General features: G+C 40.8%; 1 protein-coding gene, 1 non-coding gene and 1 pseudogene across 3 annotated transcripts; all 3 read right to left on the bottom strand.

Annotated features, from left to right (window-relative positions):
• Positions 1-30,092: 30,092 nt before the first annotated feature.
• Ibtk (inhibitor of Bruton tyrosine kinase) lies at positions 30,093-94,906 on the bottom strand. Of its 2 annotated transcripts, none has more exons than XM_085827790.1 (29): positions 94,716-94,906; positions 88,871-89,556; positions 82,870-82,966; positions 80,307-80,431; positions 77,990-78,100; positions 76,402-76,572; positions 74,029-74,146; positions 73,759-73,939; positions 71,894-72,017; positions 69,318-69,495; positions 67,538-67,712; positions 65,922-66,524; positions 65,061-65,147; positions 64,216-64,298; positions 64,099-64,136; positions 63,562-63,658; positions 62,649-62,750; positions 60,377-60,494; positions 59,300-59,360; positions 58,709-58,830; positions 55,522-55,634; positions 53,108-53,256; positions 51,571-51,731; positions 48,297-48,389; positions 47,657-47,800; positions 39,854-40,000; positions 33,426-33,497; positions 32,943-33,075; positions 30,093-31,267 (listed from the first exon to the last, which is right to left on the bottom strand). In XM_085827790.1, exons 2-29 carry the CDS (start codon positions 89,189-89,191, stop codon positions 31,136-31,138), a joined length of 4,056 nt encoding a protein of 1,351 aa, XP_085683916.1. In that variant the 5' UTR covers positions 89,192-89,556; positions 94,716-94,906; the 3' UTR covers positions 30,093-31,135. The 2 variants fall into 2 exon arrangements, with proteins under 2 accessions (XP_085683916.1, XP_085683915.1); XM_085827789.1 differs by having other exon boundaries at positions 67,538-67,715.
• Positions 94,907-119,245: 24,339 nt separating this feature from the next.
• LOC115032012 (small nucleolar RNA SNORA61) lies at positions 119,246-119,375 on the bottom strand. The gene has a single exon (XR_003837661.1). It is a non-coding gene; the product is annotated as a small nucleolar RNA SNORA61 (small nucleolar RNA).
• Positions 119,376-136,269: 16,894 nt separating this feature from the next.
• Positions 136,270-137,124, bottom strand: LOC110302387 (nicotinate-nucleotide pyrophosphorylase [carboxylating] pseudogene; annotated as a pseudogene).
• Positions 137,125-144,179: the final 7,055 nt, after the last annotated feature.

Raw genomic sequence — 144,179 nt, forward strand, 5'->3', positions numbered from 1 at the left:
TAGTTTCCAGCATTCATAGAACCTTATAGGCATCCATAAGTCCAGTCACGGAAGATCGGTGTCCTCTTCTGGCCTCAGTAGGCACTATACACACCACATGGTGCATAGACTTATATATTCAGGCAAAAAACAAAGTCCAGAGCAAAAGGAAGACAAAACTAGAAGTCAACCACTAGCCTCCATGGGCTTATTCACAGTTAAGCACACTTTTGTGTATGAACACACACACACATACACACACACACACACACACACACACACACACACACACACACATACACACACTAGGTTGGCATACTCCTCAGACTCTGTTCTCATGACCACACCCTTGACCTTCCTCTTGACTGAGGCTCTAGATGTCTAGGGCATTAGCATTTGTCCTAAGAATGAGAAAGGAAGAGCAGAGGTGCTGATGAAAGCTGAATAAGCCGTGATCCTTTATAAGAATAATCTCTGTGCATTCTTGCAGCTTAGCAACATGTTCCTTTTTTTGTAATTAAATGAATTAAAATATAATGACATCGCTCATGCACACACAGTGTTGCCTGCATATATATGTTTCTGAACCAAAGGGGTTCATTCCTGGAGAACACTAATCCTCCCAATCTCTGCTGTTGTTAGTTGCCCATAGTTCTTCATCTAGGCATGAAGATGGTAAGGATCCCCCACTTAGGTTGGAAGTTTGTGCTGGCTAGATTTATGTCAAGTTGATGGAAGCTAGAGTTATCTGAAAGGAGAGAAACTCAATTGGGGAAATGTAAGGAATTTTGTTAATCAGTGATTGATGATGATTGTGGGAGATACCATCCCTGGACTGGTGGTTCTGGGTTTTAGAAGAAAGCAGGCTGAGCAAGCTATGATGAGCAAGGCAGTAAGCAGCACTCTTCCATGGTTTCTGCATCAGCTCCTGTTTGTATTCCTGTCCTGACTTCCTTCTATGATGGACTAAGATATTGAAGTGTAAGCCCCATAAACCCTTTCCTTCTCAACTTGCTTTTTGGTCATGGTGTTTCATCACAGCAATAGAAACCCTAGCAAAGACAGACATTAACTGATGTTGGAATTGTTCAGGTCTTGTTTAGGTATCCACATTGTTGAGATTTCATGGGTGCATCTTCCCCGTCATGGCTAAAAAGCACAATCTCACAGCAGAGTTCCTGGTCCTCTGGCTCCTGCAATCTCTCTGTGCCCTCTTCCTAAACCTCTTCCAGCTTTAGGTATGGGAGCTGTGTTGTAGATAATCATTTAAGGCAGGGTACCCCACAGCCAGTCATTCTCTGCATTTTGACCAGTGTAGTTTTCTATACTTGTCTCTATCGGTTAAATAAGCTTTTTTGATGAGGGATGAGGTCTGTACTTATCTGTGAGCATAAGGATCAATATTTAGAATGCACTTAGAAACTGTTCTGCTACAGGAAAGTGGCAGCAATAGTCTCTCCTCTAAGATCCATGGCCTCACTAACCAGAAGCAGTTAGCTAGGGTTAAAGTAGCAGGCGTGAGTCCCTCTATTACCCTATTATCCAGGAATTGAGTCCAATTACACAGCTATTGGTTAACTCCAGGATATAAGTGCCACTATTGCACCTTTAGGGATATCTTGCCACGCTGTTTATTGTTGGTTCCATAGATGTCACAGCTGGTAGGACTTTCTTTCCTCTTTTACCAGCTTGCAAATCCTAGCAATACAATAAAAGATAGTCCTTAGTCGGGGAGGCTTTCCAGCCCATTGTAGCTCAAATCTCCCAAGTCCTACGTCCAAAGTACATGGTACATTCAGCAACAGGAACTTACCTTCAAGTTCTGGAAGGCAGCCTTCAGCAGCAGCAATAATATATATTGTTTTTGGAAGTCTCTTGGACTCCTGTGACCAACAACTTGAAAAGAGGTTTCTCATGCCCAGTACTAGGAATTTTTGTTAGCTAGTTTATGACTCTTGGACTGAATGTTATCATCCCTATATCATATATATATATATATATATATATATATATATATATATATATATATGGTTACATTATATGTGTGTATAGTGAGATATAAATATAACATATAATATGTAATATGACAATATAATAAATATATTAACAATTCCATAAGTGTGAATATGCATGTCTATGCATTTTAAGCATCTTAATGTTATTTTTCCCTCTTTCCTCCCTATCATTCTGGATTATCCCTCCCTCCTCCCCAATTAAAGCCGCACTATTGGAGAAAGTGCTATGAAGGGAAAAATGGGAATAACTTTTAAAAAGACTTGATTTAAACTCTCCAGCCAAAGCCACACTTGTTATAATCTGAGCCATTTTTGGTGCCTCAAGTTTACCACTGGGTGAGGTTATGGTTTCCTGAAAACTCTGTATGCAAAATTTTAGCAGAATTGAAAATTAGATGTTTATTTCCATCTTCATATTCAGGGTTCAGTTATGCCTTTCTTTCCAGAAATTCTACTCGAGTTGCCCTGAAAGTCAATATCTAATATTTTAATTTTTGATGAAACCCTGAGTCCAGGTTTGCAGCAAATGCATTGTTAGTGTGTATTGTCGCCATTTCAGCACCTGATACAACCCAAGCACAGATCTGCTGAAGCCTGTAACTCGTTCGGCATGAATTGGAATATCCAAAAGAGTAGCTCTCCCTGTGCTGGCTAGTGTTTGTCAACCTAAGACGAACTATAGTAACCTGGGAAGAGGGAACCTCAGCTGAGGTATTTCATCCATCGGGTTGACCTATGGGTATGTCTGTAGAGTGTTTTCTCTACATTCATGTTTTATATAGAAGGGTCTAGCCTATTATAGATAGTACCACCACTGGGAATGTGGTCCTGGGTGCTATACGAAAGGCTAAGATATTCATAAAGAGTAATTCCGAAAGCCTCTGCTTCAATTTCTGCCTCCAGCTTCCTGCCTTAGCTCTCCATAGTAATGAAATACTACCTGGAAGTATAAAATAAAATAAACCCTTTCCTCCACAAGTTGCTTTTTGCCATGATGTTTTACCATAATAGAAAAGAATTAAAATGCCCTCAGAGCTCTCCTTATGAGCATGATACACCTGGAGCCTCATCCTCCATCACTGACCTGTGTGTTCTAAGTTCTAGAAGCACTCACTCTAACAGGCCAGTCCTGGGCTGCTATGCAATGACTATGGCCACCCTTACTCCAAAACCTACCAACAGCAGCGTAGCACTGGGTAAAACCAACTAGACAGAAACAACACCCTACAGGCTGCCTTCTGCTGAGGCACGATCATGTCTCAACACTGCTGTGAGCAGCTGCAAGTAACTGTGTCACAAATAATGATCCTGTAGAGTAGGGCACATGTCTCCACCATGCACCAGGGCTCTTCCAGTGACTCTTTCCACAAGCCGGCCTGAAGGTAGAGGCCTAAGGATATGTCCCATGTGCGCTTTCACCAGCCCATCACTAAGTTCTGAAGACAGTTCTTGATGATCCTATCCTCTTCTTCCCAAAATAAAAAGTCTCTCTCCAGACTATGCTACTTGATTCTAACTGTGTCACATCTGAATCTCTGAGTCAGTACCTGGACCCTACTAACTGATAGTAATGCATTAACAGATCAAAATATAAGCCAGTCTCATTTTGGGTAAAGATCTCCATGCTTACGCTGGGAGCCTGTCTAGAGACTGCATCGTGAACACTGGCCTTAGGATAGCTGTTCTTGGTAAGGCTAGAGGATATGTGGTATATTCCTTTGGCCACCAAGGCTGGTGCTGAGCTGACTCACACCTGAGGAGGAGGGATGCTCCAGGCTAGAGCCAAGCACGGCAATGAATCAGGCTAAAACTTGAGTGAATCCCACAAATATGCAGGTCACTGGTCCACCCTCTCATCAGGGAGGGAACTCATGCCTGCTACTGGAAGTAAGCTTAGTCAATCTGTGGCTGCAGAGGTCACAGACTCTCAAAGAGAACCTCCTGATACCATGCTCCTAAATCAATGTAGCGTCGAACTGAATGTTTAATGCATATCCTTATAACCACAGGTAAGTGTAGAGGTCCGTCTTCATCAAAAAAGCTTCCTTTTGCAGCAAAGACTATCACAGAGACCAGAATCTGGTAACAAGCGACAGTGGGGTGCCCAGGCACAGTCGCTATGAGATAACACAAACACTTAAAGGCTCATGGAACATTCCTGGAAGAAGGGACAGAAAGACTGTCAGAGATAAAAATCAAAATGCCTGCCACAAAATATTGTCCTCTTGACATGACAAGGTTGCTGAACTCTTGATATCTCGATAGTGTGGTTGCCTAAACAAGACCTGCATAATGACCAGAGTTGGATGGGGGAAGTTTCACAAGGCCCCACCCATAGAGGAAGAGCAATAAATCAATGGCTGATAAGAAAGAGTCTATTTTCCCAGGGCAAATGTCCTGCTAAGTTATCCAGTTCAAGGAGACAGCCCTAAGTCCTCTCTCTGTCTCTCTCTCTCTGTCTCTGTCTGTCTGTCTGTCTGTCTGTCTGTCTGTCTCTCTCTCTCTCTCGGTCTCTCTCTGTCCCTCTCTGTCTCTCTCTCTGTCTCTCTCTCTCTCTCTCTCTCTCTGTGTGTGTGTGTGTGTGTGTGAGAGAGAGAGAGAGAGAGAGAGAGAATTATAAAAGGGTCCAATAATCCTAGATGGGGAGAGACATAATAGGAGTTGTAGGATTTGAAAGGAAGCAGAAGAGGTAGAAATTATGTAAGACTAGTACTCAAGTGTGAAATTTGCAAAAAATAAAAATTTAAATACAAAAAAATCACTAAATCTTCTCCTGTCTTCTGCCTAAAACTTCAGATTATCAGATGAGATGAGGAAGCGCTCGCGCACACACACACACACACACACACACACACACTCACACCCCACACATTCTTCTCCCAGAAGGAAACCGATTATCCGGTTTCCTTCTCTATGCTACCCTTGGTGAGCCTCCTGCATTCCGAATCCCCAGAGGCCACAGGCCCTGCTTGCTCAAGTATCAGCTCAGTTGGCAGGGTGGTGCGCTTCTCCGCATGTCCCTGCCAATGTGTCACCGCAGATAGGCTTGGATGGTTTCATGGGAAGCAAACAGATTCAAACAAATAACAACTTGACTATCAGCTCTCTCTGAACCAACTACAAAGCCAGTGAGAGGTTTGAAATCCCAGTAGTGAAGCATGGCCTTCGCTTCTTGAGAAAAATGTTTCAGGAGGCTGGTAAGGTGGCACAGCGGGTAAAGGGCTTGGCACCAAACCTATAAAGCTGAGTCTGAACCCTAGAACTCACAAAGGGAAAGGAGACATGTTGCCCTCTGACTGTATAACATTATTATTATATATATTATTACTATATATTATTTAAATCATATAGTTCTTATTCAATTTGTTACAAATTATTCATGTGTCTCATATGCATTTCTATAACTTCAAATAACTACATTAATAGGCAGTCATGTTTTAACTAAGTATCTGTAAGATAATTTGAATGTACACTTTTATTCTTTTATGAAGCAGCCTCTGAACACGTTAACTTACAGATTGTTATTATTCTTAGTTCTGCCAAAGCTTCCTTGGCTGGTGGATAATGGAAATGACCTGGATTTAGTAGTCAGCCTACTGCTTTGTCTGGCCTCAATGAGAGAGCATGTGCCTAGTTGTATAGTGATTTGATGTGCCAGGGTGGGTTGGTGCCAATGGGGGTCCTCCCCCTTCTAAGAGGAGAATGGGAGGAGGGGCTATGTGAGAGGGGACTAGGAGGAGAGGAGGGCTGAGACTGAGATGTAAAGTGAATAAATAAGTAAATAAATAAATGGAGAAAAGTAAACTAAAAAAATTAAGCTCAACTTCACTGCAAAGGAATCAAGCTGATTGAAAAGGCGTGTTAAATTAAGTGTCTACGTTTTCTCCGGTAAATTAAGAACTTTTATTTATAAGGATTATGTTTTTCCTGAGATGAAATGAATTACGTAGAGAAAGTCAATGTACTTAAAAGTAAAGGTTTCCATTCCCAAAAAAGAAGAAGAAGAAGAAGAAGAAGAAGAAGAAGAAGAAGAAGAAGAAGAAGAAGAAGAAGAAGAAGAAGAAAGTCATTATCTTTTGTTCTCATCGGTATTTGAAGGCAGTTCTTTAGGCAAGCCTTGTGTGTGAACCAGATGGCTCTTCAGTGAAGCCACACACCAACGAAGCTGCAATTTGAGTCCCCAGGTGGCTTTATGCAGAGCAAGTTATTTTTACATTATCTAAAATGAATACAAACACAGTAGTGAATTCACAAAACAATAGCCCACGCTTTCCTCCCCCACATGGTTTCATAATACTCTAATTAGCTTGAATTTATCTGTTAGCTAAAGTCTGCAATTGAATTGTAATGAGAGCCTCCCACTACATTCTAACTAGAAGTCACAACTGATCATCTTGAAATATCATCTAGTTTCTCAACTTGATGCTCATTATAAAACCTTCCGAAGAATTAGAATAGATATTTTACTCATCATCTATTCTAAGAGGAAATGCATTATTTTGATATAACTTTGGATAAGTGTTATAATTATTTTTCCAACTCTTGACAAAGGTTTTATAATCAAAGAACTTGAGGAAATGTCATAAAAATAGAAAAGGTAATGATGGTGTCAATGGTGAATCCAGATGTAAATTAGGTCATAGTGAATAGATCCTCTGAGCCAGAAGAAAAATAATGCATGTGTCCTTAGCCTTTCTGTATTGAGGTAAAAATTTTAAACTTTCCTTTTGGCTAAACTTTAATAGAATTTGCATCCAGTGTCCTAATCCCTGAACTTGCAGCACAAGAAATGACTGCCATTCCTTCTTCTCCCACCCCGTTTATGCATGGCAAATGTTCACAATACATTGGTAAAGAAATTTACCAAAACAGAAAAAAGAAAAAGATAATATGAAATTTCCCAAGATCCTAAAAAAAGACAATTTCTGTTCTATAGAAGGGTAATGATTTAAGGGCTTTTTAAAATAAGTGTATATTCATTGAATAGATAAAGGCTTGACTGTAATGTTTTCATACAAACATATAATGTACTTTGACAATGTCCACCTCCTGTTATTCTCTTCTGACTCCTCCTACTTCTTTCTGGTTTCCCTCCTTTTTGCAATTAATCTCTCTTTTATTTTCATGTCTTCTTTTATTATAATATAGATTCTGTATATGAGCAAACATGTGGTATTTGTCTGAGACTGGCTTGTTCCACCTAATACAATGAGCTCTAGTTCCATATTTTTTTCTGAAAATGACATAATTCCATTCTTATGTTTGAATAAAATCTATTGTGCATATGTAATACACATTCTTTATCTAGTCATCTGTTGATGGACATCTGAGACAGTTCCATATCCTTTCCTACGTCTTGGCAAAGATGGCTCTTGCATTCATCATTACTCAGAAAATAAAATAGTTTTCCCTATTTCCCAGTTACCCATGAAGAAAGCCTCTGTCCCTCTGAAAACTGTTATTATTCTTGGGGAACCCAATACAAGGATGACATTTTGACGATTTTTTTCCTATTTCCTTATAATTATTTTTCCTCTGGCTTATTCCATCAGCTCCAAGATAAGCTCACATTGCTCATGGTATCTGCCCCCCCGACCCCAGTGACATTCAATGCTGTCCTTGGGAGATTAACTTCTTTCCATCTCTGTATTCATTCACATTCTTAGGGTCATCCTTAAGGTAGTATCCCTAATGCTGAAGAAGTCACTGGCAATTCTAACTCCATATCCACAAACCATGGTGTTCAAAGAGTTTAGGAAGAGTGATTTTGGCAGCTTTCTTGGTGTTCTTAGAAGGGCAAGAAAGACTTCTTTCCTTAGAAGCTCACAGAAAATGAAACTACAAATATTTTATATGCTATTTTACAGACCTTCTTCTAATCTAAGTCCCTTGAATAAAGCAATGTCATATGAGAGTGACTTAAATCTATGTCATGTGAGTCAATGACTATGATATGACTGAGAAAAGACTATTTAATTAAGACATAACCATGAAACCTGTTATTCTCTAAGCTGGGAGCCAGAGCCCTCCAAGTGTGACAAGTGCCACCCATGGTGATAAGGAAGAAAGAATGGAAGGAGAGTGAGCCATTACCCTGCACATCCTTTCCAGAACTGTGTGCTTCACACCCCAATGTGAGATGCCCAGACTAGAACTTCTGCTCTCCTCTGCCATCACTAGATCTGTTATCTTCTCCAGTATCTCAGTAAAGCCTAACATGTATCACCATTGATGACCAGAATTTAGAGATTCATTTCCCAGCATCTTGTCCATCAGCGGGGTCTGTGAGTCCCATATACCATATCTATACTAAAGCTATTAACTTCCTGACTGCAAGGCCACTGTGTGGGGTTTCCACTCTGTAGACTTTACTCTGTTTTCTTGTGTTCTATAAAGAATTTTAGAAATTGTATTCTAACGATCATCAGAATCACTTATGCACACAAACAGCAACAAAACTATAATTGCCAATACAGAGATGAGCAAGGTTTTAATATCATTTCTCAGAATGTCAATATAAAATCCATAGATTTACTAATCTCAGTCTTAATTAAACAAATACAAAGTGTGTTCAAATTATTTTGAATTCAGGAAGAATGAGAGCATGCTTGTTCCTAGAGATGGAAGCTAGGCTGACTTGGTAAAACTCTTGTCTGTCTATTTTCTTACATGTCACATTTTTTAACATTTTGTTTAAAGAATATTTAGGGATTCCTTAAAATAGTTAAAGTTCTTCAGGTGTGAAGCAGTTTTACAGTCTTGATTGTTCACTTTATGAAGGTTAGCTGTCATTTGGCTTGCTTCCCCTGGGTAGGGTCCTCTTAAAATTAGGCTTCACGCTGGGTTGGGTAGGAGCTGAGATGCAGAGACAGATGAACCCATATGTTTGTAGGTAGTGTGGCTTACATAGTAAGGTCCAGACCAGCCAAGGCTACATAATAAGACCCTATCTCAAACAAACAAAAAAACAGACAAATAAACAAATAAACAAACAAAATAGCTTCAATTTTATTAGAGTTGAAATTAAAGTGGAATGTGTTCCTAGGCAAATGGATGTACCTGGAGGGCATCATCTTGAGTGAGGTAACCCAATCACAAAGGAACTCACACGATATGTACTCACTGATAAGTGGATATTAGCCCAGAAACTTAGGATACCCAAGATATAAGATACAATTTGCTAAATGCATGAAACTCAAGAAGAATGAAGACCAAAGTGTGGACACTTTGCCCCTTCTTAGAATTGGGAACGAAACACCCATGGAAGGAGTTACAGAGACAAAGTTTGGAGCTGAGACAAAAGGATGGACCATCTAGAGACTGCCATATCCAGGGATCCATCCCATAATCAGCCTCCAAACGTTGACACCATTGCATACACTAGCAAGATTGTGCTGATAGGGCCCTGATATAGCTGTCTCTAGTGAGACTATGCCAGGGCCTAGCAAACACAGAAGTGGATGCTCACAGTCAGCTATTGGATGGATCACAGGGCCCCCAATGGAGGAGCTAGAGAAAATACCCAAGGAGCTAAAGGGATCTGCAACCCTATAGGTGGAACAACATTATGAACTAACCAGTACCCCGGAGCTCTTGTCTCTAGCTGCATATGTATCAAAAGATGGCCTAGTCGACCATCACTGGAAAGAGAGGCTCATTGGACTTGCAAACTTTATATGTCCCAGTACAGGGGAATGCCAGGGCCAAAAAGTAGGAGTGGGTGGGTAGGGGAGTGAGGGGGAGGGTATGGGGGACTTTTGGGATAGCATTGGAAATGTAAATGAGGAAAATTTTAAAAAATTTTTAAAAGAAAAAGAAAAAAAATAAAATAAAGTGGAATGTGTCTTGAATTCCTTTTGAAAAGAGTTTTTAACTATATGCAGTTGAAATGAATGAAATTCTGTTTGATAGGTTTTTTATTATTTATATCCACTGTACAGTGATGAGTTCCTTAGACATTTTCAGGCAAGGTATCACATACTTTAACCATATTCAATCCCATGGGCTTAAATTTAAGATAGCCTCTTTAATTATTATTGTTACACACAAATGCTCACACACATGCACATACACAGAAAGACAGATAAACAGATAGACAGACAGACAGACAGACAGACAGACAGACAGAGAAACAGATACAGAGAAGGAAAATATATTTATACATATCTAAAATCAACATATGAGAAAAATGTATTTTTTTCTTTCTGAATTTTGCTTAAAATAATGATCTCCAGTTCTACTTACTTTACTTCAAATGACATAACTGACTCTTTATCATAACTAATTAAAATATCATTGTGTGTATTTGTGGCACTTTCCTTATCAACCTGATGAATATCAAGTCCGACTTGTAATTTGAGTAGTGCACCAAAAACACAAACTGGTGCCTCTGTAATATTTTTAGATTCTTAAGGTTAGCTCCCCAAGAGTGGTATACCAGAATCATATGGTGGTATACCAGGATCATATGGTGGCCCTGTTTTAGTTTTTATGTTCTTGAGGGAGCCTACATATATTGATTGCCATAGTGAATAGGTGAATTTACATGGCCCACAACATCCCAAATAAATGTTCCTTTTCCCCAACATCTTGACTAGAATTTGGTTTTTGGTTTTTGTTTTCTTAATGATAGCCATTGTGAGGGGGTAATAGCAAAAAAAGAAAAGAAAAAAGAAAAAGAAAAAGAAAGAGAAAAAGAAAAGAAAGAAAGAAAGAAAGAAAGAAAGAAAGAAAGAAAGAAAGAAAGAAAGAAAGAAAGAAAGAAGAAAGAAAGAAGGAAAGGAAGGAAGGAGGGAAGGAAGGAAGGAAGGGAGGGAGGGAGGGAGGGAGGAAGGAAGGAAGGAAGGAAGGAAGGAAGGAAGGAAGGAAGGAAGGAAGGAATCAAAACACATCAAAGACATTAATGCAAATCCTGAAAGTGAAAATGGTTCATAAAAATATTTCAAGATCTCCACATAAGCCCTAATTTTCTTAAAGAATGTACAGGAAATAATAAACCAAGTGAAGATGCCTACAGAACGGGAGAGAGCTCTTTCTCAGCTGCATATCTTGACAGTGGTTAAAATTTATACCAGATGAAGAACTCAAAAAGCTCCCCACACCAGAGAGTCAAATTAATAGATCCATAAAAGAAACCCACTGGCTAGTTTTATGGCAAGTTGACACAGGTAGAGTCATCTGAGAGGAGGGACTATCAGCTGAGTAATTGCTTTCCTAAGATCAGCTGTAGACAAGTCTGTAGTGCCTTTCTTGATTAGTACTTGCTATGGGTGATCCCAGCATATCCTGGGGTTGTGGTCTGGGATTTATAAAAAGGCAGACTGAGCAAGCTGGCAAGCAACATCCCTGCCTTCACTTTCTGCTCTTACTCTCCTCCGTGATGGCGTGAGACCTGAGAGTTGTACACCCAAATAAACCTTCTCCTCCTCAAGTTACTTTTGGCTAGGGTGTTTTGTCACAGCAGTAGAAACCCTTACTAACGCAAAAGTGGACAGATGATTCTCGAAGGGTGAAACACAAATAGAAAAAAAAAAAAAAAGAAAAATGTTTATCATCCTCAGCTATCAAGTAAACTCAAGTCAAAACTGCAAAGTGGCACACGATCGACCCCCACATAGCCAACCCAACTGTAAGCAAGAACAGGTACACTGCTGGTATCATAATCCCCTGGCTTTAAATTACCCTACAGAGCCATAAGAACAAAATAGCATAGGGCTGGCACAAGCTCAGCCTCCTAGACTGATGAAACAGCATCAAAAACCCAGAGATAACCCACACCGCTACACTCATTTGACTGTCAACAAGGAGCAAAGACTCACATTGGAGAAAAGACTGCCTCTTTCATAGTAAATGAACTCTCAACAAAATATAGTCCCCTCTAAAAGAAGGAGTAAGGAAAAATAAAACTGATCTTTCATCATCTCCAAACTTAATTCCCTGGGACTGAAAAAAGTGTTATTTTGGTATTTTTCCCTCTACAAGTGTTCTCAAGTGGAAGTCCCACTCTGGCAAATGACAGTAGCGTAGAATTTGTGTTCTGAGGTCTCCTGCTTAAAGATAGTTTTATGAGGGGTCGAGGGAAGAAATGGGGAAGAAATAAGGAACACTCCTCCAGAGACCCATAAACATTCAGTCTAACTCATAAGCCCTGCCACCAGCACGGAAGGAGAAAGTCCATCACATCCAAAGCCACTAAGCACATTACTGTCCTCTCTTTCCTGGGTCAAGAAGAGATTTCTCAGGAGCTTTGTGCCTTTCAAGGCTCCAGGGATGGAAAACAGAGGCACTAAGGTGCCCAGAGCCCGGAAGCCTCGAAGCCTCATATTATGATGGTCATTTCCTATTTTTGTTCTCAAAAGAGAACAGAGAATTAGGATTATGTCATTAAAACATTAAAACATCGGCTTAACCTTCTATTTGAGGTAGACAAATGGTAGCAATGGAGACAAAGAACGGCGTCTCTGGGATATATTTTGGAAGTAGATTGACATATATTGTGGTTGAAGAAGTAGCAAATAAAAAAAGAACTAAGAATTAACTCTGAGGTTTTTTTTCTTTCTTTCTTTCTTTTTTTTTCTTTGAGAAACTGAGTTTCTTTGAGTGAATGTCACTATTGGGAAAGAGAAATGTAGTCAAGAGATATGTTTGTGGGATAAGAAATAGAAATTAGAAAGTTCTGATTTGGGCCATTTTAATTGTGCAGTGGTTGGTAGCCATATAAGTGCAGACCCAGTTCCAGCACTAAAATCAGGGCTGGCATATACTCATCACATATACTGTCACTTCTGGTCACCTTGCTTCCAGAGGGGAAACCTCACTGTCATAGTAAGCCATACTTGTATTTCTGTCAACCATTTTCTCCCAAATCTATCAAGCTTTCTACCTTTCATTGCCCTGAATCTAACTCTGAATTTCCACACCCAGCCCACTTTTTTCACCCCAATTTTATTGCCATGTGTTCTCTGTAATCATCAAAACTAAAAAAACAGGACTGTAAATTTTCTGTTGGCTGTCTCCATCATAATGCATGAAACAATGCAGCAAATAACAAAACAGCAGTCATCTCAATATGGTAGAATGTATGTTTCTGTAAGCAGTTCCTGCTTGTATCCTTCCTACCACACATTGGGACCAGCAGATAACAAGGATTAATGAGTAGTAGCAGCCCTATAACATTTGGTTGTCTTGACTGTGGATATAAAGGATGATAACCAAGTAACACTGCAAAGGCATTAACAGAATTCTGGTTAACAAACACTCCAGTTTTAACATTAAATATGATCCCAAAGTCTAAAGCAAACAAACAAATACCCTCAGTTCACAACAATCTTTCCCCCTCAAGTTTGTTCATCTCAAAACTCCTGTTTTAGCTAATGTTTCCTTCATCATTTCTTACTTTGTCCACCCTTAAGACAGTGGAAGTCAAGCTAGGCATGACAGTGCATGCCTTTAATTCCACTACTCCAGAGGCAGAGGCAGGCGGAACTCTGGGTTCAAGGCCAACCTGGTCTACCGAGTGAGTTCTGGAGCAACCAGGGTTATATAGAGAAACCCTGTCTCAAAAACAAACAAACAAACAAACAAAACACAAAAACAACAACAACAAAAAGAAGTCAAAGGAAAGAACAAGGAAAGGAAAGGAAGCTATGTGTAAAAGTATCTGATGTAATTGTCTTCTCAGAGGCTACTGCCTCAGTCTGCTAAGCTAGGCCTGCTCCTGGTAGCTTGTAGCCTCAATACAATCTTCCGGAGCCTAGGATGTTTTCAGTCTCTGAGACTTACTGCTGAATAGGCTCACCCCTTCTACTTCTTTCTGGGCTCTGGCTGACTTGTTCAACCTCAGCTGTTCCGATTCAAACTCCTCTCCCAGATGACATATTCAATCTGGCTTTTCTCTCAGCCCCTCAATTGCTCTGCTTGGCCTCAAACTAACTCTAGAAATCGTTTTTTGTTGTTGTTGTTTTGTTTTTTGGGGTTTTTTTTTTTTTTTTTTTTGGTTTTTCGAGACAGCAATCTTTTCTGATCTTCTGGCTCCTACTTACTCTTTTGCTGGTTCTGTCTTTACCTGTGTCTATCTTGTTCTCTCTTAAATTTGTCTCTGTAAAACTCTCCCCAGGTAAAGCTGCCTCCTCCCTCTCTCTGCAGCTCCACTCTCCCTCTCAACTCTACTGCAATGCTCTCCATGAACTTGACTGTATTCCTGTACTGTACTCTCTTCTGTACTGTCTGTAGCCTCCTTTTCCTCTCTCTTCTCATGAGAGCTGAGTATATCCTACTCTGTCAAATCTTTTTCAGATTTATCCCTGTGTCTCCCCCTCAATTTGACATCACTTTCAAAAATGGGTGCTTCCTTCTACAAGCTAACTATACCTTCGTCATTAAAGATGAGTACTAAGGGTGTGTCTGTATTCCAGCCCAAGGGATTAAAGGTGTGTGCTAAGGGTTGAACCACACCCTAACTAGAAACAGATTTAAACATCCTATAACAGCTGTGGTTTTTATCTCCACCCTCTCAAACTCCATAGCACTCTAACCCCAAGTGCTATTTGGAGCAGTCTGATGTTCTAAGAGCAACTGGATGGCTCTCCAGTGAATGCTATGGTGGACGATATACATAGCTCATGTTGTTTACATGGTGAAAAGAGAAGATGTGGGGATGAATAAGTAGGTATTTCTTAGATCTCTTCAGAAAAGGTTCTTGGGAGTAGAGCATTTCCATTGATGTTAGCAAGGGGCATGGAGGCACAAAACATGAAAGGAAAACAAAAATGATGCTACTTAGAAAAAAATGCCTTGAAATGAGGCAGAGTAAGTCGGACTTGCAGCTCACAAGGATGCTTGCCTAAGGAGTGGACACTCTGAGGCTCTTGTGTTCAACAGAAGTCATTAGACTCAGTGAACAGGAATTTGAATTTCACACCTGAGAGATCCTCAGAGCAAGTGTGGTAGTTATTTCTCTGTGGTAAACACCATTACCAAACGCTCCCTGGAGACAAGAGAAGTCCTCACATCTCACAGCTTAAAGTCTGTCATGAAGACAGACAGGGCAGGCCACTCAAGCAGGACCCTGGAGGCAGGCACTCAAGCAGAGGTCATGGAGGAAAGCTGCTTCTTGGCTTGCTCCCTGTGACTTCCATAACCTACACTGTATACAAGTTAGGACAAGGAGTTCAGGAGTGGCATCACCCACATTGGGCTGGGCCCTCCCACATCCATCATTAATCAAGTAAATGCCCCAGACTTGCTTACAGGATAATCTGATGGAGGCAGTTCTCAGTGAAGTTTTCTCTTCCCAGATGACTACAGATTGTGTCAAGTTGACACACACACACAAACAAACAAAAACCTAAGCAGCACACCAAGTAACACAGTTCTAAGTGATGCTAATCTGGCTAGCCAGAATCAGAAACACCTCCATGCCTTTCCCCAGTGTGCGCCTCCATAAGAAATTAATTTGTGTTGCACAACTTGGTCTTCTGGTGTAGACAGAAATATTTCGTTTTTTAGAAATTACTAAAAATATTTACAGCTTGACGAAGCTAATTTAAAACACACAGGAAAAGCATGCCATTTCTCCGGTTCTCTGGGCTGCAGCTGCAGGAATGGCCTCTCATCCCTCAGCAGTGATGGCTCAGGCAGGATCTCTCTGTGAAAGCATTTCTGAACTCAAGATGACCGTTGAGCAGACAACAAGGCCCTTCTGTTCATTGGGTGACTGAGGGGTGACAAGATGAAATTGTCTCCCATTCCCATTTCCCCTAAATTTTCTAGGCACTTGGGCCTCAGCAGCATCCTACAGTGAGGTGGTCTTTGTTGTTTCTTTGTTTTGTTTTTGTTTTTATGACCCAGAAACATATTTTATAATCTATTTCCTAATACAGGAAAAGTTGAATCTTACCTCTGTTTAAAAAAAAAAAAAACTAACTAAAATTTGTTCTGAAAAATACATGTGATTAAATAAAGCAACTGGAAAAATATTTTCTTTGTTTTGCTGAGAAAACTCAACGGAGCCTGAGGACCCCAGCCAGCCTGGACATTAGGAAGGCGGTGGCCATGGTTATCCTCTGCAGCCGAAACAGCCATAAGACATTTCTGGTCTTTTTCTGATCCTTGGATAGAAGCAACCGCTATTAGCTTCTTTAATAGTTCCAGAGAAGATGAACTCCACCATCCCTCAGCATACTGGAGGAATTATGTTTTGTTTTTTTTTTTCCTTCTCTCTCTGATGGAACTAGCAATACTTCTTGTGGAAAAACTATTTTGCCATAAATTTTAAAGAGCACACAAGGAGAAGCAATTTGCTAGCTCCAAAATGTCCAAAGAAAAAAGAAAAGGAAGAAAAAATCGAAGGGAGAGGAAGGGAGGAGAAGGTGGGGAAGGAAAGGGAAAGAAATGGGTAGGGGTGGAAAGGGAGGGGAAGGGAGGGGAAAGAAAGGGAGGGGAAAGGTGGCTATCAGGAAATGGGAAGATCTACTAATCACATTTGTTCTGAGGACATGCTAAGCGGATGCTGATTTCACGCTAGGCATTTGAGGCACATATGTCTCTTGATAAAAAGCAAAGGGAATGAAATCATAAAGGCTGACAATGTCATCACCATAAAGAGCTTTGAAAGTTATTGTCTTAAAAATAAGTGCCTGGGAGGCCTGAGAGGCCTGGATAGTCTCACCCACACAAAAGCAATTTCTTTTGTCATCTTCTTATTTAACTACGCTAATCCTCAGCGAAGTAAGCACAGGGTTCTGACGAAGTGCAATGTTGTGAACCCTGACATTTAACAGACGAGCATGCTCTTCCTCCACTGAGCCATTGCTCTGCGACTGGGGGAGCAAAAAAGCCTGAAATGAATCACACGACCAACATACAATGGCACAAAAGATGACTCACCGGGTCCCAAGGAAAATAAGTAGGAATGAGTGGGTAGAGCTCTCAGGGAACCATGGTCCCAGTGGACAGTTTATTGGTCTGCATCCCAGTGAGCCTGCAGCTGAAGGGATGCTGCAGGAAGTGCTGTGAGGGCCAAGGCATAAGGGAGATACTCCTTCTGGGATGGCGGTACTGCCATGGCTGCTTGTTTTCTGAGGCAGTCAGGGCCCACTGCAGTAAACCCTCGGAGTGTATGCAGCGGATGATTTATCCAGCAGGCTGCTCATCTGGCATCGGATAAAACATTTGGGATCATTTTACTTGTCTGATACCTAGAGGCGGTGTTCACTCCCTCTCCAATGCGAAATCTAAACCATCCCTGTCATTTCAGACTCTTTAATGAAATCTGTTTCTCACAGGATGTCTCAGGCTTGGACATAGTATGTGATTCTCCTACCAAATGGAATCACCTATTTTTATAACTTCTTCTATGGGGGTGGAAAGAGAAAGAAAGATATTCAATTTAAGAAAAAAAAAAAATCTATGATGCTAGTGATAAACATGTGCTATCCCGGAGGGTGAGGGTGGGGGCCCACTAGCACTTCCAAATAGCTCACACTAGAGGTGAATGCTCACTGACTCATGAGAAGTCCCAGAGATACTGGCTCCCTCAGTTATCCCTTAAGGAAAGAGGGACAGCAAAATGTGGTATGATAAATGTCCCCACAGAATCACAGTTTAAGTGACTACTGGGGAGGCTAGAATTGCCTTTCTAGAGGTTCACCATGCAAGAGTATAAATAAGGTGATAGCCCCTTCCTAACAAAAAATTAACAGAAAACATTGAAAACCCATCCTGCACATACACACAAGTCCAAATCCAATGGGAATGTATTGAAGGGCTGTGAGTCTATCCTATTCAATGCTGCAGTGTTAGTCAAATTTACTTCCTGATACAATTTTTAAGAAGCAAAATCAGTATTGTGACTATTACTATCCATATCTCAACTATAGGCTCCAAAACTATTTTAAGAAATTAGAAAGCAAGTTAAAGCAAGTCCCAGGAAGAGTTCCAGTTAGAAGCCCAAACATTAGCACCCTTTGCAATTGGTAAGTGAGCATCTTGCTCACATTCATTATAACCCACAGGCAAACCACATCTTTAATGTTTCCCATATGTCCTGGGTTTGCATGGTGACAATACTGCTGCTTACCACCGTTTTTCACTCCATCTCGAAATAGCCGAAGAATTGGATGCTATTTCTAGCACGCCAGGAAGGACGCCTCGGATTCTGTGCTCACAAGAGTCTACAAATGCAAGAGAGTTAGCACTCCTTTTTTTTAGGTCTAAATGAACCCCCCTCTTGCTTTGCATTGGAGCTTAGAAAACACAGATGACCAAGCTCAAGTTCCTACAGCCCTTCTCTAAGACAGTCGGTGCATAGGTCCCCAGGAGCCCCCATCAGTGGCACCTCGGAAGAACTGAGAAGTCTTTGGTTCTTTTACATCCAAAGAAGAGGAGCCTTTAAATCATTGAGACTCCAAATGACTCAGGCCATGTAGGCTCTTCAGTTTGAGTGGACTTTTGTCAAACTGCCAAATCTTCTACAAACTCTTTAATGAAATCTGTGTGTCTTAGTCAGGGTTTCTATTCCTGCACAAACATCATGACCAAGAAGTAAGTTGGGGAGGAAAAGGTTTATTTGGCTTACACTTCCATGCTGCTGTTCATCACCAAGGAAGTCAGGACTGGAACTCAGCAGGTCAGAAAGCAGGAGCTGATGCAGAGGCCATGGAAGGATGTTCTTCACTGGCTTGCTTCCCCTGGCTTGCTCAGCCTGCTCTCTTATAGAACCAAGACTACCAGCCCAGAGATGGTCCCACCCACAAGGGGCCTTTCCCCCTTGATCACTAACTGAGAAAATGCCTTACAGTTGGATCTCATGGAGGCATTTCCCCAACTGAAGCTCCTTTCTCTGTGATAACTCCAGCTATGTCAAGTTGACACAAAACCAGCCAGTATTCTGTTTCTCACAGGATGCCTCAGCCTTGGAAATAGTATGTGATTTCCCCTACCAAATGGAATCACCTATTTTTATAACTCCTTCTATGGGAGTTGGGGATGGGGAAGGGAAAAAGAGAAAGAGAGAGAAAGGAAGATATTTCCTTTAAGAAAAAAAAAAAATCTCACACAGGAGGCTATGGTATGTAGGTAGCTAGCACTACTGCCACTTGGTAGTTTATGGAAGGAACCAGAAAGTCATAGAGGAGGATGCTGGCTCTTGGTAGGAGGTCCTGAAGTATTGCATCAGAGATCACTTTAGGTGTCAAGGTGTCCTCTTCTAAAACCACAGCATTAATGCTATGGCAAAATTAACACAGCAAAAATACCACACCCAGACCTCACTACCTAAACAAAGAACTTTAGTGTTCCTGAGATTCCACTATGTTTTTCTGCCATGTTAAGTATTGCTGAAGCACGTTGCCTCCTCAGACCCTTTTTGATGTAGGCCTATCCATCTAAAGATGCTTTCCGAAGCAGTCAAGCAATTGTTGAAACCTAGTATGTGTGCGTTCTGGTGAAGGCAAACTACTGTTTGGTGTTATGTATTTCATTACCTTGCAGTGGAAGGCAATCAGGGCACAAGATCAACTGCACAAAATCACCTATGGCATGCAATCACCTCTATGACAACAACGAAGATGGTGGCAGGTTACCAAATCAAAGGGTCGCACAACTGCCCATCCTAAGAACTGAACTGCTGATTGTAAGCAGTCTGCCAGGTAGGTTTAATCAAGTGAAGTTTATCTCAATGAAGACTCGTTAACAAGGCAGTTCATCAGCCATCTGGTTTCTAGACACTTTTTTTTTTAAAGATTTACTTTATTCTTGCTTATACATATGTAGTCTGCTTGTGTGTGGATATCTTTGGAAGCCAAACGAGGGCATCAGATCTCCTGGGGCTGGAGGTACCAGGCAGTCAGTTGTGAGCCACCTCATGTGGATGCTGGAAATCAAGCTCCAGGCTTCCTCAAAAGCAGCAAGCACTCTTAACCAATGAGCACTTTTCCCAGACCCCTCAAACCTTTATTCACTGTTCAGAACAGCCTGAGTGGAATTTCTTGCTGATTTCCAGAGTGCAAACAGAACTCATATGTTCTCTTTAGCTAAAACATGCTGTGGCTAGCACAGCCTGACCATGCATACTCAGCCACTGAGCTACAATAAATGATTTGTAGGCAGGTCATGAAATGGGCCCATGAATGCCAAGCAAAAAGCTAGACACCACTCTTAAATATATTCTCTCTCAAGTTAAAAACAAACAAACAACAATTATCTTTTCTATTACTGTGGAAATTTCAGTCTTTCTGACAGCAACTTGCAATAATGGATCACTAGTTAGAAATTAAACTTGCTTCCTTGTGCAGGGATCTTGGCAGGGTGGAGGTGGGCCACTGTGGGAGATGCCTGGATGCTGTGGACTCTGTCTTCAAGACAGAGATGAATGGCTTCCTGCAGGAGTGGCTTTCCTATGTGAGTGGGTTCTTTTTTGGCCCACCCACTCTGTCTTACCTTGTGATGTCCTTAATCATGTTAAAATCCAGCAGTAAGCCTTCACCAGAGGTCATACCCAGAATCCTGGGCTTTTCTGCTTCCAGGATCACGAGGTGGTTAAACTTCTGTTCTTAGGGGATTCTATTATGAGAACAGAAATAGACTAAAGCAACCCTGATTCACTATGTGACTCATCAGAATCTTCCTCTGAAATTGAAACTAATTAAAATCCTGGCCTTTATAGTCATCAGTGTCATTGTTAAAATAGATATAACCATTGTGATATCTATAGTCAGAGAATTACATACTAACGGAAATGTTCACGAAATAAATGCCAGTTTTAAGACTCCTAAATTCACCAACAAGTTACTTTCTTCTTAAATCTGCTCACACTGTTTGGCCATTTTGTTCATAGTGTTTAATGCAGAACATGCAGATCGGCAGTGTCCCACATCAACCCAACACAGCGTGGTACTGTCTATGCAGAAGCTAATGGCTACTTCAAGAAAAATGACTGGTAATCAGAGCTTTATCTCCAGGAAGAAAGTGAAATGCCCCACCGCATTTGCACAGCCTGCATCTACTTACGAACTATCCCAATGGGTGCTTTCTGGAAGAGGCAATGGGAATGCATGTTCCGTCCATCTGAGATGGACTTTACAGATGTAGTCTCACCATAGAGAAAAGAGGCAGTTGGAGAATTATAGGATTGCTTCAGGATAGGTTTGCAGGACAGAACTGACTGTCACAACTACTTAGTGGCTCTTGTCACTGTGACAGAACAAGAATGCTCCCTGTAGGTCCTGCTCCTGAATTCTCTCCATTCTGTCCTTCCTAGTCACAGAATAGAGACAGAAGTATTGGACATATTTCCTTCTGCGGAAATACTTCTCCTTGACATCCGTGCCATGCAAGGAAGTGGGGCTGGGTCCTAGCTATTCTAATACTGAAGTCAAGAGAGATGTCTGAGTTCCAGCTATGTAGAATAATAAAGAGTGTGGTGTGGGCAACGGCAGGGCCATAGAGCTGTTTCTATGTGAGTCCAATGTAGAAAGGAAGGGATTGAATACAGCAATAACATTTCCTCCCATGCTCACACTTAACGGGGAGTGAAGGTTTGTTCACTAGACACACTAGACACACTTACTCTGCCACTAGTCTCCTGAATCTTGGGATACAGGAAGGGATGAAGACAAAAACGATTCACTCTGCTTTCAGTGTCTAACAAAGAAATGAAAGAGATACTTGGTTAGAAAGAATTTAAGCCCCCATATTTAAATTCATTGGCATAGCTTGGGGTGGACGGTTACTTGGGGATTGTTTCAAAATCTCTTTCTTCTTGCAACAACAACAAACACACACACACACACACACACACACACACACACGCACACACACTTTACTCACCAGATATGATTTGATTACACCCAAGTATGCCTTTACATTTCTTAGGAAATCAGTAGCTTCGTATATAAAGAAGAACAGAACTTGGCAGTTACATATTAACTGAAAGCATGTGGAAAAGATGTCACGGCAACTTGGCACAAGCTAGTTACCTAGGAAGAGGGAACCACAGCTAAGAAAGTGTCTCCTTGAGATTGACCGGAAGGCGGGTCTAGTACATGTTCTTCATTAAATGATATGAGAGAGGCCAGCCACTCTGGGTGGTGCCATCCCTGACAAGTGGCCCTGGGAGGTCTAAGAAAGGTAGCTGAGAAGTAAGCCTGAGAAGTAAGCTGCACTCTGCCATGGCTTCTGCTTCAGTTCCTGCCTCTAGGTTCCTACCTTGAGTTCCTGCCTTAACTTACCTCAGTGAAAGCATAACATGAAATAAGCCCTTTGCTTCCCACATTGCTTTTGGTCATGGCTTTTATGGCTACACTAGAAGCTGAAGACACTGCCTAAGCCCAGGCTCAATCATTTGTTCCTTCAGAGTGGCCTTGTTTTCATCACTGGGGCTCTGCTTAGGTCACCCTGTGATATTTTCCATTAGTTTCCTTGTGCAGTTAAGTTCTCTGCCTACAAAGACAGGTATTAGCCTTTGCCAACCAATATTAAGAATGATTCCTGTCCCTGGTGCTCTCATCAAATATACCCCCAAGACTGGCCCTAGGATTCCAAGTTCTTAGTCTTTGTATCATTATATCCTCAAAACCTGAGGGACTATGTACCCCACAAACAAGATGGAACAACAATCATTATTATTTCACTTATTTTTTAAACAACAAACTAAACAACCTTTTAAGTTTGAAATAATTATAGTCTCACAGAAAGATGCAAAATACTACAGTCCCAGACAACCATCCACTAACGTCCTCCACCAGTAGCATCCTAAGTAGAGCTACAGCATATCACAGATTTTGTGTCTATAAGTGCAAAATCAAACCAGACAAGTGTTATGAGTCTATTAATTGCTTTAATGTCTTCATCTCTAAGCCTATACTCATTTTAGAGCACTTTTGTGTAATACCTATTTCCATGCAACCACCTACACAACAGAGACACAATCATTTCACCTCTTTTTTGTGGTTACTTTGAATTTTGACCCCTGCTGTAACTGACACCTGTCCCCTGGCAACTACTAATTTGCTATCTTCTATATTTTTATTCTGATAATATTGTATTTTAATATATACATACACACAATATTTTTATTGTATATTTTGACTTCCTTTTTCAGCAGCCCTACAGCACTTAAGGTCTATCAAGATTGGAGTCATTTATGTCAACAGCTCATTTTTTTTTTTATTTCTTTTTTATGCATCAAAATTTGCTGAGCAGCTGTTGCAATGCAGGGATTGTTTCCATCTCAGACGTCATTCTCCTCCTCTGGCTACATAAGTAAACAGTAAGAAGGGCTGAAAACAATCCACCCACCGTGCAAGGGGTGTAGGTTGAGGGAGAGCTAGTAGGTAGCTTCCAGTGTTTTCCTAGTACAGCTAATCTAAGAACATCCGTGTACAAGTTTTGTGTTATGTATAAACTTTTTTTTTTCTCTAGGAAAAATACTCAGGTGCAATTGCTGGTTCCGGGGGCGGTTTTCCAGAATGGCTGTATCAGTGTTCATTCCCACCAGCCAATAAAAAACCCAGTTCTTCCAGGGACACTGCAACACTTGAGATTTTCACTGTTCTGTTGTTGTTGTCATTTGTTTTTTGCTTCTTTGTGAGTTTCACATCTTGAACCACAAACCCACTCATCTCCTCCGTATCTGCCTTCTGCCATTGCAACCTTCCCTTCTCATTATTTCTTGGTTTAGTTAGCCACGGCCATAAGTATGCAATGATATGCCATTGTGGTTTTAATTGTTATTTTTCAACCAGCTAATGAACATGTTTTCATGAACTTACCTGCCAACTCTACTCCCTCATATGGTGAGACAGCAGTTGGGTTTTCCCTATTTTGAAACCAGGTTGTTTTTATGGATTTGTTGTTTGTTGTTGCTAGTGGTGGTGGTGGTGGTGGTGGTGGTGTGTGAGTGTATTTAGGGCCTGTGGCTTGTTATTGTTCATGCTTAGAATGAAGCGTTTCACTGTCACAATTTTCTATTGGTTGTTTTCTTTCTTTTGGTGTTTTGGTAATTTTTGATGGGGAGTTGCTCCCTTAGAAGAAACTAAGGACACATCTCTCAGTGCTTGATAAGAGAACTGGAAGGATGCCTTCTGAAGCCACTGGGGAGCAGGTAGACGTGAAGCACATGTGAGCTCAGCAGTACTTTTATGAAAATTAAAGGATAATTATGAACCAAGGCAAGTTTGTATTTTAATACAAAAGAGGCCAGACTGTGTTCTCTTCCACAGCCGCTGTGCTCTGTGCTCTAACATTCTGCTGTTCTTCCAGGCTTGCTCTGCTGAAGAATTACAGTAGCTACATTTGTAATCTCTGCTTCACCAACTACCATGTCCTTTATATAAATCAGCAGGATTTCATACTCTGGTCAAGTAGGAATTATTATTGTACATCAAAGGAATTCAGTGACACTTCTCTGGCTGTGTAAATAAGTAGTAACAAAGACTGGAAAGTATTACCTACAACATGAGAGATTTAGGCTGAGGGGGATCTAGGTAACTTCTGGTATTTTTCTATTACAACAGAATCAAAGAACATCTGTGTACAAGTTGTGTGTGAGTATAAACTTTTCTTTCTCTAGGAAAAATACTCAAAAGCACCTGCTGGTCACACGAAACCCAGACCTTTAAGAGGCAGAAGTATTACTGAAATGGGAGTTTCTGGTAAGCATCCTGTGACCCAGACTCATGTGGTGTTTTGCTGAGGCAAGACCAGTGGACAGACACCTGATGTTTGAAGAGAAGAGTATAAATAGGACTCAATGGACAGTGACTGCACACTTGCATAGCTAGCTTTGCAATGGTTTCCTTGGTCTCGAGTCTTTACTGATCTTCAGTTTGTTTCCTTGTTGCTCTTACTGATTCATTCCTGCAATTAGGAGGAGGCCTGGCAGTTTCTGCTGGATCATGCCACTCCTGCTGATTTGTGTTTGGTATTCTGACACTACTATACCGGACTGCTGGTATTTTGACAATGGAGATTGGAATCGCCTCCAAAGACCTACTCTAAACAGGTCTACATCCTTTTACCCTATCTACCATCTTTCCCCCTCCCCCTACCTTTGGGCAGTGGGAGAGAAAGGGAGGAGGGGTGAAGCATTTGAAAACCCTTATTAAAAATAGGTTTTTTAAAAATCTAAGCCTACATATTACTAGTTTGACTAGTTTCATAGGTTCCCTATGTAACCCTAATGTTAGTGTGATCCTGAATAATCTCCCAGAGGGATTCCTTCCAAGATATGCAAATAAAAGGGAGAAATTGCACTGCCATTTTACAGGTTCCAAACAAACCTGAAAACAGAGATCTTTGTTCAGCATAATAATCCCCAAATTAACTTAACCATTGGGGCTTTTTAGATAAAATCCGTATTCTTCATAATCAGCAGGTCTCTTTAAGGTACAATCCCTATGCTACACAGACATCGCTGCTTTAAAAAAATGCTTGCTGTTCTTGTAAACTGCTTCTGAATTGAAGGGCACTACAGTAGAATTCATGAGAATTCAGTAATAATGGTTCACTACATGGCACGAGAGCATGTCACTAATGAAAGAAACCCTAATCAAACTTTGTAAAATTATGCATGCAATCCAGTTACATATATGCATTTTATGTAATTACTTACATATGTGTTATATATATTGCATAAAGTATATAGTTGCCTTTGAACTCTGAAGATCATGGAGTCTGAGGGCAAATAATATTAAAGGGAACAAAAAAATCTTAATAATCCTGACTTTCACTTTGTACGGCTTACTAGCCTGAAAAGTGAATGACACAAAAGTACAAAGTGAATGTTTAACACCTACCTAGGGTTTTGGTTTCCTTTATGTCCTAGTGGCCTTCTTTAACTCCGTGTTCACTGCCTGCACAGCCTGAGAGGATGCTCTGTCACTTTCTCCTAAGTCTAATGTGAGCATCAGACCCCACCCCCTTTCCCTGTCCTAGAATCCCACACTCTGTAGAATTTAAATAAAGACCTGTTAGTGACAGCAATAATGACAATTAGCTCAAGAGTACAGATTCGGGCACGCATCACTGGGACCATACTGTAAGCCATTCTTTCCCTAAGAGTTCTCCATTTCTACTACGAGTGGACAATGAATCAAGGGCATGACTCTGTTTCATGGCACAAAAGGCTGAGAAACCCTGAGTGTGTCATGGATTTTTCTCTTTGAAGAAAAAGGAAAATTCACATTTTCTTTCCAATTTACTAATATTTCCATTTTGTTGTTCTGAAAATAAAAGGAATCATAAACTGGATGTTTCTTACTGGTAAGCATGTCTAGAAATTTGTTTTAAACTTATTTTCAAAATCCATACAGGACTTACTCAAGGACAGGGACACACACCTTAGAGACAGATTTTTGTCTAAAATGTAAAGTTAACAAAAACCCAATTGACTTAATAACGAAGAGCATCCTATGATACTGTTAGCAGAACTGTTACTTCTACCTTACAAAATGCATTCAAAGGAGCCAGACATGCTGGTGAATGCCTATAATCCCAGCACATGGGAGGCAAAATTCCAGATCTGTCAATCTACTCAGTATATACAACCTGGACAGAGACCATGGCTAAAATAAACAAGAACCCAAAGGGCTGAGCTAAAGCATTTAGTAGCGTCAGCCACATGCAGTTTTATGAAGGTGCGTTTCAATTTCATATTTTTTCGCATTTTGTATTACACACTGTGCTTTCTTCTCCTGATTTTTTTTTCTGCTGCTGTTATTTGTTTTTCAGAAGCAGTTCTTTTCAAGTTGCAGGTCTGTGTCCTTGGGCTGTCCTTCCACAGGAGTTAGAGACCACCATGCTGAAGTTCCAGATGTAGCTACAGAAAGATCGGGGGCACTGTTTTTGTTCTCAACCTGTGGGTCTCAACCCCTGGAGTGGGGATGGGACAACCCTTTCACGGAGGCGGGGGTGGGGGTGGAAGGCCATCGGAAAACACAGAAAGTTAACTTATAACTCATAACAATAGCAAAATTAGTAACAAAGTAGCAGTGGAAATAATTTTATGGTTGAAAACCACTGCCTTAAAGTGATCAACTGGCCAGTCAAGTGGATTTCATTAAGAAACTGAAAATGTTGGCATTTCTCTCTTGGTGTCCTCACAGGACAGTAGACAGTGGAACTCTAGAAGCTTTCTACAAGCTGTCAGAAAACCCTACCCAATGTTCGTCGACATATGGATGCATAATGAAAGGGGGTATATCTACACAGCTATTAAGAAAAATAATGGAATTCATAAATAGACAGACCTGGAAATAATCACTCTGTGTGAGGCAACCCGTATCCAGAGATAGGCATCACATATTTTCTCTCACCTGTGGAATTTAGTTTTGAATCCTTTGATCTATTTGTTTCATTTGGAACGCAATACCCACAGAAGTCAGGAAATTACTAAGAAGTGGTGGACAGGCTTTCAAGGGAGGGGAGATGGAATACACTGGTATAAGAGTTTGTTAAAGGAGGAATTAGTTACAGAGGAGGAAGGGATAAATTGGAGTGGGGGATGGGAGGACAGAGTAGCGGAGGGAAACCTGGAGGAATAAGTAACACTGGAGACATCCCGGTTCTAAGAAACGTCGTGATGCAGCAGCTTCTTGGAAATACACTATACACACACACATAAAGTGGTAAAATGAGTCATCCTACAACAGCTCAAGAATGTTTCTGCTACACACAAGAAGCTAACAAATAGAAAGTCTAGTATCAGGAAAGGGTTGCATTTTGGGAGGCTGTTGGCTACTGAGAAGACAAAAGACCGAAGATGTATCTTTTTTCTTTTTTTCAATTAGATGCTTTGCAGGACCTGCTTAGCATGCAGTAAGAATTCCAGTTCAGAACATCAGGGAAAAACATTGCCAGACTTTAGCTGAAAAACCACCACAGAACAAGGAAAACAGGTGTCCCAGCACCCAAATGGCTGTTCAGAACCATCTGTAACTCCAGTGCCAGGGCTCTAATGCCCCCTCCTGGCCTTTGTGGGGAATGCAGCGTACAGACCAAACACATTTACAAATTAAGTAAACATTGTAAAAAGGATGGTAAATGGATGCTGAGACCAAAAGTTTTGAGTTTGTTTTGAAGGACATAGAGCACAGTAAACACATTAGGAACAATAGGAAAAACACAAGGAAGACTAAGTAGACGACATGGACAAGAAGGCAGCGTGACTGATGCTGGAGGACCACCCAGTGTGTGGGATGCATAAACAATGAGGAAAAGGCTAGGTGTGACCCCAGTTCCGCCTGAGTGATTTGGGCTTTTGGGCGGATGACTACCATACAAGGAAAGAATGGGACTAGGAGGAGCTTGCTTCAACACAAGTCAACAGCTGGCCAGGAGCTTGAGAAACAGCTCGGAAAATGCACAGGCAGATAACCATGTGGAACCTTAAGAAAGGACACCTGGACCTCAACATGTCTCCAATCAGTTTCCAAATTCTGCTTGGAAGATGGCTCTACTTTCCTGAAAACATCTCTGTATTAACAAATCTGAAATATCTGGACTACAAGCTTTTTATTCCTATATACAAAAGTAGTCTTTTATAATTCTGTTTTTTGGTAAACTGTTATAGACAAATGACAGTTTCAAAGACAGCCTGCTATAGTTGAAGAAGAACCATACTAAGAAGAGAGAAGATGGTATTCCTATTGGTCACTTTCTTCTGTATATAAAGGAAAACCAATAGGGCTTCTTTGTATCTATAATTTTAAGAAACAGCCATCAACCTCAGTCATTCATACACACACACACACAAACACACAAAGTATCTCTCACCATGTCCTTTTTTTAAAAAAAATGATTTATTTATTTAACGTATATGAGTATACTGCAGCTGTACAGATGGTTGTGGGCCTTCATGTGACTGTTGGGAATTGAATTTTAGGACCTCTGCTAGCTCTGGTCAACTCTGCTCACTCCGGTCGGCCCCACTCCAGCCCGAAGATTTCTTTTTTATTATTATTATACATAAGTACACTGTAGCTGTCTTCAGACCTGCCAGAAGAGGACATAAAATTTCATTACGGGTGGTTGTGAGCCACCATGTGGTTGCTGGGATTTGAACTCAGGACCTTCAGGAGAGCATCCAGGGCTCTTACCCACTGAGCCACCTCACCAGCCCTCACCATGTCCTTCAAAAGAGCTACAAACAAGCTACCCACCCATGGCTGGCCTTCAGACCAGGTTGTTGTTCCCACATAAAGCAGGATTCTCCAAAAAGATATGTTTTTAGAATTTAGAGACTTAGTCAACAAATTCTATTCTGTCAACAAATTCACCTGTAGTTTCCTTGGTTTCACATCTTACATCTTACCTCCTGCTGGCTCTACCTCACCCTGCATCGCCTTTCTACACGCAAGCTCTGGCCTTGTCTAGGTGAGCCTTAAAGGGCCTCACTAGCCTAGCAATCACACAAATTTGATGACTCACAGATTTTCTTCAGTTCTATTGGCTTTCTTGAAGCTATGCAGCTAGTGGTGGATGGGTGACTTCAGAAAGGCACTGTTAGGGGAAACTCTCACCACCCTCCTGGGTTTTCAAGGCGACATATCAGCTGTCACCTTCATGGACTCATTCATGACAAACTGAAGTTCATGGCGGGGCTTATCTTTCACTTTCTCGCAGAAGCATTTCTTCCCATATGAAATTTTGTACAGTAGCTCACTACACAAAACAGACCATACAGGACAGGCAATCTGGTCATGGTTTATAAAGGAAGGACAAGAGCCCCGTGCTGTCAGCCCTGGCTTACACTCCTGTCATCCAACTGCCACAGGGCCTCCTGAGGGCACTTCACAGGCAGAATGGAGGACAAGAAGGAAACCGCCATTTACAATGTCTTCAGAGTATCAACCCTTCCGACAAGCCAAGGACTTTGGAAAGCTTCTTTACTGACATCACAGAGACATCGTAAAATTCATTTCTTCTCAAATTACTCAAATATATAGAAAAAAATTTTATATTCTATAAATGGAATTTTTAGCAGAGTAAAAATATACAACTGACCATCAGTGTGGCCCATTACGGGAAATAATTACAGATAGCTAGAAATTCTTCCCTCCAGGTGTCTAGTGCTACACAAGAAATCAAACACACGTTAGATGAAGTGGACTGACATTACTTTTATTGCACGTTTGCTTACACGTCTGCTGCTTGTGGGTGGAACTGAACTGAAACACTGAGTTTGTTACTTTCAACCAATTTCCCATCGGCTCAAGTCAAGCTGCCGACCTATCTCCAGGGGTTCTTTCCCAGAACTTAAGCATTAACATTCTCATTTGGTCTACAGACTGAAACACACATGTTAAAATTTTTTCCTTTAATTTTAAACATTCAAAATCAAACCAAACAGCATACTATAAAGGAATATTCAAATTTTCCATGTATACATATAATCCAGGCTCACAGAAATTCTGATTACATAGACTAAAAAGTAATTATAAACAACCACTCTGGTATACTATTCAGTAATCTATGCTTGTTTTTAGAAAAAACACCTTAAGAAACTGATTCTTTCACAATTAGGTATGCAAATGTCTGTCCTCTCTTGCTACCTTCCCAGCCCAACAAAAAGAAAATCTATGAATCCAAATATCCCACAGAAGCTATGATCATAAACTGTCCAGCAACTGTAAAGAGGCCTAAGAAATTAACAGCCCAGTGACAAAGCAACAACAGAGACACATCTCCTCAGGCAAACACAACATTCTAGCCATCAGTGATCAGAAGTAATGATTGAGGCTCCTGCCTTAAGCTCATCAACGTCTTATTTAACATAACATCTTATGCGGCAAGCTCTTCTAAATCACCCCACAGTCTCAAGTGAAAAATGTATGTTTCATGAATTATTCCTAAGCTTCACCTTTCACTCACATTTTTCTTAGGTAATTTAGAAGAAACAATCCAACCAACCTTAGCCTAACATTTTTCCTGACACATTTTCCATATGAAAGTTCTAAAATCACAATTCTGATAAATTTCTCATTAGTCATACAAACATTATAAACTACAGGAAAAAATCATATCCATTCTTGCTCTGACTAGAACAATGTGCTAACAAGTCTGTAAGAACGCTCGCTTGCACATGCGTTTTCTTCATGTGGGTGGAGCAACCACATCCGGGGAGCAGCACCCTCTCCAGGGAGCTAGCAGCCATGCTTGTTCCACATAGGCACTGCCAGAGGCCCCTGTGGTACCCTTTCAACGATGACAAACTCCTCGGGGTTGCCAAATGCCTCATAGAAAACCAACAAGTCTTGTATTGCATGCTCCTCGACCTGGGAGAAAAGAAAAGATTTGCCTCATTTCTAAGTAGAACAGATTATCAGGATACAGTAGTGGTCTTCTGGTTTCCTTTGGAGCAACTGAAATGTCACACAGACACAACACTGCAGAAATGAATCAGAAACCCTTGGCCTTGTTAGAAACCTCGAGCCTGCGCTAGAATAACCAGACACTTGTTCTCACTTTAATTTGAATCTCTTCTTACAATGTTTATATGCATGTGTGTGTCTGAGTGCATGACTGTGTCCAAAGTCCTTGGAGGCCAGAAGACAATCTCTGAATTCCTAGTACTAAAGATAAAGGTAGTTGTGAGGTAACTTATGTTAGTGTCAAAAAAACAAACCCAGGTCCTCTGGAAGAGAATACAGGCTCTAAGCTGCTGAGCCATCTGCCAGCCCCTCACTTTGAATCTTAAACGTCAGGGAACAGAAACTGTATGGAACGGCAAGGATCCATCCCTGCTAGCAGTCTTACCCTGGGAGGTTTCCCTGCCACTGCACTATCCTCTACATCTTGCTTTATGCACTCTCCACTGTTATGAGGCTTGTCTTTCTGAGTCTGTATTCTTTTGGATATGTCTGAAATCTTCCACCTCTCAAATAAGGCTACTTTTTATTAAGTTAAAACAAAGAAGGTCTCTGCTGTCTATAATGTAGGAGCTGAAGTGGGAGCTGAGAAGAACAGGAAACACCATCACACTCTGATTGGCTATTTTTAAAACATCAAAGAGCACAAAGCATTCTACTAAAAATAGAAACCTGATCACAATGTGCTAGTTCAAATTAATTATGCCAAGTGTCTTCAATTAATTACTTAAGTTAATGGATGGTTCAGTCTAGTTTTACATGCATTTAAATTTTAGTCTACCAGACCCAATCAACTGCTCTAAGCCAATCAATTAAATAAATAAATAAATAAATAAATAAATAAATAAATAAATAAATAAATAGAAATTTCTACAGACCTACGAATAAACTGGGTGTGGTAATCACACCAATAATATGTAGGTGTGGGGCTGATGCTAAGGTCCTGTTCCCCAGTTGGTTCTGTCAGTAAAGAAGCCATGGGCCAATTACTGGGGGGGAAGGAATAGGTGGGACTTCCAGGTCCCTGGAGGAAAACAGCCACAGGGGAAGAGATCACCATGCTTCTGAGAGAGAAAAGGTGACCAGCCATGTGAGATCTTTGGCTGCTCCTACAGGCGGGAGGTTGGAGGTGTTTAGCTGGGACTAGATGTAACTGAGCAACAAAAGTTGAGGGCAGGTAGAGAAGTGTGGAGCAAAGATTATGGATAAGGGCCACTCCTACAGGTGGGAGATGAGTAGTGTCCAGAAATTGTGCCAAAAGTTAAGTGAATTTGAACTCGTGTGGGTGTGTGTGTGTGTGTGTGTGTGTGTGTATATGTATGTTTTCATCCAGGGATCTAATACTCTCTGGGCCGGGGCTGGTATCGTGGTCCATTCCCAGAGTTTAGGCAGGATAGCAAAGCTACATGCAAACAATAATGCATTTGAAAGGCAGAGGGAGGAAAGAGTGCCATGAGTTAGAGGTCAACCTGGACTACAAGGTTAGACACTGCTTCAAAAACCAAATAACAACAAATCTCAAAGACCTAGAGTTGAAATGTAACACAGTTCTCAGAGCGAGCAGAGCAAGTATGTCATTTACCTGAATGAGAGCCAAGGGTTTCTCCCGGCTTCTGATGAGGGCAGCTTCTTGTTGCCGCTCTTCTTCTACAATGGATGCAAATGTGACTGGAGCAACTGCGGGAGAAGCCACCAGGGAGGAAGACTGCCAGGGGCTGTAAGAATAGCAATACTGACTTTCACTCATGTCCTCCAGGTTTCGCAAGTAAAATTTCCTAGGACATATACTTAGCATTGCTGCCTCCCCTACCCAGGGACTATCTCATGAGAGAATGGCGAGCTGAGGACATGGGAAGGGAGAATCATCATTTCACGTGAAGGGTTGCAGGCACACGTTTAGAAAAACAGGTGTAGTAGGTTAACTCTTACTTTAGGAAAGATAATATTCAAACAATACACTCTAGTGACCTCTACACAATTATCCATTTCTTCATACGCATTTGTCTCCATGTGATGCACCAGCTTAGGACTCGAGGCCCACAGATAACCAATTAAGCTTACTTACTTGGGACTGTCTAGAACTGGAAAATCAGAAACATGATTGCTTTCTAGTCCTGGAGTTCCATGGGTTGAACATCTGTAAAACAAATTCCAAGCATCAGAATTAAGGATTTCATCAATATTAATAAAACTTCTTACTAATAGATACAGCAGAACTGTGAGATCCTGACTCAGGAGACAAATTACCGTGTGCAGTCAGGCTTAGCTTAAGAAGTACAATCAAACAAAGAAATCTACAGAGACTTGAACCACATGGGGAAAGTGTAAGCAGTCCTTTTCTAATGATGTTCGTGTGTCATTATGTATGGTAATCAGGCATATATAAGAAGTACAGACGCTGGTGTGAATAATCAGCACTCAGATTTTGTTTTGTTTTGTTTTGTTGGTTTTTCGAGACTGAGTCTCTCTGTATAGCCCTGGCTGTCCTGGAACTCACTTTGTAGACCAGGCTGGCCTCAAACTCAGAAACAGCACTCAGATTTTGTGGGCAACTAACACACTGTGATAGGATCCAGATGACAGGCAGAACAGAATAGAGTATGGGATTCGTTAGAAGTTTCTGAACTGGAACCCTAAGTCCAAATAAACCCTTCCTTCTGTAAACTGCCATGATTGTGGCACTCTGTTACAGCAAAATAAAAGTAACAAACATGGTAAGTTTGTCCTTTTATTATGTTTTAACACTCACTATAGCAAGCCTCTGGTCTCTAGACCTGGTTTGCAAGACCTTCCCAAAGGACTTCACCAAGAGAAGTTGCATCTGGTCTCTATCCAAGTTAAATACATCAGAATATAGAATACTTTCATTTGTGTTACATTTTTGTCTAGATTTAAAGGTTTCCGAGTCCATGATGGCAGAGCAGGAGCAGTATGCTCCATGGCTAGAACAGAGAGCTGAGAGCTCATATCTTCTATCATAAACAGAAAGTAGAAAGTGCACTGGAAATGGCCTACATCTCTCTCAAAGTTTGCCTCCACTGACACACTTCCTCTAGCAAGGACAAACTTCATAAGCCTCCACAAACAGTATGCCCACTAGGGGAGCAAATATTCACATGCCGAATCTATTGGGGACAGCTCATCAATAGTCACACTTCAGATACTGAAAATTATCCAGGCTTTCTGGGAACCAACTAAAATGTATCAGTACTTTCAACAATACACAAATACTGTAGAACTGATTAACTACTTAGTTGTTAGGTAAGTGCAGTTAAGTCCATAGTTACGAATTATTAAAGGGGAAGAAAGCATAGGTATAATCAAAGTATAGAGACGTCACAAAGAAACCTGTTATTTTACACAATTAATATTAGCCAATAAAGGACTGAAAATGGTATGTTATAAACTAACAAAACTAAATTAACAGTCTTAGGAGGTTTCAAACCCAGGGTCTACTGGATCAATGCAAACTAAAGCTTTAAAAATAACCATTCTATTTTAGGAAGGACTGTGATATAGGAGATCAGAAACAAGCCTCAATGGGTTTGTATGACCTTGACTTCATAAATGATGACAGTGAAGAAGGACTTCTATTGAATGATGTTTCACTGAAACATCAAGCTGGGGACTGCAGACTTAACACAATGGAGAGCTTGGCTAGCAAGTCCCAAAAAAACTTTTTAAATGACAACAAAAGCACAAAAATATGTTTTGTAAGATTATAATCCCACAACTCTTTCTACTGATAATCTTTAATGGATACTTATATTAATCATTTCTTTATCCAAACAGGGAGTCATCAAAATTTCATCATAAAGTACAGGAAAGCTACTAAATAAAATAGCTAGAAATTGCAGGGTTGTGGTGGCATACACCTTTAATCCCAGCACTTGGAAGGCAGAGGCAGGCGGATTTCTGAGTTCGAGGACAGCCTGGTCTACAGAGTGAGTTCCAGGACAGCCAGGGCTATACAGAGAAACCCTGTCTTGAAAAACCAAAAAATAAAAAAAGCTAGAATTTTTTAAGAGTTCTAAACTTTCAAATAATATAAACTTATTAAGTTTCAGATTCTAAAAACAAAACCAGACATTCTACTATGTAGTTTGTATACAATTAGTCTTCTGAAAAAGAAAAATATACAAAAACGTTATATAAAGTATTTTTAAAGAATTTTGTTTAAATTGAAAAGTACTGTCAATTTTTGATGTGAAAAGAACTAAGCTATTTTTGCTTAGACAATATCTTTTAATTTATAAGATTTTATACTAGCTTTATTTTAAAATTTTACATAATATTAGAATTAATATAATCATAATAGCAATTTTTTCCAGAAAGAGCTTTTCATGGTGATTTGAAACATGGCTCACATTTCCCAGTCCAGAACTACAGAGCTACTTAGGTGAAAGGAAAATGAAAAAAACAGACAAGGAACAAAGAACTAAAAGAAAGAGACAAGTCCTCCCATCCGGCATTTTAGCATCCCCTGAGGACACTGCCTTTTCTGCTTCCCATGCCTTGGGGGTAAAAAAATAATAGTAATAATCTTCAGTGACATTTTCTCCAATCAAGAGAAAAGTGCATGTTGTGCAGACATTCCTCAGCTGAGTCCTGACCCTTGCACTCTAACCCCAAGGGCCACCAGCACTCCTGTCTTCCTGCTTTTCACCCACTACTTCCTGTTTATGCTTCCCTTTCTCCTAGTTTTTCATTTCTTCTTTAAAATTCTTAGTCCACATTTCAAAGAGTGTGACAACAAGGAGGATCAATAGTGACTGTGTTGTTCCACGGTCACACATTACAACAGGGAGGTCACGGCTGCAGCAGCTGAGGCTGTTTCCAGCACATGACTTCTTTCACACACAGCGAATTTCTCTGCACTACTCTGACTTGCCATTTCACTCTGGCATTGCCATTTAATATCTGTATACATATTTTCACTTATTAGCAAGACTTCAAATCCACTATGGGCTGAGTCTGCATAATGTATTTTTCCATATGCCCAACAGAAGCCAATACAATGCTATACTCCTACCAGGTATTCCATTAATTTAGTGCATCTTTTGTTAGCCTATAGTGTTCTATATGTCCTTTTTAAAAACAAATTTACTTGTGAACTACAGGTTTTGTATGATTAAATAAAGCATGAAACATAATCTATGCTTTTTTTCTATATCCTTTTCAATGAGAGCAATCTATTTTAAAATTAGTTCCCATTCTAACCATCAAGCTACTGAACATGATCTTTACACTCAGCCTTCCAAAGTCATAGGACCGTATATACTTCTCACAGTTTAGTCCCAATGTGACAGCACACTCTAGTGACCAACTAGCAAACCACAGATCCTTAAGATTTTCTTAGCTCCATGACAAATGGCAACTTAATGAAAAATTAAAATCCTAATGTATACTGCTAGAATTTAAAATGTAAAATACTATAAAAATAAACTTAATTTTTATACTTTCAAGTTTGTACATCAGAGATACCCAATAAAATTCACTATATTCAAAACAAATAATACCTGAAAAGGAGTCACAGTAGTAATTTACTCCTTTATTCAGTCAAACACCAAATACTCATTGAACGCCCATTTCCAGCCTGTGTATGCCATGCTAGCTAAGAGAAACATCATTCCTGCTGCCGAGATGCCACATCCTTTCATCTGAGATGAAAACAGATGCAGCACATGTACGAGCGCTAGGTGTGGTTCTCACACCTTGAATCCCAGCCCTGGGGGAGAGGGACGATGGGGAGGGGAGGGAGGGAAGTGGATTTCTGAATTTGACACCAGCCTGGTTTACATAGCAAATTCTAGGCCAGCCAGAACTATACAGTAAAATCCTGTTTAAAACCAACCAACCAAACAAACAAAACCAAAAGAATCACTCTAAGCATGGTATAGAAGCACAACAGAACTATGTCGTGACCAGAAACCAACTTACTAAAGGAAGTATGATGTCTCTAAACTATGCAACTGCAAAAACCATGAAAAGTTGGAATAAAAGGTTAAAGCAATAGAAAGGATGAAGTTTCTGAACAAAAGTCAAAAAAAAATATAATACATGGATAACTTCCTAAGATAAAGGAAAAGAAGTTGACAAAAGCCAGGCTATGTATCTTGAACGCCATATTAAGAATTCTAGCTTTTGGGGCTGGCAAGATGGCTCAGCAGATAAGAGCACTGACTGCTCTTCCAAAGGTCCTCAGTTCAAATCCCAGCAACCACATGGTGACTCACAACCACCCGTAATGAGATCTGATGCCCTCTTCTGGTGCATCTGAAGACAGCTACAGTGTACTTAAGTATAATAATAAATAAATCTTTGGGCCAGAGCAAGCAGGGACTGAGTAAGCAAGGTTGAACAGAGGGAGCAGAGGTCCTAAAAATTCAATTCCCAACAACAACATGAAGGTTCACAACCATCTGTACAGCTACAGTGTATGCTCATATACATTAAATAAATAAACAAATCTTTAAAAAAAAGAATTCTAGTTTTAATTCCAAAGTCCTGTATTTTTAAAAGAGAATACAAGAGTTTGATGTAGTGAAGCAAGGAAGACAACTAAGCACAGAGCCACTACTATAACCAGAGTAAAAGTCCAGAGGGTATGAGAGGGGTGAGAGCCTTGGCTACAATGCTTAGTGTATATTTAAACATTCAAGAGCTAAAACAGTGTGTTACTGGGAAAAACAAGAGACTAGCAAGCACTGCTTAGGAAGGAATGAAGAGCAGGAAGAATGGGTTGTTTATGGAGTATCTGCAGTTTGTTTGACTTTGGGTTTATGCGTTAATTATGAAGACAACTGGCCTACCAAGAGGACCACAGATGAAGGTAATCTATTGTATGTTATCTGATAACATATATGAAAATCCCAGCAACCACTATGGTATATTATCTGCTAAGAAGACACATGCTCACGATACAGATAGTATAGAAAGTCTAAAAAATAAAATGAGAAAATGACCCACACTTGCAGTTCTAGTAGAGCAGCCCCATCACAGGGCACCATTAATGTTTGCCAGACTGCTTTAGGTTAGTAATAGAACAGAATCCAGAATGAAATCAAGTGGGAACTGATGGCTCTTGTAGGACACGTCTCACCCTGCAGCGCTTTCAGACCGGTGGGACCATGATTAGAATAAACACAGAAGAAAAGTGGGAGATTCATTATTCCACCCTGACACTCTACAAAGTCCAGGCTGACATTCACAATCCTCCCCCAGCCTCTCAGACAATAGGATGGCAGGCCTGAGTCACCACACATACTAGGACTTCTTAAAAATGGATTTATAGGAAGAAAGAATTGGAAATAGTGCTTGTCATTACATAAAACATTAATCTGGTCACAACTGACACCACCACCCTGCCCCCCCCCCCCCACACACACACACACACACACATTCTCTCTCAACTTTCTGGAAGGGTGTATGTGTGAATCCAACCATCTGAAGTTTTTTTACCAGCCTTCTACCAATCAAGAATGTTCATTTGCAAGTACAATTAAGAAGCCAGGTGTGATAGCACAGGCATATAATCCCTGTACTTGGGAGGTGAAGGCAGGAAGACCAGGAATTCAATGCCATCTTCACTACACACATACGAAGTTTAAGGCCAGCCAACTTGGACTATAAAAGACCCCATCTCAAAAAGAAAAAAACAATTACATACCAAATTGGAAAAGACAATTTAATTAAAATGTTGCTACTAAATTATGGATAAATCTTCATGTATTATGTAGGCATTTACCACATGAATTGTCTTTGAAAGTCAGTACAAAAAGTGCCTGAATTAGGCAGTATACACTTGCAATCCAGCACATAGGAAGCTAAGGCTGGAGGATCCTAAGGCTAACCACACCAAAGAAGTCCCAGGCTAGCTTGGGTTATGAGAGCCTTACTCAAAACACAAGAACTAAACAAATAAAAAAATTTGAGTTAAAACCAGAAACACTCAAAGTTTAATAACAGATACTTGGAGGTGGGCTGCGGTAGACCAACACCAAGAGATGTGCTTCAACGAGTTAAGTGGAATCCACTGCTGATACATAACAGCATGGATAGGCTCCAAAATAATGACAGTAGAAAGGTCAGATGTTATGAAAGGATGCATCCTACGTGGTTCAATTGACAGGAAGTCTAAATTATACCAGTCCTCTGTTGTCAGAAATCAATGGGTAATTGATAGGGAAAGAGGGCATGAGGAAGAGACTCTGGGAGCAGTGTCGCGGTCCACTCCTCTGAGTGTGTGACCATGTCATGGGTGCACACATATCCAACCGTGGCTTCAACACACCATTTATTATACTCAAATATCTCCAAAACAGTTATCAAAAGGAAAAGTGAAAAGAGAGAAAGGAAATGGACTTGTTAACTTTTGCTAACATGTACAAGAAGCTGTAATATCTGCTTTGTATACTTTTAACATCATTTTAGAACAAGAAACCACCAGAGAATATTTTAAAGTAGAAAACATATTAGTTTTAAATGTATTACCTTGCAACATTTAGGGCTGGAGAGTTTTCAGTTCCTTTAAAACAAACTTTTTTGACATGATCTCCTGAACCATGGCCAGGAACGGGTTTTTTTTCTTCTAGTAAAAAATCCCGGAATGACCTGGATAAAGGTGAGTGCAGAGGTGCCCTGCAGAAGAAAGCAGAGATCATGTTAAAACCCTGTGTACAGGGACATACAAGGAGACAATATATAGCATAAAATTATCAAAGAATGAAAAAAATGTGAAAACTGATCTCATAGATTTCTAAACAAAAACATTTAAAAACAGACCAGCTTCACACGGTGTTTTTTCTTTTTTCGTATAATTGTCTACTCTACTCTGTTGGAGTTTCAGTATGCATGGCTCAACAGGATATGGTATACTCATTATTCTTTTGTCAACTTGATACAAGCTAAGGTCATCTTGAAAGAGAAAACCTCAACTGACAAAATTCTCCATCAGGCTGGCCTGCAGGAAAATCTGTGAGTTTTCTTACTGAACAACTGATACACCAGGGTCCAGCCCACTGCTGGACTGCCCTGGGCAGATGGTTTAAATCATGGGACCAGGCTAGTAAGCTGCTTTCCTCCATGGCCTCTACTTCAGATCTTGCCTTCAGTTTCCTGCCTTGACTTCACTCAGTGATAGACTGAGACCTGGGCCATGTAAGGCAAACAAACCCTTCCCTCCCTAAGTTGGTTGTAGTCATTGCTTTAACACAGCAAAAGAAAAGCAAACACAGACACATGAAAACACTCTCATTAAATCGCTATTCAAAGTGTATGCAAAAAACTGGGAAGGGGGTGTCTTAGTTAGGGTTTTACTGCTGTGAACAGATACCATGACCAAGACACCATTATAAGGACAACATTTAATTGGAGCTAGTTTATAGGTCCATTATCATAAAGGCATGGCAGCATCCAGGCAGGCATGGTACAGGAGGAACTGAGAGTTCTAGATGTTAATATCAGTAACAATACTAAATTAGCTATTATAGTTTATACAACAAATAAGAAAAAACGTATATTTGGGATGTGTGCTGGTTAACTTTTTGTCAACTCAACACAAGCTGGAGTTCCTTGCAAAGAGACTTTTAATTGAGAATATGCCTCTGTAAGGTTGGCCTGTATACGAGTCTTTCAACCACTCCATTGACTAATGACTGATGTGGGAGGGTGCAGCCCACTGTGGGTGGTGCCAGCCCTGGCCACCAAGCAGCATTCCTCCGTGGCTTCTGCTTCAGTTCCTGCCTTGAGGTCCTGCCCAGACTTCCCTCAATGATAGATTGGGATGTAGAATTTTAAGAAATAAACCCTTTCTTCTCCAAATCACTTTTAGTCATGGTGTTTTATCACAGCAACAGAAATCCTAAGGGAAACACAGGAGGGGTGGGTGGGGGCAAGGTAGGCATGACTAAGAGGGGAGGAGGAAGGGGATATGATATATGAGAGAATAATAATAATAAAAAAGAAAGAAACCTTAACTAAGGATGAATTGACATATAAATAACTCAGCAAAGTAAAAGAAATGAGAATAACAAGGCATTTCGAAACTGAAACACAATGTTGTAAAAGCAGTTTTCTTGGATGGCCTTTCTGACTGAAAGTCAGTAAAGGAGACAAATGAACTGGAATTGTTTAATGTGAAAAACAGACAGGTGACGGACACAAATTTAAGTCAGCCTCAGTTAGTTATAAGACAGTAAATGGCTAACATACATAACTAGAGAACCAGAAACAGCAGCAAGATAAGACAAGACTGTAAATCAGACAATGGCCAGAATCTGACCACAACTGACAGGAGACATATATTTAAGATTAAAAAAGTCAGCAACCGCAAAAGACAAGTGCAAAGCTGGAGCTCAGCGCACTTAGCTCAGTGGTGTGTGTACCCTGCCTAGCACGCAAGAGGCCCTGAGTTTGATACCAAGGCCAGAAAATCAATGTCGGGGGTGGAGGGAGCTTGAAAGGAGACAGAGAAATATGTCACAATCTAAGAATATGGCTAGCTTTTTTCTTACAACGAGACCAGAAAGCAGTAAAAAAGAAATTTTTAGCACACCAAGAAAAAGAAACATGTTAGTCTAGCCTACATCCCCAAGCTTGGAAGCCATTAGCAGGCTTGACTGTGTTAGACAGGAGCCCAAGGTACCTAGCCAGGATCCCTGAACCAGACAGTAAACACTGAAGCTGCTTTGTAGGGAAAATACATCATGGAACAATAGATACTACAGTGCACCACAGGAATTACAAAGGTGATGAAGAACCAATGGAGAAAGTGTGACAATTTACATGATCATATGGGTTAGAAAAAATTTTCTAACCAAAGAATAAGTGCTCATATACCAACAAGCTAAGTACAGAAAGCCAGAAAATGCACCCAGTTCTCAATTCTACTGAAATTACGTATCATATTCTAATTACATATATTCCAATTGCATTGCATTCTACAATAGTTAAAACTAATCTACCAGCAAAAAAAGGAAATTACCAATCACTGGCTCTGGGATAAGAGGGGACAACAATTAAAGAGAATATCCCAGTGAGAATGTTCTAAGAGGACAGTAATATCCAGTAATTTATAGAAACAACAATATACAATTAAAAAGAGGAATTTATTCCAGGAACACTAAAAACACCCCCAAAAAAGTCAATCAATACAACACATCATATTAAGATGGCAGGATGATGTTTTCATGGAAAAACTATATAATGGAGTCAACAGAGGCATCACAAACAAAATAATTAGGAATCCTAATGTGTAAGGTTTGTACACTGAGCATTATAAACACTGTTAAAGAAGCCCTAAGATTTAGTATGCTCACAATTCAGAGCATACTAAATTGTCAATCCTCAAACTGATGTAAAGATTTAAGATAATTAACAGCAAAACCCCATCAGTCTTTATGTTTTTATAATGTATTTATTTTTGACAAACTTTCTGTAGACATGGAAGGGATGGAAGTATAGAAAAGTCTGAGAAGTTCATCCCTCCTGACTTCAGTGCTGACAGACACTCCTCAAGCTGCCACAGCGGAGGCAAGAGCACACCCAGGCCTGAGGGAGCTCTGTATGGAGTCTAGTCAGACCCACATTCACTTCCAGCAGCATGTCCCCTTTCTTCAGCAGAAGACCATCTCTACATTTAAGGCCACTTATTCGAAGTAAAATCTCAAGCAGGAGACAAAACAAAATTCTTTACAAGTTTGTATCAGAACCATTAACTATGAAAGAATCTGGGTTAAAAGAACACAAAAACTGAAAGTCCGCCTGGAAGAACCACCTTGGGTTCCTTGGGGCCCTTATCTGAGACAGGGATAGCGGGATGGACAGCGACCACGAGTGACTGAGAACCCTGCTGCAGCTCCTCCTTGAGACAAGCAGCTCCCTTCTCTACAGACAGGAACACTGTAAGGCTAAGAAAGCACAGGCTGTTGGCTTCACTTGTGAACTTAGGGATTCCCATATGTAGTAAACGGCATACGCCCCGCCAAGTCCTTTCTAGAGAAAAATAGTTCTCTGCTTAGGATAAAACGCCTTAAAATTAATAACAGTTACAGAATAGCTTAACTCACACACTCATTAGCTGTGCACAGCAACCACCTATAATGCAGCTAATGCGGCCATCTAAGCAAGCCCAGCCTTTCCACTGGGTATGCCCAGATTTAAAACAGTGTCTCCTTTTCCACAACTTTACTTTCCAAACTTGGGCTTTGGCTATTTTCTATCTTAAAAGCCACAGAAACTTTATGGAGAAATATCTGCAGACATTTATACATATACATAAATTAGTCAGGACTTTGTTCCTTAGCCTCAGCAAATTTAATGAATAAAATTTCTAGGTGAAATAGGTTAAATAGCTCCAATTATTTTACATAAGCTAGATCAAAGGAATTTACATTCAGACATCAAGCCAAACCACAAAGACCATACATTTTCCACAAGTATTTCTCCAAGTAAAACATTTGAAAATGAAATGTGCCCAGATCTCACATACATTCAGTGTTTCACATCACTTTTAAAATTCAACTGGCTGGAACTTCACTCTACTGCAAGCCCCAGGAGAGCTAGCATTTCCGTTGACACACCTAACTGTAGGTAGTAAGGGTCCCACTCGGTCCTGGGAATGTACATGAATTAGTGCATGTGTGTGTGAACAGACTAGTAAAAACACTTCTACAACCACAGTGTAAAATCTAGCAGGCTAATTTGTGCTTTAATTAACTGTACATTTAACATTAATATAAAGACAAATATAAAAACATCCACAAATGTAAATTTTCATTACATGATTCTACAGATAATAAAATATAAATAGTTAAAAAGAAATACCATCATAATACATTCTGTAAAGATAGCCTACAAATTAAAATGCTAATTTTGGATTTTCTTCTTTTCTAAACTAGAATATAAATTTTCAGTTATTACGTATACTGAATGATGTCTCAGGGTAGTCACTGTACATTCCGTGTGTGCACTGCACAAGTTCTGTATTACATAAAATTATGTATTATGTTAAATAATGCAAGTGTCCTCTTTTAAGTATGCATTCTATACATAACTAATGATTATAATATAAAAGGCATCATAGTATCTCTGTTTTTTTGTCTGAAGCTCAATTTAAGCTTTAAATTTATGAGGGAAAACACTCAACAACTAGTAATACTTATTTTAACTTGTATTCAATGTGCCTCAAAGCTCCTAAAACCAACCATTTACTATTGTATATAATGTATTCCTTAAGTTTCTAAGAAATACTTTCCTGTCTGTGCCAAAAAGTTAAGATAAAATGCATATAACCTCACTGCCTATTATAATCATATACTATGCATATTATTCTATTAGGTATCTAAATATACATCCTTGAAGGTACATCCTTAAGAGTTATTTCAGTTTAGTGTTTAATAAGTACAAATAGAAGCAAATATGTATCATAAAGAGTTTCGCAAACAGGCAGGTTTGGAGGATCCTGAAGCAGTGCTGGATGGAGTGTCGCTCAGTAGTAGACCCTGCCAGGCATACCTAAGGCAGTGCTGAGTGTCACTCAGTGGTAGACCCTGCCTGGCATACCTAAGGCAGTGCTGAGTGTCACTCAGTGGTAGACCCTGCCTGGCATACCTAAGGCAGTGCTGAGTGCCACTCAGTGGTAGACCCTGCCTGGCATACCTAAGGCAGTGCTGAATGCCACTCAGTGGTAGACCCTGCCTGGCATACCTAAGGCCCTAGGCTCAATCTCTAACAGAAAAGAAAACAATCTTTCAGATAAAAACATAGTTGAGTCTAAAGTGATAAAAGAACATTAAGCATAAACATTAATTTATTCTTAATTATTAATAAATTAATTCAAATACCACTTCCATTTAGAAGTCAAAATAATCTCTATTTGGTCAGTTATATAAATGGTCTTTTGATATCTTAAGATATAAAATTAATCACTGATTTGTTTACTCATAAGTTTTTCAGTTGTCTTTTTATAGCAAAGAATGCATAATGAGTATCACTTATATTTGATCATGGCATAATTATTTTTCAAAGAAAATATCCTCATGTTTCTGTCAAACTTAATGACATTTTCTCCCCATATTCCTAGAATCCTCCCTAACAAGCAACACTAGACGCCCTCTGCATTTTAGGAAGGCAGTGCCGTCCCCGCAGAGCTCAGCACACGCTGCTAATGATTACTAGGAAAAAGAGGTCACTAAATTTGAACATCAGAATCTGAGGGTTCAAATACTTGATGACTTTTCCCTAAAATCCCATATAAAGTAAACAGAAAATAATCAGAATAAAGATGTTAAGTCCACAGCTATTTAGTCACAGCAGCCTGAGGTCAGCACGGCTGTGCAGTAGACAGCTACAGGGGCAAGTGGTCTGAGTTCCCGGGAAGACAAAACTGGACTGAGAGGACAGGAAGAACCCCGAGAGTCCTATCTGCTGGAGACATGCTAGAGACCCGTCTTCCGGTGGTGTGGCTGCGGTGCCAGAAGTCACCTACCTTAGCTCAAGGGAAAGCTGAAGTCATAAATGGAATTCAGGAATAAGCTGCGTGCTACGCACCAAGACTAAATATGAAGTGGTAAAACGTGTGAAAATCTATCCCGAACATGAACCAAGTACCAGCAGAAACCTCCTCATTCTCACCAGCTGCAGAATGCCAGCGCCTAAACACACAGGCCTCGTCAGTGGAAGCAGGAGCTGCTCACTAGAAACCTAACATCTCTGGAGAGGAGAAGGACCCCAAAGGAATCTCCGACGTGGTATGTGGGGTCCCAGAGGGAGCCTGCAAGGCATGCCTCATCAGTTACACTACACGGGCACACAGGATTGCCAGCCAGAGCAGAAAAGCAAAGTCACCACAGACTGATACGGCAAGACATAGAAATGAACCATTACAGACGACGGACGCAAACAACAGTGCCAATCACACGCTAGGTTTTGTGTTTCACGAATTAGACATCATGATTTTTTGGACTTCCTTTATCAATATATCATAAGATACATCTACATGGTCTCCTTACTCTGTAGTATTCATGTTTAAAACATGTTTAGCCATTCATTAATGACAGATAACAAGACTGTATCAAGATTTAGTTATTGTAAGTGATGACAATATGGACATTCTTAGTGTGTATACATAGATCGCTGCCGCATACATACCAAATGGGAGAACATCTACAGAGTAGATGGATCTATCATAGTATCTGAGTGGTGAACACTATAAAAAGGCACCACAGAAAATGAGAAAGACCAAAGAACACAGGGGCCAAGAAAGACATTGCCAGGAAAAGGCCTGAAACTCCCTTTCCTTGTTTACTGCTCATAAGCCAACTGACAACAGAGTAAAGTCCACATTAGTCAGCTCAAAGGATCCTCAAGTATTTAACTTATTCCCTCAGACTACAGCATTTAGCATGGTCACCCATGCTGCGTTTAGAGAAAAGCCCTCAGTGCTTTAACTGTCCCACGTCCGACCTTCAACAGCTCTTAGGGGGCTCTTCCCACTTCCTGTTCCTTCGCTTCTTTCTCGCTGACCATGTTCCGCACCTGCTGGTGCTTTGATAGGCAATGGCAAAATCAATAATCTGCTATTCTCTTCAAAATAATTTACATTTTCAGTGGTGGGGGAAACAAAACAACATAACAACAACAAGTCCTTCACTTTCAGGAACAGAGCAACAGGCATGAACCCTGACAGAACGCCTAGAGCCCTGTGACGCAGGATTCTCCTGACTTGCACCTCCCACTGTCCATGCACCTTCCTCTTAACCTGTGCTCCAAGCATTAGGACGTGAGTTTCCACAGAGAGCAAGCAAGCATCTCACAGCGCTCATCTTCGGAGACAACTCCCACCCCCGCGGCCGCCACGGGAGGACTGAGATGGCACAAACTCCCTCGATGAAACCGAGTGGACGGCACCGCCTAGACAACCAAGCAGAAGGACAAAGGGGGCAAACACTAAACATCAAGTTTACTTTTGTGAAATTAATTTTAGGGTGTTCATTTCTTATCTTAAAATGAACACTAAATTCTTTCCAACAGAAACTACAGCCTGGCAAGAATGACATCAGAGTAGGAAGTCCACACACACTTGAAACCATGATGCCTGTCAGCACATCTAAAATTAATAATAAAACTTTTTTTAAAGGCTGTACTACACAAGTTCCAACATTTACGTTTAAAGCCAACAAGAGAATTAAATATTTAAAGACTTTAGAAACACATGCAGGGGAACCTCAGAGGCCAAGAAGCACCACTGAAGATACGTATGGCAAGGCCTCTGTAGTTTTAACACCTGGAGCATACCATGCATTCGCTGGCTTAGGGGACTTGGAAGGAGCTGTCAGAATGGCTTCCATGCTGTTCGTTCCTGAATTGTTTTCTTTGGTGGTCAATGCAATCATTTTCCGTTGCTTCTGAGAAAGTTTGATTCCGTGAGAAATAATCTTTCTAAAAATTAAATTAGAGTAAACCAATTACGTACTGGCTTCACTGTTTCTTAGAAATCTTAGTTTCCTAAGAAATCATTGTACTAGAAACAAATCACTCAGAATTAATCTCTGCTTAAAGTTACCCTAACATGTTTTCTATTAAGTTTCAACTGTTAAAATGTCAGTTTATACTGTTGATCAACAATGGTTAAACATGAGCCCCCAGAATGGAACTTGTGCATTTCTCAGAAGTAAGCCATCCCAGCAACCACTTCGGTGGTGACTGAACTCCAGCACGTGACACTGTACGCTAATGCACTAGTGCGTCCGCCTGACCAACCATTAGCACACGGCTAGCAAACAGCACTGATAACTGTTAGCCATCAGAAGGCTTATAGCTATTATATCAAATGCAAACAATAATAACAGATCTACTATATCATCCCCAATTCTGTAGGACAGAAATATAACACAACATGGTCTTTTTTGCTCTGAAGGTTTTTTTTTTCACCAACCCTAAGTTTGACTTTGGTGCTGCGCCATATTTCTGTCTGTTTTCTTCTGTTTCCATGATGGTTCTAAGATCCACAACAGGAGGACTCACAGGACTAAAAGACATAAAAGAAAGTAATAAAGCGTTCGTTACCTATAATGCCCAACATCAAACTTAACTGAACCCATAATTACATGTAAGACTGATGAGAACTAATTGATAGTCTAAGTAATAATTACATTCATTTTGTTAGCTTCAGACATCTTCAAAAGAGGCAGTCTGAATGACAGCTGTTCCCATAGATGCATACAACTAAAGACTTTAGAGCTCTTCAAGGTGAGTGATACCTTGAAATTATTCTATTAACAAAACAGAAAGCCAGTCAACAGGAGTCCTTGGGTCATGTTAGGCAAAAGAACTCACCAAGACTCTAACTTCTTATCCTTCCAGATAAATGAAGTTTGACAATCATTTCATTTTTAGAAAACAATGAAATGATCACTACCATCTATTATTAACAAAAATGGACACTTTTCAGAAAATATAGGGGTGCTCAACAATACTGGAGACCCCAGGAGAGGAGGGCTACAGTGTAAGTATTAAAAAAAAATCTACAGTCCCTGGATATAGTTTCTGTTATGACTGAAATCTATGGTATAACTAAGAATACTTTGCATTACTACATATTAAAGGATGATATGTCATTTAATTTCACTAAGAAATTCTGCAGCTAGTCATGGCAGGGAAGCATACCCATGAAATCCTAACATTAAAGTTGTCTTAAGCAAGATCTGCATAAATACTACCAGGAGACATGTCAACACAGATAGAGGGACTTTCAGAAAGCCCCTCCCACACATGAAGAAGCTATAGGCAATCAATGGCCACAGAAACAGAGAGAATCAGTTTACTCTCTGGACAAGCTCCCTAGTAGGCTATCCAATCCCAAATGTTTATTTCTAATCATTTGTACATATGAGGCACACTAAATGAATTCATGTGTATACATGTGTGTGTGTCTCTCTGTGTGTGTGTCTGTGTGTGTGTGTGTCTGTGTCTATAGATACATGTAAGTAGGAAGCGATAATAATTACAAATGAAGAGGTCGTGAGTTTGAGGGGAGACAGGAGTTAGCAGGGAGCAGTGGGCACAATGTGACTGTGATTCTCAAAAGAATAACAATATAAATTAAAAATAATTATTATGAAGATATCAGTATTAAAAACTCTTTAGGAAATACAGTCTATGCACTGTTCTCACTAGACAATGATGTAGAAAATCTGGTGCATACACTAACTTGAGAATACTGTGAAAGCCGAGCACTTTGTGAATGTACACGGAGCTGAAGCAGACCAACAGCCTCACTGGTGACTTTATACGAGCTATTCTTTACATGTTTATCAAAACAATTACAAGATGGTTCTAGGTGTTCACAGAAACTATGTATCACTGATGATATTACAATGAGTTATATCTAGAGGAGGCCTATTATAGCTGGTTAGCAATTCCTACACATGCAGATAATTTTCTGTGTATTAGGATGGACTTGTATTCTTTATTATAAATATTCATTTGGCTAAAAAAGAATAGTACTTTTTCAGAGACAGAGCAAAAAATGAAAATCCTACCTGCTGGAGTGGCCATAGCAGGCTGGGACTCAGGTTGATTTTCCCTTTCTTTCCTGACCTCCACTACAAACACCTGATTGGACTTAAGGTCCACTCCATGAGATGGAACCCATGTCTGACAATTTGAGAAGCCAAAAACATCAGGCAAGAGAGGCCATAGGCTCTGCTCTTCCGCTAAATGAACATAGCAATGACTGCTAATGGCATTCTGCTACACTCACAGATCATCATCTCACTCAGCCATCATCAGAGACACTTGCTCCTGCAGTAGATAGGAATAATACACAGACCCGAGCCAGACAGTGTGCAGAGAGGAGAGTCTGGCACACACTCTTCAATGGTATATTTTAATCAAACCCCTGTCCCGCTCAGGCTGTGGGAAGTATGTGGAGAAGAGGCAGAGATATTTTCAGGGCTCAAGAGGATGGGGGACATTAAAGAAGTGGTGTCGTCCAGACACAGCAGGACTGATGCACAGAGGAGCTCACAGAGACTCTGCAGTATGCACCGGGCTTGCATAGGTCTAAGCCAGATGCGGCCCCAGCACTGAGACAGGGAGGTGGACATGATTTCCCATCCTTAACCCAGATGCCATTTCCAATTTACAACTGCTTACAAAAGAAAAATCCATTTTCTCCAGTGAGGTCTCACTGGGGAAACAAATCACTCTTAAGGGTAGACCCCATGCCCAGGCATATATGACCAACACAAAATGAACTCAATAGTTTTGTCCCATATTGCTTTGTTTGGGCTTTTTCCCTTGATTTTGTGTTTTTATGGGTGTGTGTGTGTGTGTGTGTGTGTGTGTTTGTGTGTGTGTGCATGTGTGTCTGTGTGGGTCTATGTATGCAGTTTCTGTAGGGGGGTTGTTTTTGTTTTTGTTTTTGTTTTTTATTAGGTATTTTCCTCATTTACATTTCCAATGCTATCCAAAAAGTCCCCAATACACTCCCCCGCCACTCCTCTACCCACCCACTCCCACTTTTTGGCCCAGGCGTTCCCCTGTACTGGGACATATAAAGTTTGCAAGTCCAATGGGCCTCTCTTTCCAGTGATGGCCAACTAGGCCATCTTTTGATACATATGCAGCTAGAGTCAAGAGCTCCAGGGTACTGGTTAGTTCATCATGTTGTTCCACCTATAGGGTTGCAGATCCCTTTAGCTCCTTGAGTACTTTCTCTAGTTCCTCTATTGGGGGCCCTGTGATCCATCCAATAGCTGACTGTGAGCATCCACTTCTGTGTTTGCTAGGCCCCGGCCTAGTCTCACAAGAGACATGTTTTTGTTTTGTTTTGTTTTTTTGGTTTTTTGAGACAGGGTTTCTCTGTAGCCCTGGCTGTCCTGTCACTTTGTAGACCAGGCCACTTTGTAGACCAGGCTGGCCTTGAACTCAGAGATCCACCTGCCTCTGCCTCCCGAGTGCTGGGATTAAAGGCGTGCGCCACCACGCCCGGCCATGTTTTTGTTTTAATTCTAGTGATAATTTGTTTGGGTTTTGCCTGTTTGTTTTCTAAAAGAGAAAGAAAGAAATCAGGCACAAAGTTAGACGGGTACAGTGGTGGGGAGGATCTGGGAGAAGATAAGAAAGGGAAACCATGACCAAAATGTAGTGTATGAAAAAAGATATTTCAGTGAAGATAAATTTAAAACAAGAAAAGAATATCCTACCTGCAAGAGCCAGCAGCCCAACTGGAAGAGGCTGCAGTGTCCACTCTGTTACTGGGGATGAACTGGGGAGCAGACTTAGTTGTTGGTGATTTCTCCCATGGCTTTACATCTTCCCTAGTACATGGAGGAGGTATACCATTCACGTATGGCTTAGCTTTCCCCTGCGAGAAAACAGGAGAACTAGGTAGCAGTTAACAGCAAGCACCGGGCCTCAGAGCTTAGAGGGCAGTGACACTCAACCAGGTAGCACTTTCAAGGTCTGCGCCTCCAAGCCCACTGCTTATGCAGCCCCACCCCCAATCACTTACTACCAGCTAGCTACTGTGGACCCAGGGAAGGAAATGCACACACATTAAACTTCTACTTAGACAAACAGCAAACAAAATTAAAATAAAGGTAGTGCATACAAGATATGAGGCAGCAATATTAAAATACGTATTTTAGAAGTAAAATTAACTTTAGACTCAAAAATTTGGTACAAATTTCTTGTAATTCACTTGGTGATATAGAATGTTAAGTAAAGTGGCAGTAAATACTGCTGAATTCCACTGGGTCCTAATGTCATGAAAGGCTCAGAGTGGTTTGAAATGGCCTAGGTACTGTAAAGAGAGTCTTCTATTCTCACAGGACATTCATTACACGGCTTCCACCTTCCTTACACCTCCAACAATTTCCCTCAAACTTCTACATTAAACTTGAACTTTCGGTAAGAAGAGTAACTTTATAGTCTCAGAAATTGTAGGTATAGCCAGGTGGTCATGGTTCGTGCCTTTAATCCCAGCACTTGGGAGGCAGAGGCAGCAGCACTTTGATCTCTGAGTTTGAGGCCAGTCTAGTCTACAGAGTAAGTTCTAGGACAGCCAGGGCTTCACAGAAAAAAATCCAGCTTGAAAAACAAAAACTGCAACAAAAAAATGTCTAGCTGCCCCAGTATGTTTTACGAATGGGGCAAAGTCTCAGGGATGATTCAGTTTCTAAAACTGCAGCTGTACTCCTCCCTGTGGAGAACAACTACAGAGCAGGAACTCAAGGGCATCTAAGGAAGCTCCAGAGCCAAGCGGAGGAGCCCTGCACTTAAGCCAGCCTGACAGCGGAACAGCTTTCCCGCTGGTTGTGTTCCAATGAACAGGGTGAAAGAAAGATACCAGAATTTGAAAGCACTCTTACTTTCAAAATCATTTTTATGATAAATTTTATCTCATTTTAATAGGCACTTTCTGAAATATTTCTGAAATTTGGCTGCAAATATACTTTTCAATGTCTATTCAATAATACTATATTCTATCAATATATTTAGCATCAATATATTTTACCTGCAAAAAGATTAGAAATGAAGTTCATAAAGGATTCAAAGCTACATAAAAATTTCTATAATTAGAATAACTCTATAACACAGGGCAAAAACTAACCTTATACAGATTATTTCTTTGTTAACACCAGGGGAGTATTTCAAAGTTTGACAAAATGTAACAAAAATGAAGGTAAAATGTCGGCACCTCTAACCATGAAGGTGAGGGAACAAGGCTTGGAGACCAACCTCAACCTTATCCGAATGGAACCCTGCTGTAAAGTCGGGCGACTGGAGGTCTCTGGGACTAGCCACTCCTGCATAGCTTCCTTCCGAATCTGAGGTCAACAATTCTGGAAGAGACTCCACAGAATTGGTCTTTGCAGACTTTAATAATCCTAAAATATAAAATAAAATAAATACACTTTAGCCACAGACATATTAAGCATATGTGTTACACTCAGTGAGGGAAAGCAAGAAGCTTGTTGATCCAGATGGTAATAAAACTTAAATTTCATAACACCATATCAGCACGCACTATTTAAACTAAGGTGACCTACCCTAACCCTGATTCCTATGAAAGAGATTGTAACTGTTTATTCATCCTAAGTACCTAATAACTAATCAATAAGAACCAATGACACAGAGCTCCATAAGATCTGCTTTGAAGGGAGTGGGGTGGGTAGGTGGGGGACACCCTCATAGAAGGAAGGTTAGGGGGGATTCGGTGGGGGTCAGGAAAGGGGATAACATTTGAAATGTAAATAAAGAAAATATCTACTATAAAAAAAAATCTGCTTTGAAGAGGTTAACCTCCTTCCTCAGGAAAGATAAGAAGGGAGAAGAGATGACTGGCTTCATACCAACAGTACCCTGCAGAAACCTCCCTGCACAAAAGCCACTGTGCTGTGCAGGGAGGCAATGGCTCCACTGTGAAGATGAAGCACCTCAGGGTCTCTGGGGTGCACAGTCAGCCCCATGAGCACAGGCTCCTACTGACCCCAGCAGAGGGCCGGACAATTTGTTTTCTGTAAAAACTCTGTAATTTGCGAACTTTATGAGATGACCTAGTATCAGGTTCATCACAAACATAGTAAACTGCTACTTGATTTCAGGTGATAATTCACACATTTCAAATTAATTAGAACCTAAATGAAGTGTCAAAAGAACCTTGACAATGTAGACCTTATGTGAGCTGTAATATCTATATGACTAATTAAAATGCATCAAGGATGCTGTCTCTTATACACTCAGAAGTATTGTTCTTTTAAGGAAATCGCCATTAGTAAGAATTTGACCGGGCTGGCGAGAAGACTCAGAGGTTAAGAGCACTGACTGCTTTTCCAGAGGTCCTGAGTTCAATTTCCAACAACCACTTCTGATGCCCTCGTCTGAAGACAGCCACAGTGTACTCAAACACATAAAATAAATAAATCTTAAAACAATCATGGCAATAACATTCAAACTTTTCCTCACTCTCATGTATTTTAACAAAATTTTCATCTCAGATATTATACTTGAAACTTGTATGCTTTCAAACCCCATTAAAATCAAGAGAATCAAATGAATGATTAGCACAGCAAGCAAATATCAAGTACCTTATTTGTAAAAAAAAAAAAAGAAAGAAAACAATCCTTTCTTTGCCTTGTATAAAAGGGACACAAGGCAGACTGCCTGTGAGTGATGTGATAGAAAATACATTGTGTCAGATTGTGTCTGACTGCCATATGCTAACACTCCTACCACCGAAAGCCATACAGTAGTCTCTACAAACAAAAAGCAAGAGAAACTTAGCTAAGAGAAACTAACAAGCAAAGGCAGTGTGAAATCTTCCTAGAGCAACAGACATCTTAGTGGCTAAAACAAAGCTCTAAAACCATGCTAAGTAGTCCTGGAAATCGGATACAGAATCTAAGGCTGGATAAAGCTAGCCAACTGTGCTAAACATCTGATACTCATATTGGGTTTAAATGAGAGTGCTAAGAGAGTCATCTTATAATATTTTTGAGAACATCACATCTGCAAAGTATTCCAAGTGGATCAGCTACAAACAGCTTTGGTCAGTACACCCCTGTATATGTGGAATGTTTAGAGAGCCAAGTAGGCAATAAGCAACTGTGTTTCTAAGAAAACATAACTTGTACAAGCTGTAGCAAAGGGAACTCTGGCCTGACATGAATGTGGGCCAGGGTCAGTCCTCAGAACCACACAAAGGAAAGGGTGTGTTCGAGAGAAGAAAGAAAATGTGGCAACTAACATTGACTCTAAATGGATTATAAAGGTGCTCATAATGTGTGTATGCACATGTGTGTGCCTGCATGCATCTTTTACAGTTTCAGGTGGCGCACGCCTTTAATCCCAGCACTCGGGAGGCAGAGGCAGGCGGATTTCTGAGTTCGAGGCCAGCCTGGTCTACAAAGTGAGTGCCAGGACAGCCAGGGCTACACAGAGAAACCCTGTCTCGAAAAACCAAAAAAAAAAAAAAAAAGATTTTCAAAATAAGACTGATACATGGAGCAGCAAGTAAAGGCTCTTGCCACCAAGAACGATGACATGAACTTGATCTCTAGGAACCACATGGTGGTGAAGGAAAGAAATCACTCCTCAAAGTTGTCCTCTTGACCTCCACACACAGAGACCAGGAATGTGCTGAACACACTAACCTGCAGACGGTGGACTCTGGATAACATCTGAAAGGGTGTAGCCTCCTGAACTGTCTGAGCGCTTCCGTGGCTTCTTTTTAGCTCTTGTTTTCGCCTTCTTGAACATAGTTTCCCTAGGAAATCAAAAGGTAAAATCAACAGATGAAAGAGTTTCATCAAACAGAAACCATGTAAGGATATGCAGGCACCAGCTATACATACGCACAGGAAGGCCTGGGCGAATCACTAAGCTCACTAGATGATACATCAGTGGCATCTATCCCTTGCTTTAGTGCCAGCAGTGTTAGGGAAGTTAAAGACCCTAGTACTGGCTACAATAGTCACTGAAGAGCAGCACTGAGAGTTCTAGGTGACCATGTCACCACGAGTCACTACAAGGGCTACCAAGTGACAGAGAACACAAACGAGTTGAGACACACCCACTTCCACTGACACTTCCCCAAGAACACCAAGTACATTTGATTTGAGATGTGGGCCTAGTCACATATATACAGCATTCTACAGAGCTGCCCAAGGATCCCAAGGACGGGGGGGTCTTTCAAGTTCATCAAGACAAGAATGAGGACACACATCTGTACCAAGAGGAAGTGAGAAGGTGAGAAGAGCTGAACAGCATCCTGGCTATGATAAGGAAAACTGTTGTCAAGAAGGGCTGAGCCACCTCTACTCACAATAAAGCCTTTACAAAACAAACGGCAAAACACTGCAGTTACATGAACTATAATCTTCAAATAGAAACACAACCAGTGTGCGTGCGTGTGCGTGTGTGTCTGTGTGTGTGCCTGTGTGTGTGTGTGTGTGTGTGTGCGCACACGCGCTGTATGCTTGTGAGGGCATCGAGGGCCCTGCTCCATTACCTTCTACCTCATTCACAGGAGACAAGATCTCTCATTAAATCTGAATCTCCCAAGGTTTGCTTTTATTACTTCATCCCAACCCCCGAGCCTCCTGCCTTGAGCCTGCAGCCTGGCTGGCCAGCAAGCCCCAGAGATCCTCCTATGCCTCACCGCCCAGTACTGCAGGATTACAAGCATATGGCCAGATTTGGTATTTAACAATGAGCTGAGGTCCCACCTCCGCTCCTCATGCTGTAGAGTAGTGTTCATTCCCATGGAGCCATCTTCCCAGCCCTTGTGGTATTTTTTAGAGCATTTGAGTAAATGTTTCACTGCTTGAATTAAGTACTATGAATCAGTAGAGGGAAAGTAGATATCTGTGAGTGGCAACAACTCTCTTGTTTTAATTAAATGTCTAACATCTCATTATATACTATATCATACAAGTCAGCTTTGAACACACCATTTTTTGGCAGTTATATGAGTTAATTAACTCAATGTTTATAGGTTTTAAAATTTCAATATCATATGTGTTATATATTTAAGGATGATATGTCAAAATTCCATTGTTCAAAATGATATCACATATCTGAAAAAGAGTTTAAAAAGTAATCAAAAGAATATTTCTGGAACTCAAGAATAATTGAGGTATTATTATAGTTGTTTGTCTAGAGTAAATGACCTTCACACCCAAGACTTTACACTGCAAATTATTTGTCCCCCAGAAATAAATAATTGTGTAACTAACTAGTGTGATCCTATAACACCAATTAGTTATTTATTCTATGTAGAGGTTGCTAAAATTGTTAGGCAACACATTTCGTTGAGGAACTCTCAAATATCACTTTTGGGATCTAAATATAAAATGGGGATCTGTCCTCCCACAGATTCACATATTCAAAGTGATCCCAGATGGAGCAAGGCGCATAAGCAGGGTCACAAAAAAACCCTGGATAGTAAGGACTCCAATTTCACCAATGAATTAACAAATTTATGAGTGCCCATTGTAATGAGATATTCAGAAGGACAAAGAAGGTCACTGGGGCATTCTTGGAAGCATATCCTGGCCCCTCGTAGGCACAATGCTTCTGTGCTCTGTGTAAGGAGTATCCTTGTGCTACTCCATTGCTGATTTTTCTACCCCAATATCTTATTTCAATCCAGACACAGCATTTAATGTCAAGAATCTCCTGTCTCAAGTCTGTATACACAATTCTTAACATTTATTCTTTCCTTTGTCAATAGGGTGGGGTTTCTGCCAAGGAGAGGAAGGAGAGAGAGAGAGAGAGAGAGAGAGAGGAAGAAAGATTCAGATCTGCAGCGAGGAGTAAGGAGGAAGGAATTCTTGAGAGTGCAGCAGAGACATGGAAGACCTAACTTCAAGGATAACTGAGATCATGGCTGGGAGGGAGCCACATGAGCTTAGGGGTTAAGGCAGGACTGCCGGAATTGAGGTGAAGCTTTAAAATATTAAAAACAACATTTCCGCCCCTTCTCTCTCTGGGCCTAAAGAGGTGAGCAGCCCTGCTCTGCCAGCACTGCTGTGACACTCTGCAAAGCAACCAGCCAGATATGGACAAACTGCAGAAGCTGGACGTTCAGACCTTCACCTTTACCTTATTTCTCCAGGAATTTTTGCTTGTTTCTTTGTTTTTGTCTTTTGTTGTTGTTATACCAAAAAGCTAGTGTAGTCACCATCGACTGAAGCAGTTAGGGTCTGTAGAGAGGACACTAAGAAAATACCAACCCATCTATGATGACTGCATTACTCTCTGGATCCTCTCTTGCCCACTCTCCCAAGTACCATCCTGTAGTCATCAACCAACGCGGAGGAGACGATCACTCGGCTGAACAGGATTCCCAAAGGGAACGGAATCCACTTGTCCTAACTGAGATGAGCCTGGCTGCTGTAACTTCCAAGCCCTTCCAGAACTGTTTCAGTTTGTGTGGTCATTACCACAGAGCGGCAGTGTTCCAGCTGCCAACAGCAGCCTCACCTCCTGACCACCTCTCGCACTTTCCTGGTCTTCAGGCTGTAGTGCAGCTGCTTGCTGTTTAAAATGTCTTTACCATAACTTCAGGAGGTCAGAAGACCATTAAGACAAATCCACTTAACTAACCTGTATTCTCTCTGAAGGCTACAGTATTCTTATACTTAGGTGTTGAACATTTCAGATTTAAAATATCAATTATGTATGATTACTTTACATTATATCAAAACTAAAACTGCACATTCATACTTCCCATATCAGAACTTCTCAATTTATAATTCTAATGTTAATATAAAACTATCAGGTGTCCAACAGTCTAACAAGAAAAAGGGGGAAAGAAAAAAAGACAATAGAGCTTACGAGTAATTTGGTTCCATGCTTATTTCTTCTTTAAAAAAGACCTCTCCGTCTTCTACTTGCATATAGCTAATATCTGGTCCATCTTGATACGGTGTAATGACTCTTCTCTCCATTGCTGGAATCTACAGTATGAAAGATAGAACTTTGTCAATACGAAATTTGTAATGACTTCCAAAAACTGATAATACCACTAATGTCAGGTGACAGGATGCCTAATGATGCACAAAATAGAATGGGAGAAGAAAATTTCAAATAGATTAATTAAAAAGCATTATTACATAAAATTTCTGGGGAAATTTTAATCTGTCTAAGCGCAGACTGGTCCATCTCTCAGATGTCGTGTAAGTCAATGCTCTGGACTGCCCTAACCTTTGCCAAAACTGAATCCCAGAGACTTCCATTTTAGAGACATTTTAAGAGATGGGTTAATTTTACTATGTCTTCAGTTTTGATATTTGCACTTTTCTGTAGCTCTTAATGTTCTAATTTTTAAAACATAATGCATTTGCATTCATTATGAATTTACTCCATTGTCACTCGGGTCTAATACCCTGTACTGAGGAATCTGCACTGAGGAAACAAATATCCTACCATTTTTCGGTAGAATATGGAAAGGTCCTTCAAAACATCCTCACTTAAAACATCCAGAGACCTGAAAAACAGGGGAAAATTCTTGCTTAAGACTCAAATGATTTAGCAGCTATCAAGACTTTTAAGCATGTTTATTTCAAACTGTCAAATAAGGAACAAAGTTCTTTGTCAAGTTTATATATACTAGCTATTAAAATTCCTTTTGGAAATAAATGTAGTTATATTATGTATTTCGGGTAACCAGAAAACATATTCTATAAATATCTTGATAAAACTGAAGCAAGTGATCATTTCTCAACCTTCATTTTCCACAAACTATAGCACTTGTCTGTACAGGGAATACTGTAAGGATAGCATCTGGCTTAAGCATCAGAGTATCCAGGTTCCACCTAGCATTACCACAGCTCCAATCACCTCCTGACTGTGAGCAGCTCGCTCTGCTCCTGAGTCTTAACATCTTCAAGTATAAAATGATGTTTGGACTACATCAAGTATCTTCAAGATGTCACAGGTTCCAACAGGTACTTGAGTCACCAATGAAAATCTAAGATAAGGTTTACATTCATTTTTATGTATGTGTACATATTTATCTATATAGTTGTTTTATACATACAAAGTGTGTGTGTATACATGCACATACAAACTGTTGTTTTTGAAGCTATTTCTACAACTAGTAGAAAGCAACTTTCATATTCAAATCTGTATCATATCAGTTTTCAACAACTGTAGCATAATTAATTACATTAACTTGGAATGCTATGTATATTTTGAGACAGCCTCCTTTTCGTAATATTTACATACATGCTGTTTTCACTCTTAGCAAACATATACCTGATAAAGAATTACATAAAATGTTATGTTTGTCTACTCCTATAAAGCTGTCTCAACAAAAAACAATTTTTAAATCGCTGTTAGAAGTTTCCCTGGTCCCTCAAATCCTCAGGGCCAACTCCTTAGCATTTCTCAAACTCCTTCCATCCAGATAAACACATGATTCCCTTTTAAGGTCCAAGTGCATCTTTTATTTTATATAAAAATCTGCTTGCTCACGTCATACAGCAGAGGGACCCAACCAACCTTGCTTCAAGTAAAGCTGCCATATTCAGTCCTATGAACTGTAAACAAGAGAGCTTCAACTGCCCAGCATTGTACAGTGCTGCAAACTCCAGCAGCATTGCAGCATTCTTAAGGGTAACTGCAGAAAAAAAAGAGATTGCAAAATTAGATGGAGGTGAATTACTTTAATAAGTGAAATACTTGCATTTCTAAAGTTACAAGATTTCAACATTTAAAACAAGAAAACAAAAAAATGACTGCTGGGGTAAATGTAGAAATGAGTTCCATTATAGGATGCCAAAGTATTTTAACTGGCTCATTTTGAGGAGACAAAATAAGCTTGCACACACAAAAAATTTAGAGAAAACAAAATAGAGAAGGGGAATTAGTGTTAGCTGAAAGCTAGTGAGACCTATTGCTGTTCTTCCCAACAGCCCTGAAGAGTTCTCACTTTCATCAGTGAACAACTTTCCCTTTCATTCAGAGAGTAGAGTAGTTAATCTTTCCCTAACACTGAAAAATAAAGGTGGACAGGGTGGTGTACACCCTGCAATTCAAGCATGCAAGAGGCTAAGGCAGGACTGCGTACATCCCCCGAGTCTAGAATGCACACAAAGACCTGCTTTGGAACCAACAACAAGAACAAACTAAACCAAGCATTAAGTCTAGGAGAAACTGATAAATTCATTCTAAATGCTGACTAGTCTGTATATACAAAAATACATCTACATCTTACTGCGGTATTGTCCCTCCCAGTGCATAAGATTATACAAGAGCCCAAGTCTAGTAATGTTAAGTAAGTGTTCTACATGAAGTGCTGTTTTGCTAGAAACCCTCTAAGAATATTCTACCTGCTCATAGCTACAGCTACCTAAAGGTTTCACCATCTTATTCATACAGAGTTTCCAGCCAACAGAAGAACAAAGCTGTCTTCTCCCATTTCTTTTTTCTTTCTCCCCTACACTGTCAAAACTTGCAATTGCAGTCACCATGTCTCTGCCTCCCTCTAGGCTAAAAGTGGCAATGATGATGAAGTCACCTCACAGCACAGAGAAGCTTTCCTCGACCTGCTTAGCTGAGAATGATGTGTGCAATGAATGCCTCAGTGAGCAGGCTCCCAGGGAACCCTTCTGCTAGGAATGTATTTACCAGTAGACACGACACAGCAAAGCAAGAACACCCAGGTCAGCAGAAGCCCCTGAGCCAATGGAAATACCCATGCCATGGCAAGCTCTCTGCTGCAGCATCTTTTCTTGCTCGTGGAAAGAAAAGCTGGGCTGTTTTCCTATTCTAACCAAGGAGCAGACAGTTCACAGCACTCAAGGGAAAAAAAAATGACAGAACTTCTTCCATATTTTCCAAAGCAGCCATGAAATGAAAATGTAAAACTACTGCATATGCTTACATATCAGGTTATGAAAACTGCAACTTTCATATTAGACTACACAAAGTTATCCAAATGAAAAAAGTAAAAAAGGGCACTTCAAAGTCACTTTGCACTGAAAGGATTAGTTATACAGAGCTCAACGTGAAAACTGACAGCAAGATCCAAATGGTGGAAAATGAAAAACATGTGGCCATTTCCACAGCTTGAAGAATCAGGATGCAACAGGCAAACCACAAGTAAAAATTAATATTCGATTTCTAAGATGAGTGTTTGGGAAAGCAATTGACTTTAAGAAAAAAAAAAAAAAAACACAGTAAAAGATTTGCAAGAAAAGAGTCCATGCATTTTGTTGAATTAAGCTAAGGGAAGAACTTCATAAAATTTCCAGCAAATGGAAGCAGATTGGTAAAAAGAAAGAAAAAAAAAAAAATGCAACCAAGACCTTTCAATACTGAAATCCCTAGACACACTAGAATCACCTTCCCTATTTAGGGTTTCATGGCATATTAATAAAAATAGTGGTTAAATCTAAGGTGGATATATTTTCAATTATTTCTAAGGAAAGAATGTGTTCAGAAATGACAGCATATAATAATCTAAATGTCTTGCTATTTTTGTTTTTGTTTGTTGTTTTTGATGCACAGTCCCACTATGCAGCTCTGGAACACAAACTATGTAGACCAGGCTAACTTCCAACTCACAAAGATTCACCTGCCTCTGCCTTCCAAGTACTGGGATTGAAGACACGTGCCAATGCCCAACTGTCTTGACTTTTTTTTAAAGACACACACACAAAACAATGGTGTTTCACTGTAAATGGAATAATAAAGTTACTACAACCAAGTCACTATACTATCATTGGGTCAATCTGGAAACACGCCAATACTCTACTCTTGAAGTACTCACGGTTTTCAGCCAATGCTACTTCACAAATCTCCTTCAACCTAGTTATGAGAAGCTGATCAGCCACGACAAGAACACTACAAACAAAGTCCACATTTTGAGACTCTAAAAAAAGAAAAAGAAAAAAAAATCCTCTGTTATTCTATACCCATTATAAGTAGTAAGAACAAACAAGTTAAGTCATCAAGGTAAAGAAGCTTATGATTCTTGTCTACCTCTCAGAATGACAACTACAACAAACTGTGAACACATCAAAATAAGTCTACCTCTTGGCTGGAGAACCAGGAAAAATCCACCGCCAAATCCGTTAGTGTTTAAACTTCTCTTCCTATTACTATGGGGGGAAAAAAAACTAAAGCAATTGGGCAAGAAAGGGTGGAATCTGGCTCACAGTTGACTTCACAGGTTATCCTAGCAGGGGTCAGAGCAGCAGAGACACAACTGGTAACATGACAACCACAGTGAGAAGACAGCAGTGGATGCTGCTCACCCTTTCTCTTAGTACAATCCAGGACCCAGGCAGGGAACGGCTCCATCCACAGCAGATGGTTCTTGCACGGTCTTCCTATCTCCACTAACATAATTAGGACAATCCCCACAGTCATGTGTCCAGAGGCCCATCTCCCTCCCAGTTAATTCTAGTTTCTGTCGGGTCTAACCACTCACCATACTGACTCAGACATTCTCACAATGGGACCGTGAAATGATCAACCTGAAGTGAATACACATAATTCTAAAACGAATAATTCAGTGTGATAGAAATGTAACTTTTCTGCTTGACTACTATTAGTAATAATCTGATACTTATTTTAAATTACACCTCCGGTGACAGTTCATCTCAAAGGAGATGATGACTCTCGGGGATTGTACCACTCTACTATATATAACCAAAACGAGCTCAGCTTCCTTTCATTACCTTTTATCACCACAGCCTCATCAGTGTAGAGGTAGTCCAAAATCACTTTCAGAATCTCAGACTGGATTGGCATTTCCAGAGCTGCACAACTGGAGGCCTATGAGCACAACGACAGAATAAACTCTTTCATCTGAAGCAATAAAATAAGACCATATTCTAAGGTGGGTTACTACGATGCAAACTGCAGACAGGAAATCACACCAAAGACCCTTAAAAGAATTTATAAAACACAAATCTGAAATGAGACATTTAATTCAAAATATAACATGAAAAAGAGACACAGGAAATTTCAGAAAACAAGGCACACAGGACAGTACTATTGTGTGTCTCAATAATGGTATGATTGTGAATTTTAATCAGCTTTATAGCGACTACATTAACTTCCAAATGTTGGTATTTTCTAGCAAACTTGAACACATACACTTTAACACAAATGAATTAAAGAGCTAATCCAATAAAAAGTTCCAATTCTGAATGTCTGAGTGTAGAGCCCCATTCTATGCAGCGGGGCCCATCCACTTTGTCCTCACAGCTCACCTCAATCCACGATCTGCTGAGCATGCTGTGGAAATACTCTGAAAGAAAAACAGTGCGGTCAGAACAGGGAGGTAGAATCCAACAAGGCAGCAGCAGCAGCTCACAGACGCCACCTACCAAGTCTCGCACAGAGCACACACTTATGACAGGAGAACTCCTTTCCATCCACAGACTTCATGGTGACATCATACAGAAACGAACTGAAAAAAAAAAAAAAAGAGTTCAATCAAAGATCAGTTTCTTGCATATTTGCAGAAGGTAGAAAAACCCAAGGATTTGGCTCAACTTTGATCATAGTCAAATGCTGGCAAGAATAAAAATGTGGATATGCATGTACCTCATCTCTCACTACTCATGAAAACAGTAATAGCCAAATACTTTTAAATTTTTATTGAAAAGGAAACTGAATCTAAACTTTAAAACCTTCCACTTGATTTTCTTTTGTATTGCAGGCAAGGTAGGAGTGACAGTCAGTAGCATACTCAAAACTCTTTAATTCTCTTATTTGAACAACCTACTGCATGCCAAGCAATCCCCAAAAATCTTCAGTTTCTCCTCCTCCAAGACTGATCACCTATAAAGTATCCACCACAGCATCCTAACAGTGCATGTCGAGTACTGACTCTGGGGAAGTGCAGTAAGCAAACCGTCATCCTCACGATGGAAGTGCACAGTCTGCCGGGGAGGAGGGCGGCGTGAACTCCCACTTGTAAGATTCAAAACTAAAGACAGCAACGGATAAAATCCTTCTCTTCATCTGAGTTAAATAGAAAGAAGGACCTCTTCCTTCAATGACTTGAGCAGTGACTGCTTTTGCTCAATGGCTCCCATCCCCTCCAAGAGTAGTAGAGGTAATCGGGTGGTGGGTGGCTTCCTTCTCGTGAGGGCTACAAACAGCTCCACTTCCATCTTGGGAACCAAAGGTCTAACTATGCAAACCTGATCCTCATTTACTAACTTACCATTTTTTCTGACTTAGCTTCAGTTTATTGCCAGTTTTCTTCGCAATAACATTAATTTTTTCATTTTCCAATCTGACTCCTTCTAACCTATCAAGGAAAAATATAAATTAACAAAAGGTGAATACAGTGCTCTCCTAAGATCCACACACAACAAAATCTGGCAGCTTACAGTTAAACACAGCTACATCATCTCCTAGAAAGGAACAAGAGACCTCATTCCAAGCCACAGGAAAGCATGGTTTTAATTAAAATTTAAAATATGCTTCATACCATTATTGAGAAGCCACAAATGAAAGCTCTAACAGTCTTTTTTTATTTTCCAATAGGAATGACTGCATACATCCCTTCCTGCTCCCATCTATGACAGGTTATACTAGCACAAGCAGTTTCACAGGGCAGCCTTGTGTGGGAAACAGATACCAATACTGATTCACAATGACAGGAGCAGGGAGACACTTTATATAACTCCATGGCAAGCCTCTTTCAACAACACAAGCCCCTTCCATACTGAGGAGCTGAGGTCCATAGAGACCTGCCCTGGCCAGCGTGAGCAGAGAAACAAAGCACACACTGTGCAGGTCTGAGACCAGAGACCTTTCCAGCACACAACAGGACTTGCTACTCTTCCCGCACAGCACAGAAACCCATCAGCAACCTTTCTGATGAGTTTAAATGAGAAGGTCCCTCAGTGATAACTGCCAGAAAGCAACAGTGAGGGAAAGGTCCCATCTATGTACTACTACCCCAGAGGCAGAGGAAAAGGGAAGCCAGGAGAGTGAAAGGAAACACAAGAAGCAACAATGCTTCAAGGGAGGGCTGACGGGGCAGGCTCAGGAAGGAGCCCAGGGTGAGGAATTGTACCTGCTACTCAAATTACTGAGGCCAAACTTCTTAGCAACACTTTGCAACATCCTTACAGGGTCGTCGTCCCCAACACCTTTTCCCTTCTTAGAAGATTTGGGTTTGCTCTTCTGCCGTTCACTAAGTGTATGGGCCTGGTTGCTTCTGTACACCTCAAATGCTGACTTCTGTTGATCATCCACATGGCAATTCACAGTGTGCAGATGAGAATCTGGGGAGCCCTCACAGTCTTCTGCCTTTCTCTTCACAATCATTCTTGGTTTGAAGCCATGAGTTAACAAGTCACAGGTATCTGTGTACATGAACTGTAAGAGGTATTCAAACAAGTCAGGATGAACTTTCTCCACCACAAAGAGATGGCAGCCAGCAGCATCTTCGTCTTTCCGGTAAACATCCGTCAGCTCTAAAGAAGAGCCATCTGAAAGAAACAACTTCTGGAAGAAGTCAGAGCGCACGGCCAAAACGTATTTATGTGCAGGGAAGTGTCTATTGCCAACTTGAAAGGTCACATCGTGGAAGCTGTCCATTTCATCTGTCTCCCTCAGGAGCTTGCCAAATTCTTCAAAAAAAGATGATGAAGACACAACTGGAATCTCATAAAGGCTGGAAATGAAGCAAAGATAATTACTACTATGAAGAGAACAAGGAAATATATCAGAAGCTGATTCCCTTGAAAAGAAATGGTTTACTTAAACTGAACTTAGAAACATTCAATTCTGGCATTTTGTAAAATACAAGAATATCACCCAAAAAATGTTAAATATTCTTTAGTGTGTTTCTATTTGTTTTTGCATAAGGTTAAACAACATACTGAAAACAATAAAAATAAGAATAGTTCCTAAGTTTTTCCTTTCTTACATAACTTATTTTAGAAGTGGAGAAAAAAAGGAACTAAGCAAATAAAACTAAGGTCATAGTTACTCACACAAGTGAAAAAAAATATATATATATATCAATCAGTCTACAACCCTGAGTGCTCCATGCTTGTAACCACACCCTGTCCGTCCATATAACACCCTAACAAGGGAGGTGGTTACTGCTCTTGCTCTGCCTCAGACTTGGGCAAACCAGAAAGGATGGTCACCCCACTTCCAGGTCCTCCTCCCTCTTCACCAATGCCACTAATGTTCCTCTTATCTCTCCCCTAATATATTTCCTAGTATATTTTCTGTGACCATACCACCTCTTTTTTGTCAATTATCATATTCAAAAGTCATAAACTTTTACACACTACCTAAAAAGTATTGATACTACATCCTTCAGAGCCCGGGACTCTCAAGTATAGCATGGGCTAAAGACAGGCCCTGTGTGGGCATATACACTGTCTTCAGTGTTTTCTAAAGACAGGCCCTGTGTGGGCATATACACTGTCTTCAGTGTTTTCTAAAGACAGGCCCTGTGTGGGCATATACACTGTCTTCAGTGTTTTCAGGTACACACTAGAGGGAAGGCACACGATCCCCAGTGATTGCCCTTGTAACATACTCATTTGTTGAAGGTCTCTACAGATCTTAGTAACAGCTCCTCAATTAAATATGCATCAGGAGCTACCGAAAACAAAAGAAGGTCTAATGATTATTCCTTCTAAAAATAGAATATATTAAAGACAATTATACCTTGTTTTAGGGTCTGACTGTAGGATTGCAAAGTTGCACCCACTTGGATCTGTGCTGACACTAACAGCTCTATGGGCAAAAGGAAGTTTCTCAAGTCGAATTCTTTCATACACACTATTTGTATCAGGGACACAAGACACATCTGATGAGGAATGATGGAGGTTTGGTAAAATGTCTGCTAAAAAGAAAATAAACGAACTATCATTAATCAAGGCTGCAATGAAATTAGAGTAACTGGAATAAAAATGATTTGAAAACATAAAAGTATCTTTCATACACACGAAGTTCTTCTGAAGAATTTAGAACCTCTCCATCTTCAACACAGTATTATGCTCTGTGTACTTACTACATACACAGAGCATTTTCAGTATCAGCCATATCTTCTTCTGACAAACACACCTTCCACACTGCAGCCCAAGTTAACTTTCAGAGTGGCATGCCTACCTATATTAACCCTGTATGAACCTAAGTGTCACCACACGCTCCTTCCATTCTCTGCAGGCACTGAGCCCAAATGACTACACTGTCCTACTACTGAGTCAGGGCAAAATGTCCCTATCCTCAAGAAGAGTAATGAGAACATGCAATAAAAATATGACTAATAACTAGTCAAATTCAGTCTATAAAACAAAGTATAAAATGGTTCCAAGTAGATATGGCACCTATAAAAAAAAAATTTCTGGCTACAGTAGAAAGAATTTAAATGAGAAAATATACACAAAGACTATTAAGTCAACAGAAATAATAAAGATGGTATAGATTGGGACTGTTGCAATCAACCAGGAGAGGGGAAAAGGAATGATTTAAAAAAAAAAATTAAGATGGGCTGGACAGATGGCTCACTGGTGAAGAGCATTGGCTGCTCTTCCAGAGGTCCTGAGTTCAATTCCCAGCACCCACATGGTAGCTCCAAACCATCTACAATGGGATCCGATGCCCTCTTCTGATATGTCTGAAGACAGCAAGAGTGTATTCATATACATAAATTAAGGTAATAAATCTTTAAAATAAATTAAGATAGGAGCAGCACAACATAGCAACTGCTAAATGTAAGGGACGGTATGGAGTTTAAAGTACAGCCAGTCACTAGGACAGAAAACACTGAGAATCAGCCAGCGAGCCTGAGATCACAAACTCTATGTCAGCCCACTAAGAGAATGACATAAAACTCTTCTGACAAGACAGACCCATGCTCTGGTTACACTCTCAAATGTAGACTATTTCAGGCTCCTGGACATCGCTACGCTTCCTCTATCACTCAGTAATTCTAACTCCTATGTTCTTAAGAAACTCATGTGCACTTATAATAGTTATCTGCCTCAGGGAACTTTAAGTAAAAATATCTTTTGGTTCTATAAGCTGTGAGTCCCACATTTTTGCATAGTCAATACACCTTGCATGTTTATAGACTTGAGTCATCTATAAAAATATAAAACACAAGAAATCAATATTATGCAAAACTCTTCATTTTATGTTTTATAATTTTGATGCATTTATAACTCTGAGCAATCATAAATGTTCTTAAGATATGATGTAAGCGTTTAACAGGTAGCTCAGTGACTCAAGAGGACATAATGAAGGACCACAATGCCAAAGACTATATTCAATGCTAATGACAGAGAGGGACACCCATGCCCTGTGCCATGAGTGACTTTACAGTCTGTAGCAAACAGGCACTGAACTAACCACAAAGGCAAATACACAGTTTAGAGGTCAGCTGAGCAGTACCTAATACATCCAAAGCTGACTAGGGTACTTAAGGGCAGTCATACTAACTGACCTTTCTTTTCAGAATTCTTTCTTTTGTCTTCAAACCATTTCCCTTTAAATCCTTCCCCATCCTGTGTGACAAACAGAATTTCATTTCTATTTAAAGCAATATCGGAGATTGACACCTGGCGAGGATAGGCCCATCGGCACTGCTTCAGAGAACTGCTGATTGATCTCCAGCAAAACACCTGTGAGGAAAGCAGAGCACAGCACAGCATAAAGCACACAGCAGAGAGCAAGCACACTCAGAATTAAACAGTACTGTCAGAGTAAGAGCCTTAGCTTGTGTGTTTCCATGACTACTCCTCCACAGAGAAGAGAGATGCTACAAAAATCAAGACGATGTTGGACATAGACCTTCTAGGAAAGTAGATTATGCCACATCACGGATTAAAATATGTGTCAGTGGCACTCCTCCCAAGGAGGTGCTGTTTCCCGCATAACTTGCTTGGGACAAATAGTCCTGCTGGAATAATGTAGCACACTAAAATGTTAGAGCCAATACTTTAATGTCAGATAATTATCGAATTCAATCCAACCTACTCTCAAGAATAACAAGAAGATATACTTAATTATAACCAAAACAAAATCTTTTTTTGTTGTTGTTGTTTTGTTTTGTTTTATTTCTCTGTGTAGCCCTGGCTGTCCTGGAACTCACTCTGTAGACCAGGCTGGCCTCAAACTCAGAAATCCGCCTGCCTCTGCCTCCCAAGTGCTGGGATTGAAGGTGTGCACCACCACACCTGGCTACAAAATCTTAAGTAAAGGCCCCAGTGTAAGATTCCCAGCAGCCCTGGGAATGGGATAGGAAGTACTGCTAAGGTGCAGAGAGGATGTAAGGGGAGGGTGCTGGGCTGGCCTGTGCAGCTCCGTCTACGGCAGCAGTGCCTTTGCCTGGGTACCTGTCATGTTCTAAACTTAAAACTGCTTGTGGCTTTTCACTTGTTTTAAGACAGGCACTTCCTATACAGTCCAGGCTGGCCTGAGAATTCATGAGTTTAGCCTCACTGTCCTGTACTATGGGCTTAAAGCAGTGTTCCATCATACCCAGTCAAAACTGATGGTTTCCAAAAGTATGACTCCTCAGAACCATTTTTTTAATTAAGTAAAGCACAAAATAGCACCTGCCAAAGTCATTCACACAGAAAGTCCTGCTCTCCCTATGAAAATAATGCCTACAACTTGTACCTAGAAACACACCAGCAGGCGGAGCTTTGCAATCACATCTTGTTGTGTCTGTTTATCTTTGAGGGGTGGGGTTGAAACAGGGTCTTCTAAGCAGCCCAAGATGCAATGTAGTCTACTATGCAGACAGCACAGCCTCAGCCTCCAGCTAGGACTACAGGGAGCACCACTGTGTAAAGGCTGCGCGGTGTTTTATGAGGAGGGAAGAGGCACTCTAATACAGACAAATATGCCCAGAAGTGATTGTGCAGTTTTTAAAATGTGAAGCATCATATCACTACTTACACCTCACAAAATATTTTATATCATTATAAGAAAACTGTTTTCGGCCAGGCAGTGGTGACGCACGCCTTCAATCCCAGCACTTGGGAGGCAGAGGCAGGTAGCTTTCTGAGTTCGAGGCCAGCCTGGTCTACAGAGTGAGTTCCAGGACAGCCAGGGCTACACAGAGAAACCATATCTCAAAAAAAAAAAGAAAACTGTTTTTCTAGCCATAGTGTGTAATTTTATCAGCATTACTAAGATATAATACACAGATATGTTAACTTAAATATATTTAAGCTTTACAACACTATTTAAATTTAAGAGACATCTATCATTTATAATTTTGAGCCTGCATTAAGCACATCTTTATGTAAATGTATTGTAGGGCTGGTGAAAGGGGTCCCAGGTACAGCTGCCTGCTGCCCAGCCTGAAGCCCCGAGTTCCATCCGCAGGGCTCTCATGGAGTAAGAGGGAAGGAGCTCCTTACCCTTTCCTCAGCGTCCACAGAGCACCCAGCATCTGTGCGCACGTGTGCCTGCGCATGCACGTGCTCACCCAAACATATGACTTAAAGATTAAAGATACTTAAAACTAGCCATTTTATTAGAGAAATGCATTGATACATTTGCACAAGGAATAAAAATGACATTTAAGAGCTAAAATCTAGAAGCACACCATTGCTTATACATGTAATATAGAGTAAAAGGCATCATAGTCTCTGCACACACACATACATTGTATCTACACTTAAAGAAAACCATAACTGGGGAGGATCCTTTGAATTATGGCCCAAATCTATAAATATTGTCTATTTACTGTTAGAAAAATAACTAAATGACATTTTCTTCTATCTATGCCTTTCAACATTGTTGATCAATATTTAGTTCACATACGAAATAATTCAAGCTTGTTTTCATTTTATGAAGAAATGAACCTTTAGGCTACAGTACTGTACACACCACTGGGTTAGAGACAGTACCGTGTGTCTCTGCAACCCTAGTTGTCATGTCTACTCCACTAGATGTCATAAAAGGGTCGGAGCAGCAGCAGCAGCCATTGAAGCCAGGCATTACACTTGGCGTTCCTATGGTCCATGTAACTCACACTTCTAGTCTTCAATATAAAGCTCCACTCACCCTTCCAGCTCCATCCAGAGCAAGGACGCATATTTTCTGACCCCCATTTTCTGTCAAATGTTCAGGATCAACCTTGTATTCCATACAACCTCCAGAGACAAGAACCTTTTTCAAGTTCAGTTGTCTGAGTTAAAAAGAAAAATGATAAATTAACATCCTCTAAAGCACACATGCTTAATTTTATAGAAATGACCATTCAGCCAGTGACTGCGCGCGGTTATAGAAATGACCATTCAGCCAGTGACTGCGCGCGGTCCCTCCCAGGCTGCTCTTTCTTTCCTATGGCAAGACTCTCCTCTCAAAGCCTCAACTCACACATGAGTACCCAGACCCTACCTGCTAAGGTACACATTCACTTAGAGTCTCATTCTCTGGAAGGCTATCAGCTCCTAAGTATAACTGCATCTTAACAGAAAAAATAAATAAAATAAAATAAAATAAAAATGCTTAAAGCTGGCCAGACCTAAGCAGGCACACATGCCTTGAAAGCCGTGGCGGCTGCTAAAATCACTCAGCCGTTGGCCACACACTTGCCTGCCTGTTGCTACTCTCCAACTGTCTTCCCTCTCAGAAAGTTTATTTGCTTTGAAAAAACAAGTTTTCAAAGTTGTTTTTGTAGTGCTTTCATCTGTATTAAAACAATTTCTTACTGAAAATTTGGAAGGCAGGTATATTTACACAATTTAAAGTGTTCAAAGGGAACTTTAAAATGTTTTATAAATGCTAATTAAAACAACTTACATTCCACAAGTCAGCTCACACCTATTTAATTGGATCTAAGAAACATGTGTGGTCACATTTTTATGATTTTGAAAGTAAAATGCAATCTGCAACCAATGTCACTAGGGAAGATAGGATGTGGTACGCTGATGTTGGTTGTGTTCAGAGCTGAGCAAGCTTTCATAGTTAACAATATGATGACATCATCATCGCCTTCACACACGAGCAAGAACATGCCTGCTGCATCCACATTTAAATCCCTAATTGCCTTGTAAATTCGCCACTGTTTCCAAGAGCTAAGTTATCCTTTCGAGGATATTTCCATGCTTGTACTATCTACTCTAATGAATATAATAGAAAGAAACATTGCTCAACACTGAAATATCAGCCTGAAAAGAAAAGGGTTTACTACAAAAGATAATTACTTTAGAAGGATCTAAAACAATACAATGCTGTCAAATCAGATACAAATTAATCAACTACTAGGGACTAAATGTATCAAAAACACAAGATTACCTCCCCATTATCTTTAAACACCCATACTTTACATCACTCTAAATAAAATCAGAGGTGAAATCCTGAGTTTGTGTGTAAGTACAAGGCAGAGAGCTACAATTGGCATGTGGACCCATGCCTAAATTTGATTCTGTATTCTTTGATATGCCAAGTAACAGCTAGTCTCCTGCACATTACTACGGCATGCTAAACACAACACACTACATGGGGCAAGGAGAAGTAGCAGCAGTGAGATGTAGAGTGAGCCTGACAGAGTGTTTATGATCCTGATCCTTCTTTAATAAATAGGATATAAGATATCAAAGCCTGTATTTGAAATAGTGATCATGTTATAAACCAAGAATGAGGGTCAGCCCAACTATGTGACCCACATACATTAAAAGGGAAACTAAACTTTGTGGGACATATTATGTTAAATATGACTCAAAAATATTATTTTACAATTTGCAAACAAAACTTTCATATGTCCATTGGATCCTTATCCAAAACCAAAAATTAAAGAAAACCATTCTTCGTTTTCCCTTCGATTCTGTCTTCTCACGGAGCCCAGCACACAGCTATCAGTTGATAAGCAGCTAGAGAGATGAATTCTTATTTCTTATAGTGACAGGTTCCAGAAATGCACATACCTAGTTGCCATCTTCTTGCACTGATAGTCTGCAAGTAAGTAAATATCTCCCCTTGTGGTCACACAGACTGTGGCGCCATCACTTGCAGCTACCAAAGACACAGCGATTTCCTTATGATGAAGGGCAGAGACCTGGCGAGGGGTTGTGACACACTTTTCTCCATTGGGATCCAGTAAGTGACCTAAAAATTTCCACAAATAAGCAAACCGTCACATACTTATTCTAAGATCATACTGTAGCATTTGAATATTGCCATGAAAGATTTCTTACCCAACTGTCCACCATTCAGTCCCAGTGTGTAAACGGCTTCTCGAGTCCACAGCACCGTATGAAACCTGCCCGCTGCTACTCCAACGATAGCCCTTCCTTTCAGATATTTTGCCTGTATCTATTTAAAATGACAGGTAAGACTGTAGTTGACTACATATTTAAAATCTAGTGCAGTTTTCTCTAAGGTACAAGTGCACCCTCCTCACTGCTACTGCCTTAGCAACTGCTAACGTCTCATGTCATCACTCATGACAAGTCACAAATCTCAGAACACAGTGATGCAGCCACTTTCGGACATCAGCAGTGCACGTTGTTAATGATGGAGTTTTCTTTTAATAGATGATAAACACACTAGATGTCTTCTTATAAACAGAGAAAAAAACAAATCAGACTTTCCTGGTACGTAATAAACTACGTTTTTTTTTCAATTACCACCAAATTTTAGTAACATAAAAACTAACATTCTAAACCAAAGTAACATTATATAAAACCCAGATCATCAAAATTTTAGCAATAATAAGCAATATATAAAACAACCATTCTTTAAAAACTGGTGATTTTTAAATCTGAAATATCCAGGGTCTCACAATGGTAACAAGCTTGACAGTCTGGCCCAGATGACTTTCCTCCATGAGGGAATGTCTTTCTTATGCATATCTGGACTCTACCCAACAGAGCTGTCACTGGCCTCTCCATCCCACTCCTGCTTAAACTGTCTTCATAGTGTCATGTGACCCCTGCCTAGGAAATCAAAGCTGGTTATCAACTCAGGATCTTACGGTGGCCATAACTCCACAAAGCTAAATACCCACGAGTTGACAGTAAGTTAGAGAACACAGATCTTTTTGAGAATATCCAAGTAGACACTCCCACACAAATCTCCTGTGTAATACTACTGATCCATTAGCAATCCAGAAGAGAAAAGAGGAAGACTTCCATACTTAACTAGAAATGTCAATTCAATAATAATTCTAGAAACAGGATTGAACTCAAAAGGAATTTCGCATGTAAGACTTCAAGTGTGATGTCCTAAAACTATCTGCCATAGGTGACAAATCTAATAACACTTTCATTTGGAGGACTCCTCGTTCATCAGAGTAGCCCAAGGACAAGGCTGCTATATCTGGGGGATGGGCATCTTCTGATGGTGGTCATGTGCTGGAGTGGTGGACTGAACCACACACCCTCGAGTAAGCAGGTGAGACACCTGAGTAGACACACAGGTAAATAAGCAAAGGCTTTTTTTCTTTTTCTTGTATTTATTTATTTATTTGTAGTACCTTGCTTGTACAGGTATAATTATATTGATGGATTTCAAAAAAATAATCATTTAAGTTTCAAACTATAAAAATCCAGGGCTGAGGGTAAACTTAGGTATTAAAAATCTTGTCTAGCTTGTAAGAATCTTGATTTCAATCCCTAGAACCAAAAAAAAAAGAAAAACAAAAATGAAAACTCAACACTGAAGTTAAACCCACGGCTGGTGAGATGGCTCCTGGGCTAAGATAGAGGCCCTGAGTTCAGTTTACAGCATCAGGTCAGGCAGTGCACGACCACCTGTCACTCTAGCTCTCGCCAACTCTTCTGACATCCAAAAGCACTGGCCCTCGGTGCTCATACACAGAGACACACACACACAAGTAATTTTTTTAAATCTTTAAAAGCTAGCTCTGTGGTAATCTCTGTGGTAACTAATCCCCAAAATGTACAATCTTGGATGTGCTTTCATTTTTAACTTCGAGTGAATGTGAATGTGTACTATAATTTTCTTATAGAAAAAGAAAAAAAGTAGGGAGCATAGGAGGCCCTGAGTGAGCGAGATCCTCAGCTCGGTGGACTCCAGAGCCATGCAGAGGAGACTAACTCCTCGGCCCCACGGGAGCGGCAGAGCCTTACCTGAGTGAGCCTCAACATGAAAGGCAAAGCTGTCCTCAGGACTGAGTATGCGTGTTCATGAACAGCTGACCAGTGTGTGCCCACATCAGCAATTGCAAATGCCTCCTCCTCCTGGATGTTTACAGCCTGAGACTGTAGCCTACAAAGACTTCCCACCAAGACCAGCTAACCCCTCCCCTTTGTTGCCCCTAACAAACAAGCTGAGGCTCTGGGATGCTGGTGATAATAGGTGCCCGTGTCAGGGTAAGCACATCACCGCTTGACTCAAGCTTTCCTGTACATATGCCTGTCTCTCCTTTCTTCATTCTCTCACTGCTGCAAGCCAGGGTTCTAGGACCCAAGATGCATGGCTCGTATCAATAAAGCCTGTATCATTGAAGATGAAGTTAACTAAGTAAATAATTACTCAGTAAATTATGTATTTTGTCCATGTTTTATAGGAAATCAACACCTAATTGGTTATAAACAAAAGCTTACCTGTCTGGGTACATTACAACTAGCAGGTGGAGGAATAATTCCTAATTGGTGAAACATGTTGAGACCAAATGTATAGACACATCCATCGTCAGTTAACACAACAGTGTGATCCTTAGCAGCTGCCACTTGCGAACAATTGTGACCAGACAGTCCTTCCACAAGCCTGGGAACCTAGGAAACAAAGTTACCTTTATTATAATACAATCATCTGCAGTAACCATTGATATAAAATGCACGCAGAACCAAAATGGTATAACTGTACCATCAAGAGTTTAAGTCTCCATCTCATCTAAGAGCAGGTAAACTAATGACCTTATGGTATGTTCGTGGCTTATGAGCAAAATAGATAAAAGGCAGTAGGAAACTTCAATAAAATAATTCAAGTGAATTTTAAAACAGTTTTAAAATTTTGATTCTCTGTGTGTGTGTGTGTGTGTGTGTGTGTGAGAGAGAGAGAGAGAGAGAGAGAGAGAGAGAGAGAGAGAGAGAGAGAGAGAGAATTACATGGCACATGTGTGCAGGTCAGAGGAAATTTGTGGATCTCCTTCTGTGAATCTGAATGATCAATCTGATAATGTCAGACCTAGCAATACCTGCTTAGCCATCCTGTTAAGTCTCAAGTGTATCCCAAATGCAAATTTAGAGAGCATGAATAAGAAAACAAGGAGCCCTTCACTATTTGGTATTTCAGGGAGGAAAGGAATGAGTATAGCCTCCCTTGAAGGAATAAGCAAGCAACATTATCCTGTTTCTCTGGAGTCACCTAACCTACATTAAAGCTCCCCCCCAGCTACCCACGAGCTATTTGATTTCAATCAAATTTTAACATTTTTCCCCTCGTTTTCCTTATTGAGACGCTAAGCAGTCAGTAAATGACTCCTTTCTTACTGTTACTGTAATGCACAAAATGCAGAGAGGTACTTGCAGCTCACAGGAGCACTGTGACTTACTAAAAGTAATAGCAGTGTACCAAACTCTCAAGCAGTGCACGTTGTTAATGATGGAGCTCTCTTTTAATAAATGATAAACACACTAGATGTCTTCTTATAAACAGAGGAAAAAACAAATCAGACTTTCCTGGTACGTAATAAATTAAGTTTTTTTCAATTACCACTAAGTTTTAGTAATATAAAAACTAACATTCTAATTATATATAGGATATTGCTCACTTTTTTAGATCATGTATATTTTAACAAAATAGTTTAAGGAAATAAAAGACTACCTCTCAAAAAAAGGGTCTTATAACTTAAGTCAAACCTTTAATCTCAACCCTATAATTTATAATATATGCATGTACATAAATATGTGTGTATGTATATATGTGTGTATATACACATAAACATACATATGTGCACATATTATAAATACATATATTTCCTTACTCAGTATTTTCTGTAGGTCAAATATTTCCAAGATACTTTCACTTTATATCTAAGTCTTTAATATGTATGCTATATACTAGGAAACAGATTTCTTAATGCTATTGCTAATTTTGTAGATTATTTTGGCCTTACAGTTGATTAAAAGTCAAGTGATGTTTCTAATTCATCATGGCTGTACTAACATCTATATGTAATGACTCAATTACCAAGCATGTCTGTTCGTCTCCATGGCCTAACCGTCCTCCGCGACCATGGCCACAGGTGTAAACCTGCCCTTTCTGGGACAGAAACACCGAATGAAATTTGCAAAGCACCACCTATGGAAAAACAGAATCATGTTATTAAAACGATCTGGAAAACAGTCCTTTTATTTTATTTTATTCTTTAAAGTGGAATATCATTAATTATATAACTTAGGTAGTGGGTTTAGGGATGCTCACTATACTATTCTCTGTACAAGTATTCTAAAATAAAAATAAAAATAGGAATGCCTCACTTTATATAATGTCTATCTATCAACATCCACATGGGAGATAAAAAAATCAGCTGACTAGGAGATTAAACACTAAGCATGAGCTTGCAGGCCTCAATGACAAAACATAGTTGCCCTTTGTTTTCCAATGTAATGATCTATCAAACAGCAACAACTGACCAGAGTGCAAAATGGAGAACTAAGATTATCATATAGACTCTATGCTATTAATAAAACAGTAGAAACATGGAAAGAGTATTTTCTGGCTAATGCACAGTTGGGGGAGTAGTGTGTTCTTTTTGGTCTCTGTTTTTATCAACTATAGCTTCCCTATCACTAGACAGCCTTGAAGAATTCCCTGTGTTTTCAGTCTTTCCCTTTCCCACTTTCTTTCTCAGGTCCCAAGGCTCCAGCAGCTGCTGCCACACACACGGAGCACTCACATCCTCCAGAAGCAAGCATACGAACCAGGCAGGCACCATCCCTATACAAGCTCCTCTTCCTGGCCTCTGAACCTTTGAAAACTGAACATTCTCTACAATCTCTCTCTCTCTCTCTCTCTCTCTCTCTCTCTCTCTCTCTCTCTCTCTCTCTCAAGCAAATGAAATTAAGGAGTAGAAAAACCCTCACATTCTAAGCTACTGAGTCTGGATCTTCCCAAGGATGAATCAGCTAACTATTTAGTTTAAAACAAAGTTATGCCGGGCAGTGGTGGCGCAGAGACAGGCGGATTTCTGAGTCCGAGGCCAGCCTGGTCTACAGAGTTGAGTTCCAGGACAGCTAGGGCTACACAGAGAAACCATGTCTCGAAAAAAACAAAAACAAACAACAACAACAACAACAACAAAAAAAACTCCAAAGTAATAACAAGTAACAAGAAGAACCAGAAGTGATATCAACAAGGGAAAGATCAGTGCTTGGGAATCAAGTTAGACACTGTCCTCACTATCCACGAAAGAGCTAGAAAGAGGCTTGGCAGGGAGAATTATGCTAGAATCTTGCATGTCCTCCAAAGGCCCCTCCCTGTGTAAAAAGGCTTGGTCCTCAGGTTGGTGTCACTGGCAGGTGGTAGAAATTTAACAAGGAGGTGGGGGCTAGTAAGAAGTGAAAGATCATTACAGGAACGCCCTCCCCTCAAAGGGGACTATGGGAGACCAGTCTTTCCTTCCCACTGACTGCTGACTGCTGTCAGGTGAGCAGTGTCCTTCCTCTACCACAGTCTTCAACAGGCTATGCTAGCTCGCCAGAGCCAAAACACACAGCCAACTAAACATGGACTCCACAACTTTGATCCAAAATAAATCTTTCCTCCTTTCAATAAATCCCAGGATTTTTGGTTTTTTATGTGTAGCCCTGGCTATCCTGGAACTCACTCTGTAGACCAGGCTGTCCTGGAACTCAGAAATCCGCCTGCCTATGCCTCCCAAGTGCTGGGATTAAAGGCGTACGCCACCACTGCCTGGCGCTTTTTGTTTTTTGTTTTTTGTTTTTTTAACAGAAAGATTAACACAGCTCATAAGACAAAGATGAACTTAAATGATGTGATCTGTAAATATCTTAGCATTAAAATGAGGACAGAGTGAGTAGCAAAACTAAGACTTCAGACTTGTTATGTAAAGGAAGCTGAAGAGAGGAGTAGCATTAACGACAGTAAGCACACACACAGAGCAAGCAGGCACATCCTGACAGTGGCACACTCTGTGCAAGTAAAACCCGTCACTCAGCAAAGCTCCTCAGGTTACCACTCAAAGCGCACACCCACTCACATTTAGAGTATCAGGACCATGCACCAAAAATCACAGCAACCTGAAACACATGCACTTGAGAAAAAAAATGCCCTGGCACCCCTTTCAAACATCTCATACATCCAGGGTACCTTACAGTCCTGATATGACTAAAACTAATACAGTAAGAAAAAAGAAACGGAAGTAGGAAATTCCTGATGGATTGTATCATTAGACCTTCAAAAGAGTAAAATTGTGCAAGATCCAAATTATAAAATACAAAGTTTGCCTTATCTCTCAAAGTACACAGACGATCCCTGAGAATACCTGCTTGACATAAACCCCAGTCCTGGAGAACAGGTCCAGCAGCTCGGGGTGATGTTTGCTGTTCTGGCTTCCGTGGCCCAGAGTGAAGTTTGTGTTATCTCCCCAAGTATAGACTTCTGTGGGATCTGAAATAGAAATTAAGATTTCTTTTTATACTGTTATGGTTTAAGCAAATTATAACTTAGCCTAATTATAGATACACAGTGAGCATCAGTTCACCTGAAACATGATTCAATAGAAACTGATCTAGTTCCCATATTTAGAACAATTGTAATAGTATAAATATGAATCTATTTAACACAATATATAATTCTTGGAAATTCTAACACTCAAAACATCAAAATCACAGTTAAAGCTTGAATCTGATGTGAGCAATCACAGCATTTGGTCCTGCCTCGGGTCCTCACTGGGAGCTAACAGGTAACCTCTGTGAGCCACCACCTGCCACGTCTATCTTGTTTCCAAGAAACTCTAAGTATAAAATTCCTACTTACAGCTGTGTTTATAAACGTGAGCACAGCACCACTGGTACTGCATGTTACTACACAAACATGAACGTTGCTTAGGGGATCTGAGGGATTGAGTCAGGGATTGAGAGTGCAGGGCAGCCTCTGAATTCATTATGTAACAGAGCATGGCCTCGCCCTCCTTCCTCCAACACCACCTCACAAGTACTGGGAGTACAGATCTAAATGAGCACACACACAAACCTGACATTAAATTTCACAGTTCACTCTTGATACATGAAATAACAATGGCTAGTACAAACTGATACAAAATTTAATCAGAGGTAAGTGTGATAAGTCTTTGTTTTTATTCTGGAAGACTGAAAATACTGTAAGATGAAATTTTGAATGTCATGTAAAAAGCAGTGTGACTGTGGAGTGGAGAGAGCAGCGGGGGGCAGGGGGTGAGGACTGTGTTCTCACTTAGCTTAGATACAAACTACACAGCACTCCCATTTAATTCTCTTCTTTCCTATAAATCCACATTTCCAAAACCAAGAGGGCAAGTGACACTACATGTGCAAGTAAGATCAAGGAGATGGTTCACTGGGAAAAAGTGAGTGTCATACAAGTATAAGGGCATAAGTTCAAATCCCCAGAGTCCATGTAAAAGCCAGACATAAAGTGAGCATCTGTAAGCCCAGGACTCCCACAAGGCAATAGGAGTCAAAAGCAAGAAAATCCCAGAAGCTTGTACAACAGTTAATCTGCCAGATGCAGCAGAAAAAATAGGTGCTATCTCAAACAAGGTGAAAGGCCAGAACCAACACCCAGGGCCACCTCTGTCCTCACACATGTACTGTGTGACATAAGCTTGCCCATATTCATACACAAACTCAGACATATACACTCACACACACAGACACTTACTAAATAAATTGATTTTTTTTTTAAGTTTTAAATGTGTGGATAAAACAGTTACTTCTATTCTTTGTTTTCATTTACTTCAGATGTTGATGTTGTTTCCTGAGTGCACATTATGACTTTAAACTAGTGAAAATTATAAAATGCCAACCCTTTGAGTTGTATTTTAACTCTTACAGACATACAATTTTAAAAAGACAAAAAAAAAACTTTATTAATACACAAATTTAAAAAACCCAACAGACATGAAAGTAAAAGTCCTTTGTATATATTCAAACAAATAAATGCTCAATATTTTAATGACAATGGAATTCTATTAAGAGTTTCCAGGTGAGGGAACCCTCTAGAATGTACCAGAGACCTGGGAGGTGAGAGACTCTCAGAACTCCAAGGGAGGGACCTTAGATGGAATGTCCATCGGTGGGGAGAGGGAACTTTAGTCCATCTCCAGTAGACAGACAGGACATCAAGTGGTGGGATGGGGTTGTCATTCCACAGTCAAAAACTCTGACCAGAAATGTTCCTGTCTGAAAGAACTACAGGAACAAAAATGGAGAAGAGCCTGAGGAAAAGGAGGTCCAGTAACAGGCCCAAATTGAGATCTCACTCAGGAGGCCCCAAGGCCTGACACTATTACTGATGCTATGGCGTGCTTACAAACAGGGTCCTATCATGACTGCCCTCCAAAAGGCCCAACAAGCAGCTGAAAGAGTCAGATGCAGATGTTTACACCAATGGGCAGAAGCTGCTGACCCCTGTGGTTAAATTAGGGGAAAGCTAGAAGCAGCTGAGGAGGAGGGTGACCCTGTAGGAGGACCAGCAGTGTCAACTAACCTGGATCCCCAGGATCTCTCAGACACTGAGCCACCAACCAGGCAGCATACAGCAGCTGATATGAGGGCCCCAACACATAACAGCAGAGGACTGCTGGGACTGGACTCAGTCAAAGAAGATGTACCTAACTCTCAAGAGACTCAGTGAGTGGGGAGGTCTGGTGTGGTGGGGACATCCTCTCAGAAATGGGAGGTGGAGGGAAGAAAGGGGTGTGGGGTGTAAAACAGTTGAAGGATGGACCAGGAGGGGGATAAAGTCTAGACTGTATAAATAAATAAATAAATAAATAAATAAATAAATAAATAAATGTGTTTCCAAAGCTGCACCTTGCTAGGCTGCACTTGTGGAACTGTTCTTACCGGTGTCCTTAAATACAACATGAGTTGGCCTGTCCTTCATAAGAAGATCCAAAGGTGACAATCCTTCTTTATCTTGCATATACAAGCTAACACCATGCTAAGGAAAAAAAGTACACATTATCAATTTATGCCAAATCAGTAACATCTACTCTTAAATATCAAAATCAAATGGTCAACCCCATAAACACATTGAAAACAGAAAATAACCATTATCCCTTATAGCCACAGACATTTTTCTCTGATATACAAAAGAACTAAAAAATATCAAATGCTCAATTATTGGTAGACCAAGAAAGAAATAACATTCTAAATTTTGGTTTGTTTGTGTGTGTGTGTGTGTGTGTGTGTGTGTGTACACAGGTGCCCACTGACACAGAAGTGGACCATCGGGTCACCTAGAACTAGAATTACTGGTCCTTGTGAGCCACCCAATGTGGGTGCTGGGAGATGAACTCCCTTCCCCTAAAGTGCAGCATGCACTCTCACTGCTGAGCCATCTCTAGCCCCAAGGTAACATTTAAATCAGGAGGCACGACAGATTTTCAAGGTAAATACGTCTCCACTGAGACTCCATCCGTGGCACTGCTGGAGGTAGAGGACAGCTGACAGGTAGGCCGATAGGCCCTCTCCATCACTGTCCTGCACTACTGAAGGAGCTACAGAGTTGGCATCTTCCTCTTGTTGCTTTGCAAACACTATGAGGTGAGTAGAGTGCTCCACCGCAGGCTCCAGGCCATGATGTGCTGTGCTACCACAGACCCCAGTCAATGGGACCAATGAGAAATGGTGTGAAACCTCTAAAAACACACACCAAAATCCAATTTCTTCATCATAAGGTAATGTACCTCAAGTATTTTGTTACAGTGACTTCAAACAAACCGGAAGAGGTACATCTGATGGCCTGGAAGGACATACATCTGTATATATGGAGTAAAGCACATTTACAGACCTACTAACTTTCTATAGTCTACTTCATGTCTATACATGAAAGGGTTGCAAAGATTTCACAGCAAAGGCAGCAGTAGTCAGCGTTTGTCTCCTATGACATGATCCTGTTTCCTTCATCTCACCTGCCCTGGTCTTAATGGGCAGACTGATGGGCATAATATTCCAAACTATACACATGACAAATGAGAACACGGTAATTCTGAGTACATGTAGCTTGTTATCTATCTCTACTAGACCTTACTGACCACATGTATCTGCATGATCCTATGCAGTAGCCTCTCAACAGAACACAAGACTCTAGACTCTTGTTCTCCAGAACCCCTTGAGGTCTTCCTTACTTCCTAAAATACTTGAACGCTAAAGGTACATATGTTGAGCAGAGTCTGTGCCACTTGTTTAAGATAATTCTCTCCGTACATATCTCCCAAATGTGTAATTTACAAAATAGTGTTTAAGTCTACAGCAGCCTAAAGAGCCTGAGAATTTTATGATAGTTTCCTATGGGTAACAGATGGACTACATACATCACTTCATTACAGAGCACTAATGCTACTGAAAACACTAACATCTGTTTTCATCTTAACTGTATAGTCCTAAACACTGTAAGGTAAAAACGATCATTACTAGGATTCAGAGGAAGATTAAAATTTCAGATCAATTATTATGTTTATAGTTATTCTATATTGGTTTGAAAAGTAGTTTTTGTTTATAGGTCTAAGGTCACTTGGAAGTCCTGGCTGTCTCTTCTATGGGTGTCTAACATCATCCTAAGATCTTTTTGCTTTATGTTACTACCACTGGTTTCTGTTATGTGCAAACTCCTAACACTACAATATTTTAAAGCTGTTTCCTATTTATATTTAATTATTTTATTTTTGCCTATCTCCCATTTGTAATGTTTCTAATGTCTCTAATGTATCACTCTCTGGCATGTACTTACACTCAAAGGTATTTGTTCGAAATACTTTGGGACTAGGTTTCCATAGCAGTAAGACAAATCAAAGCAAGTTCTTCCGGATCCATGAGTAAACAGCAGTATAAGTCAATGGCACAAAGGGTCATGACACTTGACTGCAATCCTAGCTAGGAAATAGGATTACAAGTTTGAATTCACCTTGAGCAAAATCCAGTCTCCAAATCTAAAAATGACTAAGTATAGTTCACCATGGAGTTCTGGCCTGTCATGTGTGAGGCCCTAGGCTCACCCCAATATTACAAATGAAGCAGTTTAAAGTACACTACAACAGATGCAGTAGAATCCTATATGCATAAAGCCTTTGGCATTCCATCACATCGTGGAATAAAGCTGTCAGAGCCATGATACTTAAACTTGCTATCTATATTGTAGCTTTATGTAGGCAGAGTCTCTGCCAAGGTTTTCTGTATTCAGCAATCAAAGACTGACAATATAGGCAGTGTGGGTGTATATTTACTGAGCAACTTATTTTGGCATTTGATATAAAAATGCTATAGTGCAAGTTTTATCTGATGCAAATTCACTGAGCCTCAATTCATGATTATAGTGTCTTGTTGCCAATATGTGACACGTTTAGTACTCTAGTGTACATGAGAAAGCTGACATGAAGCCCCTCAATGAAGCCTCGTCCTGCACCCCTTTCTGCTGATAGAATTTCGAGGTCACAGGAAGGGACATGATGAGCAGGTATCTTACAACAGGAGAACACTAAACAGTTTTGGAAGAATTTTTTGGTAGAAAAGTTTTAGCAGTGAACTTCACTCACTATAAGTTATCTATCAGTGGTCAGTACGTCTCTAATAATAAGACAGTCTAAGGGCAAGATGCCCAAAGCACAATTTCCCAGCTTCTCATAGCCAATGCACACCCACACCACCGTGAAAATCTAAAGCAGGCAAAGTCCAAAATCTCGGCCACATCACAACTGTTTAAATTGAAGCCCTAAATACAGACTTATGACTAGTAAGAAACCTTCAGACAGAACTCCCTTTTGTAGACATAACTGAATTTTTGGAATTATGTTTGGAAATTATCCAAGATGTCTTAAGTCAGACACTTAAGACAATTTAGCTCCAGAAAATAAATACTGCACCATCAATTCTAGAGAAATTTTAACCCAGTAACATGGCTGCTCTGGCAAGGGGTCACATCCAAAGACCGTCTAAGTCTATGTGACCCAGCTGAATGCAGACATGCTCTGGATTACAGTGTGACCCATTGGGGAGACAGACACCTTTAGTCCCTAAGACTGAAGGTAAGGCTGGTTTGTAGAAGGAAGCAGCCATGTTTGAAAGTGACATCTAATTGAGGGGGTGTGTTGAGTGTGTATGGTAGTTTTACCAGGATAGTTTCACAGAGACAAAGAGGGCAGAGAGAACAAATTAGACAAAGGTGAAGACAGAATGAGCCAGAGAATGAGAAGGAACCACAGATTAGAATATATTGCCAAAGTTAGGACAAGGCCAGGCAAAGCAATTCAGTCAGAGGCCAAGAAAAGCCAGAATCAGTCTTGTAAGATTAGATTGTTCAGAGGCTAGAAGATTCCAGTTCTAGGCCTAAGTAGGGATGGTTAGAACAGAGAAGGAAACACTCTGGGTTCATGTATTCAAACAGCTTGGGTATGGTTCTCATCTCATCCTTTCTTCTGCATAAAAGTGACATTTATAATCAATATAAATATAAATTATTTTGATGAGCATATAGTAAAAAAAAAATTGTAAAAATAAGTTTTTTTTTTTTTTTTTTTTTTTTTGGTTTTTCGAGACAGGGTTTCTCTGTGTAGCCCTGGCTGTCCTGGAACTCACTTTGTAGACCAGGCTGGCCTCGAACTCAGAAATCCACCTGCCTCTGCCTCCCGAGTGCTGGGATTAAAGGTGTGCGCCACCATGCCAGGCAAGGTTTTTTAAAAATCAAACAGATGAGGCTGGGGAGATGGCTCAGTGGTTAAGAGAAGTGACTGCTTTTCCAAAGGTCCTGAGTTCAATTCGCAGCAACCACATGGTGGCTTGCAAGCATCTGTAAGGGAATCTGATGTGTCTGAAGACAGCTACAGTGTATTCACAGACATAAAATAAACAAATCTTTAAAAAAAATGAAACAGATAAGAATTCTAATGATAAGACTCCTAATTTAGCTACACGTTGCTTAAGGATAGAAAGACTTGTTTTGTGTTTTCTGGGCTGCACAAACTTGAAAAAATAAATGCCTGTATAACCAAAGTTATACCGGGCGTTGGTGGCGCACGCCTTTACTCTCAGCACTTGGGAGGTAAACGCAAGAGGATTTCTGAGTTCGAGGCCAGCCTGGTCTACAAAGTGAGTTCCAGGACAGCCAGGGCTACACAGAGAAACCCTGTCTCAAAAAACAAAACAAAACAAAACAAAAAAATAATAATAATTAAATAAATAAATAAATAAAACAAAGTTATATATTTAGAATGCATGACTCAGTATTCATTAGTCCAATGACACTGGGTATTTCTCAAAACACTTTCTGATTTAGGTATTGACGTAACACACCTGGATAGAATCTACTGAGTGACAAAATTTCATATAAATTAAGCTGATTTTAATTATTGAATTTTTAAACTAAAACCATTTTATTCCAATTAAACAAATAGATGTACTGGAGGAGGAAACCTGAGCCTTGAGAATATGAGGTGAGTATTCTGCCCCTGAGCTACATTCTCATACTGAACCTCTCTGGTTTTAGGTGCTGTCCAATTCATAAATCATTCTTCGTTCAAATAAATTCTGTTCAAGGTTCCCCCCATCCCCAGTAGCATATAGTAGTGCCCATAATATAAAATTGCACGATAGCTCATTATATACTGTTACCTTTTATGTATATTTGAAATTTTACATAAAACGTGTAAATAGATATACATGAGATTTCAACTCTAAAGATGAGGTATGACAATAAAAGTATCAAGCAAATATAAACCTTTCTTAGAAAACGCAACGTGAAATAGAGTAAGAAAGGCATACGCCTAAACTCCAGCCAGGGAAGCAGAGCAGTGCCCTGCTCAGCCATCCTTGGAGACACTTCCTCCTGCAGCAGAGAAGAGCAAATCAGAGACCCACAGCCAGACAATGTGCACACGGAGAGACCTCGGAGCACTCAGTCCTAAACAGGACATCTCCATCAGATCTTAGGGCTCAGGGAACCCCACAGAAGAGGAGGCAGAAAGAATGTGAGAGCCAGAGGGGATGGAACAAGGCCTCCTAAAGCACATGTGAACTCAGAGACTCAGGCAGCACGCACAGGCCTACACAAGATAGAGTCTGAGAGCTGAAAGGACAAAGGCCCCACCCCTGACCCAGAAGCTCTCTCTAATTAATAACCACCTGCAGATGACCACTTAGTTTTCTCCAAGGGAGTCTCACTGGAAAAACAAACGACTCTTGAGGGCAGGCCACACACTGAACAGTAGATGGCCCACAGACACTGAACTCAACAGCAGGACTGGAGGGTCCCCGCCTCAGAGTCACTTGCATCTGCACTTTTTTTAACCTCAATGTGTTACTATTATTCATTTATATTTATATATTTTCTTCTATCTATATAACACCCTCCAGTTCAGCATTTTCATAGGATGCCTGAGTGTGTCAATGAGTAGGTCTCTATTTCTTCCCTTCCTTGGGCTCTTTCCCTTCTGTTTGTTTTGTCTAATTGCAATGGGTTAGTTTTTATTTTATTTTATGATTATCTCAGAGAAGCATGTTTGGTTTTCTTCAGACAAAATCTCACTATATAGCCTTGGCTGTCCTGGAACTCACAATGTAGACCATGCTGGCCTCAAACTAACAGAGATCCACTTGCCTCTGCCTCCCTGCAAGTGCTGGGATTAAAGGTGTGGCTTGTTTGTCTTCTGATGAGAAACACAAAGGGGGTGGGGGGGGAGGTGGATGGGAGAGGAGGTGAGGAGGAGGTGGGGGGAGTAAAGAGAGGAGAAACCATAATCAGGGTATTATAATGTGAGAGAAAAAATAAACCTGTTTTCAGTAAAAGGAAAAAGAAACAAGAAGAGCACATGCTTAAATAAATAACAGCTTTAAATAAACTAATGATGCCTACCTTCAACAGAGACCAAACACAATCGATATGTCCATAAAAAACGCTTCTGTGCAGTGCTGTCCAGCCGGACTCCTTGTCTTTCACCAGCAAGTCCACTCCTTTCTCAATAAGCCAATCTAACACTCCCTTCTTCCCGCAGGAGGAAAGCAGGTGGACGGCGTTCCTGCCAAAGGCATCCTTGACAGTTGCAGCATTGTAGCAGTAACTGGAGAGGAAGGACTTGATCTGGTTCTCACTCCCCTTTGTCACCACAGAAAGGACATCCAGAGCATGCTTCAGGGATCTGCATTTTGACGTGCAGTCGGGGGTGGCAGAATCCATCCTAATTGCTTTATATTGCTTACTCCTTCAGAACAGTCACCGAAGTAAATTTTAAAAGTGAAAAAGCCAGGACACAAAGATACTATTCAGGAAGAATTTCAAGAAGAGATGGCCCTTTGGGGGTTATAATTTAAGTTGTCACAACAATTATATAAAACTATATATCTCTGTATAATCTTTTGGCACTTAAATCAAAAATTTATAAATAATTCTATAAAGTTCATATCAAATACAAGTTCTTCATTTAAAAAAATAATCTCAGTTTATAAATTATTCCTGGAGTCAAGCACCAAGGGGGAGTGAGGAGGGGAACTCCCCCTCCACACTGTCTGAGCCTTTCAAATAGCCATAATTGCGAGGGTGACCTGCAGGGAGACAAAGTAAAAGGAAAGTTACAAATCTAACTTGTAGCACTTGACAATATAAGGAATTCCACATCTAAATGCCCTTAATTCATTTAAAAAAGAAAAAAAAAAAAAAAAAAAAAACAGAAACAAACACCACACACACACACACACACACACATCAACTTTTCATGTAGGCCTCTTTTCTTCCAGAATCTCCATATCTTCATTCATTATTTCCTGTATTTTTACATTCTATATGCTCTGTCCCCAGAAGCTATAAATATATTCAAATTTGTTGCCTTCAGGAGAACCCTCTTCTAAATGTCCACCAACTAAAACTGCACCTTAACCATTACCCAAACAATCAACGCTTCATCGATTACTGCATCATAGGCAATGAGCCTTCTCACCTGAAAGGTCCCTTGTTACAGGGAAAATAACTAAACTAAGGGTATTAGAACAACTCAGAGACAAAGATAAAAAATGAGCTATGGGGGGCTGGTGAGATGGCTCAGTGGGTAAGAGCACCCGACTGCTCTTCCGAAGGTCCGGAGTTCAAATCCCAGCAACCACATGGTGGCTCACAACCATCTGTAACAAGATCTGGCGCCCTCTTCTGGAGTGTCTGAAGACATCTACAGTGTACTTACATATAATAAATAAATAAATCTTTAAAAAAAAATGAGCTATGAAAACATAAAAGGGTTTTATAATCGATGTGTTCAAAAAGTATGAACTGAAATCTCAAAGTATAAAATGATGATGAGATTCAATATAACTCATTGAAGACAAAAGAAGGAAAGCCTTCCCTGATATGTAGTGTGTAAACCTTCCCTTACTATCTGATCTCTGGAAACAAACAAACAAAAGCAATTATAAGACTCTTCAGAGATAGGCACTGTGTATACAGGAGAAAGTTTAGTACACACACATATATATTAGATAATATAATATAATATAGAAGAGTCCAAATATGGTTTTTTCCACTTGAAATCACATTGCGTCAGAGGTTAGCATCTAAGTAACTTTTTGATACTATTAGGACTCGCCTTTCAGAAATGAGATCAATGAAGCAATGAACTACCTGGTTTTTAACTTTCTAACTCAAGGCCTATTTCTGAAAACCTGCAACCTTTAACTGAACACGGACCCACAGAAGCAAACAAGCAAAAATAAAAAAATTAAAATTAAAAAAAGCAAACAACAAACAAACAAACAAAGCCCCACCCACTTCAAATCATTTACTTGAACCTGAAAGAAAAGAATAAACAGTCTTGGCGTTTAACAAATCATTCACTCTGCTGTTCCAAGCTCTAAAAGCCATAGCACTCTTGCTCTTTCCCATCAGGATGGGTTAGATGTTATTAGACAGCCTTTTGTGCTGCAGTGGACAATTCACATTTATGTTCAGAATCTTACAGTGTCAGGATAAGGTAATGCAAGGCTTCTGGCGTTGGTGATGGAGTAAGAAAAAAAAGGTAGAACGGGGCTAAATACTTTGAAAATCAGAAACAGCAACCTATACTAGTTTGAATGAGAATGTCCCCATAGGGTCATAGCTTTGAATACTTGGTCCCCAGCTGTTGGGACCTATTCTGGGAAAGATAATGATGTATGGCCTTGAATAAAACATGTGTCTGGAGGCCAGCTTTCAAGTTTCAAGACTAGCCATTCCCTCTGCTCTTGCTGTCTCCTTGTTGCCACCATACTTTAGCTCTACTGTGGTGATGGACTCTAACATTTTGAAACCCTAGCCCCAAATAAACTCTTTACAAGTTGTGTTGGTCATCATGTCTTAACACAGCAGTAAGAAAAGAAACTACACAGGAGTCTAAACCAAGGAACAAATAAGTTATAAATAAAATACATGACAGATGTGAAATGTTGAAGAAAACTGAGGTAAGTATAACTGGCAATGGTTCAACCCCAACTATTGTCCCACCCAAGATTTAGCCGGTCAACACTGAGTTCAAGGGCCTTATAATCATCTGTATTAAGAATGTAATTCTGTTTTTAAAACAAATCTGATCACCTACTCCCCTAAAATATTTGAATCCCCTTCCGAAAACAACAACAACAACAACAACAAAACAACAATCAACAGTCTTACTCAACTGTGAACTTTGTGAATTAAAACAACAGTCTGACAAGGTTACACAAATGTCAGAGAAAACACTTTCTGACTGGACTTCAGGCTTGCTCCGTAAGACAAAACTCACATCTAGCTCCACTATGAGGGCCAAGAGCCCACAGATGGGAAGGTCACAGGCCCTATCTGAGAATCTACTATTATTCTGTTAAATGAGCACAGCATTTAACTGATTTCTAAGGATTTGATAATTTCCATAGATTAGTGCATCGCTCAGCCCTCGGCATTGGATGGTGATTAACACAGAGACCCACGACTTGTCAGCATACAGAATAAGATACTGTGGAGAACCCATCACTAAACAGGGCATCTATATCATACCCTATCCTTCCCAGGTTCCAGGGATTAGTGTGGAAGAAGAGATAAAATAATTTAAGAGCCAAAGGTAGTCTACAGCAAAACAGTGTTCTTAACACAGCAGGGTGCTTGGGCATATGAATTCACAGCCACTCTGACTGCATGCATAAGATCTGAATAAGATAAAGCCAGACAAAATCCTAGCATAGGACAGACAGGGAGGTGGTCAGGAAGTCACTTCCCTAGCAGAAAAACTACTGACAATTGATGGTTAATGGGAGAGAGAAAGTTTTCATCAGGGTGTGGCTTTTGAGAGGCTACCCACACTCCAGCAGATAGTCCTACACCCAAGTACATACTGGTCACATTAAATGGTCTAAATGGGTTTTTTTTTTTTAAAAAAAGAACACATTTAAAGTGGGAGGAAATAGTGGTAGAAAGGACAGGAAAGAAATTAGAGGGGAAGAAATGTGGAGTGGGTTTAATTAAACACAGTATATGCAATTTTCAAACAAAATATAAATATATATGTATGGGTGTGTATATATGTATATATATATATATATATATATATATATATATATATTTTTCAAAGCCCAGGTAGAATTTCAGATGGGCTAGTTGGAGAGATGGCTTGGAGGTTAAGAGTACTGACTGGTCTTTCAGAGTTCCTGAGTTCAATTCCCAGAAACTATATGGTGGCTCACAACCATCTGTAATGGGATCTGATGCCCTCTTCTTGTGTCTGAAGACAGCTAGTGTACTCACATACATTAAATAAATAAATAAATAAATAAATAAATAAATAAATCTTTTTAAAAATCACATTATTAAAAAAAAGTTCCAGATGGGCATGCATGTTTATAGTGGTATGAATGATAATGGACTCCAAAGGTTCCTATGCTTGAATGCTTGGTCCCCAGTTAGTTCAACTGTTTGGGAACGACTGGGAGGTATGGCTGTGTGTTGCTGTGACCTTTTCTAATGCTCAAACCAGGCCTGGTCAGTCTCAGTCTCTGTTTGTCTCTCTTTCGGTTCAGTTGTGAGCTCTCAGCTACTGCTCAGTACCATGACCCAAGTACATAGCTTCCCTAAGGACCCTGAGCAAACCTCTGAATTTTCTCAAAGCTTCAATATTTTCATTTGTAAAAATGAGATTAAGGACTGGAGAGATGGCTCAGCTGGTAAGAGCACTGACTGCTCTTCTGAAGGTCCTGAATTCAAATGCCAGCAACCACATGAAGGCTCACAACCATCTGTACAGCTAGAGTGTACTCAGATACATAAAATAAATAAATAAATCTTTTTAAAAAATATATGAAAAGGGGGCTGGAGAGATGGCTCAGCTGATAAGAGCACTGACTGCTCTTCTGAATTCAAATCCCAGCAACCACATGGTGGCTCACAACCACCCGTAATGAGATCTGACACCCTCTTCTCGTGCATCTGAAGTCAGGTGCAGTGTACTTATGTATAATAATAAATAAATCTTTGGGCTGGAGCAGTCAAGGAACTGAGTGAGCAAAGTTGAACGGAGCGAGCAGAGCCAACTGGAGCAAGCAGAGGTCCTAAAAATTCAATTCCCAACAACCACATGAAGGCTCACAACCATCTATACAGCTACAGTGTACTCATATACGTTAAATAAATAAATAAATAAATCTTTTTAAAAAAGGAAAGAAAGGAAGAAGTTTGGGCCTACTCATTCAGTCTAGAATTTTATAATCCACAGGCATCTTGAAAGTTTAAAATGTAATGAAATCATCACACAAAAATTGGCACACAGAAAAAAAAATTGGCACACAGAAAGCCCTTCAAACAAGATTTACTAAAAAGGAAAAAAAAACCCACGAAAATTAACATATCCAGAAAAACTGTAAAACTGCGATGTGACTCAAGTTTTGCAAAAACTTTTTTAGAAAACACGTTTTAGAAAATAGTTCTGTCCTCAGGTACGGTGAAGCAGGTCTCCAAATCAATAAAAACAAATGAAAGTAACTCCACTGAGAAGTGAGAAACTGACGACAAAAACAAAAACCACAACCACACACACACACAAAACGTTTGGGAATTTGCATATTGAGGTAACCACACTAATTATTGGGGGGAAAACTACTTCAAATGTTACCTACTTCGAGATAAAGAAAACAGGTGCTACTCAACTTCTCCTCCTTGAAAAATATCCCCTCTGACTAACAGGACTCATGTTTTATGACTGTGTTAGATAACAGGGTTAAAGACGGCTTAAATCAGGGTTGGCCATTTCCCCTCGGATCCAAAATGCCTTTGCAACCTGATAGCTACGAACAAAAGGCCCCTCTATCCTATCTCTGCAGAACAGACCCCAGTCCACTTCCACCCAGCAGCGAAAGCTCAAAGCAAGACCTGCTTCTGCAAACTCAGCAAGGCCCGCGGGAACTCAAACTTTGTAAACTCCACCAAGCGTTTAAGGGACATGGGAGTCTCTAGGAAGGGATCCAAGGGAGGTGACACCAGTCAACCCTCGGAACCAGAAATGCAGCGTCGCTGGAGGGCGTGTCGGGCAGCGTGGCGACGTAGCACTTGGCGGGACAAGGCCATTCATTAGCTGGCAGGGGTGGCGGGGCTGCGCTGCCAGGCCACCCGCCCGTGCCACGCGGCGCGAAGCTCGGCAGCCGCCCCCTCCGCGAGTTCCCTCCCCGGGCCCCGCTCCCCTGCCGGGCTGGCAGGACGCCGTCGCCGTCGCCCTCACCAGTCGCTAGATGAAGGTGCGCCGGCGGTCTCCGCGGGGCAGGCGCGCGGCCGCGCAGGGACTCATCCTCAGTGAAAACTAGCGGGGACAACGGAGGGAGCCAGGAGCCGGGACGCCCGAGTCAGCTCCGGGGACAGCTGCACCGAAAGCGACAGCCGCGACTGTCGGTGCGGGGACCGGGTTCGGGGAAACCTGAGCTAGAGCGGGCGGGACTCGGGAATAAGACGGGCGCTGATTGGCCGGAGTTCGTGTATGCCCCACAGTGATTGGTCGGGGCCTGCCCACAAGGCCTAGCGTGGCAGTACCTCAGCTGTGGCCTTTCCCTAGTATCCCAGAGGAGCATGACCCCTGCGGGCCTTGGTGCCGGCGACACAGGCTGCCGCCCTAACACTCAGAACCAGTACTGCCCCTCTTAGTGCCAGATGTCACCCTAGGAGATCTGTCTCCCCGCAGATCGAGACTCGGAAAGGAGGTTAAGGCTGGGATGGAGGAAACAAGGAACTGGCTGGATGCCCAAGCACCACTTCGTAGAAACGTGGGCATCTTAGAAAAGTTGCTTCCCGGATCACTCGTAGTGGGATAACTGGAAAACCAGAGGTGTCCTCTCCCCAAGACTGGGCCCTGCTGTTCTGTGCCCCGCCTGTTGTGCCCGGATTGTCTGAGTGTCACTCTCTTTTTGTCAGAAGGCACCATAGATTTTTCAGATCGCCACTGTGCGACCAGCTGCTGACTTGGGTCACATCTCTCTGCCAGGCTTCCAATAGGTTTTCCTCCCTGAACTCTTAAATCTAAAAGCCATTTTAAAGGTTGCAAACTGTGTGCCAATAATCAGTCCAGAACGGAAAACATACTCCTGCTGAAGTCTGATATAGAGGCGCCTTAGTAAACATGTGTTCAGGGAGGAGTAGCATGACTCAGAGAAAAACAGCATTTGGAGCCCAGAGTTGTTTGAACCTCGGCCCTGTTTGTGTTGCTGTATGAGCCACTGACACGGTTATCTATTAAACGGAGTTAAACTCAATACCCTCTTAGACTGCTTCAGCCCAATTGCCTGTTTTGTAGACTTTGTAGGAAAGTAACTTGCTAGATCAAACTGAAGGAGAGATGGAAACGGACCTAGCTCCCCAGCTCTCCTCCCAGTGCAAAGACTTAATTTGCTTTCTTACTCCCTACTCTGACGTCTAACAAGACCCATTCTGTAATGTTTAAACAGTGACTTGGAAGGAAGCTATGTATGATAATAACACACTCATGAACAAAGACGCTCAGTGATCTGGAAGCTAATGATGTAAATAAATGTGTTGCCCTGAGTTCACATCTTTTATCTGTCTCTTCTTTGTATCTGGGTAAGTCAGTTAGGTTTTCTGAAGCCTTAATTTCCTCATCTGCAAAGTGGGAATGGAATGCATGTTGCTGTAGTGAAAATGTGTTGATAGACGCCCATAGCATTTAGCAGACTGCCAAGCACACAGTAACACCACCTAGAAGTTGCCATGTCTCAAACGCTTGTAAGCATTGGGGGTACAAAATGTCCATATGGCCATGATCATATACACAAAATTAATTGCAACTTTAACGAAATCTGTGAAAGAAGATAAGAGGTTTCATCTGACTTCCCCCCAAAAATGACAAACTAGGGAAGAAGTAGAAAATAACTAGGTGAAGCAGAAAAAGAAAGACCAGCATCATGCCAAGGAATGAAGGTCTTTGCCGTTGGAGATGGGGGATGAAACTGGTCCTGCTTTAACAAGGATCAGAAAGAGAATATTAGAAAGCTACTTACAAAGTAAAACTTATCAGCCATGGTTGCCGAGGTGCTGACCAAACTGAGAGAGACTTTGACATAACGTTATTTATTGTCTATGACACGAACAGCCTGAGTTTTATATTTTTATACACCGTTGGGCTTAAAAGGAATCTAGTTGGTGGCACCAACTGATATCATAAATGCAGTAGTGTTAGGTGGCCACATAAGTTAAAACATTCCAAGCTAATAAAAATGTAATCTTTTACTGTAGAATGAAAGCAAACTGTGCAGCTTTTACCCCAAGGTGAGAATGAAGCACATTCTACCAGAAGGTAAATGGTCTGCGTGATCGTTGCTGGCCGAGACAGAAAGACCCGGCTCCACCTCCTCATCCTTTATTTTTTTTTTCTTCTCCCATTGCTTTGCTCTCCCCTTTGACAGGTTTAGCAATATTGGTGAGTTATTATATTTTTAAGGTTTTTTCCCCCTTCACACCTTTTCTAAAGTGTTTATGCATTTTGTTTCAACTCTGGGCCATCTTTCTCTTTTCCTACTTGTTTCTGTGTTCCTTCCTAGTATACTTTTAGTAATATTTTGGATTTTATCTTATTAGTTGTAAAGAAGCTTGTGTCTTCTTTTTTATTTCCCTTATGTTCATCTAATTTTATTTTTGAGCCTTCTTGTTATTGAGGAATTCTTTTCCCTTTCTTGCTAACTGCTTCTTCATTTTTCTTTCCTTCCATAACAGTCTTCTCCACTCCTCTTCTTTTTCCTTTGACTTAACTTTGCTTCTGCTCCAGTTTTTCTAAGACCTTGGCTCCTTTATCTATTACAATATTAACCATAAGTGACAGCTTATCTCATGCCAGACTCCACATTAGTTTTGCCATTTTCTGTTTTGCATCATTGGTGATATACTGAGACTTAATTGGCTTTGACATATTCTTATATTGCGCAGTTTGATGTTGCAGTTACAATAGTTCATCATTTCCTCTCTGAGTGGTACTGGGAAAGGATTCTTAATGTGAAAATACTTAGATACAGCTAAAATGCACTGAGAGATATTCCACTGAAGAGATGTAAAACTTTAACACACACACACACACCATAAGAAACATGAAAAAGTCGGGCGTGGCGCACACCTTTAATCCCAGCACTTGGGAGACAGAGGCAGGCAGATTTCTGAGTTCGAGGCCAGCCTGGTCTACAAAGTGAGTTCCAGGACAGCCAGGGCTACACAGAGAAACCCTGACCCAAAAAAACAAAACAAAAAAAAAAAAAAAAAAAAAGAGAAAGAAAGATGAAAAGGCACAGCAACATAACTCTCTAAGAACGTCCTGTGAAACTAATTCTATGATTATTGAATCCAAAGATACTGAAATAGGTACAGTGTCAGCTGAAGGTTTTTAAGGTTTACTAGTAAAATCTAGCTTAAAGAAGATGCAAACAAGCAGATAGATTCAATCTAGGGCATAAAGAAAAAAGTAACGAGCACAGAGGGGGGAAATGTCAGGAAAAAGGATGAGAAAGAAACTTAGATTGAAAAACAAAAAGAACTGTTGAAGAATAATTCTCACCAGTAGACTTAACGGAGCAGAAAAAAGAAATCAGAGATGGAGGACAGGGTAGAGGATATACTACATTCAAGCATCAATCAAACAAAAATAAATAAGCATAAACACAACATTCAAGGGCTCTGAAACATAACCAAGAAACCAATTCTAAGACTCTATTGACAGAAGGAACTGATAGAAAACTTAAGAATCTAGAAAATTGACTCACTGAAATTATAGCAGAGATTCTCCCAATTCTTGAGAAAGTAATGGACTCCCAAACACAAGAGTTAGTTATGGCCATGAATAGATGTGCCCAGAGTAGAACTCCTTCATGGCATGTTATAGTCATTCATGTTGAAAACATAAAGAAAAGAAACGGTATTAACAGCAATTAAGAGATAAACTCTAAATCACCTACAAGGGCAAGCACATGAGAATCACATCTGCTATCTGATGAGCAGTCCTGATACTCGGGAAAAGGAAACATAGATTCCAAGACCTGGAAGGGAAAACTATGGACGAAAACTGTTACATTCAGGAAAGCTCTCTTTAAATTGGTGGAGAAGTAAGGATGTATCAGACAAACACAGACGAGCATGGCTCTTGATCACCAATCTGCAAAGGCTACTTAAGGAAGTACTATTCATAGAGTAAGAAGATGGACTCAAACACAAGATAAAACAGGAGAGGAATGACTTAATGAAGAGTCAGAGGGAATCTAGCATGTCCAACATCATAACCATCACACTTCTGATGCAAATGGTGTAGAGAGATGGCAGGGGATCGGCAGAGAAATTATCAAGGCATTAACCAGACAACCCCATAAGAAAGTTATAGGATGCAGTAAATGTCTCTCTATGATAAATTCCAATGTAAATGACCTAACTCATCAATAAAAAGATGCAGACTAGCTGACAGAATTTAAAATAATAATTAAAAACTAGTTTCAACTATTTGCTGTCTCTAAGAAATATAAGACTCCTTTAATTCCAGAACTTGGGAGGCAGAGGCAGGCAGATTTCTGAGTTCAAGGCCAGCCTGGTCTACAGAGTGAGTTCCAGGACAGCCAGGGCTACAAAAAGAAACCCTGTCTCAAAAAAACAAAAACAAAAAACAAAACAAACAAACAAACAAACAACAACAAAAAACATAACTCAGAGAATCTGAGTCAAAGGATGGAAATCAGGGTATCAAGTGAGTGGAAGTTAAAGTCAGCTGGTATAGCAGTGCTGATATATGATAAACTTAAGAAAATTAGATATTTTTAAAGGTCACTATGCATTAATAAAGAGCACAACTCATCAAGGTCTAAACACCCATCTGTATACACGCAGTTAGATGTAGCTTTTACCCCTCATCAAGGAAATTTTGTTTTGCAGCATGTGGAGACCATCACAGAGATTCACATGTAGTCAAAATTCAGAGAACAACTATGTGTGCTCATACACAACTAATACATCCAAACATAGCCCCTACTCTTGAGGCTCAGGGAACATCGTGGGAAAGGGAGAAGAAAGACTGTAAGAACCAGAGAATCAGGGAGATGCTACAAGATAGTATCTTCTACATAAGACAAGGAGTTACACCTTAACAACTGTTATATACCATGTGTTAGGGTTTCTATTGCTGTTAAGAGACAGTAAGGCCATACCCCCTGTACTGGCTATTTTTGTGTCAACTTGACACAGCTGGAGTTATCACAGAGAAAGGAGCTTCAATTGAGGAAATGCCTCCATGAGATCCAACTGTAAGGCATTTTCTCAATTAGTGATCAAGGGGGAAAGACCCCTTGTGGGTGAGACCATCCCTGGGCTGGTAGTCTTGGGTTCTATAAGAGAGTAGGCTGAGCAAGCCAGGGGAAGCAAGCCAGTAAAGAACATCCCTCCATGGCCTCTGCATCAGCTCCTGCTTTCTGACCTGTTTGAGTTCCAGTCCTGACTTCCTTTGGTGATGAACAGCAGTATGGAAGTATAAGTCGAATAAACCCTTTCCTCCCCAACTTGCTTCTTGGTCATGATGTTTGTGCAGGAATAGAAATCCTGACTAAGACACCCCCTAATAGTGCCACTCCCTATGGGCCTATGGGGCCATTTTTCATCCAAACCACCACACCATGAAATGTTAACAACATACTCATTTAAAGAAGGCCTGCACAGTGATAATACCAGTTTACATGTCACATGGTCAGGACAATTCTCACAAGATTCTACCACTAGACGAAGAACTATAATACTTAGTGACTACTAAGGGAAGGATTACCACTCTTCTCCAGAAATGAGTCCAGTGGTCAGTCCTAACAAGTCTCACACACACACACACACACACACACACACACACACACACACACGTATATATCAATAATAGGAAGAACAAGAGTTTGAGAGGGAGTAGGGAGAGACATGGGAGGAGTAGGAAGGAGAAAGTGTTCTGTAGAAACACAGTACTCATGTATAAAAATCTGAAAGAAAGCTTAAAAAATAAAATGATATTAAAGAAGAAATAATCATTGGAATACATATGTCCCAAACATTGGAGTTCCAAATATCATGAAACACATTCTCATGAACGTAAAAGGCCTGGCAGGTCCTGACACAATAACAATGGATGACTCCCTTCCCTTGCTTTCATCTCTAGACAGGGCACCCAAACTGAAAACTCAACAAAGGGATCTCAGACTTAACTTACATCATCGATCAAATGGACTCAACAAACGTACACAGAATATTTCATCCAAAAGATGCAGGATACACATTTATCTTGGCAGCTCATGGAATCTCTTCTTAAACAGGCCACACTGTCACCCATAAATCAGCTCTTAATGAACACAACATAATAGGAAGGGTGGCTTTTGGGTTAGGGGGGAAGGGTGGTTGGTTTGTTTTGTTTGTTTATTTATTTTTGGTATTCTATCAGATCATAGTGCAATTAAAAATAGAAACCATAGCAGAGAAGCTAGTCAAAGGTCAGAGACTGAGCAATGCCCTTTTGAAAGCCAGTGGATCTGCTAAAGAACCTGGGGTGTGTGGGGATGGTGAACATTCTGAGATCAAATGAAAATGAATACAGAATTGCTGTAGCTACTTTTCAGTGGTAGTGATAGACTACCAGAACCAAGGCATCTTATAAAAGTGAGTTTAATCTGGGACTTGTGGTTTCAGATAGTTAGAGACAGTGGTGGAAGAACAAAAGCAGGGCAGCCTGAATAGCTGACAGCTTCCTTCTTGCTCTGGGAACTTCAGTCTTTTGTAACTCAATGTCCAGCCTAGAGGGACACACCTATTCCATCAAGGTCAACTTATCTGAAACAGGTCCACCAACAAGGGACTAAGTATTCAAACATATGAGCCTAATGAAGCCACTCTCATTAAAATAACTCGTGAAAACAAACACAACTTTCCAAACTATTCCAGACGCATCTAAAGCAGTTCTAAGGGGGAATGTTTATAGCTACAAGTGTTTACAATAAAAGCAAAACAAAACAAAACAAAAAGCCCTACAAAGATATGTCAAATCATCATCCATTGATGTACTCGAGAAAAACAAAGGAGGCAAGGCAAGGTCAAAGGTGGTAGATGGGAAGAAATACTAGACCAAGGCAGACATTAGTACAATGGAGCTCCAAAGAATGACTATGAAGCTCAGCCAAAGTTCACTTGCAAAACATAAATAAGATTTTAAAAAAGCTAACTACAGTTAAAATAGAAAAAAAACTAAAGACCCAAATTAATAAGTCAGAAATGTAAAAGGGGGAAGTTATTGAGTTATTAACACCCAAAGAATTGTTTGGGGGTGGAATTTTGAAATTTAAATTCCAGGAAAACTGAAAGATCAGCTTAGCAGTGGTGGTGCACACCTTTAATTCCAGCACTCAGGAGGCAGACTTCTCTGAGTGTGAAGCCAACCTTGTTTGCAGAGCTAATTCTAGGACAGCCAGGCTACACAAAGAAATTCTATCTCAGAAAAGAGAGAGAAGAGAAGAGAAGAGAAGAGAAGAGAAGAGAAGAGAAGAGAGGAGGGGAGGGGAGGGGAGGGGAGGGGAGGGGAGGGGAGGGGAGGGGAGGGGAGGGGAGGGGAGGGGAGGGGAGGGGAGGGGAGGGGAGGGGAGAGGAGAGGAGAGGAGAGGAGAGGAGAGGAGAGGAGAGGAGAGGAGAGGAGAGGAGAGGAGAGGAGAGGAGAGGAGAGGAGAGGAGAGGAGAGGAGAGGAGAGGAGAGGAAGAAAGGAAGGAAGGAAGGAAGGAAGGAAGGAAGGAAGGAAGGAAGGAAGGAAGGAAGGAAGGAAGGAAGGAAGGAGAGAAAGAAGGAAGGAAGGAAAAGGAAACAAAAATTAGATGAAATAAATTCTCAGTGCTTATGATTCACCAAAACTAAATTTAAAAGGATATAAGCAACATGAATCAACAATAAAAAGTCTCCTAATAAGCAAGAGATGATGGATTCCAGTTCAGTTCTACCAAGTCTCTAAGGAAGGCTAACACCAAAGCCCCTGAAAGCATCCCAACAATGGAAAGGGGAGGTGCACTACCAAACTCATTCTCTGCTGTCAGCTTCACCCTGCATCCCACGGGGACACACACAACAGAAAACGAAATCTATGAACCAATTTTCTTCCTGATCATAGACTCAAAAACTCTAAATAAGATTTTTATAAACTTAATTCAAAAATACAAGAAGACCCAATGCCACGATCAAGTTGTTTTCGTACCAGAGAGGCAAGGACAATTTAACTTAGCAAAATCAATGTAATATAGAATCCTGACAACACAAATATCACAGGACCATCTCAACTGATGCAGAAAAGACTTAACAAAATTGAACATCTTTTAATGATAAAATCCCTAAGAAATTAAGAAGAAAAGAAACATATCTTAATGTAATGAAGACTACTTGACAAACTTGAGACCAACTTTACACTGGGCGAGAGAAACATGGGCATTTCCTTTAAAATCAGGAAATGAGGCAAGTGTGCTGGGATAGTTACATTTAGTTTTTAATTTCACATGTTGTAGAATCACCTGGGAAGAGAATCTCGGTGGGGAACTATGTCAATCAGTTTGGCCTTTAGCTATGTGTAGGGATTACCTACAGTAATCCAATTATGTGTAGGAAAACCCTGCCGAAAAGTTGGGTAGAGCCGGGGCATCATTCCTGCTTGGCCCTTTACTGTAGAAAAGTAGAGAAAGGCCCTGATTGTGTGTGCATCTGGCCTGTTCTGATTTTGATTGTGATGGGACTAGAAGTTTGGGGCCTCAGCCTTGACTACCTTGCAATAAATGGATTGTAAGGCCAAACCAAACCGAACCCCTTTCTACCCAGAATTCCTTTCAGTCCAGATCCATTATCACAGCAACAGAAAGAAAACTAGAAGAGGCACCCACTCTCTGCTCTTATTCAATACAGTGCTCAAAGCCTTAACTAAAATAAAAATAAAAGAGAAAGAAGTGAAAGGCATACACATAGGAAAGGAAGAGATCAATCATCCCTAACTGCGACTCGATCTTATACTTAAAAGATGGGAAGAGTCCATTAGAAGACTCGTAGAACTAATAAACACTTTCAGCAAAGCAGCAAGCTATAAAATCAACATCTAGAAATCAATAGATTTTCTGTATGCCAATAACCAACTTGTAGAGAATGAAATCAAGAAACATTATATTACAACACTTTCAAAATATTATAAACATTAATAGTAAAATAAAAACTACACCAGTAGGTAGTTATTTGGCATATCTGTTTTGTTTTGTTTTTTTTTTTAATGGTGCTATAAACTTAGCCAAGGAGGAAGACTCCTATACACTGGTCACTTTGAGACTTTAAAGAAGAGCTGAAGAGATAGCCCAGTGGTTAAAAGCACTTGTTGCTCTTGCAGAAGACCCTAGGTTGGCTTTGAGTACTGTGTTGGCTTAAATAAGCATGGCCCCTATAGGTTTATATATTTGAATGCTTAGTCAGTCATCAGAGGGTAGCACTGTTTGAGGAGGATTAGGAAGTGTGGCCTTGTTGAAGGAAGCCTTTCTTGGGCAGGACTTTGATGTTTCAGAATCCCACAACAGACCCACTGATTCTCTCTACCTATGCATCAGAATGGTGCTCTTTCACAGTGCTCCAGGACTCCCTGGAGTCCTGCCATGCTCCCCTCCAGGAGTATAATGGCTTAAACTTCTAGAACTATAAGCAAGGTCCCAATTAAATGCTTTCTTCCATAAGGGTTGCCTTAGTCTTGATGTCTCCTCACAGACTAGGACAGTGACTAAGGCAAGTACCTACATGGTGACTGAAAACCATCTGGCGTCTGAGGGCATCAGGCATGCATGTGTTACACATACATATATTCAAGCAAAATGTCCACACACATAAGGTAAGTCTTTGCTTTAAACACTCTAAAGAAAATAAAATGCACACAGTTGACGATGAATACCTCACATGCTCTTGGGAAGTTTCTCAAAAAACTAAAGCCAGAACTATCATATAAGTCATCTGTACTATCCAGTTCTTGGGTATGTACCCAAATGATTCTAACTGAGCATACTCCAGAGGCACTTGCATATTCATGTACATTAACTTTAAACATTAAGACTGAACTACTAAAGGATGGTTTTTAAAGTGGTAAATGTTATGAACTGAGTAAAAAATTTTATGGCATCTATTTAAGGCAACCATGCTAAAGGACAGGGGATACCTACAACTTTCTATGAAATGCAGCTAGAAAACCAAGAGGGATAAGAGAATAAGTAGATGGACAAGTGATAAAGTATGTTTAAGTGCTTATGGTGTAATCTTGATGGGGAGCCAGTTGTATATCGTAGCATTCTAAATTTCCTCTGTGTTTCAAATTTTTAACATAGAAAGAATAAAAATGGAAGTAAATTTTAATGTATGGATATCCTTTGAATTGATTTGGACACATCAACTCTAAATTATTTTTAATTTGTGGGATGCTGTGAGTATGCTTGCCAGCTCATTACTTGTAGGCCTGTGTGGGGGATGCTGTTCCTTCCCAGGCACCACCACCTTCATCTTCCACTTGAGAGTGGGCTACTCTGAGCTCAGTCACTCCCAGATGCGTTTCCTTCCCAGAAGGCATTCTCTGGGCCCATGAGTTCCCCAGGGCCCAGACCCTTTCATTCAAGCCTCACTCCCCCTCTGTCCAGAACTGTTTCGACTCCTTTCTCTCCTATCTTTCTCTGTCCCTGTCTCTGTCTCTGTCTGTCTGTCTCTCTCTCTCATTCTTTCTTTCTTTTTGTTATTTTATTTACTTACTTTTCAAATGTCCCCCTTCGGGTTTTTCTTCCACAACGGCCCCCATGCCCCTCCCCATGCCTCTATGAGGTGCTCTCTACCCACCCACTCTTACCCCACCACTCCAGTATCCTCCTATGCTGGGGCATCGAGCCTCCACAGGACTAAAGGCCTCCTCTCCCATTGATGCCAGAGAAGGCCATTCTCTGCTACATATGCAGCTGGAGCCATGGGTTCCTCCATGTGTACTCTTTGGTTGGTGGTTAGTCCCTGGAAGCTCTGGGGAATACGGTTAGTTGATATTGTTGTTCTTCCTATGGAATTGCAAAGCCCTTCAGCAACTTCAGTCCTTCCCCTAACTCTTCCACTGGAGGTGGGAGGGAATTCATGATTAGTCTGATGGTTGGCTGTGAGCCAACCATCTGTATCTGTATCTATCTGTATCTGTATCTGTATCTGTATCTGTATCTGTATCTGTATCTGTATCTGTATCTGTATCTGTATCTGTATCTGTATCTGCATCTGCATCTGCATCTGCATCTGCATCTGCATCTGCATCTGCATCTGCATCTGCATCTGTATTGGTCAGGGATTGGCAGAACCTCTCAGGGGACAGCTATACCAGGCTCCGGTCAGCAAGCACTTCTTGACATCAGCAATATTGTCTGGGTTTGGTGTGTCTGCAGATGGAATGGATCCCTAAGTGGGCAGTCTCTGGATGGCCTTTCCTTCAGTCTCTGCTCTACTCTTTGTCCTTGTGTTTCCTTTATGTAGGAACAATTCTGGGTCAAATTTTATAAGATGAGTGGGTGATCCCATCCCTCAACGGGGGACTAGATATGGTCTCTACAGGTTATATCTCCCCTTTGTTGGGTATTTCAGTTAATGTCATCCCTGTTGGGTCCTGGGAAGTCCTTGCTTCTCTTGGACTTACTAGTGGCTACCCCCAATTCCCCATACCCCACTGCTACACACCTCTGTTCAATTTCCTGACCCTCTGTCCTTCTCCCCCATCTCCTCCCACAACTGATCCTGCTCCCCCCTCTTTCCCACCTCCTCCTTTCTCCCTCCAAGATCCCTCCCTCCCTCTACCTCCTGTGATTATTTTGTTCCCCCTTCTAAGTAGGACTGAAGCATCCACACTTTGGTCTTCCTTCTTCTTGAGCTTCATATGGTGTGTGAGTTTTTATGGTGGGTATTCCGAGCTTTTGGGCTAATATTCACTTATCAGTGAGTACATACCATGTGTTCTATTGTGACTGAGTTACCTCACTCAGGATGATATTTTCTAATTCGATCCATTTGCCTGAGAATTTCATGTAGTCATTGTTTTTAATAGCTGAGTAGTACTCCAATGTGTAAATGTACCACATTTTCTGTATCCATTCCTCCATTGCGGAACATCTGGATTGTTTCCAGTTTATGGCTATTATAAATAAGGCTGCTATAAACATAGTGTAGTATGTGTCTTTGTTATATGTTGGAGCATCTTTTGGCTATGTGCCCAGTAGTGGTATGTAGCTGGGTCTTCAGGTAGAACTATTTCCAATTTTCTGAGGAACCACCAGACTGATTTCCAGAGTGGTTGTACCAGCTTGCAATCCCACCAGCAGTGGAGCACTGTTCCTCTTTATCCACATCCTTGCCAGCATCTGCTGTCACCTGAGTTTTTGATTTTAGTCATTCTGCCTGGTGTGAGGTGGAATCTCAGGGTTGTTTTGATTTGCATTTCCCTGATGACTAAGGATGTTGACTCCTTTCAAATGACTGTTGGCATTCAGCCTTTTCCTCGTTCCCCTGTCTAAAGAAAGAAAAAGTATGGAATGGAGATAATGGAATTTAGTTATTTTTTTAAGACTTTAGTTTTTGAAGTTATACACTGTAATGTTCACAAATAAAATTGTACTATCTGGCTATTTGCCTCAAAATACAAGGTAGGGAAGAGTGGGTGGAGGTATATAGAAAAATAGCCACAGACGGTGAGGCTCACCGAAACTCATTATGTACCTCTGTCCACTCTTTATATGTGAGAAGAGTTACTCACAATGACTTAGGTACCAAAGATGACAAAAGATTCGTTTAGCAAAGCCATTGCTGCTTGAGCTCTGCTGAGCAACTCAGTCAAGGAAGACACCGATTTTAAAAATTTTACAAGGCTGTGTGTTCCAGCCTGCCTATAATTCCTGCACTTAGGAGACTGAGGCAGTAGCATCAGGAGATCAAAGCCAGTCTGGCCTACATAGGGAATTCAAAGCCAGCTGGGGCTACATAAGGAGTCACTGTCTCTTAAGAGAAGAAAATCTCCCAGAATGGGACAACACTAAAAGCTGGGCAGAGAATCCCACCATTTTATTTGTAATAGTCCAAAACTTGAAACAACACCCTGCCACTTGATGGATGAAAGGCCACACATACATAGAAACATGGACAAATGAAGACACAGGTGTCATCAGTTCCACGAGATGCTATTCAGACATAGGAAGGAACCCTATTAAAACACTGAAGTCATTGAAAGGGTTTCATGGGTAACATGCTGAGTCAAAAATCTAATGTCCAACGATTACATGATTCCACTTATGTGGCCTTGAACACAGAGTAAAATGAAGACAGACTAATGATTGATAGTGGGAAGGGAGAGGAGAAGGAGAGCGGGACTATAAAGGAAGAGGATGGAGGAGAGAGAACATTACAGCAATGGAGCTGTGTAGTATCCTGGTTGTGTTGTGGATTTTTGAACCTATGCAGTTTCACAGAACTGTACCCATGCATATACACCAACACAACTTTTCTTCTTTTATATCTGTACCATATTTGTGTAAGATGAAACTGCTAGCGGGCAGGTTGAAAGGATGTCTCCAAGCTATTTTTGCAACTTCCTGGGAATCTGCACTCATTTCAAAGTACACAGTAAAGCAGTGCATGTGGTTTTCAAAGACCTCTGAATGTAACTGCCCCATGAACCCAGTGTTGCAAATGCGAGGGTGAAATCCTCACTTCCCCTTTCTAGAAGCAGGGGTGGAGAGCTCCACCCAAAGCCCTCTAGCCACTCATTAGAGGCCTTCTACCTTCTGTGAGGCTCTCTTGGAAATGTGCTAAGTGTCTTAATTAGTTACTTATCTGCTTAAGCTAGACAATGTGTTGTCTTGTCTGCTGATTTGAATGCTGACTAATTTTTATTCTGATAGCTTCAATTAGCTGTCATTATCTCCTAAGAGATTTGGAGCAGCGATAAGGAAAACTAATTTATCTTCATACACTGAAGCCACTGATGAAGTTGATACAAGAAAGGAATTAATTAATGGATAGTTAATATGGCTCGGGAACATCTTTTCTATGAGCCTAGTTATAGCGGAATTGTTAACACTAGAGGCCAAATGAATAGGAGCCTATATTGTCTTCTGGTTATTGATGGTCCTTATTCTGTCAGCCTTTTGTGTTTTTCTGAAATCCTTAGGAAACTGTAATGTTTATGTGTATATCTGTGCCAAGGTCAATAATATTTTTTTGTCTTTTTGTTTTCACTAATGTGATGATAAACAGCATTGTCCTAACCTCATTCTCATACTTGGTAGTAGATGAAGACTCTATGGACAGTTCTGATAGGACAGGGGAATGCTGAATACAGCATTACACTTGCCTTTGGCAGTATGAGGAGGGGGAGTGGTCCTCAGAACAGGCAAAATAGTAGGAGAGAAAGCAATAGGAAAAGATCAAACATGTAACTCAGAAAGGGAATAGGATTTGTAGAAATTATTTTGGGGTAAGTTAAGAAAGTCAGAGCAGTATCTTAGAGGGCACCCAATCCACATTTTACTGTTTTCCTTTATTATTACTTTGTACTAAATGTTTATGGAGGTAGGAATCTGCCTTAGTTACATACAGTTCTGTTGTGACAAAACATTCCAAACACAAGAAACATTGGGAAGAAAGTGTTTATTAGGCTTACAATTTTAAGTAAGACCATCATTTGGAAAGGTTGAGGCAGAAAGGAAAGCATGGAGTCAAATCACATCCTTAGTCAACAACAGAATGAGAACAAACACAGATGTTCTTACTTACTCTCAGCTAGTTTTCTCCCCTCATGTTCAAGGTACCCTGTGTAGAGAATGGGGCCGCCCACAATGGGCTAAGTCAATTAACAATCAAGACAGACAGACTTCCCCACAGACTTGCTTACAGGCCAACCTGGACTAGATAATTCCTCACTAAGAATGTCTTTCCAAGTGTTTCTACAGTGTGTCAAGTTGAAAATAAAAACTATCCAGCACAGAATCTGTGTTGGTGTTGTTACTTTATGCCACATGTACTTAGATTACAATTATGGAGAAATTAATAAACTTTATAAAAATGGAAAGACAGACACATAGAACTTAATGGTGACCCATATAAAGTGCCTTATTTTTCCTTTCTCTTGGTCCTAGTTTTGTGTTTGTAAAATGTGTCTAGATATGCTCTCCCAAAAGCCATACATAATTGCTTCAAAGGAGCTGTGTAGTACAAGAACAATTTAAGTTTATCTCCCTACTAGCTTACAAATAAATGAGACTCAGACTATGTTTTTGTTTTGTTTTTATTTACTTACTTATTTTTTGGTTTTTGGTTTTCCAAGACAGGGTTTTTCTGTGTAGCCCTGGCTGTCCTAGAACTCACTCTGTAGACTGGGCTGGCCTGGAACTCAAGAAATCCACCTGCCTCTGCCTCCCAAATTCTGGGATTAAAGACGTGCACCACCACTGCCTGGCTAGACTGGTTATTTTACTTGGCTTTGACAATTATTGGGTGTCGCCCCTAATCTACTCTTCTAACTGCTGGCCTAGCTTTCTTCCCGTTAGTGTTCCCCCAGATACTTGCTGTTTCTCCCGGACAGGTCTCATTGCCCCATTCCCTTCATTGAGCCCTCCTCCTCCTCTTCCTCCTTCTCCCTTCCCCCACCTCTCCTCTTCCATCCAGGTCACTCCAAACCCACCTACCTTTAATCCCTCCAGCAATTGGCTGTCACCAATTTTATTTAAACACTTTAAAATCAAGGAACAAGGTTTGCACAACAAAAGTCTGCAAACTTGAGAAGTCACTCCTAGGCTCAACTTTGGGTATAAAATTTAGCATTACAATATACATAACAATAGACTAAACCTCAGCAGGGATGCCCAGAAATGGAGTTAGGGAAGGGGCTGCTAGATCAGGGGTGGGCACACTGTTTTTTTCTCTTCTCTATTTTTTCAAAGTTTCTACCATGGGGAATTTAAATTTTTTTGAAAAAAGACAGAGAAGTTGAGGCAACTCCCTGTCAACCAAAGGCCAATATTGCCTATGATTCTAGGTTTCTCCTAAGTGCTTTCCAGTTATGAGCTGCTTGAATTCCTGTTTTCTGTTTGTGGGTATGGTTTTCTATAACAACTATGGGGAAGAAATTTAGCTTTAAAATATTTTGAAAAGAATTTAAACAATGAGTCATCATGGAAACTCCAGCTTTCTCCTTTCCACTGAAATTGCTTTGACCATTCAGCATTCATGTTTTGTTTTGTTTTTTTTTTTTAGTGAAACATGATTCTTAAAATTTTTATTGAAGAAAATTGTTAGTCTTTTGATGGGAATTCCATTGAACCTATAAATCATTGTATGTGATATGGACATTTTCAAAACGTAAAGCCATCATACATAAAACAGCATGCATCTGGAATAAAAACCAACATGTGGATCAAATGGATGGACCAGAGAACCTGGAAATAAGCCCAAACAGCTATAGTTCCCTGACCTGTGACAGTCACACACACACACACACACACACACACACACACACAAATAGCAACAACAACAACAAAAAACATGCATTGGAGAAGGATAGTCTTGTCAATAAACAGTACTGGGAGAAATGGATATAAAGATACAACTCAAAGTGGACTAAAGCACCATGGGTAAGACTTAAGACTATGAAACCACTATGATAAAACACAGAGAACACTTCGATTATAACTATAAGTAAACCTGATTTTACAAGATCATAAAAGCAAAATTGTGGGGAGCCTTTGTGGGGCTGCTTGGCAGGAATCTGACATTGGCCAAAGGACAAGGAAATGGGCTTCAGGGAGGAATCTGACATTAGGCCATGACAAGGAAGTAAGCACAGGCAGGAATCTAATTTTAGGCTAGAACAGAGAAGTAAGTTCAGGCAGGAATCTTAATTTTAGGGTGGAACAAAAGAAGCAGGCTTCAGGCAAGAATCTGATTTTGGGCTTGGACAGGGAAGTAGGCTCAGATATCTTGGTCATCCTGATAAGCCCTAGAAACAGTGATCCCTGGAGTGATCACTGTGACCATGGGACTTTGCTTATTGCCTTGCTTGTTCCTTGACTATTTGTGGTTTTTATACTGTTTGCCCTTATTGCTTGCATGTAATTAAAATGGTATAAAAGCAGATTGGGAGAAAATAAACCTGTCTTCAGTCTCAGAATTGACTGGGGTCATGCTACAATGTTGTCTAATTGTCTTTTTTTTTCTTTTTAATCCTCACTCCTGCTCTGGAGAACCTGTTGACTGTCTGAACAGGCTTGGTCACAAAATTATCACGACCACCACCACCAGTACTACCACCACCACCACCATCATCATCACCACCACCATCATCATCACCACCACCATCATCATCACCACCATCATCATCACCACCATCAAATCATCATGTGCTCAAGAAGCCAAGACGGGAGGATTCTGGGTTCCTGCCTGGGCCATCTATAGTGGCATGCTGTCTCTTCTCAAGGGGAAAAAGTAGAAAATGGAGAATGAAAGGAGGGAGGGAGGGAGGGCAAGCAGACAAATGGGATTACATTTAAACAAGATCGTGCATGACAAATGAAATAACCCAGAGTGCAAAGACCATCTACAGAATGGGAGAAAGCGTTTGCCAACTATTCATGTTACCAATGATTAATATACTGAATATATAAGGGATTCAATATCTCAGAATCAGTAAAAAGTAACTTAACTAAAACCAAGTAAGTGACCGAAATAGACATCTCCTCCAAAGAAGACACAGGCAGCCAACAGGTACATGCAAAAAAGTTCTCAGCGTTAGTAATTGCTAGGAAAAGGCAAATCAAAATCTTAAGGAGATGGCACCTCACCCACTTAATAACCTACTTAAAAAAATATGCAAAACAATAGGTGCTAGTGAGAATGTGGGGAAAGGTAGATTCTCATAAAGCATTGGTAGGAATATAAACACATACGTAAGTGTGCAGATCCTCCAATGGAAAACAGAAATGCCATGCAGTCCTTGCAAAGGCAGGGAAATCACTGAATCAAAGATACTTTCATCTATGTTTATTGAAGTACTATTCACAATAGTACAGCCAATCAAGGTGATAGGTACTGATATATCTTATTTATCCACGAAAGACTGAAATCCAATAATTTGCAGCAACATGGACTGAAGAACTGACCATAGTGGTAAGTGAAATAAAGCAGGGTCCAGGTACAAATATTGCATCCTCTCCCTCCCCTCTGCAATCTGCAACGGTCTCTTTCATGGAAGAGAAGAGACATCTCTAGATACTAGGGAATGAAGAAGGGAAGGGGACAGAGGGAGGTTGTATAAAAGACACCAAAACAGAGAGAGTTAAGTTCAAATGTTATCTCTAGTCATCGAGGTGACTAGAGATAACAATAATTTATTACATTAACGTGAGGGAACAGTACTGTGCATCACTTAAATCTTAGAATAAAAATATTTTAAATGAGAAAGGTGAAGTTTCAAGAGGTTAAATGACTTGCTCATCAGGTCACAGAGATAGAAATACTCCTAACTCCCCTGTCAGAAGCAGAGCAAGCCCATTGCCCTCTCTAACACAAGCAGATTAACAGAGAAAAAGAAAGAGCCCTAGGGAATTTTCTGTAATTGCTCCATATTAGCTGACTGGCAAATTGCCTTCTACCTCACAAACCCCATTGCATTTGCCACCTGACAAATTCACTTAGGCTTTCCTTAATCAGTTTACTATGTACATAGAGGAAGGAGAGAGGGAAAGAGGGAGAGGGAGAGGGAGAGGGAGAGGGAGAGGGAGAGGGAGAGGGACAGGGACAGGGACAGGGACAGGGACAGGGACAGGGACAGGGAGAGGGACAGGGAGAGGGACAGGGAGAGGGAGAGGGAGCATTTCTGGTTACATAAGTAAAAGTCGAGATACCATCTCATAAATTTATTTTGAAATGGACTAGTGTTTTTAATTTTAAATTAAGTAAGTTATATGATAGCAAGGTAAGTAAGACTTTGACCTTCAGAAGGTTCAAAACATCTTATCTGTCTCCTGCTGGTGGACACCTTGGTTGATTCTGTCATTTAGGGACATAGGCCAGGCACTCTACTGTCTGTTATGTCTGGCACCATTATCCTAATCATTCCTTTTTACTATGCTTCATTTATTTCATCTTATCTTCGAGGTTGCATGCATGCATGTGTGCATGAGTACATGCATATGGAGGCCAGAGGTCATCTTTCAACTGCCTCTTCTTCCATCCAGTAGGTCCCAGGGATTTAACTCTGGTCTCCAGGCTTGGCAACAGTCACCTCTACTCACTCCATACAGTGATTTCTTTAGAGACAACGATATAAACCATCGAATAGTGAACTTAGATTTCTTTTTTAGTAAAATGTAATTATAGTGAAAATCCAAAAGTTAAAATTGTCTTCAAGTGAGTTCTAATCTTCCAGATCAAATAATGTGAACAACAGGAGTTTTCACTTGGCTTTCTCTCTAGGCTTGGCTTGCTTTCATACCAGGCCCTGATGGTCTCAAAATGCCCTAACAAATTATTCTTTATTCACAATGAAGAGGAAAATGCAAACAGAATGTTCTAATAGTCAAAGTCAAGGTCATAGGTCATGGGTCCACCAGTGAACAATTTTTTTATGGTGATGAAAGTAAACTGGGACTCAGTCTTACACTAGTATAGGAGCTAAAAAGGAATAATTTCCTGGGCATCAGATGGGTCTCATCATTTCAGTAGCCACTGGGCAGACTGAAACGATGCTGTAGCTAAGTAGCACATTCCATTGGCTTCCTTGTATCTTAGTCAGTGCACATTAAAGGAAGGCATCAAACAGGAATGGAGTTTTCCAATGAAGTCATCTCTAACAGGATCAGTCCTACTCGAGTGATCTCTCCCTCTCGCTTTCACTCACACTTTGGTGTTTTTCCTCAGCTGATTAATTTGATCAAATATTCTAATAATAAAAATCAATAGAAATTTTCATGGAATCATTGTCTTTGGATTGCTATCTCACTTACGCATAGCTGAACATTCCATGTCTTTATACAAAATAAACCATGATAAAATATGGGTCCAAAAAAAGGTTCACTATACACCCACAAAAATGAACCCAGACCCTATCCAGCTAATAGATGTAAGATTTATTGAGATTCCCAAACATAGAATTGCCCCATTGACGAAGTCCATGTCCTTTAATGTCCCAAATTACTCAAAGCGAATAAGTTCCTTTTACTACTCCTTAGTCCCTCGTGACAAGAAGCCTCCCTGTTGCAAAGAACAATGAAAACAACTTGTTCAACTAAAGGTATATTCTTGGTGTGTGTTTTTGCCAGAAAGCATTACCTTAGTCCTTACTCAATCTATGTTCTCTCTGACATCCGTAGCTGTGTCCTTCACTCCTTTTCTGAATTACTCAAATATTTATAAAATGGCTTTCCTCTTAACCAGATTTATTTCCTGCAAGCCATGCCCTAGAGTCCTTGCCAGACTCAGATCTGATAGCATCATCTCACGCCCTAACTGCCTCAGAATATGCTCTTGCCTGTGTGAGTTTGTTTGAGATCTGGTTTGTTCTCCGATCTTCAACTCCCTAACCCCAGTTTCACTGATTAGTTCCAAAGAGTTTGCCTGGGACTCTTCCAAACCATTTATCTGAACCTCCGTTTATCTTTTAGCCATTTCTGAGTCTGGAAACCTTTGACTAGATAACATTTATTTGTTCTTCAAGACTTGACACAGTTTCTTGCTCGAGTATTTCTCTTCTTCTCCATTTTGAAATCTTTGTGAGTCACTGGCCTTTCCTGTGGACTGTCTTACATCACCCCGGCAGAGTGTTTACTTACTCGCTGTCCTGTCGAGGTTCCTGAGTTAAGAATCTTGTTTTCCTCATCACCAATGCAGTGGACCTTACCCAGTGCTCCTCTGCAGTGCTGGGAAATGCAAATTGTGGAGTGAATTGTTTTGCAAGAAAGTGGAGCAAAGGGGCCAGGTTGTTTGGGAACTGATTAATTAGTATTTTGCGGAGGAGCCCGTGGATAATCCACGTTTGTGTCATGGTAGTGGGGCACAGAGTCCCCTTTCAGGTCTTTATCTCCATGAAGAATATAAGAAGAGACAAAGAAGGAAACCCAAAAGCAATTTATTAGACAGAAAACAAAACAAAACAGCAAGGACTACAGAAAAAGCTCCAGATACCTGCAGGTTCTAGGTGGAAGGAGATGGGAAGCTGACACAAAAGCACAAGATAAAAGTCGAAGCAAGGGGAGGAATAGAGGAACACCGAATGGCTGAGAAGCACCTGAAAAAATGTTCAGCATCCTTAATCATCAGGGAAATGCAAATCAAAACAACCCTGAGATTTCATCTCACACCAGTCAGAATGGCTAAGATCAAAAATTCAGTTGACAGCAGATGCTGGCGAGGATGTGGAGAAAGAGGAACACTCCTCCATTGTTGGTGGGATTGCAAGCTTGTACAACCACTCTGGAAATCAGTCTGGCGGTTCCTCAGAAAATTGGACATAGTACTACCGGAGGATCCAGCAATACCTCTCCTGGGCATATATCCAGAAGATGTTCCAACTGGTAAGAAAGACACATGTTCTACTATGTTCATAGCAGCCTTATTTATAATAGCCAGAAGCTGGAAAGAACCCAGATGCCCCTCAACAGAGGAATGGATACAGAAAATGTGGTACATTTACACCATGGAGTACTACTCAGCTATTAAAAAGAATGAATTTATGAAATTCCTAGGCAAATGGATTGACCTGGAGGGCATCATCCTGAGTGAGGTAACACAATCACAAAAGAACTCACATGATATGTACTCACTGATAAGTGGATATTAGCCCAGAAAGTTAGAATACCCAAGATACAAGATACAAAGCACATGAAACTCAAGAAGAAAGAAGACCAAAGTGTGGACACTTTGCCCCTTCTTAGAACTGGGAAAAAAACACCCATGGAAGGAGTTACAGAGACAAAGTTTGGACCTGAGACAAAAAGATGGACCATCTAGAAACTGCTATATCCGGGGATCCATCCCATAATCAGCTTCCAAACGCTGACACCATTGCATACACTAGCAAGATTTTGCTGAAAGGACCCAGATATAGCTGTCTCTTGTGAGACTATGCCGGGGCCTAGCAAACACAGAAGTGGATGCTCACAGTCAGCTATTGGATGGATCACAGGGCCCCCAATGGAGGAGCTAAAGAAAGTATCCAAGGAGCTAAAGGGATCTGCAACCCTATAGGTGGAACAACAATATGAACTAGCCAGTACCCTCTGGAGCTCATGTGTCTAGCTGCATATGTATCAGAAGATGGCCTAGCCGGCCATCAGTGGAAAGAGAGGCCTATTGGTGGTGCAAACTTTGTATGCCTCAGTACAGGGAAACGGCAGGGCCAAGAAGTGGGAATGGGTGGGTAGGGGAGTGGGGGGGAGGGTATGGGGGACTTTTGGGATAGCACTGGAAATGTAAATGAGGAAAATACCTAATTAAAAAAATTAAAAAAAAAAAAAAAGAAAAAAGAAAAACAAAAGGACACCCAGGGACGTTGTCCTTTGTAGTTCATATTGAAGGAGGCCAGTTGTTGTCTTCTGGCACTTGGGTCTTGAGCTGCACCCTATTCCTCTGTATCTATGAAGGGGGACATGATTTACCGTGGTAGTGTTTGGCCTGGTTGTTAGCTAGAAGTTGCTCCCTACAATTCAAGGATAATAACTAACTAGTTCTAGGTTTACTGTTGCCACCCTATCTTCTAGTTCTGTTATCGCTGGGTCAGTTTAAGGCCCTGTTTACCTTCCATGCTGCCCCTTCTTATTTGCAGCTTGCAGATTTTTGTCACTCATTCATCATCCAGGGCTGCTCTCCTTATTGTTGATGAAGGCCAGAGCAAGGAAAGGTGTTACCAGCAGCTTGGAGATTGTCCTTTGTAGTATTTAAACTTGGATTGCCTTTTAAACTTTTACATTTCCTATCCACAGTATATCACTAGCCAACGATCCGATCCTGCATTTTGTCTCAGAAGGAGCTGACATGTTAATGACCATGGGTCTCAGCTGGGGCCAGGAAAGGAGACAGCCCAAGACTGCTCCTCAAATCATCTTCTTCCTGTATCATGTATCATCTTGAAAGGTAGCATACCGTTAAATACCAAAGATTCTCATGTTCAAAATACCAGCATCACACCCATTGAAAGACCAATGGGTTCTCAACAGTGGCTTGTTTAGGAATGAATAAAATTCTAAAAATTATTAAGTCTAATAAAGAAAAAAAACATTAAAAATTGTGAATAGATAAATGGGGGAAATCAGTCCAAACATTACTGTCTTAGTCAGGGGTTGTATTCCTGCACAAAACATCATGACCAAGAAGCAAATTGGGGAGGAAAGGTTTTATTCAGCCTGCATTTCCACATTGCTGTTCATCACCAAAAGAAGTCAGGTCAGGAACACACACAGGGCAGGAACTTGGAGGCAGGAGCAGATGCAGAGGCCATGGAGGGGTGCTGCTTACAGGATTGTTTGCCCTGGCTTACTCAGCTTGTTTTCTTATAGAACCCAAGACCACCAGCCCACAGATGGCACCACCCATGATGGGCCCTCCCACCCTTGATCACTAATTGAGACCATGCCTTACAGCTGGATCTCATGGAAGCCACTCCTCAAGGGAGGATCCTTTCTCTGTGATAACTCCAGCTCGTGTCACGTTAACTCACAAAATCAGCCAGTACAACTGTACTTGGAGAATCAAAGCATAACTTAAAGAGGGGGGAAGGGCGCACAATCAATGGGAAGTCCATGTTTTTGCAATGCCAAAATATCTGTTTCCATCCTCTCCTGGAGATGCTGTGAACACCAAATTTTAGTTTTGAGAACTGCAGTGCAAGTCTCCACGATGAGACCAGGGGTGGGGGCTGTGAACCAGGCTACGGGATGGGAGAAGACTTTCTACCAGGCTTCTCAGGCCACGTGACCCACGACATTCACCTCACCTTTTCTCAAGGTACTTTTTAATCCCAGTTCTGACTTGAATTTTCTGTTCCACCATGTAACCTAGGGCCCATTACTTGCAGTCTATCATTGCTGCAAATTAAAATCCGCAGGAAGCAGATCAGCACTGTGGTTTTATTGGCTGATGAAAGTACAGAGTGCCTCACTGAAGATCTGCCCTTCAGGGAAATCTGAGGGAGAAAAAAACTTTTCCGGTGCTCAACTTTTCCTGGAATAACTTTGTCATTAAAGAGATAGCCATTGAATCAAAAGCTAATTGGCTCAAACTGTGAATAATTTAACCTGGGATTCTAGACCCCCACTTACTGCACAGATAATTGACACCACGCATCTTTTAGGCAGGGGTGCCAAGTAATTCTAAGTTCCGACGCGTTCATTTCTAGATCTGAAGAAAATCAATTCCTCCTGTCTATTTGCATTGCTAATGATATCAAGAAAACATCAATGTAGGGGTAGGGAGGTGGCTCTGTGGGTAACAGCACTTGCTTTTCTTTCTTTTTCTTCTTTTTCTTTCTTTCCTTTTTTCTTTTTTCTTTTTTGTTTGTTTGTTTGTTTCCCGAGACAGGGTTTCTCTGTATAGCCCTGGCTGTCCTGGAACTCACTCTGTAGACCAGGCTGGCCTCCAATTCAGAAATCCGCCTGCCTCTTCCACCCAAGTGCTGGGATTAAAGACGTGCGCCACCACTGCCCGGCTTTTTCTCCCAGGCATGTTTGAGTCTGGCCTGCTGCTCTACAGCAAACTGCATCGCTGTGAGGCCAGCTTCAAGGTGCTCTTCCCGCTTTACGACCACCAAGACCAGCATGGAGATCAGATGGGAAAGGGAAACCGGAGGGTAAGCAGCACATTTTATGATGAGTCAGGCACACCCCGGGTGGAGCCTAGACTAACTGCCAACGATAACCCCTGTTGGGGGTAAGGAGAAGAAGGTCAAGCCAAAAGAGCAAGCTTCGGCTTCAGTAGGAGACCTTGTCTCAAGGGAGTGAGATGGAAAGTGATAGAGCAAGATACTCGGAATTCTCTTCACAGCTCTCAACATGCAATATTCTCCTCAGGCCTCGAGCACACGAAGGTGCAGGCACTTGTGCACTCAGACGCATGCACACACACACACACACACACACACACACACACACACTCACACAGGGAAGAGGGATTTCAGTGTAATTCCAACCCACACCTGTTAGCTTATGCTCAAGATCTAAACTGTGTTTGAGAACATAAGGACATCCTTACAATCAGGCTTAAAAAAAATTAAATACAGGGCCTGACAGTTAAAAAGCTCCGCAGTTAAAAGGGCTTGTAGCTCTTCCCGGAGACCTGAGTTTTAATTCCCAGTAAACACATTAGGTAGCTCATAACCTTCTGAAACTCCCGTTTCAAAGGATCTGATGCCTTCTTCTAACCTCTGTGGACACACACACACACACACACACAATAAAAACACACAAATAAAAAACAAAGATAACTTTTAATTTTACTGGTTTTTAAATCTATCTATATTTAATCAAAATGTAATTACATCATTTTCTCCTCTTCTCCTCCTCTCAAGTTTCCTGCCTCTATTTTCTGCGACCTCCATCGCTGTCAATTTGGTAGCCTCTTCTTTCCCAGTTATCATGTCATTCATACACACACACACACACACACACACACACACACACACACAAACACACACCCCTACAACTTGTGAATCTGTCTTTGTTTTTGTGTGTATATGGTTTCAGGGCTGACCACATTGTATCAGATAACCAACTAGGGGGTCTCCTTCCCTCTCTTACCAGTCAGCAGTTACCTCGGTTTCCTTGTCCTGGGGCGTGACCCTGTGAGATGATTAGCCCTGCCAAGTCAGCACGTCTAGCGATATTGCCATTGTTTAGCTCTCATTGTGTAGCTATTTCTGTGAGAAAATGTTTCACAGCAGGCTTCCTGGTACTCTGGCAGTGTCTTCAGCCACTAAGAGGCAACCAAAGGCAACAACCATAGTCGATGGATATTGTGAGTCACCTGAACTCGAATTGATTCAAATAGAATCAATCTTCCTAAGAGACTTCTCGTACCTTGTACTGGAGGGTTTTTTTGTTAGCCTACACTTGTGGAGAGCATTGTCAGTCCTAGTGATAAAACCCCTTTGCACTATAGGTATATCTATTTGCATGCATATGTGCATATATATTCATACACCATGAATTTGGATGTTTTTTTCTTTTTTCCCACATTTTTTATTAGATATTTTTTTCATTTACATTTCAAATGCTATCCCAAAAGTTCCCTATACCCTCCCCCCACCTTGCTCCCTTACCCACTCACTCCCACTTCTTGGCCCTGGCGTTCCCCTGTACTGGGGCATATAAAGTTTGCTAGACCAAGGGGCCTCTCTTCCCAGTGATGGCCGACTAGGCCATCTTCTGCTACATATGCAGCTAGAGACATGAGCTCTGGGGGTACTGATTAGTTCATATTGTTGTTCCACCTATAGGATTGCAGACTCCTTCAGCTCTTGGGTACTTTCTCTAGCTCCTATATTGGGGGCCCTGTGTTCCATCCTATAGATGACTGTGAGCATCCACTTCTGTATTTGCCAGGCACTGGCAAAGCCTCACAGGAGACAGCTATATAAGGGTCCCTTCAGCAAAATCTTGCTGGTGTATGCAATAGTGTCTGCGTTTGGTGGCTCATTATGGGATGGATCCCCAGGTGGGGCAGTCTCTGGATGGTCCATCCTTTCATCTTAGCTCCAAATTTTGTCTCTGCAACTCCTTCCATGGATATTTTATTTCGTATTCTAGGGAGGAATGAAGTATCCATGTGTTGGTCTAATTTGGATGATTTTTAAGGTAAATATAAAGTGATAAGATTCCTCGAAGCTTCACCCAACAGCCTTGGTGTTGTTTGTCTCGCCCCCTCCTTTCCCTTTGGTATTTATGTCCCTCTCTATTCCCCAATTGGATCCCTCCTCCCCATTTTCCCATTTCCAGCTTCATGTCACCAGAATCCTACGATTGCTCTTTTATTCCCCCGCCCCTATCCTTTATAATTTACTGGTTCTTGTGGTTGGTCCATGTTGTATATTCATACCTGGATATTTGGAGCTAGGAACTGCAGATAAAAGAGAGCAGAGAGAGCTCAGCCAGTCTGGAAATCACTATGGAGAATTCTCAAACAACTAAAAATCAATTTCCCATATGTCCTAGCTATATCACTCCTTGGCATATGCCGGGAAGACTCAACATCCCACTCCATAGATACTTGCTCAGCCGCGTTCCATTGGTGTTCTAGTCACAATAGCTTGGAAATGGAACAACCTCAGAGTCTTTCAGCAGATAAATGAATAGTGAAAACGTAGAACAAATGCACAATGGAATGCTAGTCATTGTAAAGAAAGATGAAATCATGAAGCTTGCAGGTAAATGGTTAGATAGTAGGTGAGGTAACCCAGGTACAGAAAACCAAATATCATATGTTGTCTTTAATAAATTTAATATGTGGTTATCAATGATTATTTTATTCTAAACTTACTCCATGGAGCAAATAGTATAAATGATATTTCACTAAAGACCTCAAGGAACCCTGTTCATTTTACTTGCTGATAATACAGCACACACTCAAGTCCAAGTGTTCTGCTTCTTCGTTTCCTCTTTGAAAGAAGATTCTGCTTCCTTTCCTTCACTGTTGCTCTCTTGGACCTATCAAGCTGGTCCATTTCTGGATGCCGAAATTAACAGTGGCTAATGGTTAGTGATGCTTTCCTCTAACCCCTTTCTAATGATGCTGTGATTCTCAAAATTCACTTGTTAAATTTTGGGAGGTGGGGGAGGGCGAAGTGTAGAGTGTTTAGAGAATACAGTAGATCTTAAGCAAATATGGCACAAAGTTGGAATTTATATGAATGTGCAGGAAGGGATTCCAAGATCTCCTTGGTGGGGAGCTACTATATTTACCCACAAAGTTCACGCCAAATGACTGAATTAATATGGCTGACAATAAATTAAATGAAACTTATCTATTGAGCACATACATAGGAACTCTGACAACCAGTGCAAAGCACCACAAGGCCACTTTAACTTCTCGATATGGAATAAGACGGATGCATAAGTATATCACAGATGGCAAAGTAAAACATTCCCATAGAGGACCCCGGAGTTATCAAGGTACACGTGTCGATCACAGTCCGCTGAGGGCGGTTGGGGAAAGTTTCTAATTGGAGTCATCTGTAAATAACTGGGGCTTGAAAGGATTTTTTTTTTGAGCATCTGAAACCAATCTATAATTTCAATATCTTCAGCACAGAGAAAACGATTTAAAAGATTTAAATTGTTAACAATTCAACCTTGAACTGGACCAAAATGATGACAAAGGAAAACCAGGTGGTTCTCCTGATTCTTTGAGGTCACTGGTCTTTCATGGTCACGAAGCTACTTTACAGCTCTACAAATTGCAGAAACTGTAGAAGACTGAGTAGTTCTGATGGTGAGCAACTCTAGTTGATCAGTGAGAAAGGTTTTACATTTTAGGTGGAAGTATGACTGGTTTCTCGACCTATCTTTCCTTACCTGACATCATAGTCTGTTTTGTGATTCCACCATAGCAGAATACTGATACTAACTAAGTAACTTATAAAAGCTAAGAATGAATTTCTTGTGGCCAGGGGGAGGTGGCTCATGCCTTTAATCCCAACACATGGGAAGCAGAGGCAGGTGGATCTCTGTGAGTCTAAGGCCAGTCTGCTCAGTAGAGCTAGTTCCAGGACAGCCAAGACTACATTAAAAAAAATCTATTTTTTAATAAGTCTAGGGGCTGACAAGCCATGAATCAAGGGAGTTTTCATGTGGTAAGGGGTTCCTTATTGTGTTGTATTGTGTCATCTAATAAGGAAAGAGGGAGGAGGGTTGGAGAGATGGCTCAGCAGTTAAGAGCACTGACTGCTCTTCCAAAGGTCCTGAGTTCAAATCCCAGCAACCACATGGTGGCTCACAACCATCTGTAATGAGTGAGATCTGATGCCCTCTTCTGGTGTGTCTGGTGTGCTTACATGTAATAAATAAATAAATCTTAAAAAAAAAAAAAAGAAAGAAAAAGAAGGAGGAGAGAAGGCGAGGGGAGAGGGCAGGGGGAGAGACAGAAATTCACCTTTATAACAAATCCACTAATCTAGTCTCCTGGTACCACAGTCCTGACATAATGGCATAAATCCATCACTAATGGTAGCATCCTAATCACCTGATCATCCTTGAGTTTTTACCTCTCAATGCTCTGGACACTGTTGTATTAGCGAGAGTTAGGTTTCTGTCTTAGTCACTGCTCCATTGTGTTAAGAGACACCATGGCCAAGACAATTCTCATAAAAGACAACATTTAATTGGGGGTTTCCTTACAGTTCTGGAGGGTTAATCCATGATCTTTGTGGCAGGAAGCAGACAGCTGAGAGGGGGAACATTTTGGGGGAGGTGTGAAAGGAGTTGGGGATGGGAAGGGGGAGTGAATATGTGATTGTCCCAAATATTTCTGGCTTGTATAGAACTGACAAAAACTGACCAGCACAACATCTTATAGGTTCCTGTAAAGGCCCAGAACTAGACAACCTGAAACAACAAAGGAGAAATTCCCTTTCTCTTAAAAAAAAAAAAATTTCCCTGGGAAAAATTTAAGTGAATGACCACTCAAATAGGAGAGATGCCAACAAAGAATTATAGATTATGTATTATTTTAAATAAATAAATTTCTGTATGTAAAGTGTACAAGCGTGAGTATGAGAGGGAGAAGGAGAGAGAGAAAGAGAGAGAAGAGAGAGTTTTTGCCATAGTTTAGGTTATAAGATAGTGTATTCATCACGATCTAGTATCATAACAGGAAGGATCTAGTTATGCAATTAAAATTAATTAAACTGCCTTCAGATCTTGATGTGAAAATTAAATGATTACATTCTAGAAATCTGCTGCTTAATGCTGTTCCATTTCTAACATAAAATAAACTTGGCACCACCAGAAAAGGTTGGAAGTGAACACTGCCTGGCGTTCTTCCACCAAACTTCCTGCTGTGGAAGATTGGTCCTTTCAAATAACACCGAGTACTGAACTGGTGTTTAATTTAAAAATCTTTAATCAACGAGGATCCCAACAACCACTTAAACTGTGCTGCCTGTCAGTTCTAACCACTAATTATGAAATCACTGCTAATGCCATATACAGAATAGAGCCTTGGAGTTAAGAGTCTGGGAGTGGTATTGGAAGAGATCAAGAGCTCCCCAGGCTACTTCAGAAAAGAGAATGCTGTAGTGGTTTTGTTGAAATGAAGCACAAGGTGTGGGAGTCCTTTTAAACAGAAACATCTCTGTACTCAACACAATGAACCGGTTTAAACATCTGCCACTCTGAAAGAGAATACTCATGTTTGTTTCTTGGTGATGAAAAGACAAAGAATTCTTTTCCTGAGTGTCAAGGAACCCTGAGGAGACTATTAAACCCGACTATTATTCCTGAGGAGGAATCTAGCTGATGGGTTATACTAGGAAATTCAGCAGATATCATACGAAGTCTAAAAGTTATATCTTTAATTTTCTCCAATGAGTCAGAAACATTTGAAAGTTTTCTCAGCATGTTTTGTGTTTTAATTTGCTTTCACGTCTACCTGTTCATTCTCAAGATGGCTACACAATGTAAGAAAGGCACAACAAGGTGAAAGCGATCCTGAGGAAGTCTGGCTCTCCACAGGTAAAGGGGGCGGGAGGTGGTGATTGACACTTTCCGATTTGGAGGTGAGAACCCAGTGAAGAGAGACCCTGGGAAACGTGGAAGGACATTGGAAACCCCGCAGCTGGAGAGGTGGGAACAGGAGAGAGACCCCCACCCTAGAAATACAACGTAGTGGAAGCAAAGCCACCTCCAAGGACAAGATAGATGTCTCTGAAAGAGTAAATGCATTCTGAGAAGCACAAATCATACAAATCAGAAATTTCAGCTCTGAGAAGGATCTTTGAAGTTTTCTTTCCATGTGGACAGAGGGAAGGTTGTTAACATTTTTCAATCTTCCTAAAGGGATCTGGCTCCTAAACCTAGATACCATCCTCACAGATGTAGCTCTTTAATGAGTGCAATTGAGACACCTTTTAAAGACTCCCATGCATGAAAACATTAAGGACAGATTTAAGTCAGAGAGTTTAAAAAGGACAGCAGTGCTCCAATGGTATCTCTTTTGTTGGATTATTCACACTTCCCTATGAGAGGCCAAACCTACTCCATCTTGGGACCGACCCATGGACCAGAAAGGACCCCATGGCTTGTCCTTGGCCAGAATTACCCCTTAGCTACTTCCTAGCAACAGTTAATCAGATTGTTTCAGATGTGCCTTCAGACCCTTTGTGCTTGTATACGGTCTGGCTTCAGAGTACTCACCTGTCTGTTTACAATAGACATTTAGTAAGATACGTGTCAGGATGGGCGCCCCCTTACTTACTTCCACTTCCTATAAAACCTTGTTCTGCTGAGGCTTCAAGGCTGCTTCGCCTTCCCTCCCAATCCTGCCCTGTCAGAGTTGGGTTGTAGAAGATCCCAAGCCAGAGCTTGTAATAAAGAGACCCTAATGCTATTTATTATTGCATTGGAAACGTCTCCTTGGTGGTCTTTTGGGGTTCACGAACGCTTCCTGGCATAACACCTAATCTCAGCAAAGTATGTTTTTTTATTTTATTGTGACGGGCAGGGGCAAAAGAGTATAAAAATGTCCAAAGTTTAAACGCAACAATCCCTCTAAATAATAAAATAGACTGTAGCCTTTTCTGTGCTCCGAAAAACAAATTAGATTTTCAAACTCCTGACATCAACAAGAAACTCCAGGATGGGAGAGAAAAGTGAAAACCAATCTCCACAAAAACCAATGACCAAACAAAAACAAACCAAACCAGTCAAATAGACAAAATCCTCGGGATTCCAAAGACTTGTTATTTATTAATACCTGGCGATTGATTCTAAATGTGACCCAATGACACGGGGTTTTTAAATGTGTCTGTCACTAGATGGCGCTGTATAAACACAAATAACTAGGCAAGGCACTCCAGTTCATCTCTTTGAAATTGGTGGCTTATTAGTATAAATACATCTTTAATGATAAACCTAACCCTCTTACAAGGCAACACATCAATACTTTACATCTCTATCAATAAGTGCTGACTGGTTCTGAGAATGGTTCAAAGGCAGCCTTAGGGTTGTTACACGACAGAGAGGAAATTGAATTTTAAAAAAGGTAAGAAAGTTAGCAAAATAGGAGAGGGGAGACAGGAAAGAGAAATAAATTCATGAGAGAATGTATAATTTGAATTTCCTTTGGTTCCCATTAGGGCTGCCGGAGCCTGGGAAGATCGTGGGCTTAGTGTTCTATCAGTAACATATAACTCATTCCTTTGCTACATCAGGAGGATTGGAGCTGAAAGGCCAGTACCGGCAGAGACAAGGACGGATTACACGTGCAAATAATTCCATAGCTCTTGGACTAAAGGAGACCGTTCGTCTTGTAATATTTCTTTTAAGTCACACACAGAAAGCCTTGGCGGGTTGCTATTAAAAAGCAACATTATAAGATTAGAAAGCACAGAGAAAGAAAGGATGTTTGAAAGGGGCACTGTAAAACTGTGAGGAAAAATCAGAATATGGATAACTACAGAGTCTGTATCATTCCATTTTTTAAGTGAAGAGAAAGGTAAGGAGTTTAGAACAGTTTGGGAAAGAAAGGTTAACTGTATGTGGAGCCTGGGGAATTGAGAGCATCTGGTTGTCGTCACACAGAAAAATATGGTTGAGACTGGATGGTGGGTAGGGGTAACCCAGGCCATCTGCCTTCCTGAAGAAGGCTGACTGTGTGCACTCCATTTTTCAGGAACACTGGGGCTGTATTCCACACAGGTGGTGTGCCACCAACTGCTTCCTCTCTGCACCACTTCTCCAGAAAGGGAGTGTGCGCGCACACACACACACACAATTTTAGGATGTCAAAGAAGTGAAGAAGACCATCTCCATTCCTGCAGTGGCCAGTATGACCAGTCTAATAAAGCCAGGGAGGAATGGAGAAATGTGAAGAACCCTGGTTTATTGAGCTTTCCTCCTGCACATATTCACCCAGTAAACTCTCTCCTCTTCCTTTGTGTTTCAGCCTACAAACACTGTGTCCTTTCTGACAGAATGTGTGTCTCTCAGCAGCAGGGAATACCTTGGTACCCACAGCACCTATTAAGAGGGGCAGAAAGAAAACCAAAACAAAAGATGGATTAACCTCCACCCTTATTTTTGATGACAAGAACTTAAATTTTACTTCCCATTTGCAACAATTCTGTGCTGTTCCAAAGATACATTTACATTAGGAAAGGGCTTCAGAGTCATTTGAGTTGCTTTAGAGAAAACATGGCGGCCAGTAAAACTGTGGAAAAATACAGAGCACAATGTTTGTTTGTTTTTTCTCTCACTAATTAAGACAGAATCTAATAAAGAATGCTGGATTTCAGAGATTGGGGAATTGTGTTTTTACCCATAGTAAAACATGAGGTTACTACTTTAGAAAGGCTTCGGCTCATTAATCTTGACACGAGTATTTAAAATAATTTAGTTTCCTTGGTAAATGGTCTGTAGATTCTTGAAAGTGCTGTTAGCTAAAATATTATTAATGTGAAAATGCATTCAACATGTCTCATAATTTTGCTGAGAAATGAGACGTGAATGATTCATTTTATGGTAGGGCGAGCTGGGTGTGGGGGAGAGAACATGACTGAGCTGTGTGACTCAATTTATGAGAGTTCTGAGTGACACGAAGGAGGCAGATTACCAGATCCACACACAGTTTCAACTCTGCTACGGATTCCCATTCAGCTCATCATCCTACCCACTTCTCTTCACTGTGAAAAAACACCATGATCAGGGCAACTTGGAAAAGGAAGTGTTTGATTGGGCTTATGGTTTCAGAGGGTCAGAGTCCATGATGGTGGCACAAAGGCATCACTGCAGGAGCAGCCAGGGCTCACATTGGACAGTAAGCAGGAGGCTGAGAGGGGAATGCTGGGAACAGTGAGAATCTTTGGAAGTGTTATCACCCTCCCCTAGGACTCTCCCTTCTCCTAATCTTTCCCTAAACAGTTCCACCAACTGGGGGCCAATTTTCGTGGGGGCCATTCTCACACAAACCACCACACTTATGAAAACCAATGTTGTGGAGAGTGAACCCCCCTGATGATGGTTGCTAACATGTTTATGACCATCTCAGCTAGTGCTAGCACTGTGGAGACCCAGGGCAACTAAAGAAAGAACTGGTCACTCTAACTACAAAGAAAGAGAAGTAGAGCCACAGTTGAACTGACTCCAGCTGGGGATAAGGTTTTTTGTTTGTTTGTTTTGTTTTTCTATAGAATCCCAGGAAAAATATTTGGTGAAAGTGAAATTTTGAGGGAGAAAGAGTCAAACTGGAGGAATGATTCACTCTGCATCATAATTTTAGCTGTTCTGCCAGAGCGTGAGGTGCCAGGTGTATTTTCCGCTTGCCTCCCGCAGAGCAGGGTTGGCTTTCTAACAGAATCTTTCTCTGCAACTTCCCGAGAGTCTCCTTCACTTTTCTCCCAGGTTATTCACCCCATAAAATCATTCCCAAGGTCTTCAAGAACCCCTTCCCTCAGGCCAGCTCCGTAACATCCTGCTCTGAATCCCCCCTCTCCTGGATCGTTACCTGCCTGCTCTCGGGTTATTCTATGGTTTACTTGACAAAGAGGTGTGTGTTCAGCCATATTTCTTATTGAAATAGAAGATCCTCATAGGCAGTAACCTTGTCAGCCTTCTCTCTCCATATAACAAACGCCCAGGTAGACTTGCAGCACTTCATCGCCATACAGCTCTAGGAACCGAGTTTTACAAGCATCACGGAGCTTCCTAAATTCACTGGGAAAACAAGTTCCCACTTAACGCTTGTTGCCAGTGTCTTCCTTCATTGAAGATCTCAGTAAGTTTCTGCTATCCCAGGTTGCATTGGCTAGCCCACACTATGTCCCAGAGCTAGGGCGGTCACTTGTCTTGTTTTTAAAGAAATAACAAGTTCCAAGGAAGGATTTTTTTTCAGGAGCACACACCACGGAAACGAAGTTCTTATTCACTCTGTCCTTTCTCTTCCATTCTCCATACGTACACCGTACACCACTGTCAGAGTTCTCCAAAGTATAGTGTGCTCTTCGATTTTCTTGTTTATCCTGCTTGGTGGAACAGTGGTTCTCAACCTGTGGGTCATGACCCCTTTTGGGGGTGTGTGACCCATCCAGCAGGTCCAGTTATTCGAGGGTCTCGAGGAGACCTTCTCCTAAGAACCAAATTGGAGGTAGAGAGAGACGAGAACCTTGTGCAATGAACGACACACAGAAGCAGTCTGAGTAGCATCAAGGTCTCCCTGTATTAGCAAGGCTCAAGGTTTAAATGCACAAGCAAAAGGGGAAGTACTTCTCAGCAGGAAGAATGGGGCATGGGGCAGCGGAAATGCACCTCAGCAGGAGGGATGGGGCAGTGGAAATTTTTCTTTTGTCGACTACATTGGGAAGCAGGAACTTGGTGGTATCAGGGTACATCTTGAGGTCAGAACATCCAGAGCTGACTTAGGGCTGGAACAATCTGTGGTTGTTCTCAGACCAGTGCATTGGTGGCCGCTTTTGACCCCCTTTTCTTCTCGGGGGGTGGGGGGGAGAGGCCCAATTCAGAGATCAGGACAAATGTGTTGTCTTAATAGCTCCCAACAGGGTGTGTGTGTGTGTGAGTGTGTGTGTGTCACATATCAGATATCCTGCATATCAGATATCTACATGATGATTCATGTAGCAAAATGACAATAATAAAGTAGCAATGAAATAATTTTATGGTTGGGGGGGGGTCACCACAACATGAGAAACTGCATTAAAGGGCTGTAGCATTAGGAAGGTTGAGAACCACTGCTATAGAGTGTCTTGTCTCTCTGTGTACCCGGTGACTAGTATTTTTTTCTACAATACAAGTCTTTCTGTCTGTCTTCCTGTCCTTCCTGTCCTTCCTGTCCTTCCTTCCTTCCTTCCTTCCTTCCTTCCTTCCTTCCTTCCTTCCTTTCTCTACCTGGTGACTAGTGCTCTTTTGCACAATACAAGTCCTTCTTTCTTCCTTTCTTTTTCTTTTTTAGAAGGCTCCTTTCACTTACTCTTATTTTGGGCAGAGTTGTTGTGGATAGCCCTGGGGTTAATTCTATTTATGTTAATTCTGTATTCCTGTAAGGGGTTTTGAACCGAGGAATGAGTCAGCACTCAAGTGATTTCCTGTAAACCTGCTTCCCACCTTAATTTGTAAAATAAAGGAGAGCTGATGATTGGGCAGATAAAAGGGGAGATGGAGCAGAAGGTGGGGAGAGAGAGAAGAAGGAGAAAATGGAAGAGAGAGAGGATGTAGAGGAGGAGGAGGAAGAAGAAAAGCAGAGCAGAAGCACATGGCCTGGAGAAACTGCAAGTTCTAAGGGGTCTCATAGATGGGGAAGATGGTAGTGTAGGGGTAGATCTGCCCAATCTAGGCACACAGCATGGATTCATATTAACTGAGTTGTGTTTTCATTGCCGGGGCACATTTGGGTTGGAGATTTACCACAACACAGAGTAAATGGCTACTGGGCTTCTATAGCCTTTGCTTTCTCAGTTGCTCTGAGGGCAGTTTGAACACTTGCTATTTCATTCATTTCTGGATGATGGGAAGCTACAATTCTTGTCTGGTCTATTGGAGGTGATTAATAAGGGAATAAAGGAACCTGTTGGAATTTACTCCCAAGCATCCCGCAAGCCACATGCAGCCTTGAGAAGGGATCTAAGAAGCTCTTGTTACTTACAGTGCCTGCGAGGCAGTGAGTCTCCACCCTACCTTCAGTATTTTACTTAGTCTTCCCAGCAAACTTCAAGATTTGATCATCTCCATTTCATGAAGCAGAAAATTAAAGGTCAGAAAGACGAGTTATTGGTCAAGGTCACATTTTTCGCATGTGATATTGACTAGTTCTTCTGAACACCCTCTTTCCTTTGGCTCAGCAGAATCTCTGGATTTTATAGCTTGGACAGTGAGAGCCTTTCAAGGGGAAAAACAGTGGCTTGGAGACCTATTTGTAAGTCTGTATTGAGATGGCGAGGCAGTGAACAGGACTGGTTGTTACTAAACTGTCAGCAGAATGACTTCCCCAAATGCTCACTTTCTCAGACATACTAGGTTTGAGATGCATAGAAAGGACATGCTACTACACAGGCTTAATTTTCTGTTTATATTTAATATCTCTGTGTGTGTGTGTGTGTGTATGTGTATGTGAATATGATCACATGGTCTATAAGGACTCGGGAGAGAAACTGCTCATCTCAGATTACATCTGAAACCCAAGATAATTCACTTATTTAGATATTTACAGAGTCCTTTCTGGGCTTGCAAGATGGCTCAGTGGGCAAAAGCAGTGACTGCTTTTCTGAAGGTCCTGAGTTCAAATCACAGCAACCACGTGGTGGCTCACAACCACCCGTAATGAGATCTGACACCCTCTTCTGGTGTGTCTGAAGACAGCTACAGTGTACTTATGAATATAATAAATCTTTGGGCAGAAGTAAGAAGGGACTGAGTGAGCAGAGTTGACCAGAGCAAGTAGGGCCAACTGGAGCGATTGGGGTTGACTGAACTAAGCAGAAGTCCTAAAAATTCAATTCCCAATGATCACATGAAGGTTCACAACCATCTGTACAGCTACAGTGTACTCATATACATAAAATAAATAAATAAATCTTTTTTAAAAAAGTCCTCTCTGTGTGGTTGTTCTTTTGCTCACTGTCTGCCTGAGAACTGTATTTAGGAAAGAGAGGAGAACCCTAATATGGACTATAATATCACACACATAAACATACATATGTAATATGCACACATGTACACACATACACACAATTTTATTTGAAATAACATGTGATTTAGCTAGTTGTGATTTTTTTTTTTAAACAGAGAAAGAATGGGAGCCTGTAATTAGTCTATAGACTTTGATTCACTGCCATAGACTGCATGGTTTTTATTTCTTTAGAGAAATTTTGAAAGAAGAAAGAGACATCTTACTTTGGTAGGCTTTAGAATACTTTTGAAAGTTTTAGTTGTTTCAATAAACAATGCTCAATTTCACGTAGAGTCTTTGCCTTTCACACTCTCCACAAAAGCTTCTCTGACAATGAGATCACCGCTCCAGGGATTAAAGAAAAATTAGCCTTGCACATTTGACGATTACAGAACGATGTGCAGTTAATCAGTGGAGCAATGTTTAATATCTGCTTTTATATTTTCTGTTCTGGAATGAATTACTATGCACTAAAGACAGCTATCAACTTAATTAAACTGTAATGTTGCTGATCTTTTAAATAGTAACATTATCTGGGCATCGATATTTTGGGCATATATGTTTAATTTTCATTGATATTAGATAAACTCATATATATATATATATACTTGTGATTCTCCAGAAGCCATTTAATATGGAAAAGTAAGATAATTCAAAATTGTACAGAAATCATCCATTGTAAAAAAGACTAAATGTACAGAGACCTGGCTAACTCCAGAGATACTGAGCCACACTGTATGGAGCAGGCTAACTCAACCCACTCTTTCTATGTATTTTTTCTTGGTTGCTGATTTATTCTGCTGCTGGCATAATTAATACACTAATTTTTAAAATTTTATCTTCCAAGAGAAAGTTGGCTAGACCACCTTTCTTAGAACCAGGGATATTTTTGTGGGAGCTGCCTGTCAAGTTCTAAGTAAATTGTAGCAAACAGTTCCCCTTTCTCAGAATCCCTTCAAGTCTCCTGCTGACCTCAGTCACTTTACAATAGATCCCCCAAAAAGGGACAGAATCTTCCATGCTTTCAATCAGCCTGTTTGGGTTCGTGGCGTAAGATAGGGTAGACACTAACTTGATGGACCGCAGAGAGCTTTTACCTCCTTTCCTACTTTTCTGCACACTGGTCTTGATTCATCATCTACAGTCAGAGGAAGACTGAGGTGGAGAGAAGACAACAAAAAAGGAGATTTGGGGGATTAGGATAATCTCTGCAACAGACAGTGATCATGAGTCACTGGGAAGATGAAAAGTGAAGAAAGGACATTGGAAGACCCAGTGGCGAGGGACACCACTGTGCCCTAGGTAAGAATATTCTTATTGTCATAGAAACAGAATGGTGATCACTGCTGAACTGACTAACTTCCCTTCTTAGCAACAGTAGGAGAGAGAAAGAAACACACACACACACACACACACACACACACACACGACAGAGAGACAGAGACAGAGACAAATCAGTCCTCCTCATGCTTGGATCCCACAGGAACCCTTTCTCTTATGCAGAAGCGTTCTGGAAGGTAAGTCAGAGCTCCTGGAGAGCAAAGGCCTCCAGAGCTATTTTCTTGGTCAGTTTCAAGATCCATACATAAAGGAAAGTCCTAGAAAACCACAGATGGCTGAATACAAAAGTATGGCAAACCCAGGTCTGTCCCAGAGTCTCAGGAAGAGAGCACATATGTAAAAACAAAATGGCTGCAGCGATGGGTTTCCCAGGGTAGAGGCTTCTAGGGGTTCTGAGATCTCCAGGCAGAATCATTTCTGCATTGGACAGATGCACTATACAGAGGTCCTTATTGATTAAGCCTCTTAATCTATTTCCATGAGAAAAAGCTCCTGTGTCGAGATCAAATCTGCCTTGGTCTGTGAAAGGAAAAGAACAGGGGCTCTGACTGCCCCTGGATGAAATGAATTGCCCGCAAGCAATTGATCAAAGATTGATAATAAGGATAATTGTCCCGACCCAGGTTACTGACTTTCTCCCTGTTCTTCACTAATTGTGTGTCTAGTTATTGATCCAGTGTAGCATTTCAGCCCAGGATGTGATCATCTCTAAAGGTTTTGCTTTTGTATTAAACGAAGATTGGCTCTCAGTCTCTCCTGCTCTCTTTTAGCCTTATAAAACACCTTACCATTTAATAAGCCACAGATATGTTTTTTTCTGGCAAGATATTTTGTTTATTCCTGAGAGAATTACAATGTTGCCAATAATTATGGTTAATAACAAGTAAATACAGCTATACGCAGAGATATGGGTGCGGACTTGTTAGAGATAAACACATGAACGGAGCTCAACAAACTCATAATTGGGCTAAGTGATAGGGACTCAGAATGAGTATGTTAAAAAAATATTTTAGAATTTGTTGTCTTACAAATATATTACTGCAGAACACAGGAGGTTAGCAAGGAATAACTGGAGGAAAATACAAGAGAGTAATGTTCTTTTCTAATAATCAGGGTGTTAGAATTCATGGATGCCTCCCCTCATTCCCACCCCGGCTGTAAGGGTTTCCCCATGCTTCTTTTCTCAATAGTAGGAGGATATTTGAATGCTTCCTGAGATAAATGTATTCATCATCTCTTTTAATCCTCAAAGGATCACATTTTATAGATAGAAAAAAGTCAGAAGAAGAATTTGTCCTCTGCCCACTAAAATGTTAGGCAGTAGACCCCGTGTGGTGAATTTAAAGCATGCTCCCTTCCTTTGGAAGTGAGCTGACCTGAGTGACTCACTAACAGACTCCACTGGGAGGGGCTCCTGGAACCCAGTCAGGAAAGGTCAGGCAGTTCCCACCTTGCTCTTTGTGGTGCCTTTTCTAGCAGAATCCAATGGGCGTGGGATACACTGTATCTACTTTAGACCTCTATTCAAGGCAAGCCACGTGTACAGACACTGGTCAAGAGTTCAGCATCAGTGATCAGTCACGGCAGTGAGGAGGCAGTTACAAATCTAACACTACGAGCTGTCAGGAGTTGTAGTCCCATGTCTGATTGCAATGACATGAGAAACTTTTTTCTGTTGTTTTTTGATATTTTTTCTTTTTGTAAAAAGTTATTCTTTACACACACACACACACACACACACACACACACACACACACACACTATTCTTAATAATCCAAGCTCTCGCCAGGCAGTGGTGGCGCATGCCTTTAATCCCGGCACTTGGGAGGCAGAGGCAGGCAGATTTCTGAGTTTGAGGCCAGTCTAGTCTACAGAGTGAGTTCCAGGACAGCCAGAGTTACACAGAGAAACCCTGTCTCGAAACAAAACAAAACAAAACAAAACAAAACAAAACAAAACAAAACAAAACATCCAAGCTCTCATTTCTTTCTCCCTCCCACCAAATCCAGTCTTCTTTCCCAATCAATGTCTTACTTTCATGTCTATTGTGTGTGTATGTATAGCTCACAGTGTTTAAGCATGAGTCAGAGATTACTTACATAAATAAAGGCAATGCACCAGGGGCTACACAACTGAGGAATATGGCTTCCGCTCTCAGGGAGGGTGGGGCCTTATAAGCCCCTCCTCCTCTATCCAAGATGAAATGTTGATAGGACCAGTCTTGTCCAGGTAGACTCTGCTCCTATACATGTTAAGAATGGTAGAGTTTTATGACATTCCTTCACATCCTCCAATTTTTTTTAAGTCGTCATCAACAGCCCATTAAAGGCTGAACATTTATTAGACCTATTTAACAGATGAGAAAATGGAGGCAAGCAAAACCAAAGTCAGCCCTGGCAAGTAACAGAAGCAGGAGATGGCAGAGTGAGTGGGAAGCCTAGGTTAATGTCAGGTATGTCCTGTTGGCTTCTGAACCTAAAGATGTGTGATCCCGAAGGGATCAACAAACTGCAGTAATCTATTCTGGTGGTATCTTCTTCCTCATGGCAGGCATGAGGCACTGAGTATCTCCTTCAGCAGACAGTTTGAGGGGAAAATCCAGGCCTGGAGCAGCCTGGGTCAGCATTCCCAATGGGATGATGTCAATGTGTGTTCCACAGACCTGGTAGAGGTTGCTCAGTGTGATGTCCCCACTGGCTTCCACAGTCACCCTGGGGAATTTGGCTTTAAGAGCAGCTACTGTGGGGTGCAGCTCTTTGGTTTGAAGCTGCCCAGCAGGTCAGTCCCAGCCTCTGCTCCTGCAAGGCCTCCTTTAGGCTGCTACATTCCACCTCTACCTTCAGGGAGATAATGGCTGCCTGCTGCGTCTTCAGCACTGCCTTTTTCATGCCGCAGGCTGCCACCAAGTGGTGGTTGTCCTTCTCCATTACCAGACCATCCTGGTCTTAGTGGTGACATGCAGCCCCGCCTACTAGGAGCCCATAGGTCTCTACCAGTCGGAACCCTGGCATGGTCTTCCTGGTGCCTGCCACGCATCCTGTCCAATCAGTGCTCCTGGCTACCTCCACAGCTGTCGCTGCTGCGCTGGCAAACCCACTGCAGTGGCCAGGATGTTAAGTGCCACCCGTTTCCCCAGCAGCAGGTGGTGGGCAGGTCCCTTGACCTCTGCCACCTTGACCATAGGTATCTCCCTCCAGGAGGCACCAGGACACTAGGCAGTTGAGTGAAGATAGCATCAAAGGTCACCCCGTCAGTATCCCGGGAGATTTGGCCCACAGTGCAGCCTGCGAGGGGCTGACTCGGTAGTCCTCTTTCAACCAGCTGTTCACCAGGGCTGTAGGGGCAGCAGGAGCTACAGACCTTCAGGGTTCATGGTGACTTGGAGAAGCCAGGCGGCCAGTGTGTCCACCATTGTTCAGATCGAATGTTCTCATCCTCCAAATCTTACACTCTTCGTGCTCTCTCTCTCTCTTAAAGATTTATTTATTATTATATCTAAGTACACTGTAGCTGTCTTCAGATGCACCAGAAGAGGGCATCAAATCTCATTACGGATGGTTGTGAGCCTCTATGTGGTTGCTGGGATTTGAACTCAGGACCTTTGGAAGAGCAGTTGGTGTTCTTAACCACTGAGCCATCTCTCCAGTCCTTCGTGCTCTCTCTTTTGTGATCTTTCCTGAGCCTTGTTGGTGAGAGAGGGGGCTTCAGAGCCCTATTAAGGGACAAGTTATTAACGGTCAGTTACTCTTAGCACATTTGATCAGTTTTTGGGTCTATGCACCAATTATTGCCTATGGGAAACAGGTTTCTCTGATCAGGGCTGAGAAGAGCACTAATCTATGTATCTTAAATATAAATACTTAGAGGCAAATCTGACATCATTCCAATTAACAAAACAATAGTAGTTTTGTTGGCCCTGAGGGTCTATGACATCCAAAGCCATGGTCTTTAACTAGGTTCTGCATGGTGGGCCTCAAATCTAGTCAGGAAGTGGCTGTTCCTTCCACATAGCTTATCACTGTTGCACTAGTTGGCAAGTCTGGCCTGATGGGTTGCTATTACGGTGGAGTTTTCTCCCTCGGCAGTTCCCGCAGCACTATGAAAGCTAGCATTGGAAGAGGAAGCTTCCGGTCCAGTTCCAGCTTGATTTCTCTGCATACAAGTGCATGAAGGAGTTCAGTGAGTGCTACCTGGTGTTCACTGTGTAGCAGCAACATCCAGAAGAGCTAACAATAGAACCTGGCTCTGTTGGACTCCAACACTCACCTAAATGTATGCCTTTTATGCCTCCTTAAACGTGTGATTCTGTCACTTCATACCAAACTCAAGTATGAGAATCATTTGAGTATGTGATTATACATTGCGACCTTAACTTTGGCATGTCCATGGTACTTTGAGTTTTACAAATGGTTTTCTGGATTCCATTGCCTTGACTCTTACCAAATCAGAGAATTACCATTTTACCAATATAATAATAATAAATAATGTTTTCATTCATTTCATTCACTCAGTCAATATTTATTGATCACCACTATATGTTAAACAGATAAGAGCTCCCATCAACACGCAAATACAGCAAATAGAAGCTTAAGCACATGGCTCCTGATAGAAAGACCGAAGAAGATGAGGAAACACACTGAAATACATTAGATACAATGTAAGAAGAGTTCTCCACTAGGAAAAGAGTGCAGAGAAGTCTTCTGGGAGAGTTAAAAGGTTGGTTTTCTAGGCAATTAGAAGAAGAAGGGAAGAAGAACAGAAAAGAATAAGCCCTCCCCTGGGCTACTTTGTCAATAGCCCTAACTTCAAGTTCTTAATACAAGTCACCTGTTCACACAAGTCAGAGCGAGGAGGCTGCAGGGAAGAGAAGAAGACTGTAGATGAGGAGTGGGCCTCTTGGTAGGCATGTCAGTAGATGATATGCCAGGAGATGATATGCCAGGAGAGATTCCACGTTGAAGACTGTTTTCAATCCATCAGACTTGTTTCAGATAAGAACAGTTCATCTTCTTTTCCCCCTATAAGAATGGCTCTTATGCTTAAGGTAATTTCTGTTCTCAGAGTGAAGCAATGGTTTTGTACATTCATGCTTTCCTTGCTAAGAAGAAGAAAAGAAAATGCTTTAGGGGAAGAAGTTATTATTCCAGTAGAATTGATCTACACTTTAAGCTAAATATTTCCTTGTCCAAGTAGTGTGGTCCTCTTGAAAGGGTTATTTTTAATAACATATTGTGTTTCCTGGGCTAGCCAACAAGAGGACTGCACTTTCCCTAAATAGTACATAATCCAAAATTGAGCACATGATCCGGGATAAAAAAAAACACTCTCTTTTAAGAATTGGTGTGATGTCAGGCGGTTGGTAGTGGACTTTAATCCCAGCACTTGGAGGCAGAGGCAGGTGGATCTCTCTGAGTTGAAAGCCAGCCTGGTCTACAGAGTGAGTTCCAAAACTGCCACTGCTACACACTACACATAGAGACCCTTAAAAAAACAAAAGAACAAACAAGCACACAAAAATAAAAGGAATTGGTGTAAAGAAGTTTCCTTAGCTGAAGTCCTGAACTACAAAGACTATAATAGTAATTACAAGATGAGAGGAATTATCATCTTCATCATGGACACAGCCAGCCTATGTAAATAAAATACCAAGCTAGACTGGTTCTGTTCTAGAAGCTACCAACTTTTTAAATAGTAAATAAGCCAATAAATTATTATTTTTCCTGCCTGGCTTAATCTAGTTTAATTTGAGTTTTTGTTACTAGTTAACATTCCTGCCTAGTTAAATCGTTTGTCATATGTGAGTTCCTAATGGTGGGAACACGTTTCAGGGCCCACATGATCTAACATATCTCTGCCCTCCTTCTCACACCGCCCTCATACTTTCTCAGGCAAAGGTGGTTGTTAGGAGCACTGGCTTTGGCGTCAGACAGGACTGACTTGTGCTAGTGACTCTGCCAAGTACAGGCTGTGTCATTCTAAGCTGTGCTGTTCTCTAGACACATCTTCACTATGACCTGGGGTCACTGTAGTTTACGTCTTTAGATTTGTTTTGACATGAGTCATGCACAGCATTGGGCTCAGTCCCTCATGGACTTTTAGGATCTAGATAAATATGGTTCATAAATCCTTTTAATATTTCTTCTACAGGTGTTCTTGGGCACCAAGAATGTGAAGCAAAGACTTGGAAAGCAGGTATATTCAAGGATGATATACATACATATGTACATAAACACATACAAACACATCTTACCTATATATAGATCCTACCAAATTGCATGACTTTATCTATTAAGAAGTTAGTGTGTACATGGATATGTATGTGATATTTGTGTATGCATGTGTAGTGTGTATAATGTGTAGATTTGTACACATGTATGTATATTTTGGGGGGATTCATTCACCTATGTGCATGAAGAAAGTAGACAGAATAATGTATATACATATATGTATATATGAAGAAGAGGGACAGAATCATATATATATATATATATACACACACACACATATATAAGTATGTATATATATATATACACATATATATATATAAGTATGTATATATATATGTATGTATGTTATATGTTACATTGATTTATCATTTATTCTGAGGAAGGTAAACACATGTCATGGTCCCTGTGGGGAGAACAGCAGACAACTTCTAACAGTCAGTCCTCTACCATGAGGACTGAACTCAGGTCATCATGATTGTCAGCCAGCAGCAAGAGCCTTTCACCACTTAGCTGTCTTATAGGACAAATAGAAAAATACTCTTCTATTTTACTCTAAATCTGATTGTTAGGACAGATAGATGTGATAAAAGAAAAAGAGTCTACAATAACCTAAATTTAATTATCAGGACCACAGGCTTGGAGGACATGAGGCAATAAAGATGATGGTGTTGCTTGTGTGTGCCTCTGCTTGGAGCTGAATCTTTGAGACTGGATAACCTATCAGGAGCCTTGTCCTTAGACAAAATTGATTCTTTCTGGGAGAGAGGAGTTTTGTTTTTGGTTTTGTTTTCACTTGAGATTTTCCTCTTTTTTTCTTCAAAGACCTCTTTCAAATAATTTTCATAGTTTTAGTTGATATGTGAACTGCATTGCAACCCAAAATGAAGTATGGTTTTAAAAACTAAAGTTATGGTTTATATTAAAACCTTGACTTAAGCTTCACCATGACTTACCACCAAGACAACATCACACAATCTGGAAAGATCTGTCTATCCATCTATCCTGCCAAAATTGCATCACTTTATCTATTAATAAGTTAGTGTGTGCATGGACATGTCTGTGGATTTGTGTGTGTAGTATATATATACTACATACATACATACTGGATACATGTCTGTGTATTTGTGGGGCTTCACTGAACTTTGTGCACGAAGAAGGGGGCAGAATCAACACCCAATATTCTCCACTTTTTGAGAATGAAGGTCTCTCTGAACCTAGGGGTCAGCAGTTTGGGCAGGCTGATGACTGTGAGCCCTTGGGATTTGCCTGTCTCTCTCTCCCAAGTGATGGGGTTGGTTGGAGCCACCATGTCTGACTTATGTGCCCACGCCACAAAAGGCGTGTGCTCACTGAGACATCTCCCCAGTCTGAGAAGTGAGTTATTAATGGAGGTTTCTGTTTGGACAGTAAAACATTATGAGTACATAATTATTTTGTGCCTGGCCCCATTCTAAAAACTTACACAGAATTACTTGGTTGTGTAAATGCCAACACTTTTTGTTGCTGTTGCTTTCAAAATCCTTTGGGAAAAAAAAATGCAGACCTGATGGTTGATCACAAAGCTGTCACAAGTTGTTACCAACTGATGAAGAATTTTACTCCTTTCTATCATGTATGTATGTTTGTGTAGAAGGCACAATGATGCCCTATGAAGCTTCCAAGATTGTCATTATAAAAACATAAAATGCCCATATAGTCATGGTGACAAAGAATGTATTTTTTTTTCAGGGAGTGATCTAGCCTAAACATTTCAGAAGAGTAGCTGCATGCAAAGCAAAACAAAGCAAATTTGAGCAAACCACCAACCATAGCAGGAACTTATTTGAATTCACCAACAGGTTTATGTCTATGCTTCGGAAAATCTTTAGAAATCTTAAATTTATCTCACGTTCTTCAGTTTTTTTCTCTGCCTTTCTAGGAATACTGTTTTCTCATTCATAAGATATAACCTCAACTTCTTTTCTGACATTGAACATCACAGAAAACCCAAGCTAGAAAAGCACATATCTGCGGTGCAGTGGCTGCAAGGGATCTTTGCATAAGCGGCCCTCATTGCCATAGCGACCATAGAGAGTGGAGTCTGTAAGGACCATGCATCCTAGGTGGGAGATGCTGGTGATGAAGGACATTCTCTAGGAGCTTCTTCCTTTCTGACCTAAGTTTCCAGCCACTTGCTTCCTTCTCCTTTGGTATGAGAGGGTGGAGTTCTAGTTAGCTTTACCTGTCAACAACACAGCTTAGAGTCCTTGAGAAGGGAGACCCATGGGCATATCTGTATAGATTTATCTTGACTACTGATGGATGGCAGAGGGCCCAGCCTCTGTGAGTGAGCTAGTAAGCAGTGTTTCTCAATGGTTTCCTTTGTAGTTCCTTGGCTATGAGTTCCTTGGTAAGAGAAGGTTGTATGGAATAGCAAGCAGGTGTGCCTGCTGGTCCCTTTTTTAAGGTCCTGCCCTGCCTTCCCTTCAGTGATGGAGTGTGACCAGGAAGCTTAAATAAGTTCTCCCCTCTCCTGAGTTGCTTTGTTCAGAGGCTTTTGTTTTTGTTTTTGTTTTTTTGTTTTTATCACAGAAACAGAGTAGAAATCAGAATTATTTGACTATTACATTTTTTTCTATCTCTTTCCCTCTTCAAAGACTTATTTTCAGTTCTCAATGGTTTTTAAGCCTCAGAGGAAATAGGTTTCACTAAGAAATTCACTGCACACCCCCTCCCCGCCACACACACAAACACACACACACACACTTTTTTTTTTTTTTTTTTTTGAGACAGGGTTTCTCTGTATAGCCCTGGCTGTCCTGGAACTCACTCTATAGACCAGGCTGGCCTTGAACTCAGAAATCCGCCTGTGTCTGCCTCCTAAGTCCTGGGATTAAAGGCATGTGCCACCACTGCCTGGCCACATACTTTTTTAAAATTGAAAAAAAATAATGTTGTATAATTATGGGGTCCGTTGTAATATCTCGATGTGTGTGCACATTCTAGAATGATCAAACTAAGTTAATTAACGTGGTCACATCTGCTATCTGTCACTTGTCATTTCTTCGTGAGATGAACCAGAATCTATTACTTAGCTATTGTAACTGCAGTCTCACTGCTGGGCAAGGAAAACACCATAACACTTGCCCCTCAGTTCTCCAGGAATCTTTGTGCCCTTTGACTAACATCTCTCCTTTCTCCATCCATCCCACCCAGACTCTGGCAGACCGGCTTTTGATTTTATTCCCTCTGTAGGTGAGTTCCTGCAGTGTTTGTTTCTCTCCACCTGACTCATCCCTGTTAGCACAACGTTCTCTAAGTTAATCCATAGTGTCACGGATGGCAAAATTCCCTGTTTTTTTTCAAAGCGTGAATATAATCCACAGTGTGTACCTCATTTAAAAAAAGTCAACGCATTTGCTGATGCACGTTCAGCGGGGGTGGGGGGTCTCCATACTTTGGCTATTCTGAATAGGGCTGTGATGCAACAGGAGACATCTTCTCTTTGATATGCTGATTTCAGATCCTTTAAATACACACCGAGAAGTAGAATCACTGGGGGGAGGGGGGGATGGTAGTTCTATTTTAAATTTTGTGTGTGGGTGTGGGTGGAGAACCTCAATATTGTTTTTTAAAATGGCTGAATTAATTTTCAATAGTATCATCAGTGTATAAAGCTTTCCTGTTTCCCACTTCTTGCCAACACTTAACCTTTCATTGTGTATGTGTGTGGAGAGGGGTGGTGGTGGTGGGGAGACAGAGACAGAGAGACAGCGAGAGGGATGTAGCATATGTTCATGCGTGGGTGTGAGTGCACATATTCATTTCTATGTGGAGGCCAAATGTCAGGTATCCAGCTGTGTTGCTTTCTGTTTAGTTCTCTTCGGAAAGAATTTCTCCCTGAACTTGGAGTCAGCCGTCGGCAGCTTCCACAGTTCTTTTGCCTATGTTTTCCATGGTTCCCGGTGACAAACAAGCACAGCCGTGACATTTTATATGGGTGCTTGAGATTTGAACTCAGGTCGTCAGGTTTGCATAGCAAGTGTTTTAGCCCCATCCATCTCTCCTGTCTCTTCTCTTTGACAGTAGTCAATCTAATAAGTGTGAGGTGATTTCTCATTACAGTCTTAATGCCCATTTTTCTCAAGACCAGAGAGATTGAGCACCCTTCCAGGTATCCTTTGATCACGCGTTTTCTTTTTAGAAATGTCCTTGGCTACAC

This window comes from Mus caroli, unplaced genomic scaffold (assembly GCF_978045245.1).
Source record: "Mus caroli unplaced genomic scaffold, Mus_caroli_1 scaffold_11, whole genome shotgun sequence".
NCBI classification, from domain to species: domain Eukaryota; kingdom Metazoa; phylum Chordata; class Mammalia; order Rodentia; family Muridae; genus Mus; species Mus caroli.

What these genes read in the sequence shown, in the direction of transcription:
- Ibtk (XM_085827789.1), bottom strand. Translation starts at nt 89,191, where the DNA reads ATGGATTCTGCCACCCCCGACTGCACGTCAAAATGCAGATCCCTGAAG. An exon ending in TGAGGCTGTGGTGATAAAAG is followed by an intron (nt 62,751 to 63,561) that starts GTAATGAAAGGA and finishes TTCTTTTTTTAG; the next exon opens with AGTCTCAAAATGTGGACTTT. An exon ending in AGTAGCATTGGCTGAAAACC is followed by an intron (nt 60,495 to 62,648) that starts GTGAGTACTTCA and finishes TTTTTTCTGCAG; the next exon opens with TTACCCTTAAGAATGCTGCA.